The 144179-nt window shown below is 38.2% G+C and overlaps 2 protein-coding genes across 10 annotated transcripts; both read right to left on the bottom strand.

The window, feature by feature from the left end:
- Positions 1–28490: 28490 nt before the first annotated feature.
- LOC135200348 (sphingomyelin synthase-related protein 1-like) lies at positions 28491–130028 on the bottom strand. 9 transcript variants are annotated; one of them, XM_064228929.1, is made up of 10 exons: positions 129895–130028; positions 109241–109287; positions 107132–107169; positions 62120–62341; positions 56863–57056; positions 52865–53060; positions 45494–45627; positions 35848–35965; positions 35549–35699; positions 28491–35061 (listed from the first exon to the last, which is right to left on the bottom strand). In XM_064228929.1, the coding sequence occupies exons 4-10, from the start codon at positions 62291–62293 to the stop codon at positions 34694–34696; spliced, it is 1335 nt and encodes a 444-aa protein (XP_064084999.1). In that variant the 5' UTR covers positions 62294–62341; positions 107132–107169; positions 109241–109287; positions 129895–130028; the 3' UTR covers positions 28491–34693. The 9 variants fall into 9 exon arrangements, with proteins under 9 accessions (XP_064084999.1, XP_064085001.1, XP_064085002.1 ...); XM_064228931.1 differs by having other exon boundaries at positions 129900–130026; XM_064228932.1 differs by lacking the exon at positions 129895–130028 and adding an exon at positions 129645–129888.
- On the bottom strand, positions 109437–130062 carry LOC135200350 (nucleolysin TIAR-like). Its single transcript, XM_064228938.1, has 2 exons — positions 129927–130062; positions 109437–112422 (listed from the first exon to the last, which is right to left on the bottom strand). Exon 2 carries the CDS (start codon positions 112407–112409, stop codon positions 111291–111293), a length of 1119 nt encoding a protein of 372 aa, XP_064085008.1. The 5' UTR covers positions 112410–112422; positions 129927–130062; the 3' UTR covers positions 109437–111290.
- Between the last annotated feature and the right edge of the window lie 14117 nt (positions 130063–144179).

Below are 144179 nucleotides of genomic sequence, written 5' to 3'. Positions count from 1 at the left end.
AAAAAATAAATTTTAAAAAATGCAATTTTAGAGGATTTTGGACATTTAGACGCCATAACACTGACCAAGACAGAATATTTTCGACATTTAAGTGACAAAATAACTCTTGCAAACATAGAATATTTTCGACACTTAATAACCCCAGAAAACAGGAAATTTTCGACATTTAAGTACAAAAATAATTCTTGAAAATAGAAAATTATCGACATTAGTATCAAAATAACTCTTGAAAACAGAAAATTTCGACAATTAAGTGTCAAAATAACACTTGAAAACAGACAACTTTGGTCAATCGTGTCAAAATAACTCTTGAATAAAAACAGAATATTTTCGACATTTAAGTGCCAAAATAATTCTTGAGAAAATCTTCGACATTCAATGTCAAAGTAACTCTTTTGAAACTTAAAAAAATATTCGACAATTGTCAAAATAACTTTTGAAAACGTGGAAAATGTTCTACATTTAAGTGGCAAAATAACGTTTGGAAACATATTTCAGAATTTTCGGTTGCTATTATAAGGAAGAAGAAAAAAAAATAAACTCCATAAACAAACCGTAACAAGAGAGCGAACGGTGCACCCCTGAGCTTCAATTCATGAATAAAACATAACTTAGTAACATTCTTCATCAATGCTCATTCTCGGTTTTTGTCTACCTCCCCCGGTCGATCGTCCGCATTCTTCCCGCTCCCATATCGCAGTCGGCAGCAACGCCAGTACACATCAACATTAATTTACTGACCTTTGTTAAGGTAGGGAGACCAAGAACGGTACTGCTGCCCAGATGAAATTTTATAACCACAAGGGAATTTCTTCTGAATTTCTTATTCCTTATCTCAAAAGTCTCTGGTAAGATCATTTCAGCCAAGGCCTTGATTTCAGCAAATAAGCTTCAACAGTAACTCAAGTGCCCTGTTCAACAAATAAGCTTCAACAGTAACTCAAGTGCTACTGACCCTGTTAACAGGAAAAGGCAACTCTGTTAGATTTAATTGCAAATCTACTACGTGGTGGAAGATATAATCCAGGAAGATCTGACTGCAAAAGGTGACTGCAACTGTAGAGAATTTAAAAAACAATATCGTTGCAAGTGTTTTATGTGTATGCACATTTTTTTTTCAAAATTCTTTGTAATTTCAATCATCCTTTGCAGTCATATCCTCCCAGATTACACTTTCCACCACGCAGAACCAGATTCGCAATTAACTCTAATTTCTCTTCTGCATTATATCCTTTCCTCCTGTAACTAATTTTTCCGTGGCGGGCTGCTATGATAATAATAATAATAATAATAATAATAATAATAATAATAATAATAATAATAATAATAATAATAATAATAATAATAATAACAACGCAAAATCGGGAAGGAAATTTTAGTCAATCGTTTCCCCGTAACAAAATGTTTGGCGTACACCAACGAACATACAATTCGAGAGCATGTTGAAGTTTAAAAAAAAGTCTAATAATAATCTGGAATGAACTGAACAATATATATATATATATATATATATATATATATATATATATATATATATATATATATATACATATTCAAAACAATTACAAACAGGACCTCAATGAAACTGGATGGTATCAAGCAGAGATATTTATTCAAAAAAGTTATAAGCATTCCTGGACCAACAGTCCTCATTGTCAAGTATCCTGTTAGTCCAGAAAGCTTGTAACTTTTTTTTTAAATAAATATCTCCACTTGATACCATCCAGTTTCAATGAGGTCTGGTTAATAGTAAATAAATAAATAAATAAATAAATAAACTAAATAAATAAATAAATAAATATACAAAGCGTGTTTAGCTTTAAATGAATAATTAGTAGAACAGCCATAGCTTTGTTACGTAAACATAACCATGACGCAGATTTATGAATAACTGCAGATATTTTCAACAGCTGATAAACAGCTGATAAATGGCTGATACTCATAAACACATGAAACATGAAAGTTTCATATATCTAAATCCAGATTGTTGGCACATAAAAGAATAAACAAAAGAACGAAACAAACCCCAAAAGTGTTTGTCTCCTTCATTCTTAATCACTGACCCAGATCTAGGCAAGAAAAGAATCCGAGACGATGTGTAACATGATAATGACGAAATAATAAAAGAAAATTAACAAAACAGACTACAGTCATATCCCACGTGACGGAAGACATTGTGTAACAAGAATGAAAACATCACATCCAGACCTTGAAAAACAAAAGGCGTAAGAAAGCAGTATAAGAATATATAAGAGAAATGCACCGAATAAAACCAATGAGTCTGCATCGATATCACAGTTAGTAAAACGCTAAAAAAAAAAAAAAATCATAAAGTGTAACTTGATAAAGCGATACTGAATAAAGGCCATAATGAAGATGCGTACCTTGATTATTGTAAAATTGAAAAAAAAAAAAAAATACACCAAAAACGAATTGCCTCCAACGAAATCACTGACAATAAAATACTTCTGGATGAAAAAAAAAATCAGCCTGACTTTTATCATTATTTTTAATAATATTCTTATTCTGAAAACAAAACCTATCCATATGGAACAAATTTCACAGGGGCCATTGACTTGAAATTCAAGATTCCAAAGAATATGGCATCCATTTGAGAGAAATGACAGGAGATAATGGGAATTACAAAAATAGAAAAAAATAAATATATACATTAAATATCAGGTGAATTTTTTTAGAGTAGTAATGCATTGCATCTTCGCTTGACCTGGTGAGGTTCCTATATCGCATAATTTCATAGGAGCGATAAAAAAAAAAAAATTGCGACGAAGTTTCTCTGACACAATCGAGTTTCCTGTACAGCGTATAATACTGTACCAAACTCTCAGCCGCAACCCATAAAATGTTCAGCCACGGCCATGCTTCTTCCTGTGTTGTTGACACCTATAGAAGAGCAAGACGCACGGTCACAGCTAAATTTAACCTTAAATCAAATAAAATCTATAGAGGCTAGAGGGATACAATTTGATATGATTGATGACTGGATGGTGGATGATCAACATACCAATTTGCAGCCCTCTAGCCTCAGTAGTCTTTAAGATCTGAGGGCGGACAAGAAAAGTGCGAGCGGAGAGACAATGGCCATCTCAAAAGTTTTCTTTTACAGCCAGGTAAAGAGACTGAAAATGCGATTACATCGATGCCTATCGCAACAACATACTCACAAAACAACACTGGAGAAATAAAATGAGACAGAATTCCTTAAAAATGAGACTGAATTCCTTAAAAATGAGACAGAATTCCTTAAAAATGAGACTGAATTCCTTAAAAATGAGACAGAATTCATCAAAAATTAGACAGAATTCATCAAAAATTAGACAGAATTCCTTGCCGCATCGTCTTCGGTGATGCAATGCTCTCTGGACACCCAGACAATGGAAGTAGGAGAGAAATGCGGTCAAGTGTGAGAGAAAACAGAAAAAAAGATAAAAGACGTGGAAAAAATGGGAGACAAAAAACCCGAGACGTCATCAGACGTACGTCATAAATTTCTATACGAGGTGTACTGCCACATACGACAATGAATGACAAAAAGGACGAAATAAGAACATGATATAATAACAAAGTTGGGACGATGTATTCAAATGAAGCGTGAAAAAAATAAGGGGAATGACGTGCTACATACGCTTTCTAAATAGAAAAGGTATCTAAGGTGAAAGATGATGAAGATGATACCTGCAGCCTTCGCGGCTTCTATTCCGGTCAGTGTAACATAATTCGACCAGGCTGCATACCAGACCACCGGCTAGCCTTTTTTTTTTTTTTTTTTTTTTTTTTGGCCCGTTCCTCGTGTCGTGTGTGTGTAAGTGTGTTTGTTAAGTTTCGTTTCTCCTTGGCCTTTCTTTCCATGTACCTGCTTCTATTGTACCTTGATATTGTTTCTTCCTTCTCTCTCTCTCTCTCTTTGCCTTTTTTTCCACATACCAGCTTCTATAATATCTTGATATCATTTCTTCCATCTCTCTCTCTGCCTTTTTTCCACCTACCTGCTTCTGTCATATCTTGATATTTCTTTCTTCTCTCTCTCTCTCTCTCTATGCCTTTCTTTCCACATACCGCTTCTAATATCTAGATTCCAGTTCTTCATCTATCTCTCTCTCCCTCTCTCTATGCCTTTTTTTTCCACCTACCTGCTTCTGTCATATCTTGATATTTCTTCCTTCTCTCTCTCTCTATCCCTTTCTTTCCACATACCAGCTTCTATAATATCTTGATATTATTTCTTCCATCTATCTCTCTCTCTCTCTATCCCTTTCTTTCCACATACCAGCTTCTATAATATCTTGATATCATTTCTTTCATCTCGCTGGCTCTCTCTCTCTCTCTCTCTCTATGCCTTTTTTTCCCACGTACTTTGCTTCGATTATATCTTGATATTTGCTCCATCGCTCTCTCTCTCTCTCTCTCACCGCCAACGTCCAATCAACGAATCCCACCCCTTCAGTTTTTATTACTGATATTTCAATTCTTCTTCGTTGTTTTTTTCCTGTATATCTGCCGCTATCACTATTTTTTCTTATCTCTCCTACATCCAACCATCTCTCTCTCTCTCTCAGCTCCAACGTACCTAACCTATCTAGGAATCTCTCCTCGTTCCTTTTCTTTACTGATATTTGGATTCTTTATTTTTTTTCTTTTTCATATATCTACCACCAACACAATTTTCTTTTTATTTCGACTACATCTATCTCTCTCTCTCTCTCTGTTTTTAGTTATGCTGCACTGTTCCTTCAAGGTCTCCTCTCTTCATGCACCTGCCGATATCATATTGTGGGGCTGATATGAATCTAGCTTGTCAACAGCATTCCGATCTGCTACAAAAGCTCTAATCAAACCAGAGTATTCTAGCTGAGGTTGTCAAGTTACCCGACAGTATTTTTTTACAATGAATTTTGTGAAAACAACATCGCCAATGTCCCTCCCCCCCTCTCTCTCTCTCTTTCTCATTCACACACACAAACACACACACACACACACACACACACACATATATATATATATATATATATAATTATATATTATATATTATATATATATATAAGATATATATATCTATATTAAGAGAGAGAGAGAGAGAGAAGAGAGAGCGAGAGAGAGAGAGAGAGAGAGAGAGGGGAGAGAGAGAGAAGAAGAGAGCAGCAGCAGCAGTGTATTTGGCGTATGTATTTCGACCCAGAAAGTAATAACCACAAAGACACTATGACGCGAAGGCAAAAATGAGTCTGTGCCACTTCTGGTAAAATAAACCTTAAATCGACAGATATCGTAAGTGAACCGATAATTACAAAAGTAATTTATTCGGTTACTCTTCTACGTTCTTCTTCTTCTCCTCCTCCTCCTTTGCGTCCCCGCGGCGCAGTTGTAAAACGAGGAACACGCGTTCGATCCCCAATTCCGGACGAAAGAAGAAACAGTAAAAGTGCAGTCTTTAAAAAATCCAATGGCATGGCACAAATACAGAATGGGACCTATGAAGTCATTCAACGCTGAAATGGAAATTGACAGTAAAAGGTTCTGGAAGGTGTAACAGGAGGAAAACCTCAAACCAGCTGCCCTACGAAACAATTGTTAGGAGAGGGTGAATAGCAAGATGGAAGAGGTAATGTGAATGGAGGTACAGTAAAAGGAATAAAAGGGGACGCAGCTACGGACCGAAGGGACGCTGCAGAGAACCTTTAGTAATGCGTAAAGTGTACTGTGTAAGGTGTACTAATGTTACTAAACCCCCACGAGGTAAAAATGCAATGTCTCTGTTGATGTATGCAGTAAATTTAGTACTATTTAACCTATGTATTTCTTACTGCACATAGATACACACACACACACACACTCCAGAAACCTTTCCGCCCTCTTTTTTTTTTTTCCACAGGATCATTTACCAGACACGGCACAAAAGCTGGCAAAAGGATTCCTTTAAACAAAGCAACAGCGGCCTATCACGACTGGGTAAGAATTACAGGTAATGTCGACCTCCCGTCTACATGCATGAGCGAGCAATGAACCTTTTGGGTTTTTTTTTTCTGCTATTTCGTAGTTAACAAAGGGACCGAGGTCGTATCTTATTACAGCAAAGAATAATAATTACGCTGATATTACGAAGATACAATAAAGGGATAGCAACCCTATGCAAAACATTTAAAATTTTCCCTTCTAAAAACAATTTCAGGTAACCAAGAAATCCCTATATTATAATTATATAAATATGTATTTGTGTGTGTGTATGCATGTGTATGAAACATATATATATATATATATATATATATATATATATATATATATATATATATATATATATATATATATATATATATACATATATTACACTACACGTATATATAATCTGTGTATACATGCATGTATGAAACATATATATATATATATCTATATATATATATATCTATATATTATATATATATACTATATATATATACATATATATATATACAGTATTATACGTATACTATAATATGTGTTATACTGCATGTATATATAAACATCACATACATTATATATCTATCTATACACACACATATCAATATCCTGCATAAACAAATCACAAATAAAAAATCACCCTACAATAAAAAACAACTGTAGCAAAACTACAAAGCACTCAAATGCACAAACATGCAGAAAAGCAGTAAACACAAAGCACCCAAAAGCACAAAAAATACAGAAAAGCAGTAAACAGCTTTCTACTGCAGTCTTTTTGTAAGCCTCCTGCGCGCACTAAACGAGCTGATACGGAGCCCTGCAGCGAGAGGTAGGGATTATGCTGCTCCAAGAATAGTGTGTGTTGACGTGCGGTTGACCCCTTGCACTCCGGAGCATTACTGCTGCCCTGACGTCTGCTCCCCGTGAACTTCGTGAGAAAATGGAGGGCCTGTTTTGCACATACTTATTTCTAACAGTCTGGAAGATTCTGCATGTTCAGTATGTATACAAACGTATACTTATACTTACACACACACACACACATAATATATATATATATATGTTTGTGTGTGTGTGTAGAATTAACTGGTCATTTTTACCATATGCGTGTGAAATTAAAATAGCCACATTGCCCTCTTAACTTCCCAAAGAAGTGAAGAGGGCATTGTGGCTATTACAATTCCATATATATATAATATATATATATATATATATATATATATATATATATATATATATATATATATATATATATATGCACATATATATATATATATATATATATATACATATATATATATATATATACATACACACACACACACACACACACATATATATATATATATATATATATATATAATAATATATATATATATATATATATAGAGAGAGAGAGAGAGAGAGAGAGAGAGAGAGAGAGAGAGAGAGAGAGAGAGAGAGAGAGAGAGAGAATGTTATCCTTTTGGGGACCCTGTACACTACCCATAGACAGATAGATATAGGTAGATAGATAGATAGATAGATAAGTTTATTGACCACAGCGTAAAGGACACAATAATAATACAGACATATACAATACAGGAAACAAATAACGCCTTAACACTATGAAAGCCTGACATATATATTACTGCAGTCCAACTCCAGGCCTATATTGCATTTAAGCACAACACAACATTAGTTTCAACCAAAGAAACTCAAGATTTCATCAAATATTTTACATATTACACAGATGTCAAATCTGGAAAAAAAATCTGGAAAAATCTGGAAAAACAATCTGGAAAAAATCTCTCGCTAAATATGCCTGTCGATCTCTCTCGTACAATCATTCAACTCGTCATCCGGAGTAGTACTGTCCTTTCTTCTGGTCTTGTTATCCAAATGATTTTCAAAATATTTTCTCAGCTTTTACAAACTCTGTTCACTTGGCAGCTGTTTTACAACTACGGGCTGCTCCATGACCAAGAGTCCGCGCTGGCACAGAGGCAGCTAAACCATACCCAATCTATTTTACAAGCTATGATTAATTTCCTCCAGCTCCGCCCCCTCACAATATAAAACTAGTCATGAAAAGGTTGCGATTTAACTTCCATACGTATCAGGATGATCATGGACTTCAAGAAACTGATGTCCGATAACCACTGAATTAATAAAACGTAGAAAATTGCCGACGAACAATTTCAAAGATGGGCGCTAAAGGTATAGTAGGTTTTTTGTTTGTTTGTATGGTGTTTTCACGTTGCATGGAACCAGTGGTTATTCAGCAACGGGGCCAACGGCTATACGTGACTTCTGAACCACGTCGAGAGTGAACTTCTATCACCAGAAATACACATCTCTCGCCCCTCAATGGAATGCCCGAGTATCGAACTCGCGGCCACCGAGCTAAAGGTATAGGTATTGGACTTCATGAACATAAGAAGTACAAAAAAACACTCAGCTTTTCTGCCTAAACTTGGTTTGGCTAACCAGTATAAGAACGGCTCTAACTTTACTGTAAATGTAAAATTGATTTTGAAGCTATTTGATCAAGGTGTCTTTGCACCGTCCAGGTAAGAGGTTTTACCCTCTAGGCAACCAAGGTATTATCAGGCTCATATTTCTCCTTTCGCTCGTCTTGCAACAACTAATTCATATTTAATGCATTTGGTTTGTTTACATAATACGTCATCGCAGCAGCGAAGTCACCGAGGCAGGGAATATTTACTTGTTACGAAGCCATGAATCGTATCATGCACACGATTATGGAGACATTCAGGATCGACGGGGTTATCACGGCTATTCCAGCTATTTTCAAAACGATAAATTTTCGGGGATTAAAAAAAAAAAAAAAAAAGTTTCGTGGGAGTATTAGTAAATTGTCATATTCACAAAAAAATGTACTTCCGGCGGCGACAATTGTTGCAGTGGCTGTTATTGCAAGAACTCAATTAGTCAAGCAATCAATCAGCAGGTCTACGGGATAATTGCCGCCTCCGTCAGCAAAAAGAAGAGACCCAATACGGTAATCATCTTCAGAGGACCGCCCACGTATATGTATATTTTCTGTTACAACAGAATCCCATCTAATAAAAGGAGCCCATAAATACGCCAAAATATAGAAAGTAAGTACTATATTTCAGAGACTGCTGTCTCTCTCTTCAGGTAGGAAATGAATGAAAAAGGTTACAGGAAAGGCGGTATTTATACCAATAGATCCATCCAAAGGTAGCCGTTTTACTAAATGCTCACCCCCCAGTGATTCATTAATCTTCTTAAGCGTTGGTTGGTACCGCCTTTTCTGTAACTTTTCTCATTCATTAACTACCTGAGGAGAGAGACAGCAGCCTCTGAAATATAGTACTTACTTTCTATATTTTGGCGTTTTTATGGGCTCCCTTTATTAGATATATACGTATATAGTATGTGTGTATATATATATATATATATATATATATTATGTGTGTATATATATATATATATATATATATATATATATATATATATATATATATATTATATAGGTTCGTATGGATCAATCACCCCTCCTCATTCACACATACCTACTAGACATTCTCACCCACGTTGTTCAACGGCGAGAGAAAACGAATGGGGCTGAGAGGCAAAAGGGCCTATCTATTACTTCGTGCAAACCGAAAGCCTTCTTGAAGAAGTTCATGAGCCGAGAGCACAATGGCTATAAACGTGGGACACGAAATCAGGCATTTCCAGCCACTGCCAGCGGAAGCACCTTTTAAAGTGTGACGATGTTCCAGTAATTTTTCTCTCTCTCATTTTTTTAAAAAGCTTATTGAAATATTATCCTACATAACTTCGATAAGTATATGACTGGCAAGATCGCCGCGTGTTATTAGCGGATGAGAATTAACACGAGAGAGAGAGAGAGAGAGAGAGAGAGAGAGAGGCGGGTAACGAACTGACTGACATTGGTTAATGTTAATCTGCCGTTGCCAAAAAATTTGCAACATATACAAGAAAAACGTTGAATAAAAAAAATACAAACACGGAAAAATACAGGCGGAAAGAAGCCAAGAATGGAGACTTGGAATGAGAGAGAGAGAGAGAGAGAGAGAGAGAGAGAGAGAGAGAGAGAGAGAGAGCTCAGAAGAGAAAGCAAGGAGTTAATAGACTGATTAGTCTATGGCCTTTGCAAAATACTTAAACAAACAAGATAAACGCTAATGTCAAGGCAAAATAAGGACGAGAAAGAGAGAGAGAGAGAGAGGAGAGGAGAGAGAGAGAGAGAGAGAGAGAGAGTCATCTCGATAAGTGGGTTGCGTGCCTTAGTCTGGTGGTTGCAGCAGAGGTCGCGGGTTCCACAGCCCGCTGGAGAACTTCCTTGTTAGAGAGAGAGAGAGAGAGAGAGAGAGAGAGAGAGAGAGAGAGAGAGAGAGAAGCATGACCCAGACAATCCTACCTAACCTAGACCCCCGGAAAATCCTACAGTACTATACGGGAACGAGTTTTCTGTGCAGGACGTCCGTCCGACCTCCCTTACACGTCTTATATAACACGCTCGTGAGAGAGAGAGAGATATATATATATATATATATATATATATATATATATATATATATAAATATATATATATATATGTGTGTGTGTGTGTGTGTATATGTGATATATACACATTGTACACATGCACACACATATATTTATATATATATATGTAGAGAGAGAGAGAGAGAGAGAGAGAGAGAGAGAGAGAGAGAGAGAGAGAGAGAGAGAATTTTCTATTAAATGAACCGAATCTTGATGAAAACAAATGAACAAACTAACGTAAATCGTGCCGTTTCCAAAGTTCGTATGGAAATTTTCGTTCTTAAATGGAAGTAAAACAAAGCATCAGAAAAGGTTAAATTTCACTCACATTACTGTGAGGGAAGTTTACTCTTAAGAGTCGCTCTAAATCTCTAAAATACCCGAGGTGCAAAAATGTATCATGAATATATGCTAATAAAAAGCTTCTCTTCATATCCAGCATCTAATTAACAACAAACGCTCACACAGATTTTACTGGTAATTAATAAATGTACAAGTATATTACAAAAATCAATATTTATATTACAAAAATCAATATTAAGTTGAAAATGCGTAATTCAGATAGGCCTACATTAGAGATATACAAAAGGTACAAAGCAAGTGAAAAAAAAGATGCAATGCATATCAAGAATATAAAACTGGGTAGTTTTAATAATACAAATCTAAAAACAAAGCAAGTTCCCCCGTTGATGTAAAAATAGAATAAAATAAAATAAAAACTGCACGAACTGGATTTCCTAGCAACACAAGTAATGCAATACACACAATAACTTAAGGAGGCCGGTATAAAATCGTTATCCAGCAAAGCAAAGGAAGCAAGATGAAAGAAAATGTCTGATTACGGAGGACAACTAGCAGTTAACACAAGGCTGTTATGCATATCCGCACTCTGGAAAACTACCTGGGTTGACACTACCCTATTACTAACGGGAACAGGATGGTAACCGTGTCGGCTATCAAACAAACTGCGGTAAGTTCAGATACTTCCTAAAACTGGCCTAGACGAAATAAATGGGAGTGATTCCTGATTTGTATTTGCATGAATGACGCAGGAATGGATAGTACTGAATGAAATGTCAAAAGTAAAACGAAATCATGATAAATATACAATATTTGGTGCTTGTTATCTACGCGTCATCTACTCCGGGGTGCTATAGTAGATTCACATCAACCGCGCATTTGATGTCTAGGCACGTCCCTTACGACGCTCCTGATTGGCTGTTGATAAGCCAATGGCATGGCTGGAAACTCTCAGTCTCTCTCGAGGGTTCACATAGGCAAGATGTATGTTCCACCTCTTCTTTCGAAAGTATCCCTCAGGAGACCTCGGAACACAGATGCTGCCTATATGAACTCTCGAGAGAGACTGAGAATTTCCGGCCCTGTGATTGGTTTATCAACCGCCAATCAGGAGCGTCGTAAGGCTCTGGCCTAGACATCAAATGCACGGTTGATGTGAAACTACTATAGTACTAAACATACCGGAAGCTCTTTTGGACGCCGTGATTAGCATTATTTACAGCCATTTCTACAGATACTGTGTGGTCGACAAATTATATTAATAAACGGTATCTTAGCGCTGCCGTCTACTTTACATTTACCATGTAATATGGTGTTTAATACTACTAGGACCTGAGTACTACCAAAACAACCCAATGAAAATAGAAGACAGAGCAACTAATGTCGAATGAGGAGTTGCAACACAACTCCTTCAGAAATATATAATAAAGTAAATTAAGAGATCGCAAGAGGATTGTTAGTCATCGACTGTACAGGTGGTGAGAGAGAGAGAGAGAGAGAGAGAGAGAGAGAGAGAGAGAGAGAGAGAGAGAGAGAGACCATAAAAACCGCCCGGACAATTAAATACCAAGCGTTGTCATAAAGGAGAGAGAGAGAGAGAGGAGAGAGAGAGAGAGAGAGAGAGACCCATAAAAGTCCCGGACAATTAAAATACCAAGCGTTGTCATAAATGGAGAGAATGAAAGATAAGAAAGCTCCGGTTGGAGTCACAGTAAGTAAACGGTACTTAGATGAAAACGTATGTTTTAGAAGAAGAAGAAGGCGTCATTTTTAGCACAATACTGTCTGGAAGAAGATTGCTAGTACAAAAACAGCAAACCTTTCCTAAGAACAATACCTGATTAAAAAAGATGAATGTGCATATTTTTTTATTGGAAAAGCGCAATGTTCAAAGAAGCCTTTCAAAATCATTCAACAGAACATAACGGAAATAAAGATTTAAAAATTGAAAACTACCGTTTGCATCGAAAAAGGTTATTCAAGACATAATCTGGCCTTAGCACAACACTCCATTCAGCACTTGATAAGATGTTAGCGGGGGAGGGGGATGTTGAACAGCAAGAGATATAGGGAACCAAAAATAAAGGAAATGAAGTACGAGGATCTAGAGGAGGAAATTACAAGGAGTTACAAGGATTAAGATGTCTTAAAGCCTTGTTAGTCAGTCCATCCGAGGAGATATCGTGCGCTCACTATCTGTAGGAGCAGGTTTTACTGTGCATTCACAGTGTTCTAATGATTTTGTCTAGTTTTCTTTTATACTCTTCTACACTGTTGCTGTTTACAACTTCTGGTGGCAGTTTCTTCCACGTGCCACATATCTTTTATGTAAAGTTCCCACAATGGGATGTGTTGTATCTCTTCAGTTCTAGTTTCCATCCATTATTTCTTGACTGGTTTTCGTTTAATGTAAATAGGTTACTGTCTACTTTTCTTATGCCTTTCAGTATTTTAAATGTTTCTATTAGTTGTCCTCGCAATCGTCGTGGTTCTAAGTCATACATGAGAGAGAAACCGCCAGTTGTACTATGTACTAAAAAAAAAAATGTTGGAGAGGTTGAACAACGAGACTGAAGAAAGGGAGCAGTAAATGGACAAAAAGTGGGTAGTGACTAAGGCACTATGGAACGCTACAAGGGGTCTACGCCCCCTAGAGAAAAATGACTTTTGGGATTGCTCTCTAGAGCTAACTTTGCGACCTAGTACGAATCACGCTTCGCAGTCCCCTAACTATCCTAGCTGACGTAATGAACATCCTTACTCCTCAAGAGTCAGCCACAGTTTGTTCAGTTCTTCTTATCTTTCACTTTGAGTTTGAAACTCACTGCCACATTTTGCGTTTTCAGAATAGTTTAACCTATGAAAGTTTTTAAAGAGCGTTTATGTCATCAATTTGGAAGAGAATTCTATAAATACATGCAGAGAGAGAGAGAATGTTGCATTATGATTAACTCTGGGTTGAAATACTTGCAAATAATTACGGTGTAAAAGAGCCAAGCAAAAACTGATCCACAAGGATGATGAGACCCTACTGAATCCAAGAGTAAGACTATCACACAAACACAAACCCAAAGGGTGAACTCGAGCGCATCATTTTACAGATCGTGTGACGCTGAATTAACCAAGATGCTCAGTGGCACGCCTTCATTACGCAGTTTAAACAACCAATAGCTTGTAGGCATGAACTCAAACACTGGCCAGGCTCACCAACACGCGAACGACTCGGAAGGCAAACGGAGAAAAGATGCTGAAATGCTCAGCACACGTCGAGCGAGCGCTGAACTTGGAGAGGGTGGGTGAAAGACCCTTGATTAGAATTCCGATCAGTAAGCAATATCTTATGCAAGTAACTCGTGCTGCTTTATATATATATATATATATATATATATATATATATATATATATATATATTATGCTATGACTCACCAAAAATCATTACAAATACGCTAGGCCTAAATATATGTGAGACTTGAAATCAAAATAATAGTTACTGATCGGATTCATAATATAAGATAAATTATTTGCAGTATTTTATAAAATACTACAAATAATCTATTTACATTATGAATCCGATCAGTGACTCATTTTGATTTAAGTCTCAAATATATTTAGGCCTAATATATTTGTAATAATTTTTGGTGAGCCATAGTAATAATATATATATATATATATATATATATATATATATATATATAATATATATATATATATATATATATATAATATATATATAGTGAGAGCCGTGACAAGAGAACTGAAATTCTGAATACATAACACACTACCTATGAGTGTGTGTGCACACTAAGTACAGAATATTTTATTAAAAAGATGCCAAAAGATAACAGGTTGGTTCAACCCTTCCTTATGTGTTAATGTGGGATTACGAGAGAGAGAGAGAGAGAGAGAGAGAGAGAGAGAGAGAGAGAGAGAGAGAGAGAGGGGGGGGGGGCTTACCTATAGTATCGTTCGACGAGTAATTAGAAAAATTTATAGTTTCTGTTGACAACTGGAAAATAAACTTCTGATCGGTTACGTATACAGATTACACACAATTTCTGTAACAGAAGACTACTTCCATTTCGTGTTAGCACCCAATAAGCTACCTTACAATCCATTCCGAACAAGACATGAGTTGGTAATGTAGATTGTATAGAATGAATGGAAGATCAGTTAATGTAAACAATTAATATGGAGACCGATGGAACTGGCAACCATATACCCTTAACTAGAACTTGCCCAAGAAAACAGAAAACGATGCGGCGTTGAGGGGTGGGGGGAGGGTGGGAGCGGGAGAACAACCCAAGAAGTAACAGACCTGTCGATGAAGTTGAAAGGCTACAAAAGTTGGGGGAAACGAAACCAACAATTTAAGTTCCAAAGGTTAGTTGTGCATATCAACGTTGATGATTATTTTCAAGGGAAATACCATAGGCCTTGTTTACTTAGTTTGTTTTTATGTACTACAGCCCTCCACAGGTATGATCCCATCTCTGGTGGGCCCTTGTACGTTTTCTAAGTATTCTTATATTCTATCATTGTTTTTTAGTGTTTTCTCGCCAGTATCGTAGCTCCTGCAGAATAGAAGAGTCTTTAGCTCTTTTTTAAATTTGCTTTCTTCTAGTATGATCTTCACTTCAGGCGGTATTTTGTTGTATATAGTCTCTGTGCGCTATGTTCAAATTGTCTCTCGCCTGACATACAATTTGTTGTAGGTTCATAAAAGTATATGTTAGTTTTAGCAGACCACTGAGCTGATTAACAGCTCTCCTAGGGCTGGCCCGAAGGATTAGATATTTTTACGTGGCTAGCAACCAATTGGTTACCTAGCAACGGGACATACAGCTTATTGTGGGATTCGAAACACATTATATCGAGAAATGAATTTCTATCACCAGAAATAAATTTCTCTGGTTCCGCGTTGGCCGAGCTGAGAATCGAACATCGGACCACCGGATTGGTAGCCGAGAGCGAAATCCACTCGTCCAACGAGGAACTTGTTGTAGGTTCAAATAGCCTATATGCTTCACTTGCATGGCTGATGACAATATTCACTTCAGGCCTGAAGAAGCTTAAGCATCCACGTAGGAATAACATACTCTCTTGTTTTCGCTAGTTACGTGTATGCATGTGTGTGGAATCCTGATATCACTATGTCTAAGCACAAGAAAATAAGTAACAATGCTATACATATATTGCAAACGGTGCCTACTGATCGCGAGCAGGAGAAATTGCGGTAAATACAAATAGGCCTGGTTCTCACTAAGGTTACTCAATCTTGGGTCCTTATATATATGAGCACTATTATAAATGCATTACTCCGTTTCTCAAATGGCACTAAATGTAGTCATAAAAATTGTTAAATTATGAAACAAACACCGCTAAGTTAATCAATTATTTAATTTCAGTTTGCTGCCAGCAACCAAAACATTCTAAAGATTAATTCAGCCACATTGTAATAATAATAATATATGCAATTTCTAAGAGACTGGTGACCTTATCAGATATACCAGATACTGAGACAGCATGCTTAAATTATGCTTATTATTGGTATAACTAATTACAAATGTCTTAACAAATGCCCGTATTAATTAAATTATCAATCAATGGTCGAAAATATTCCGATTCGTGTGGTAACTGGCAATTTACGCAAAAGAGGTATGTGTCAGTGGAAGTACGACCGAAGCGATTTTAGGGCGGCTAGTAGTATGGCCGCACAGACTACATCAGAATAAAGTATTAGAAACGACCCGAAACTGAATTGTGAATGAAGCATCCATGAGAGAACACGTAGTGACAACAGGTGAACTGGAACTAAGACCGAAAGGATTGCAGAGTATTAGTACTATATATAAGGCCTCAATGACTGTGGAGTAAGACTAAGGAGCGAAAAGATATGTGGGAGAATCACAGCGTGATGAACCACCAACCTATTCTGCAGGAGCTACGATACGGACGAGGAAACACTAGAAGATAATCATAAAATAATATAAGAAGCAACTTATTTTTGAAAAAGTACAAGGGACCGCCAAAAAGAGAATCACCCCTGTGAAGGGCTGTACCTACATAAAACCCAAACAAGTAACGAAGTGATTATTTCCATTATATACTATATATATCTATATATATATATATATATATATATATATATATATATATATAATATATATGTGTGTGTGTGTGTGTGTGTGTGTGATTGTTTTTATTATATGGTGCTTTTACGTTGCATGGAACCAGTGGTTGTTCAGCAACGGGACCAACGGCTTTACGTGACTTCCGAACCACGTCGAGAGAGAACTTCTATCACCAGAAATACACATCTCTCACTCCTCAATGGAATGGCCGAGAATCGAACCCGCGACCACCGAGGTGGGACACTAATACCATACCAACCACGCCGCCGAGGCGCCTTATTTTGCCACAGGGGGATGCAAAATTTAGTTTCCTCAACTATGATCACTTTAATTAATTGTAATATGCCTATTCGATTGATTGATATATGATCACAGCCTCCTCATTTTGTCACCTCTGTCTCCTTGAACATTGTTTCAGAATTTGCATATTCTCATCAAAACAGTTCAATTGTTAACATACTGTTCAACCGACAGAAAACGACTGTTACTAAATGTTGACACCTTCAAAAGCACATGGACCTTGTACTTTGTACATTTGTAAGAAGTTTCTAACCATTTTATTCTGATATATTTAAAGATGTTAATAACCTCGGCCATTGCGTACAGGGCGCCCTGTACCGTATTCGAGAAATGCTTCTTGCGTTCAGGCGCCCTGTACTGATGAAGGAAAATGAACTTGCGTCCAGGGCACCCTTGCTTGACACACTGGAAACTTTTTTTTTATTAATATATACTTGTTGTACGGGTGTTTTATATTAATAATGTCGTACACTCTACACTGGGATCAGTGAACAAATTCGAAATCAGAACTGATATTCACAGAGGACAGTCTGCTTTTGCGATCAGGGCGTTTTTTGCCCAGTAGATGGTGTTGCATTCGCATGGCTCTTAGTGCCCTAGCTGTCACCGATGCTGGAATTACACACACACACACACACACACACACATATATATATATATATATATATATATATATATATATATATATATATATATATATATATATATATATATGTGTGTGTGTCTTTTTTACTGTAATAACAACAGTATAATATTTAGATAAAAGGCCCATAAAACACTATTTTAACATTGCAATCATATATTTCGAGCACTTCCTTCTGTGCTCCTGATCACTGGCAAAATATGGACATAGGATGTCTCACAAGAGTATATATACAATAACTTACTGCCACACCAACATATATTTTGTATATATACTTTTGTAAGACATCTTATGTCCATATTTTACCAGTGACCAGGAGCACAGAAGGAAGTGCTCGAAATATATGATTGCAATGTTAAAATAGTGTTTTATGGGCCTTTCATCTTCATATATATATATATATATATATATATATATATATATATATATATATATATATATATATATATATGTGTGTGTGTGTGTGTGTGTGTGTGTGTGTGTGTGTGTGTGTGACACCAATCACACAGATTATTTTCATCAAAACTCAATAATGCACCTATTTGGATGAACTGCTATTAATATCATTAAATATATCAGAATAAAATGGTTAGAAACTTCTTGCAAATGTACAAAATACAGGGACCATGTCCTCATGTAACAGTGTTTTCTGCCGGTTGAACAGTATGTTAACAATTAAACTGTTTTGATGACAATTATTAATTCTGAAACAATGTACAGTGATGCTCAAATCTCATGCGACATAACTCCACAGGATTTCGTTCAAAATTCACTAACTGGCAACCTAGCATGCTCCATATTTATCTATTATTTCAATGCGGAAACGCAATTATTGCATACAATATGGACATAATATGTTTCATAAGAGTGAAATCTGTCATATATGTCAAAACTGTAAGAAAATGTCACGTGTAGCAAATTTCAGAAAAAACTCTTTTGAAACATTTTCAAAACTTTCGTTCACACATCGCTGAAGCATTTGACCACAATGAAGTCGTCATCAAGCATCAGTTCAAATGTTAAATAAAAAAAAATGAAAAAACAATCGTCATAACATTAATAATGCTTCCAAAGCCAACATAAAATTTGAAATAGTCCTATTTGATTGCTTTTACACCTCAATGCTGAAAAAAAAATGTAAATATGTATATATAAAAGTAGAATGCGCCCACCGACATCAACGTGTGAGGGGAGAATGTGTGAGGTATCATTAGTGTCTGTGCAACAACAACCACCCGGTGTAACATAAGTAGGTCTACACTGAGTAGCGACAATGAAATTATCTTGAAAACACTTACTATATATGTGTTAAAGGAATATGTTGATTTTCATACATAATTAATTGTTATAATTCTTAAATATTTAAAAAAATGATGGCATACTAGCAAATATTCGCCTATGCAATTATTGTTCCTAGACCTAGGTGTTAGATTTCTTTACATTACAATTAACAGTCACATCTCTCTGTTAACAATTTCTGGCCAGAAAGCACATGAGGTTATCTACACATTTTTGTTCTTCAAGTTACCTTATGAAAGAATAAATTATACACCAAAAGCAAGGAGAAGGACTTTTAGGAAAATAATATTTTATACCAGTTGGAAAACAAGTCTTCCATACGCCTTGATATTAATACTTATGATATTTCGATTAATAGTCATCTTCTCCATATAATCAAAATCATCATCTTTTATTCCTCAAAGAACTGGTAATCTCTACAAATAAAAACATTAGTAACATTACATCTCATAAGTCTTAGTTTATTCTTTTAGGCCTATAAATCATTTTGCAACATATAGGCAGCTTAAACGCAGCCTAAAACTTCAACATTCAAAGAAATCTGGTTATAATTCCTATTCCTATTGTATTCGTCAAAAAAAAGATAAAATCTATAAATAAATTCGTTAATAACAGATTATATCTCAGAAGGCTTAGATTATTTTTTTAGGCCTATAAAACATTTTGCAACATACAGGCAGCTTAAACACAGCCGAAAGCTTCAACATTCAAAGAAAACTTGTTTTAATTCATATTCCTACGTTGAAAATGTTGTTACGACTCTTGACCTTGTTAGGTCTACTATCATAATGCAGCAGACGTAGTTATGTTGACCAGTCCGAGGAGCATGTAAAGTGTGCTTTCATTGATGGCACAGCTAACCTTATCACATCGCACTTAAAACTTAGCAGCATAAAAAAAGAAAATCAGTTCAAATCACACAGATTACGAGATATACCAATGCATCAAAGGGATCATATTTATATAACCATAAAGAAAATAGGGCCAGCTGTGAATTCACAAACTTTTCGACATGTATGACATTAGAAAAAAAAAGTATAACACTACTTGGCAACATCACGTTGAGTCTGAGAATCTGGACGATACAAAAAGAATCATGTCGCATGAGATTTGAGCACCACTGTACAAGGTCACAGAGGTGACAAAATGAGGAGGCTATGATCATACATCAATCAATAAAATCGGCATAATGCAATTAACTAAAGTGATCATAATTGAGGAAACAATTTTGCATCCCCTTGGTGGCAAAATAAGGCGTCATATATATATATATATATATATATATATATTATATATATATATATATATATATATATATAAAAATTCCAGCATCGGTGACAGCCAGGGCACTAAGAGCCATCTGAATGCAACATTATCTACAGGGAAAAAGGCACCCTATTTATTTCTAGCACTGGTACAGGGCAAAAGGCGCCACCCTGAAGGCAAGTAGCATTAGTACAAGGCAAAACTTTTTCTAGCATCGTTACACTGCAAAAGGCGCAAAATTGATTTCCAGCATCAATACAGGGCAAAAAACGCCCTTAGCGCAAGACTGTTCAATATTGGTCTAAGCCTCCAAAAGCCTATACCTTACAGGCAAAGACGCCCTGAACGCAAAAGGAGACTGTCTGTCCCCTGTGAATATCAGTTCTAAAGTCGAATTTGTTCACTGATCCCGGTGTAGAGTGTAAATTATTAATATAAAAAATGTACAACAAATATATATTGATAAAAAAAAAAACTTCCATTGTGTTAATTAAGCAAGGGCGCCATGGACGCAACTTCATTTTCCTTTATCAGTACAGGGCGCCCTGAACGCAAGAAGCATTTCTCGAATACGGTATATGGCGCCCTGTTCGCAATTCGGATTTCGCATATTCGGTACAGGGCGCCCTGGAAATAACCTCGGCCAACAAGTAAACAAAGTATGATACGCCTAGACAAAACAAAATTTTAAAATCGTGGCATGAGAATCTTTTATATGCTGGTCTTGGCCATTCTGCCAGTTAACACTTTGGATACAAAATTTAACCGAAGTACAATAAAATAACCCAAACATACCACTAGGCCCATGTCAAACCATTAAGCGAGGTGTAAGAAAATAATCCAAACATAGGTCTATGTCGAACCAATCCAAAATGTATATCTATGAATATGGGCTCTTTGCATGAGCAGTACGGTAAACTGTTACTATCACAACTACTACAAATTATAATAGACAAGGTAACTGGTTCACTAGTTCAACTGCTAAAAATAATAACAGGTATATCAACTCCAGGCAACAAACTAAAGAAAAAAACACTTAGTCTAAGACTTACGCACAATATTATAATAGCAATAAAATACACTTGTCATTTTGAAAGCAGTGATATATATTGTCCTAAGACTTCCACTCACCTTCAATTCCACACAATAAGTATCGAAGTTACGTCAATATGGTTCAAAAACTGTAAAATAGTCTTCTTAAAAAAAGACCCGGTCGCAATATTCACTTGCAAAATTACAAGCGCCTTTACTTTTCAAAACCTCAAAAGAACAGTAGTTTGTCTATTTAAACACTTTGTAACATTCACTAACTTCCAAAATAAGTCCATCTAAAAGATAACTTTCCACTTAAATGTCACAACAATAGCAGGATAATTTGTCCATAAAGAAGTTTCTGTCGGTAACGCCACAAGAGAACGGGATTACACATGTACGCGCAACAACCGTCACTTGACAACTGATCTTGGGATTACTCCGGCGGGAGATTTGTCTATGTAGGTAGTTCCAGCCGGTTGCGTTGCCAGCTAGCCAATTAAAATTATCGTCCCCATTCTTTTCATTTATGAGACTGGCCTCATGTCAGCACGGTCTCTTCGCTCATGAGAGCAGCCCGTAAAATTGGTTGGCTTGCAGAACGAAATTCAAAAGGCAATGTATAGTGAACTCGCTGAAATTTGAATATGAGAGCCACGTGTGAAATATCCTAGCCACGTATGAACAAGTCTAGTTAGCTGAAATGGTGCAAATTACTGAAAAAATGTTAATTATTCGTCTCGGTCGCTTATTCCGACGTACAGGAATCCACACAGCTCCTCTTTGTTTTTTTAATGCCGCCACTAACGTTCAGGAATGCATGCGCAAGTCTGCCTGCACAGGCAGACCTGCGATGGTGTAGGTACCTGAACGTGAGTGGTAGCCTTTGCATGCACATATCTCATTTGGGCAAGGGGCCGCTCTGGCGTAAGACCGGCTGAATGGGAACCAACCAACCGTGAATGGGTGTCTAGGAAAGTTCGAGGAAACATGGTGCTGAATAACAAAACAACCATGACAAAAGTGCAATTTCGGTGAATTAAATGTAAATAGCTGATGTAGAGTACTAAGAATACAAAAACAACTATTATCTAGAATGTTGTACGATGAAAAGAACACGATACAAACGTTATGCACGAATGCTTGTTATTTTTGCATGGTCTGATAGTGAATATATGTAAGCTTGAAGTTACGGTCGGCATAATTCAAGGACAAAAACTGTGACGGTTTAAGCATTAACCTAATATGCATCCACCTTTGTCTAAGTCCAGGGTACACTCTTGGGTACTACCCATGCTAAGAAAAGAGGGTAGCTACCGTGACTAATGCGGTTTGATGTATGTATAACTTTGGAATTAGCTGTTTTTTACGAAACTCGAGGGCTGCCAGCTGACGAGGAGTACGAGCCATCGACTAATTTGGAAATTTATTTTATTCAGTATGTATTTAAGCATTTTTTCGCATGCTCTCAAATATTGGAAAATTCCGGATTAGACAAATGAACCCCATTACGATAGCTAACGCCTCTGTGTCTGTAACAATCAATACGAACTTTTATTGACATCCGAGAGACCTCGAACATATATTTCCTTTGACGACATCGGAGGCCAAGAAAATAATGCACCATTGATACACATATTTCTACATTCTTCACTGCTCTCCATCTCAACTTCTCTTGCACTTGTAACGAAAACCATCACAGTCCTATTGACGTGTGCTTTTGTTTTTGGCTGACGTTTCCAGCGCAATCAGGCTTTCCAAGCATGCATGCCGTCGTTGCCGAGATAGAAGCAAACCATTTTGACGTGCAAATTCGGAAGCCTGCTCCTCTGTCGAAATTGGAGCATAAAGTTCGAAAATATTCGGGTCTTGCAAAGCCATAATGCATCTACTTTTGGGACCCAGCCGGCTTGTTCTTTGTGTTTCGAGTTCGCTAGTATTCTTGTTGGGTTAAGTAATAAAACATGTAGTTCCGATCCGAAGTTAAACAAACAAACTACCTTCACACCTCTTTTAAGCATGAGTTTACCCTGGACTTTGTCTGACAAAGGAGGATAGTCAGGATACATACCGGTGGCTTACAACCGCTGGTGAGATGCTTTAAATCGAGCTGACGTTATGCCAACACAGACCTTGTAAGTACTTTATGCCATCGTTGATAAGGTGTTATATAAAGACTTGCACTTGGCTACGTTGTATTAAGTCAGTTCAAACGGTTTACAAGATGGGCTATTGCGGTTGTGAGCCCAATGCACTGCAAGCTTTGTCTTTGCTGTTAAGTTACTGGATTAAAGGCAATTAACCATAAAAACAGCCACCGTGATGAAGAGTTCATTGTCTACTCCATTCCCTACACACACACACACACACACACACACACACACACACACACACACACATATATATAATATATATATTATTATATATATATATTTAAATATATCTATATATATATAGATAATATATATATATATATATATATATAGATATATATTATATATATATATACCGACTTCCTCAAGTTTTCGAGCTTTGAAAATTCGCATACTCAATGACGAGCTTGTATCGGTTGACAGTCTTAAATATGTTTGACGTTTAGCCTTTTCGCCTATTTTGATTTCCTCTTGATATCTTCAAACGGAACAGTGATCACGAAACAAACTAATCACTTGCAAATATGAATGGAATATACCTAGAGTATAGTCCAAAGGCCAAGCACTGGGGCCTTTAAGGGTCATTCATTACTGGAAAGGAAATTGAGTACAGGTAGGTTTGAAAGGTGTAACAGGAGGAAAACCTCACAGTTACGCTTTAAAATAATTGTTAGAAGAGGGTTGATAGGAAGAACGGTAATATGAACGGAGGTACAGTCAAACGAATGAAAGGAGTTGCAGCTTGTGGCCAAAGGGATGCTGCAAAAAAACTTTTAATAATGCCTACAGTGCACCCTGTCAGGTGCACTGACTTCCTATGGGGGACTTGCAAATATAAATTTTGTAACAAAGTCCCAAATGAAGCTGTGGTGATGGGCCGTCACTTCTTTTTCAACTTTCTCTGTTATGATGTTCAAGTTTTTAGAAAGGTACGTTCAGTGACAGCCACCATAGCGCTAACTATAAGTTATACTAAACAGGAACTCTTATGAAAGTGGCATCACACAATCATTTTTTTCTGGCTTCTCTCTGTATCTCTCCACCAAACATTGTTTTTTGTTTTTGTTTGTATGGTGCTTTTATGTTGCATGGAACCAGTGGTTATTCAGCAATGGGACCAACGGCTTTATGTGACTTCCGAACCACGTCGAAAGTGAACTTCTATCACCAGAAATACACATATCTCACTCCTCAATGGAATGACCGAGAATCGAACACGCGACCACCGAGGTGGGACGCTAATACCATACCAACCACGCCGCTGAGGCGCTTACCAAACATTGCACCAAGTAGCCAGTATTTTTCTATATTCAGGTTAAATTGGAGTCACCCATGTTCGTTGTTGTCTATTTACAAATTAGGATAGTATTAACTGAAAAAATGGCCAATTATGTTTCTGTGATTCCATCTTTATAAACAGATAACAGAAACCAGTATACTATTATAAAGATTTTGCTAAATCATTACTATAAGGAAAAAATTTAAATGATCTACGTATTGTTTGTTTGTTTGTATGGTGTTTTTACGTTGCATGGAACCAGTGGTTATTCAGCAACGGGACCAACGGCTATACGTGACTTCTGAACCACGTCGAGAGTGAACTTCTATCACCAGAAATACACATCTCTCACTCATCAATGGAATGGCCGAGAATCGAACCCGCGACCACCAAGTGAGAAGCAAACACCAAACCAACCACGCCACTGAGGCTTATAAATCTAGTGCAAGAATTCAGAAGGGAGTCTCCTGAGGCTTATTAATTTCTTCAGACTTGTATACTGATCACTAATCAGGAAGGGAATGGAATATAGAGTTTAGGCCAAAGGCCAAGCACTGGGACTTAAGAGGTCACTCAGTACTGAAAAGGAAACTGAGAGTTGGTAGGTTTGAAAGGTGTAACAGGAAAAAAACCTCACAGTTGCTACATGAAATAATTTTTAGGAAGGTGGACAAGATGGAAGAAAGATATGAATGGGGGTACAATTAAAGGAATGAAAGGGTTTGCAGATCGGGGCCGAAGGGATGCTGCAAAAATCCTTTAGTAATGCCAACAGTGCACTGACACCACTAACCCACTACGGGGGATAATTAATCAAGAATTCTCTCTTTTTTTATATATTATAAATATATGTATTTGCATGAATTACACACTAAAAAAATTTTCATTTTTAATTAAATATACTGTGGTACTGAGTATTTTGTGTGGCATAGCTCTGTTTCAAGTTGTATTTTTTTTTTTTTTTTACTGTGAAAAAGGACACTGGACCTCATTCTATGACACATGTTCACTGAAAAGTTGCTTCTCATCTTTTACATTTTTTATTATTACATTGTTTAATCACACCACTAGGCCAAGCTGTGCATTTCAAAATTCACTTTTCAATACAGTAACTTACTTTTTATTTTTCTAGGGCAAGTTTTGTACAAGTTGATTAGCCTTTGGTAACATCAGTTTCAAAAGCAATTCAAAACAGCAACTGCTACATGTGACCACACCTAATACAATTTGTTTGGTTAATTCAATATCTTTAAAGCTGTAAAAAACTTGGTGAGTTACAATTAATGTTTTGCCACTAACAAAATTAATTTACGAATCAAATTAAATCAGTCAGAGTCCAGTTGTACTACTTTCTTTAGTTCCCTAAAAATTGCAAACACTTATGATAATGCTTTATCTCAACATCAGGTTGGTGTAAAGGAACGGGCTTCAAAGGATTAATAATTCAAAAGCATACAAAGCTATTGTCAACTCAATGGCTTTATTTTAAAAACTTTATAATAAAAGACTTTTTTAAGAGTATTTTACCAACAGTTTAAAAGAAATCCACATTACATACTATAGTAACACGAATACAACATAAAAGTAACAAAACAAAGTAAAGTAAAACACACTGCAATTTAATAGGTAATGCTTACAAATACCACAAATAACAAATCATAACAATGCATTCCATGTAATCACGCTTTTTAGCAAATGCCAATTATGTACTAAGTGGAAGCTAGATTTTAAAATTGTGCTTCTTAGAATATTTCGGTTAAACATTGGTTTGTGCCAAAATATTCAACAAACTTTTCAGTTTGTAAAACCAATAAATATTCCTAAAATTTATTTCAATGTATCTTATCCATGAATAATATTTTTCTCATAAGCAGAGAAAACAACAAAACGCTTATCTCTAGGCTCCGTCTGGGTTAAAGCTTAGTAAATCTGTCTCCAGATAGTTTTCATTAACAAGAATTTTACTTCATCTTATAAAAAAAAAATTGTTCTAGATGAAGCTCAATAAAATCTTCTTAATTAATGTGCCAGAAAAATAATTCTAAGGCAGTCCCCGGCTTACAACAGGTTCGGCTTACGATGTTCCGAGGTTACAACACTTTTCAATCATATTTATCAGAAATTATTTCCAGGTTTACGACACAAGTTCCAGGGTTACGCTGCCTACAATGCTGATCTGACAGAAGGAATATGACACCAAAAATGCAAAATAATCAATATTTTAAGGTTTCTTGGGAAGAAAAATGCAATAACAATGCAGTTTACATAGTTTTTAATGCACCCAAGGCATTAAAAGTAAGGTTATCTTAGGACTTTTTACAATGTTCCGGCTTACGACAATTTTTGGCTTACAATGCATCTCAAGAACGGAACCCCCGTCGTAACCCAGGGACTGCCTGTATATACTTCCTGGCATATGAATCTAAATCTAACATAAACCACTGCAGTGAAGGCTGACTACCTTGAGAGTGGAAAAGTCGTTGCTGCCCTCATTGTGGCATCTCAAGTTTCTATTGTTACAGGTTTCCAGTTTTCAGTCCATAAACTGAACTTCATGCAAAATATACAGGTAATTTGTACGTTATGGATAAGGAAACGGAAAAATACCACGTCTCAACACACAAAAATCAATATAATTTGCACATTGCACAAGTTCACATCAACCCAATAAAAGGGAAAACATAGGATGAAAACAATGACACAATAATATAGCTGAAGAAAGAAAAGAAAGTTCTCTCAATTGAAATGGAAAAAGACACTCCATCAGCATCTTGTTATTTTAGGTTAATTATTAAGGAATCAATTAACCAGGATGAAACAAAATATGACAGTCAGGTTAAGTATGACCTGACTGCAGGGATGGGTGAATTTATTGTTAAAATTGAATGTAATGTCTGAAAATACATTATCATTTATAAAAACATATAGACAAAGAGTAATAAAAAAAATTTGAGCCATGATCAATCATATGTACAGTAACTACGTATATACGAGATGTAGACATAAAAAGGGATTCAGATGCCCTCACTATATAGGCCCTATTCACCTACGATATCTTGGCTACAATTCATTCTTTAGTATCCATCAAGAGGCAAAGATGAGTGCAAAAAAGGGAAGACAGTACCGCAAATTATCATCATGATGAATGTTTTTACACAAGCTTTTCCTGATATGAGGTTCTTGTGTTATACAACCATTATTTGTTTATTACAACCTCATTCATTATGAAGTGCCAAAGTAGGGAGGAAAACCCCAGGTAGGACAAGAGTGACAATATGACCAGAAAGTGGACTAAATAAAAATGCATTTTAAATCAAAAGGCATACAGTACTTTAATAAGTGATGAAAAATTACAGCCCAAAAGCAAGAATTCCTTGGAAGTTGAGGCATGCAGTGTGGACCAGTGGCAGATCTAGAAATCTCATTGGGGGCACTTAGGATTATCACATATATTATATGGAAATGTACACACATAGTACAATATATATATATATATCATATATATCTATATATATATATTATATATATATAATTAATATATCTAGATATAGATTATATATATATATATATTATATAGGTTATATATTAATTAATCAGTATTATTACGTATATATGTACATACACATGTATACACAGTAGTAGTAGTAGCTGTTGTTGTAGCTATTGTTTTTGTTGTTGTACAGTTGTTGTTAAGATAAGCAGTATCTAAAGGAAATATCTGCTACTGATGATGATTTCTTGAAAGAAACAATGTTCTATTATTCATATCCATGCGGGGGTGGGGCGCGTGATCAGATGGCCGCCGCCTTTAAATCTGCCACTGGCATGGACATCTGAATATTCATGGGCACAAGAGAGAGGGGACTGGGCTTGGTCACATGAAGAAAAGGCACCATTTTGATTTTAATGAGCAACCTTTGTATATAAATAAATCTTCATGCTCACTCATTATAGCCTACTATCTAAACTCCATTTATCTGGTAGATAAATTGTTTAATTAATGCAAGGAACCTTTATAATTGTGCATCTGATAAGATTAGCAAACTACTAGTAAAATTCTTCCAATTGTTCTTTGAGCTCATATGTTATATCTAATCACGCAATCAACATTCAGGTGGTTCATCAATGTTGTTCTTATAATGGTTCTCGAGTAAACTTCACCAATGTCCTCACTGGAAACAGCTCTCACATGCTACAAAAATAGTATGTAATGAATAGGAATTGGCTTGAATTTCCTATTTTCAAAAATTTGTGACTCACTCCACTACAGTCTGTATTTGAAATCTTGAAAAGGAAACAATTCATACCAGTTGATGAAAACAATATAAAACAGTGAGCTTTAATATTAATAGACATTTGGATGAACAAACAGCTTTTCACTTCGAAAACCTTAAGAAATCAACGGAGCTTTTAATGCTGAAGACTTTAAACCATTTTGTTTTAAAATTCCTTTTGGAGGGGTCCTTGTTACTGACCGAGATTCAGAATCAAAAGCTGTAATGTAAATGAGTGAAAATACTAGAAGATATAGCAGTTCAGATAACACGGCTACTCTGCGAGGGTCCGATTGGTTAAAATTACGGATATGAAAGTTTTTCTCAGCTTTTCCTCAAGCCCATCCAAAATAAGTGTGTACAAAACCAGTGTCAAATTCTCAGGGAATATAACTACATTTTTGTCTCCCCTTTTGTATTGATACAGCAATATGTGTGTCTACATTTAATGTTATGGATTGGGCCCCCCCTCCCCACTGGACTTACAATTGAATAAATCATAAACTGTATAAATCACCAAGTCATGGTATTTCGATGTTTGCCCATGTCTGGAAGACTGACTGAGCCATAAACTGTACAAATAAGTCATGGCATTTCCATGTTATAAGCCCATACATTGAACACAATCTATAACGTTATTTTCCTGAAACAAAGGACCAAAAATTTAGGTATCTTGAAAGGAAGACAGCTCCCTTTAAACTTTGTAGTAGTTTCCTATTTGGTATTTTAAAGAATTCCATTGTTTAGGACACTTGCTTCTAACATAAATCAATTATCTAGTTATACAATTCCAGAACTATATCATTGGAATATGCAATATTAAAACACTGTATCATGCTTCTAAGAAATCAATAGAGGGATCCACAGTAATATCCTTGTTTATCTAGATATAATATATTTATACAAAGCTTGTATAAATATATTATATCTAGATAAACAAGGATATTACTGTGGATCCCTCTATTGATCATTGGAATATCTTTTCAAAAGTGAATCTAGTACTGTTTTCATATGCAAATTGTTTAACTTTTAAAATGTGTTTCAACAACTGTACCTCGAATATTATCCATTGTTATAGTTTCAGATATTTTGTTATCCATTTTTGCCATTTCTTAATTCCTAAGGAGCTCCAGAGCTCACATCCATTTCCATGCAAAAATTCATGATTGCTCAGATAATGTATGTGGGATGGAGGGGGATGAGGATAAGGAGAATGTCATGAGGCACTATTGAAACGTTGGCTACGTAATTCCCATACTCACCGTCATGTAAAATAAAGGGAAGGATCTACCCTTCCAAGTTGGGAGGCCGGCTCTGCAATGCTACTCTGAAGACAGTAGCACCAAACCTGATATACCTGAAAGGTCATCAGTCTATTAAAATCAGACTCAGTAGGACCTGAATATAAAACTTTTCCCTTACTCGGACACGTCAGCTACAAGCAGTCCCCAGGTTTCTTTGCGGATTCTGTTCCTCTAGCCGGAACACCATAATAAAACTGCTAAAAATGAGAAAAATGTTATGAAAGCATTAACTTTAATCCTTTGGTTGTCTTGAAAATCTCCCAATCGATTTACATTGTTTCTGGTGAGATTTGCCTCCATGACCTTGTAGAATTTCCCCCAAAATGTACAAATATTCTTCTGTCACCATAGGACTGGAACAATGTAACCTGAGAACCGATTTTTTGATGAATGTATTTGAAAAGCACCATAACTAGGAATGTCATAAGTTGAGGCCAAACATGGCCCGGGGACTGCCTGTAGTACTTGAGTTTAATAGATGTAAGGATTGCCATCCTACTTCACTTTCCTGATCATGTCAAGGACTATTGTAATTCATCACCAAAGGACTCAGGAAACTCATCGTTCGAAGGGAAGGCAGAGCTGAAGCAACTGGACACCAGGCAGTAAATAGAAACTGGAATGATTGAAAAGTAAAATAAAAAATGCACCTGAGGACTGGAGGGACATTGCAAAAATCCTTTAGTAATGTCTACAGAATGCCATATGACACACACTGTAACTTCGCTCTCAGGATTAAAAGTACTACTGTACATGTATTAGCAATAGCTGGCTGCAAACTTTTGTAAATGACATTAGATTTTCTTTACAGCTATGAATGTTGATCATCCTCTACTATGCTCTTATTCACTGATCTTCTGACAACTGTTGCAACATAAAAAAACTGTGTAAAATATTTGGTTATATTATGTTGATATACAACTAGATGTGTAACAGCTTCCACCTTAAAAATAATAGACACAGCAAGATATAGTTATATAAAATAATAAATATTTATCTATATGCTATTGAACAACTATTATAAAATATTCTGAATGTTGATTTTACTATTAGTTTACCATCACAGCCATCAATGGGATGATTACTTAAGCCACCAAGAAAGCAAACCTAGTGGCTTACATATAAAATTGTCAGCAGAAGATTGCCTACTATAAATATGACTACTACTAATAAAATGTAGTATTCACTGTAATTCTGAAAAAGAATATAAATATATATACATATTGGTAACCATAAACTGTATAGTATATACACATATGAATTATGGTAATAATGTGATGTACTGGCAACTGAATGCACCATATTCCCAATCACTTTTAGCATTCCATCACTGCCCTTGCTTTAATGCCTCTTTATTAAATTATCAGCAAGATGACAACATTGTCGGGAACCTATGTGGAAGTGAAGGCAAGTATACTCATCAAGACCTTAAATCATCATCTAAATGCAAGTCTACAAGTTTTATGGCTTTTTTTTACAGTTTTAATCCCTCACCACCTATATGGTATATGTCCCTTGCCACCTCTGTGCCTTTATGAATTTTTTTCTGAAATGTATTCTGTTTGTTTCTTGTCCTCACACCTTTTAAAAAACAAATTTTTTTTCTCAGTATCTTTCACACACACACACACACTTAATTGAAGTACATACAATTTTACATAATCATATGTGTATACACACAAGAACTTATACCCATAAAATCAAGTATACAAAGTCACAGTCTATTTTTCTCCCATGAAGTTCAACCCATATATTTTGGGTCACATGTGAACACCTCATTCCCAACCGCCGTGTTTCTCCATTAGCTAGCAAGAGCAAGGTGGTCTAGATCTTCATATTATATCAAAGGCATGAAAGCCTCTTCTAAACTAGCATGAGGCAATCAGAATACGTAGATCCATAATAAACAGATGTGAGTATAATGTGTAAAGAAAATATAAAAAAAGTAATATCAAAGATGACAAAGCTTCTTTCTGCACCAAGGAGATTTGAACTCTTAAACTAAGGTGACTTGTATTGTTATTTACTCATAATTGGTATAAACCAGATAATCTTCAGTGTTTACCAGTCCAAGACATAATTTCATACTTGTTACAAATACATGGACATAGTTACAGCAATGTGGTATAGATGAATAAAGTACATATATGTTACACTAAGGTAGGAGGTTCAAATCCCACAAGGTGTAGACAAAAACTTTACTGAGAGATGTCCAGTAAAATGGAGATATGTGAACAAAGCAGATTATGTAAATATTGTACAAAACCTTTATGCGCTGCTTAACATACATTAAACCTTCTATTTTTAAAGTAGCTTGAATAGTCACTATAATTATAGAACTTTGGAATCACTGCTATACATATAAACATTTACATTGTTAAATCCAATACTTGGTAAGCATAAATAGTACTGTATATGCTTTATATGTGATACAAAGCGCAGGACCAGCCTGTTCCCACTGCTCCTGGCAATACAAAATTTGGATAGATAATTTCAAGCCAAAAACCACTTACTCTCTGGCTTAAGAACAGTGGACATGTCACACTAAAGTCAGGTCTTAAAATTCCACCCCAGATAAAAAGTAAATATAAAATGAACCTGGTTGCTTTATAAAATATTCCCTGAATTTACTACGTTAAAAGTATCTTAAGCATAACTATGGAATATTTATAAGCATTTACAACATATTCACATACTACATTGCTTTATCAAACTACAGTAATCTCTTGATTTAACAAATTTCAAGACAGTGCTATTGTAACTGACCCTACTGGACCAGAAGGCATGCCACCCAAAGGTTAGCGTCATGTCGCATTATGAGAAGAAAAAAATTATATGTTGAATTTAAACAAAAAGGATTTGTTACCACAGTATTTTTCACACCTGTTGTGCATAAGTCTCTCAGCACCATTGAACACTTACTTTAGTAATGTGCATTCAACTCGCATTCCCTTACTCGGCCACAATCAGGTAATAAAGACATTTATTTTTTTTTGGATATGAGATGTTAATATTAAATCTGTCCCTCTTTGAATTGCTCTTCAGTGTTCTTCGTCTTTCAAATGTAATGAGTTCAAATTCCATATATTGGCTTTCATTATAAAGCTGTTTAATCAGAACAATAAGCTGGCCTAAAGGGTCTGCCCATAAATGAGTAAAAAATTGGAGCAGGCAAAAATTAAATAAGTTAAATTGGTAGCTGGGGAAAATTGAATAAATTGAACAGGTGGGTGGGAAGAGACCAAGGGAAGTGAAGAAAACTTTAACACCGTAAGAAATACAGCTTGAGGTTAAAGTGATGCTGTAAAAAAGCTTTAGTAACACCTAAAGCATTTACACATCTTTGATAAGGGTTTTATGCTGAGGTGGGGTATTTTCAAAAATACAAGGATGAACAGCGGACTAGCAAAATATGCAGTTCATACAGAGTGATGTTGGCTGTTCAAGTACGGGAGTTGAAAAATCATTAAGTGAAATTGAAAATTTTTACAAATTAGCATTAGTAATTCAGAGTAATTCAGAGAACATCCCTTAAGTATTTTGCAAGCCCGCTATATTTATAAATTAGCTTTATACATACAAAGCATATACAAATACCTAAATAAAGTAATGTCTCACTTTAACAGCTAGTTGGTGAGTTTGGAGTGTTACTATATAAAAAAAAAAAAAAAGTTATATTAAGAAAAACTTGACCAATTGGTCACAAATTGTACATAATATCATTCATGTGAAGAAAACCATAGTACGTACTCCGTACATAGAACGCCAAGTTACCATGACATAGGTTATACTAATTTGTTCACTGTGCCCTCTTTACCAACAAATGTTAGCAGAATTCTGACATTTCTCACATTTTATACCTCAATGCGGTAATAAAATGCTAGCCTATAATGACAGACAATAAGTACCTTTAATGACCTTAACTCATCCGTGAAAATTCATCTTTGAAATGCACCACGTCTGCTACGTTGCAAAAACTCACTGTCTTGAGGTCTGTTAATGTGAGGCATTACTATATGTATATAAAAATTCAAGGATTAAACACAATTTATATAATATACTATGGAGCAATTTACTAAGTTCTTGCTGTCATATATTTCCTGATATAAATATTGTAAAAGTAATGATTTCTTTACAGCAATGCCCTTGCACTTCTTACTGTAGTTTTGAGCATTTTCACAACCTTATATATATGTCATGGGTGATACCAATCATACCCTTCTATTTTCGTTTCTCTTTTTTGTTACTCCCCAAAATTTTCTTGTATGGTGTAACAATTAATGTTCTCCAGAGATATAAGAGGTTTGCCTTACACAGGGGATTAGAATACTCGTTCGGCACAATACCGTCAATGTGAGCTTCAAAATAACTGAACATGGGAAACCAAATTTTCGTTCTAAAAGAATCTCGCTGGTGTAAAGCTCGATTGTTGGCAAGAGAGTGGTAATACAAAAACATGCGTGAAGTTATGTAGAAGGCAATGAAGACATCAATTGAGTAGTGCTCATGAGCTGCTAGAATGAAGAATATTCCAAAAGTATTCAGGACCCATGATGCTATATGTAGATAATACATTCTTCTTGGAGTATCTGTGGAATACCAAACAATATTGCAGTGATACAATGCACCAATTGTGATGAATAAATCTGAAGTAAAACTACAAAACATATTTTATGCACATGAATGAATACTACTATCATGTCTTCTGTAAATGTATCTCGGTTTACTTGTCAAGGCCTTCTTTCGTAATTGCTGAATGGTAAAAATCACTTGAACGTAAAGGATAAATGCTTTCACAATATTCTCATGAAAAGCTTTGTATTGTTTAAAGTTTTATGATTTAGTTAAAAATAATTTTCTTTTAACATCGCTATACCTGAGGATTAATGAAAAATCAGCTAAGAAACTGTAGTATATAGGTAAACAGTAATAAACTTGGAACCATTTCAGGTTGTCTACAAAGGTAAAATGTCAATTAGTTAAATTTATAACTTTCTGGGCAAGTCAGTAAATAAAACTTTCATTTTACACATTGACAACACCTAATTTGGATGCTTCAATAATTAAGCAACTTACACTCAGTAATGAAAAAGTTGAGAGTAGTTAAAGCTGTAGTGTGTCCACTGAACATGTAATCACCACATGTGCGCACTCCCTTAATACTAAGCCCTCCTCCCTGCCAAATCACCCATGCTTGCTTCATTTGGGTCATTAAGTCACTTGGATCCTGTTACAAGAAAATAAATGATTATGATAAAATATTAAGGAAAGGAAACAGATTGTCAGTACCATACACAATGAAAATATTCTACAGCCATTATGTATAACCAAATAGTTATCTTCAGGACAAAATTTAACAAGAAAAAGGTTACTACCCTTGGAGCACATTCAAGATGTGAGCCTGGAACTGAAAGACTGGTAATAAACATTGTTGCACAACGGAGAAGGAAAACAGAACCAGACAGAGCGCAAAACCGTCGTATGACAATAGACCTGTAAGAAAATAACATGACCAATTAAAATGACAAATTTTCTAAGATAATTTGTATTTTTTCATAGCTACAAACCTGAGGTCTTAACAATAGGATAATTTCTAGCGCCTAGCTGGATCCGGTTAAAAAAAAAAGATGAAAGCAAGGAATCTTGTGATATCTGGCAATGCAAGCGTAGATCCGGTGAAGAGTGGTCGAGGACCACTCACCTACACCACCACGTCAGTCGTTCTCGACTCAGGACGTCTTAACACACAGAGGGGCAGCTAAAGGCGGGCAGTACAATGTTAAGACCTCAGGTTTGTAGCTATGAAAAATACTAATTGTCTTAGAAAATTTGTCATTTGTTCATACGCGAACAAACCTTCAGTCTTAACAATAGGATAGAATCATACTTGGAGGGAGGTACAAGACATCCTAAACCAGCTGGGGGCCTACCCGCCAGTTCAGCTTCCAGAAGAAATTACTTCTGGAGAGGGACTGAAGCCCGTTGAGAAGCTAGATAAATTGATATCTAACCACTCAGACCCTGAGTGACGTGCAGTGATATATGGGAGAACCATTGTATAGGGAACCAAAGAGAAACTTTGACTGTCCAATAGCAAACCAATACACCAGGGTTTGTACTACTTCCAATTCCTCCTTGCCAAGGAGTGGAGCATATGCTACCGAATAGAGGGTTTGATATTTGTATATTAAGCAACCACATTATCACCTGTATCAGACCAGTCCAGCGAATGACATACAGTGGTACCTCGACATACGAAAGGCTCAACTTACGAAAAACTTGAGATATGAAAGCAAATACGAAAAATTTTACGGCTCTACATACGAAAATTGCTCAAGTTACGAAATGTTGTTGCTGTAAAGTGCCAAGATTCGCCCGGACTACCGAGAACAATTTTAAAACTCGCGCGCCGCCAACTGAGTAAACTCTCCACCATCCTCCCGATCTCCCATTGGTTCCTGATGCTAGTCACCCCATAAGATCCTGCTCTCCTATTGGTCAGCATCTACCCTTTGTGCTTTAAGTATTCTATTGGTAAAAGGATGCTGTAATTTGAAAAACTTATTCACGCAATACATTTAAAAAAAAAAAATTATGTAAAGATAGAATAAAGAATAGAAATGAATGGTTATTATACTGTTTGGTAGTTTCAGTAGTTGAAGAGAGATAATGAAAATTTATGGCTTACTGTGTACTAGGAAAAGTGATTGCTTGGCGATCGTTTGATACTCGAAAGTGCTGGATGTAAACAGAAGTTTGGAAGCTTTTTTTTTTGTTTGTTTATTATAGTTAATGGTTACTTAATAATTATTTGAAATGAGTACATGCAATACATTTAATACAAAAAATTGTGAATTAGATATCATAAAATATAAAATAAATCAGACTGCTATCATCGAAGCCAACAAATACGTATTTTTTAGAATTTTTCTTCTGTTTTAATATTACCTTACGTATATGTTTCATTATAGCTGTCACTAACTCGGTATCTCCATTAGGTAAAGATAGAATAAAGAATAGAAATGAATGGTTATTATACTGTTTGGTAGGTTGAAGAGAGATACTAATGAAAATTTATGGCTTACTGTGTCCTAGGAAAAGAGATTGCTTGGCGTTCGTTCGGTACTCGTAAGAGCTGAATGTAAACAAACGATTGGAAGTTTTTTTTTTTTTTTTTTTTTTTTTTTTTTTTTTTTTGTGTATTATAGTTAATGATTAATTGATAATTATTTGAAATGAGTACATACTGATTATTTATAAATTTTATTGGCATATTCTAAGCTTTTAGCTTCTTAGGTTTAGATGTCAGAATCATAGACTAGGCTACAGTAGTAACCGCTAACATAGGCTAGGCTTATTGATAAGGGACATATGCTAAAGTCCTAATATATGCAGTAAAAATGGGGTTGAACATTACATGCAGTTGAATATTACTCAAGTATGTAGAGTATTTTGCCTTTTTGGAGTCATATTTCTTCCGTCGGATCGGCGTCGTAACCCTAGAACATGCGTTGTAGGCCTGGAAATATAATTTACTGGGGTGTTTGTAGGGCTTGGAACGGATTAGGCATTTTACATGTAAAATGCGGTTGAAGTTACGAAAAACTCATGATACGAAGGCCGCCTCGGAACGGATTAATTTCGTATCTCGAGGTACCACTGTATCTATTCCTTAACCCGTCCGAAGGAAGAAGGAAAGGTACAAGAGAAAGAAGGAGACCAGCCAACTCACTCATTCTCTCATCCACACAATCATCTTAGGTAAGACACAAAAGTGCCCAGTTAAGGGCAACTATGAGTTACACAACTTGTTGGGCAGCCACCATAGGACCCAGGGAAAATGTGTCCGCAGATCTGTGGGCAACATCCTTAAGATAGAAAGAGGTGAACATGGAATGGTGTAACCAAGTACCAGCACTCAGCACTATGTACAGCCAAATTCTTTTTGAAAGCCAGAGGGACCAATACCCCTAACGTCATGTGCTCTAGCCTGCAGACGTGGTGGTGGAATCATCAAGAGTCAAGTATGCCTGTCTGATGGCTTCCCGTATCCTAAAACAGATAGTATTCTTAGACACTCTTTCTTTGTACTGCCTGTGCTAACAAAAAGCCTGCAGTAGCCTGGTCTAAGGTGCCGAGTCCTTTTAAGATAGCAACGCAGGGCCCGGACAGGGCACAACACAAACTCTTGAGCATCACCACCCACAAAGTCATTCAGTGATGAAATGGAAAACGAAGTGAACCTGTCATCGTGCACAGAGGGATTTTGGGTCTTGGCCATGAATTCCGAGACAAATTCGAAGGACACCGACCCCCAACTCCTGGTGGGCTTCACCTCATAGCTCAGACCATGGAGCTCTCCTACCCTCTTGGAAGATGCCAAGACCAGAAGGAAAACTGTCTTGAGCGTCAAGTTCCTGTCAGATGAGCAACACAAGGGCTCATATGGACTCTTAGTGAAGCTCTTGAGAACCAAGGAAACATCCCATGTCAGAGGCTTGAGCTCTCTTGGAGAATTCAATTGCTCAAACCTCTTAACTAGCAAGGAAAGTTCCCAGGAAGAGGAGATGTCGATAACTTTAAGGCGTAACACCAAACTCAGGGCCGCCCTGTAGCCTCTAATGGCAGAAACGGACAAACATTTCTTGTCTCTGAGGAAGGTTAAAAAGTCTGCTATTCGCTGAATAGAGGTTGCGAGTGGAGAAAAACCCTGTTTACGACACCAATCACAGTAGATCGCCCATTTGCCTTGGTAAACCGCGGAGGTAGACTTTCTGAGACTGCTGGACATATACCCGCTGTTCACTGAGAAAAGCCTCTTGCTCGGAGGAGGTACTTGATAGCCTCCAACTGTGAAGAGACAGGGATTCTACTGACTGGGGCTGACAAAGGAGATGTCGCCAAGGGGAAATCTCCCTCGGAACCTCTGACAACAACAACAGCATATCTGGGAACCATTCTGCCTGAGGCCACAGAGGGGCTACCAAAGTCACCCTGAGACACTGTGAACTCAGCCTGTTCAGAACTTAACGGATCAAACAAAACGGAGGGAAATCATACACTTCCAGGTTGTCCCAGGGATGTTGGAATGCATCCTCTGCCAATGCTAAAGGATCTGGGACCACTGAACAGAATATCTCCAGCTTCCTGTTGACATGAGTCGCAAAAAGGTCCGGCATGGGTCTCCCCCAAATCTGGAAGAGCTTGCCTAGGATCTGATCCCGACGACTGAGTTTGTCTGCGACCACATTCCGCTTGCCTGGGATATACCTGGCTGAGAGCTCTACCAAATTGCTGACAGCCCACTGGTGAACCTCGACACCACTGTGGTGTTGTCCAACATGAGAACGACAGAATGGCATTCTACCTTCTCCCGAAACTCCTTCAGACCAAGGAAGGCTGCCTATAACTCCAAGACATTGATATGTTGCTGCTTGTCCTCCAAACTTCAAACCCCTGAAGCAATGAGGCCACCTAAATGAGCCCTCCAACCTGCGAGGGAGGCATCTGAGAACAGAAGGAAGTCCGGTGGAAGAGAACGCAGAGGGACACCCTTCGAAAGATTCTGGTCGTCCAACCACCAACGAAGGTCTTCTCTCACTTCCAGAGACAGAGGAACCATTAACAGGGGTGAGTCCCCTGCTGGAGACCAGAATTCTCCCAGTCTCCATTGCAGAGACCAAAGATGAAGATGCCCATGAGGGACCAGCTTCTCCAGGGAAGACAACACTCCCAGAAGAACCAGCCACTGATGAGTTGACTGATGTGGTTCCGACAGGAAGTCGCGTGCCACCAACTGCAACTTCTTCAATCTTTGATCCGACAGGAAAACTTTTGCCACTGTCGTATCGATTACCATGCCCAGATAGAGAATCCTTTGACTGGGTACAAGGTTCAACTTTTCCTGGTTGACTACGATGCCCAGTTCCAGACAGAACTGAAGTAGACGATCCCTGTCCTGCAGCAGCTTTTCCCTGGAAACTGCCAAGACCAACCAATCGTCGAGGTACCTCACCAAACGGATCCCCTAAGCATGGGCCCAACTTGACACGAGAGAAGACCCTTGTGAATACTTGAGGGGCTGTTGTCAGCCCGAAGCACAAGACATTGAACTCGAAGACCCTGTCCTTCGAGTTCAAAGTCGATGAATAGACCTTGGAGAAGAAGGAGCACTTGCATTATGTGCACAGACAGGGGAGGTTGCAACACGCTCACGATGTGCATGGACGGGGGAGGTTGCAACACGCTCGCGATGTGCACGGACGGGGGAGATTGCAACACACCCTCAATTCGATGCAGAGGACGAAGCAGCCACTGCAGATTGAACAAGGGAAGATACACTAACACTCTCGAGAACACGTCTGTGTTATTCCTCCCTTGTAGGTGAAGAAAGAGCAAATTCCTTAGCCTTCCAACGCTTGATACGCCGACGTGGCATAGAGGGGAAAGAGGGAGATGAAGACAGCACTGGTTTCTTATGCGATCTCTTCCCGGAGGCGGGGTCGAAGCAACAAGTTCCCTTCCAGTCCTCCAAACCGACAAGGCAGCCAACTTATCATCCAAAACAGAGCCAAACCTCTTAAGCACTGCCTGGCATATAACCTCAGACTGATCTGCAAGAGAAGGCTCCGAAGACATGGAAGGGAGATGTAGCGAACTGGGCGGCAGGGATGACGTCACGGCCGAGAGAGGCAGTGCAGAGGATACGACTGGGAGTGACACGTCACGGCTTCCCCTTGGTGTGAAGGGGAATCAGATACCACTGACGAAGGAATACACAACGACAGATCCCGTGATGTCATCAACGAGGCTGACGCCACGGCTTCCCTCCAACTCGAAAAAGTGGCAGCAGTCGCTGGCGGAGCAATACAAGATGGCTGACCTTGGCTATCCACAAAGACGAGGCCGGGAGGAGGGGGGATGGCCTGGCCAGCCTGAGGAGGGGGGTAGCGAGCCTCCATAAAGTGCGGTAGCAACCCCTCCAAGGACGGGGGATCCCCTAGCCCAAGCGTCTCCCAAATCGCCGCCATCTTGGATGCCTCCGACTCTCGAATAAATGAGAATGATGAAAAAGCCTCACCCTTCCCAAAAATCAATTAACTCCCGAAGAAGTAGGGGCGACATACAAACATCAGCCTGGTGGCCTCCCCATACTTCCAGCAACAAATCAATGGAAGAAAAGGAAGGAGACACAGGAACAACGCTACTATGGGGGTGAATACTGCAGGAGACGAAGCATTGGGAAGAGGCGAAAAACCTTCCCATGAAGGAAGAGTCGAAACCTTCCGATGCTCTCTCTTGCTATAAAACAACTTCCACTGCTCTTTAGGCCATGCCTGGCATTCCGTGCAAGGATTCGTTATAGTACAAAAATTAGAACGGCACCTGCTATGCGTGATGTGGGGATCAGTCGCTCCCGAAGCCAAAAAACGAGAACACGGAAAACCTGGAATTCAAGGGCACACACGTTGACGAGGCCGAGAAGGAGCAGAAGCCATAATATCAGCCAAACACACACACACACACACACACACACACTAAACAGAAGTGAAACGGGCAATGAACAGGGTAAAGGCAGACCAAGAGAGGTTAACCACGACTCGCATCCAGGCGGTTAAAGAAAAGACTGACGCGGTGGTGTAGGTGAGTGGTCCTCGACCACTCTTCACCTGATCTACGCATGTGTTGTCAGATATCACAAGATTCCTTGCTTTCATCTGTTTTTTAACCGGATCCAGCTAGGCGCTAGAAATTATCTTATTGTTAAGACCGAAGGTTTGTTCGCATATGAACAACATAATTTATAATTATAATTCAGATACAAAATCATTTATCATAATTAGCCTTATTCTATGAGAAATGAGCCCAGTCACACACACCTAAAAATGTAATAGGAAAAAGCCCTCTTCCATGCATAGCTCATAGTCCACTAACCAATATACATATATATTATCATTCTGTGTAGCTCCAATGGTGCCAGATATGTGCTGTTTCCTATGATCTAGAGAGTTCTTTACCAGTTATTGTACAGTATCATTCATTTCTTTCTTATGCACTTTTCATGTTCAAGTTTTCAGGTATCTTTGTTTAGTTGCCTTTTGGTCATGTATTTTCTGCTATCGAGTAATTTTTGCCCATGCCTACCCCTTACCAAAGGTTTGCATTGGTTCCTTAGTAATTTAGTTTGGCAAGTGTCTAGTATCTCCCATTTTTAAAAGATTTTAGATTTAAATAATAAGCATGAATTTCAGAGATTATTCCTTTTATACGTATTCACAGTGAATTGTTCACTACTACATATTAACAGTAAAATTTTTTATTTACTCTGTTCATGGTAGCAGTTGCCTTATACTCTGTTTCCAATTTTATATCCCTTACTATTTTAGTGCTTTCATTTCTCACTATGAATTGATGTAGTTTCGTTGTATATTTGTTACACTTTCTCCTCTACTGGTGCTAATTTTCATGGAAGGATGTTACCTTTATGTTTGAGTTCTACATATCTATGCTTGAGATAGTTGATTTTCTTTCACTATTCTCACTTAAGTATTCTTTGCTACATAGTAACAAATTTTGCCACCACCTCAACAAAGAAGATTCTTTGTGGGGTTTCTTCCTTCTCAAGTCTCATCCCACTTCCTTGGATGACTCCCACTCCCTTCAATTTTCTTGTCACTACCATTACTGGGGTTCAAGTCTCTTCATCTGCTATTTCTTTTTCAAGTGATAGTACCTGCACCTCTTATCTAATTGAACCTGCATATAATCCCAGACCCCAAATGCACAGGAACAGCATGGAAATGTTTTTCCTTTTGTTAAAGAATTTTCTTCTCAGCATTGTGTCCTTTCTTCATAGATTCATAAATTGTCCGTAAAACAGTTATTTCTCTCACAGGAACTACGGCAATGTTTAAGTGGGTCACTAGTTTGCATTGCACTGCTTAATCTGTTTTGCATCTTGTTTCACTTGTGATAGTAATGCCTCCTTTGCTGACATCATTTCTGGCTCAGCTTCCATGTCTATGGCATCTGCAGGTTTCCTCTGATGTTCCATTACAGACTCGTTACATGCCTTCACCTGGTTCTCAGTCCTTACGGTGCCCAGATCTAGTGAACTCATTCATTACTGTGCACTTGGTGGACTTTGAATACTCTTCTACTCCCTTGCACTCTACTTCAGATGCTTGGCAGACACAGGGGCAGTCAGGTGCTATTTCTTCAATGTTGGTATGGTTTAGGTCTCCTTTAATGTTCCCTACAATGTTAAAGTCATCTAGTGTCAAGTCGTGTCTGTGACCTATGTTTGTTTGTTTGTATGGTGTTTTTACATTGCATGGAACCAGTGGTTATTCAGCAATGGGACCAATGGCTATATGTAACTTCTAAACCACGTCGAGAGTGAACTTCTACCACCAGAAATACACATCTCTCACACCTTAATGGAATGCCCGGGAATCGAACTCGCGGCCACCAAGGTGGTACACCAACACCATACCGACCACGCCACTGACCTAATGAATGCCTTTAATGTCATTCTTAATTTTCATTTGCTAAGTTTCTGCTGCTCAGTTCCATAATGTGAATCCCCCTTACCAAGGAATTCTAAGTCACATTAGGGAGGCAACTTTGCTTTTTGGCCTTGTGACTTTGGTTTCTCTGTAGTCTCATGAATCAAGCTTGCAGTACCCCATTTGTCTTGTATTGCCTTCTTAAGTCCTCCATATGCTCTAGTCATCCTTCAAGTTTTTTCCAGTTCTCTCTACTCCAATCAGGCCCACAAACTTAAATAAAGTCCAAGTATTGCAAAATTCTGCTGGATCTCCTGTGATCCCTTTCCCATTTATTACTGACCATTCATCCATTTCCTAAAATTTGCTTTGGTCACTGCCCTTTGGTTTGCCCTCAGAGTATCAAGATGGTGACACTGATCTTTCTCTTTCTCTATTAACCTCAGGTCTTAACCCTTCCTCCTTTCTCTCTTCATTTTGAGAGGTTTTCCAGATATGAAACTATTCTTCAAGCACACTCTCTCCTCCTTGAAGACTTCTTTTCTTTCCCACTGCCTCCCTGGTCCTTTGTTTAATTGCTGGTCTGTTGCAGAGTTACTTATGCATTTCTTTCTGCATTAAGAACTTTGCCCTGACAGGAGTAACTAAAGTACAGCAGTTTTACTCCTTTTTGAGCTACACAGTCCACTTTTCTTTTTATAAAGAGTTGAAAAGCCTACACACTGGTAATTTGTATTTTGCCATTTGATCTAGCATGCAACCAAATAACATTTACTTCATATAGCTTAAAAGTGTTCAATTGGCTGCTTCTGATTTAAATTCTCACCCACTGGAGAGCCATACTGAAAGAAAAGTATAAAGGAATTCACCACTTCCAGCATGTAGTTAACGAACCATGATGCTTGAATTATTTCACTAAAGACATGGCTTTCAATTACACCACTGTACATAAACTAAACAAAAATCCAGAATATTTTCACAGTAAGTGTACTCACAGTAATTGTACACTACAAGGCCACGCTCTTAAATGTCAAGGAATAAGTATTAAAATTGTATACGTAGTAAGTTTTCTGGTTAATGCATTTCTTTTTCTCTATTAAAGTACCAAAAAATCTATCAGTCAAGGACAACAAAATACAAAAATGCTTTTCCCTATTCACTAAATATATACTCATTCCTTGCCAGAAGTCTTCTGAACATAAATATAACAAAAGTGGTATGAAGACACGTTTCTACATATTTTACAGAAACCCCTTTTCTTTAGTTGATCTTTATTTTTGAAAACCTGATCTGATTACCTGGCACTGATATTTTTTCTTCAGAATCTTGACATATTTTCTGACTTACTGTCGCCTACTTCTCAATGATGACACTGTCTATAGAAATCAGTTTATCCATTAAATAAATAATATTTTGATTTACAAAATACCAAGTCTACACAATCTAGCAGGAATTTCAGGGACAGTGAGACAGCTTTTCATCTTGTTAGCACAATCCCATAAATTATTCTTACCTGTGTTTATGGAAAAAGAGTATGCATATCCAAGTTGTTGTCATCAATAATATAGTTATCTCACACATCTGAAATGCCCAAGAGATATGTGGAACATTGTCCAGGAAGATATCTGGCAGAGGAGGGTGTCTTTTCTGCAGAAAAAAAGAAAAAAATGAAAAATATTTTTTTTTATGAAAATTATAAAAAATATTTCAAACTGTACACACTCAACTCTTAGCACATCACAGCTGCACTTTTCAAAGCAAGCATTGTAAGAGCAGGTTACTAGACAAGACTCCCAGATTTCACAACTTTGATTAATAAAAGATATCTCTTTGCCAAGGAGGCATGCAGGTTAGTAGGAATGTCATTAGTTTTGGAGAATTGACTATGAAATTTATATCAGAAATAAATAACACCATTACATGATAATCTTACCCACAAATAACCATTATACTTTTCAATTTCCCCTCCTTTCAATTTTTTGGTTTGAAAAATTCAAACGCTTACACCTATAATAGGTGCTCTACAGGTATGAAACTAATATGGTATAAAAACCTCAATTTAGACTCAAATGAATATGCCTAGATTTTAGTTAAAATTATATGTTTGCAAATTAAACATTTTTAGCTTTCACATTCATCCTCGCCCTACAAATAAAATAAAAAAATCTATCAAAATTTAGGATACAAAAGAAACAATTATTTTGTTAACCAGGCCTACTGTGTGAGGATTTCTATTTAAATTTGAACTGATGGAGAAGCAATGTGGAATTCTATAAGATCTGTTTTGAAATACAGACTACAAATGTTGAAGCAGCCTGGACATGGGTTGTGTCACAATGCAACTTCAACCGTAAGACTTAAGGGTGACTGATCTGGTGCTCTGGTAGTGTCACTAGTATAAGGAGAATGGTAAACATTCTCCATCCCAACATCTTTTAAATGTTCAGCAATTTTAGATTGTTGTAATACAGGTCCTAATTGGTATTATGTACTGCAAATTCTGGTTTGATATGAGTAATAATGTAATGGTTAACTACACACCACCTGAAGTTCACTTTCTATGGTAAAATGCAGCCAGTATTAAAATATTCTCTTCACCATATTTTTGGCCTCAGTTGTATTGTTTATTAATCTATCCTCCATTCCTTTTGTTCTCCTGACACCTAGCTGTCCATGCCAAGTAAATGGTTTGGTTAAACTAAATTAATTAATTTAATAATAATAAATAATAATAATAATAACAATAACAACAATAATATTAATAATAAAAAAAAAAAATAATAATAATAATACTGTTAAAAAGAAGTTAAAAAAACGTGAGGACGTCACTGTACGCAGACCGATAAAACTGCTGCTTTCGTCCTTATCCAGACTGAGGAATACCGACGGAAGATTGAAGAAATCATGGCGGACTCCACGAAATTTCTCAGAATTACCAAGAACTTCGTCGACGACATCAAGCAACAGGTCAACCAGATTATTGAGACGGTCAATGGCACCTCGAATGACCTGCATTTGCCACCCATAACAGGTGACCGTGACTTAGGTTACATCTATATGTTAAAACCCATAAGCAAGGGAACCCCCTTCACCCCAAAATCAGCCAGATCCCTGCCCAAATGTACCTGTTGGTCAAGAAACTCAACACCATCTTGACCCCATACGTCCCAGATAGGCACAGCTTGAAGTCGTCGGCCGAGTTTTTGGAAAGCCTACGAGCAACACCCCCAGGAGGATGCATCGCTTTGATGGCTGTAGAGTCCCTGTTTACCAACGACCCCGTTGACGAAACCATACAAACTATCTTGAACAGAGTTTACAGGGACCCTGACACTCCATCCTTCACCATCCCATAGCATGCCCTTCGAGCCCTGCTGGAAATATGTACTAAGAAGGCCCACTTTGCTGATCACCGCAACTATATGTACACCCAGATTGACGGCATGGCAATGGGATCTCCCCTTGGAGTCCTTTTCGCCAATTTCTATATGGGTACCGTCGAAGAGGGGGTTTTCCAGAATTCCAGCCAACCGAGGATGTACGTATGCTACATTGATGATACCTTCGTCTGCGCCGACTCCCAGGATGAGATAAAGCAGCTGCAACATGCATTCCACAATCACAGTTGCCTCACATTCACAGTAGAACGTTGCCAAGATCGCTACCTCCCCTTCCTTGACGTCCTTGTCGAACAGCAAGATTCCGGATGCAGCACGAAGGTGTACACAAAGCCGACGAACCTGGGAATGTGCATGAACGGTGTGAGCGAGCGCCCTGAGAGGTATAAGCGCTACACCATCAGCACCTTCGTCAGGAGGGCCCTCTCGCACTGCTCCTCCTGGAATGACACGCGGTGAGTTGGAGCGCACCGCCCAGGTCCTCGTCGACAACGGACACACCAATCGTGCTTTTGATGAATCAATAAGGAAAAATATGGAAGCCTGGTACTACCAGGAACCCTGCCCTGACGTTGCAGAACCCATCAAGCTTTTCTACAAGGGGCACTTCCACCAGAGGCACAAGGAGGACAAGCAAGCCCTCAAAAAGATCGAGGAAAACGTCAACCCCACCAAGACTGACAAAAATAATAAGCTAATAATATACTATAAAACAAGGAAGACGAGCAGCCTGGTGATGAGAAACAACCGTTCAGCCCCTCTGCAGGATCCCTTGAAGAAGACGAATGTTGTCTACCGTTACACATGCCCGGTCCGAGGATGCCTTGGTAAATACGTCGGTATCACCTCCATGCGTTTTTCCAAGCAAATTTCCTGCCACGCCCAAGGAGCCATATTCAACCACGCCAGGACTGCTCATAACAAACGAATAATGAGAAATTATATTATCCCTAATATCAAGATAATAGACCAGACAACGGATCCCCGACGTCTGTGTCTCCTTGATGCCCTCCATATAGGAAAGGGGCAACCAAATTTAAACATCACTCAAGAAACGTTTCTCCTTTCCACTGCCGCCCAGAGAGCAGCAAATGACCCCCCGACAATGCCAGATAATCAGGAGCCCTCACAGGATGATAGGACTCCTGCTACAGACAGAATTCCTGATGTTCACCCCCAGTCACTCACTGATGGCATTCGCACGACAGAATCCCCGAGACCACCAAGGCAAGATCCACGACTTCGCCCAAGACCGGCCCGACCAATGAGAATCCAACTCTAGGTCTGAGCTGCTGTAAATACCGCCACGCAGACTTTCCTGCTACAGTCCTTCAACCGACTCGTCCAAATGTAACCTGCGAGAAGGTTGAAACGTCACGTGATACCAGCTATGCCAGCTTTATGTACCAGCATCAACACCAGGTCTAAACCAAACACGACCCCGGCCCGGAATTGAACTACGCCTACGGAATAATACCAGCACTGATGACGACCCCTGTTTGACCTGGACCTGAGATCCTGTTCTAATCAAATAAAAGATTACCATCAGCATTTATAATTTTTTGAAAATTCCCATTATGACAATTGGCCAGTTACTCAGAGACATCACTGAGTCTGAGAACCAAATTTTAAGGAAAATAGGAAAAACAGTATATAAAATCAACTTGCTTAATTCTGCCATTCTTTTTAACAGCATTTGCCTAAAAGAGGGTCTTCTACCAAAATATAAATAATAATAATAAATAATAATACATAATAATAATAATAATAAATAATAAATTAATAATAATAATAATAATGTCGTTGTGGTGATCAGTTGCTGGATGACGACCTCCAAGTACCTGACCGTCTTCCCCTTCAATTGGGTTGAATACCTGGTTGCCGGACGAAGCTCCTCTGTTGCCAGAGGTTCCATTTACGTCGTTGTTGTTTATTCCTTCATTTCTTTCCATCATTGCTGAGTTTTGCTATTTAACCCATAGCTGGACCCTACCCCATCAGGGATAGGTACTCATTTACAGCTGAGTAGACTGAGGAAATTATGGTAAAGATCCTTTCCCAAGGAATCAACGCCGAGGAGAGCGGTCACCCATCCAACGACTGACCAGCCCCAATGCTGCTTAACTTGACTTAAGTCCATTGACGACCTAACTCACTCCTCCACGGCGCCACATGATTCAGTGGCAAAAGCCCTCCACTGGAGCCTGTGCAAGAAACATCAGCTACCTTGCAGTAATAAGTGGTACGAGCACCAACCTGAGGGAGTGATAGAAAACGATCAGGCAAAGATCCTCTGGGACTATGGTATCAGAACAGATAGGGTGATACGTGCAAACAGACCAGACGTGACGTTGATTGACAAAGTCAAGAAGAAAGTATCACTCATTGATGTCGCAATACCATGGGACACCAGAGTTGAAGAGAAAGAGAGGGAAAAAATGGATAAGTATCAAGATCTGAAAATAGAAATAAGAAGGATATGGGATATGCCAGTGGAAATCGTACCCATAATCATAGGAACACTAGGCACGATCCCAAGATCCCTGAAAAGGAATCTAGAAAAACTAGAGGCTGAAGTAGCTCCAGGACTCATGCAGAAGTGTGTGATCCTAGAAACGGCACACATAGTAAGGAGAGTGATGGACTCCTAAGGAGGCAGGATGCAACCCGGAACCCCACACTATAAATACCACCCAGTCAAATTGGAGGACTGTGAAAAAAAAAAAAAAAAAAAAAAAAAAAAAAAAAAAAAAAAACAATATAATAATAATAATAATAATAATAATAATAATAATAATAATAATAATAATAATAAAATAATATCTAAGAGGACCCACTCTCTCAAGTAAACTTCATTGAACAATATGACCGTCTGGATACCGTTTAGTTTGTATTGTAGTTTCTCAATCTCTCAAATGAGTTTCTTTGTAGCAGCAGGCAAATCATACAGCAGCTGTCCAAAATACAATTATTTATGGTTACCTTGACATTTCGATAGAGCTTTCTGCCACAGTTGAAAGGCAAATGAATCCAGGGGTACATCTATTAGAAAGATTGATAAACTATAATACGAAGTAAATGGCATTCAGACAGCCATACTGTTCAATGAAATAATAATAATAATAATAATAATAATAATGTATATAGAGGAGTGCACTTCAGGGTAGTGAAAGTCTAGGTGGGTCAAATTTTCATTGGCTAGTTGCAATGCCAGATGTTCTTGCTATAAAGTTCACATTCTAGGATGCTGAGACCTCCTTGGTTGCATTGATTTGGGAAGTTCCATCAAATGGTTTGTCCCCAAGTGGTGTGACTAGCATAATGGCCCATTCAGGTTAGGGGGTGATTATTCATCTCCTCTCTTACCCTCTTTTCATTAGCACTTGATGCTAGCTGCTTCCATTTATTTCTCTCTCTCACTGGTGTTGACAGATGCCAAAATCCAACAAAAGGGAGAAATGAAAGGAACCTACTAATACCAAACACCAATAAGAGAGATGAAGAAAGGGCAATCATACCAGTGGGGGGACGCACCCCCAACCTCCCCAGTCAACATAACCAGGCATCAAAACTGGCCACAAATAGTATAACCATAATAATTGCAATTAATAATGATAACCCTACCAAATGAAATGCAAAATGTATCCATGTAGTATCTTTTTTTTCAATATGTAACTTCCACAGCCACCACCACTACCCCTAATGTGTAGACAACAGTCTGCAGGTAGCTATGCTCAAGTTTAGCCTCTCTCACAGCTAGTACTGTATGCATAAATACAGCACTACCTAACCTGAGGATTCCTTGGTTGGGCAAGTCTAATTGCAGTTTACAACCTGCACACTTGTATCTTGCCTCTCTCATGTATAACTATTATTATTAAGAGTAATTGTTCAATGGTGATAAAAATAATGATAATCTCCCAATTAGGTTGTGATTAAGCCATCCATAACTTAAAACCACCTTTAAGTGTTTCATGTGGAGAAGTAACATGGGTCACACTAGCAAGAAGAGTTCCTGATTCACTCAGGAATTGTCCTTCTCACAAATACAATAATTACAGTCACATCAGGACCACACACACACACACAAACACAAGCATTTCAGTGTGCTCCAACACAAACAACCGTACCTATTCTTAAAGAGTTGCTTGGGGCATTAAAAACGGAGGACAAATAGATGTCCTTGTACTTGGCAGAGAAGTGTAAGAAATCAGTACTTTCAATGAGTATGTATACAGTCAAATGGTATGGGACATTTATAAAGATTCTGGTTATTTCTAATTATGTACGTATTTGATAACTAACAAGACTGCTACAAAGAACTCAGCTTTGCCTTAATCTTCTCTAAATACAGTGAAAATGGATCGGCTAAAAGCTTAAAACGGGTCACTAAAATGCAAAGGCATTAGAAAAGCTAGCCATGAAAGTATAGAGACATGAAATACAAAGTATAAGACTGTAGCATCAAATACAAATCCCATTTCCGTATTCTTTTTCTATAAAAAAATAGACCAGAGTTGGGGCACAAGATGAGGAAGGTAGAGCCAACTCAGCCTAAGTCATGTCATGTTAACTGAAACTTGTATGAGAATGCCAACCCACACACAACCTATTAAGGGAAAACCAAGCAGCTTTATGGACAAAAGGCAAAATGGAACATCCAAAAAAAAAAAAAAAGGCCAAGGGAAGGAAATGACACCCATACCCAAGCTGGAATTGAGGAACAAGCAGAAACAATGTTGGGGAAAAAAGGCCTATAGAAATCACTTAATGGTGTCACAGCAAGCAAACCCCAAGCATCAAAGTAAATAACAATAACACAGTAGCTACTGCAGGTTTAAAAGGTCTCATCACAAAAGATTTAATCTAAATTCTAAGTGGGCAAGAAAAACAAGATGGAAGGAAAATTGTAGGAAGTAAATGACAAAATTGTAGGAAGTAAATGACAAAGTCTGTGTAGCAAACACTAAGGAGAAAAAAGTAGGAAATAATCATCAAACATTAAGAATATCTGTTTGTAAAAATGTAAAACAAATAATATCATTTAAGGTTGAACCATAGCTCTGCCAATGAGTTACAAAAATTTGTCCAGTAAGTAAGAGCCTGCATCCTAAAGTGGTGCTTCAGCTGAGAGTCCTCATCCTATCCTAGTTGCTTTATATATTTATCATTCTTCTCTAAATACTCATCACCCTTTTCCCAAAGGTTGCTGAAGTTGCGCCAAAAACTGACGGCATGTAATATTACTGGCTATTACCTATCAAAGAAATTTGAGAGGTTAAGTGAAAGACTAATACTATGCACTATCAACCTCAAGTGAAAGACTAATATGCACTATCAACCTCAAGTGAAAGACTAATATGGACTATCAACCTCAAGTTTCAGGATTAGCTATAATGTTCTCCTGTGATTCTCACAAGACACTGAAATCAAAGAAAGAACTGCTTTCAGTTAGCTACCTGAATATCATACAGAAAAAAGCTTACCCTATCAGGAACCCTGTCATGAACAAACACCATTACAATTGCAGTAATCCAAGTCACAAGAAGCATATATAGACATGACACCAGCGTCTTGAAGTACTCTGGGCGCAGCTGTGTGGCTACACCACTAGGCCTTCTAAATCCACCTAATTTCTGTTGCTCTTGAAGATCTGAAGCCTGAGAGTCTGAAGAATAGTTTCTGTGAAGAAAATAAGACACAGACTATATACATCCTGTACTGTATTCCACTTCATAGAATTAGTTTTTGAAGCTTGCATAAATTTTTCCATAAATTATAACTCACATCACAGAGAACTTTCAACTGGAAAATATTCTCTAACATACAAAATACAGTAATAGCCTTATGGATGGATGGATGTCAGGATTATAGAGACATAGCCAAAGCACAAGACCCTGAAGTCATTCAGTGCCAAATATGACCAAGTGGTGTGATGACATTATATAAAATATGGGAACTATAAAAATTTTAATTTCACTTAGCGGTTAATATTTAAACTCCTTTCATTAATCAATCATGACACTCATGTTAAGATACAAAGAAATGCACTTAGGAAAATGCATTGTGAAAAAGCATAATAGTAATTAATACCCATTTTCTAACTTGAATTACTATAAATAATTAAATTATCCTCATACAGGCTATTCTTGTAACAAGAGTTCCTAACTTATGGGGCAGGCTCAGAACATGGAAATGTCTCTATATGCAAAAAGCATTTATATATATTGCAAACATTGGCCTCAAAAGTTAAGCAAAAATTGATAACATCCTTTAAATATGAGCCTTTCTTGAAAATGCCACCCAGTGGATATAAAATACTACTGCTTGTCAGGGCAGCAACTCACAATGCAATACAGTTAAGAAAATTAAACGAAGCTTCTAGCTTGTATCTTTAATAATGACAATAATAATACTATTGTATGTATAATATACCAGTAATAACATAAGATCATAGCCTATAATAATACTAATATTAATGGGTTATGACTTTTTTACTAACTTCTTTCATATCCTCCACTTGCATACCCTTTTTACAACATTTAAGTGAATGCTTGTTTTGGATCATGTACCAATCTCTGGATATAAAGTTCCATACTCATTTACCCATTCTAAAAAATGCTTTCAGTAAGTGGTAGTCTTCACAACTATAGTAGATTTACATCAGCCGTGCATCTGAGGTCTAGGCCTGTCCCTTATGACACTCCTGATTGGGTGTTGATAAGCCAATCAGAGGTTTGGAAACTCTCATTCTCGCTCGAAAATATTCCAACCTCTCAAAAATTTTAACTTTCATTACACCTCAGTTTTACCTGCAGAAAAGGACTGTTGTCGAATTTCATCACTAAACGTCTTCAAGCCAATGATTTAAGGATTATGATGATATTAGAATTATGTACTTCAGTAAACTTGATGCTAAAGTATTTATAGTGAAATAAACATGAAATTCTTAATATAAAATATATTCTTTCATTCCTTACATGAGCTCCCAGTGCATTCACCATTTATCATCTTGTGTTTCGTACAGTTTCATAGCTTAAATGTAATGGTAGACAATGCTACCAAAAAAATTACAAGTACAAAAATAACAAGCAAAAGATTAAGAATATTAATCTCTCTTTCTTATCTTCGTGTAGTCAGGTGTTGCTCACATGATCACTCGATGACGTCATCATCATGATCACGATGCCTCGATAGAAGAAGTCTTATGGGGGAAAAAAGAATATTAAGTCTTCATTATCATCACTATCATTATCACCATCACCCTTTCATATCCGACGGAGGAAATCTCCATATGAAAAAAATTGTTACTTGGATATTCATACCTTATGGGGGAAATTCATGCATCCCATTGATTTTTCTTTCGCTACAATCGGTCCTCCTATATCCCTCTCATTACGTATTCCTTTTTATTATATAGTACGATTTTCTTAATAACTCTTACATCATTATAATCCTTAAATCATTGGCTTAAAAGATGTTTAATGATGAAATTTGGAAACACTCCTTTTCTGCACGTAAAACTGAGCTGTAATGAAAATTATGATTTTTGAAAGAGGTCGGAACATACGTCCTGCTTCTGTGAACTCTAGAGCATGACCGAGAGTTTCCATCCCTGTGGTTGGCTTATCAACAGTCAATCAGGAGCTTCGTAAGGGAATGGCCTAGACATCAGATGCACAGCTGATGTGAATTTTATTTCCATAAGTGGTAGTCTTCACAAACAGGTCTCAAAACTTATTTTCAAAAACCAGTCCTCAAATGTATTCCCACTAGTGGTTAGTCTTCATATACAGACTCGCTAAGCCATTTATGTTCTGTATGTAAAATGGTTTAGTTTATTGTCTCAAAAACATGTGAAGGTGACGGACATCTTTAAAATCATAAATAATCCCCATGAGGGAGGCAAAACCTCCAATGCTCTCACAGATATGTGATTACTGCTGGGGTGAGACCTATGCCAGGTGGAACTGTGCTAAGTCAGTGATGTCAGTGCCAGAAATGGAGTCTTGCTCTTGACCAGGATAATGGCTTGACTAGGCTTCATGTCAAGACCCAGCCCCTAAGGGTCTTGCTCCTCCAATGAAAGTGATAAGTAGATCACCATCTATACTTTATTCAAGACAATGCTGAACTACTCTATCCACATTCCAGGACTACAACAGCTTCAAGCTGAGAATGCTGTTGAAAGCATCAGCAACTGCTGCGTGTAGCATCAGGCACGATACTGATTAACATGAGGTGAATAGTGATGAAATAAATCTTTAAATTGCGCTGAAAACCTTAGTTCTGTTTAACAGAGATGCATCTCGACTGTTTATTAGAAAAGTGACAACACAACTAAATCCCTATATCCATAGCCATATCAATTTTTGGGGAAATCAAACTCCATGGTTGCAATATATTTGGCACAATTACAGTCAATAAAAAGAGCAATTAGTAACATGTTAAAACTACTAGTACTTTAATGTATTTTGTAATCATGTATCAGCAGTTTCTCTCCAAGTGGTGTTTCACAACTAATGGAAAATAAACTTGGATGCAATTCAAATAACATAATAAATTGTAATAATTATAGATCTTTAAAATGTATAAAAAAAAAGCAGGTTAGCAATTATTTGTCATTTTGGACAAGCGAAACTTCACAAAAATTCATTTTTTACGTCTTTCCCCATATAGTAAGCATTTTGTCTTTCACCCATATGGTAAGCATTTAGTCATTAATAGAAAACAAAGAAATTAACATTTTACCATGTGATAAATACTACTTATTCACCTTCAAATGAGTAAGTTTTTTGGCATCATGGCTGCAATGGTCATTAACGCAAACATCAACTAAAAGCATACCAAATACTTGCTTTTTCATTAAAACTGACTAAGGTGTTATGCCTCTACAGTTGTCACATGCAGTCATCTTTCTTTGGTACCTTTGCTGATCTCCAATTCCATACTCTGCAACTCTAGTTAGTATCTTCTGCTATTAACTCAGTACACAAGGCATCATTTCAGTTTCAGCTAAAATCCTCTCCGCACAAATTCCACCCTAACTTGGTGTTTTCCATTTCTTAAGTTGCTTCATCAGTGATTCTACCTCACCTCAGAAATTATGAATTCCTCTGTAAACATCGTATCTGTGCTATCATGTTCTCAAATTCACGATAACAAACTTTGTTTAAAATGGACCACATATTGGTTATGTAAATATCCTTGATCCAAGACTATTTCTAATTTGCCTTGGCAGCAAAAATTAAAATTTTCTTTAAAAATAGCCAGATAGCCCAAAGATACCACATTACAAATTCCTTATATAAAATAGAGCAAAAGTACTAAATCCCTTTTACTGCTTCTAAAGTAAAATTACCTCAATGAAGGATGATTTCTTGACTTCCCATCCCAATTTTCAAACTTAGCCTGGATATTTATCCATAAATCTTATGCAAGGTACTAAAACAGTTCCATGTACAGAAATGAAATTTGAGCTTACCTGACCCTTGAGTGAGCAGAATTTGTGCAAGGGGAATGTGCAGCTGATGGATGAAGATTCTGATGGACTGGAAGTGTAGAATTTGTGAGGGCGCCTGGAGAAAAATTTCTAGACGGAGCTTCAGGAATCAAATGGTTATAATCATTCTGTAACCTACTAATTGCTACACTTATCTTCTTCAAATCGCCTAGAAGCTGAAATTAGAAGAAACAAAATCAAGTCACCTTTATGAAGCCTCAGACTGAAACATCTTTGAAGTAAATTAATCATTTAGTATAAGGCCTACTTTAAGATTTCTTTCAGTAGGATATCATTAAATATTTTCATTGTGATTATGCCTAATAGCAGGCAGAATTTGAAGGTTAAAAGCATACTGCACTAATTGGTACTGGTAATCATCCTACTCCCAAAAAAACAAAGAACTTGACAAGAATTGCATTACCAAAAGTTTTCAAAGCTATATTTTTGGCATCAAAACCAATGAGATTTGGAAAAAAAAGAAAACATTTTCAGATCATTTATCTAGAGAAATTTCCTTCGTTACTGATAAAATTGCTCTGAAAAAAACTACTCACGCCACTTTTCTTTCCTGCAAAAATGATCAGAGCATCAAAGGTAAATAAAAATCTATAATAAACAAATGACTAGAAAAAATTTAATACAAAAGACAATCTAAGGTTATGTTTGTTATGGACTTGTTCTAAATTTAAAGACACAAATTACATGTGACACAATTCATAACTAAAACCTTCATATTATGAATGAATAATTTACTTATACAAACACTTTTGTGTCTGTATAGGGGGCCACATGAGCCACAACTGCAGGTAACTGTAAAGGAGCACTCCAAAATAATGGATAAGATTAGACAATAACACCTCCAGTGATATCTGGTAGCTTACAGTAACAATAAGTTGTCAATTACATCTCAATATTTTTGTTGTGAGAAAAACTAACCCTTTTAAGTAAAACAAAGGTTTGTATGCTACACCTTAAAATTAATGAAAAGTTCTACATATGCTTTTATAAATACAAAACCATTTTAGGACAAAAAGTTCATTACTGACAGACCTACAAAAATTATGCTTATGCTACTTGAGAGATCAGGACTGCAGGGGACTTAAGTCCAACCTACAAAAATTATGCACATGCTACTAGAGAGATCCGAACTGCAGGGGACCCAACGTCCAACCTACAAAAATATGCACATGCTACTAGAGATCCGAAATGCAGGGGATTCAATGTCCAGATGCAACTGGGTTGACAATTGCTGGAAAACGGCCATGCTCCAGAGTACAATTAGGGAAAGTGCCAAAAGGACAGAAATATCTAAAGTTATAAGTAGGACAAGTGCTAATATGCGAGATTGGAACCACTGTGCCAGAGGTCACAGCTACATGTTACATCCATAACAGTAAAAACACTTACCTGTCGAGTGGAAAAATCCCACTGATCAAGTAATGTATTGGGCAGGTTCCTGTGAAGAATGGGAAGGAGATTGCAAGGTATTAGGTGTCTGATATGGCATAATAACATGCTCTAATGTTATCATATGTGCTTCTGATGTGTCTAGGCGCCTATGGATGTTATATGATAGGGCATAAATGATATATGAGAATGTAAAATTCCACCATCAACCACAGTTGGCACTGTTCTGTTGATGTTTCTCTCAAATACTAAGTGCCATTATTTTCACTGAGTTCACCAACAAACTCAGACACTACATTAATAGCAAGGGGAGTTAGAGGTATAGCCATATTTGTCAAGAAATTAGGCTTTCACTCTGATGTCTTGAGCAAAAGAAGCTCAAACAAAGCCAATCCCTGGAGTTTACCACTAGAAGGCATGCAATAAATCAGTCAGCTAATTCATCTAGTAATACTCTCAGGTGCCTTCTACCTGTATAAGACTCTCTCTCAATTGATGAGGCAAGTTGGAAAAAATCTCATTTGGGAATATAGACCATAAACCATAAAAACAGCAATCTCATCTTCTACCATAAAAACTGAAAAAACTTTATCTTGGTAACTTCTTGAATGGTAATCTTTAAACAATCAATGATCAAGTTATCACATAATAACATATGATACATGCAAGTCTGTGAATATGTATTGGCTTCCATTGCATTCAACGCGATAACAGTTTTATAAATTAAGGAGCGGTAGTACCCTTAATGGTTACTAAGTACATTTCCGTACATATGATTAAATAAATTTATTTCAGTGAAAAGAAACTACAAAATTCTGAAAGTGATGACAAGATGAAATAAGGAGCAGAGGAAGGATACAGCTCAAATGGAATTTGGAATTTTTAAAAGCAACTTTTGCAATCTAAAGTAAAGTATACTTTAAAAGTAACTTGCTATCTTCCAACTGCCTTCAAAATGATGAGTCTTCACATACTGTTTACATATTAAACTATACTGAGTTTTCAACTTCACTGTAAACTGCCCAAATACACTTCTTACCTCTTCTGTTACCCTAGTGACATGTACAGTACTAGATTGTGTATTCAGTAAAATACGTCTAATAGGAAGAAGGCAGCAAGAAAAATAGGAAGTGGCAAACAGGATGGTGAATAAGTAAATGGGGTAAACATTCATGATTCATGTATAAGACCTGTGCATGTTTGCGAAGCAGAGACAGGTATTTAAGTAGAAAACAGAAAAATCTGAAAAGATGTGACCACAGTGCCAAGAGCTATGACTTCATGACTTAACTATGTTGGGAAGACTGTACAGTAGTTGAAAGATGTGTTCTGTGAATAAAATACAGATAGGCATCTTAAGGATTGAGATAGCTGGGGCAAATGACGCAAAGAAAAACAATGAGTAATAAGTATCAGTTTTGGAAGCAGCAAGAAAAAAGACACACATGATGACTACTTTATTCTAGTCATGACATAAAAATTGTTATCTTTATCAAATTTCTCACATCACATTGTCCCTTTAAGAACTTAAATGTGAAATACAGGCAGTCCCCAGCTTACGACAGGGGTTCTGTTCTTGAGACGCGTTGTAACCCGAAAATCGTCGTAAGCTGGAACATCATCAAAAATCCTGAAAAAACCTTAGTTTTAATGCTTTGGGTGCATTCACAAGTATGTAAACTGCATTCTTATTGCATATTTCATCAAAAAAACCTTCAAATATTGATTATTTTGCATTTTTGATGTCATATTTCTTGTGCCAGATGAGCGTTGTAGGCGTCGTAACCTTGGAAATAATTTCTGATGAATATAATTGAAAAGCGCCTTAACCTCGGAACGTCATAAGCCAAACCCGTCGTAACCCGGGGACTGCCTCCTGTATGCTGTCTATACTGTCATCTGGGTTGTGCACTTTCAACTTCAATTCCCATCAGGTCAAGAAATTGATCTTTGGCCTTTATGCATCATTTTCTGGCCATTCAAACTCGTCTTTTTCAAGTTATATACTAAGCTATTTGCCTCATCACATTCTCTTTACTTCCAGCCTGTATCCATTCTCTGGATGGTATGCCTTCATGATCAAAAGTATAATTAGTGCACCTCAGTGGCGTGGTTGGTATGGTGTTTGTCCCACCTCGGTGGTCGTGGGTTCGATTCTCGGCCATTCCATTGAAGAGTGAGAGATGTGTATTTCTGGTGATAGAAGTTCACTCTCGACGTGGTTCAAAAGTCACGTAAAGCCGTTGGTCCCGTTGCTGAATAACCACTGGTTCCATGCAACGTAAAAACACCATACAAACAAAAAACAAACAAAAGTATAATTAGATTTAATGTTGAGGATGATAACTTGCTGCACTTTTTGCATTATTTATTAAACTTAATTCTCCTCCAAGCACTGTGAATACAATAGAAACTAGATATGCCATATGGCAACAGATTTCTAACCATGACTGAAAATTTCAACCAAGCTCCTTTACAGACTTGCATATAGTACATATTATGTTCCAATAACTTTCCTTGAAAATATGTTAAATAATGTATTATGTAGTCCACTGGAAAAGGAAGCAATCAAGTTGGTCTCATTTTAGGCTCCTGATCACATTGTATAAATTTATCTGCATGAAAACTTCAAAAGGGGATGTCAAGGTAAATGAATAACATGATCAAGGTCCCCAATATAATTTACTATTTTTAATTTATCACTGACAAAGTTGGGATATGTCAAACAAGACACAATGGTCAAATAAATGAAAAAACTAAGAACAAATAGTCAGAGAAGTAAAATGCCAAGGAGGATTAAAATCCCCAAATATGACAAATTTTCTAAGACAATTTGTATTTTTCATAGCTGCAAACCTTCGGTCTTAACAATAGGATAATTTCTAGAGCACCTAGCTGGATCCGGTTGATAAGCAGATGAAAGCAAGGAATCTTGTGATATCTGGCAACACATGCATAGCTCGGGTGAGGATTGGTCAAGGAAGATGCCGCTACGCCAGTCTTTCTTTTGACCACTTGGGCGAGAGTCGTGTTAATCTCTCTTGGCCTTTTTCCGGTTCATTGACTGTAAGTCCAACTGGTGTACTTAGTAACAAATAACAGGCTAGCAGCAATTACCACTAACCATCTAATCCACCCATTAAGGCAGTCCCCAGTTAACGGTGATGGTTTCATTTCTGGCTGAGTGCTGCTAACTGAAAATCGTCAATAATTATAGTAATAAATGGCATATACGAAATAATTGGCACCAATTACCTGCTTATCGGCACAGATAATGTCGATAAACTGCTTACCAATGCCAATAAATCGCTTGCTGGTGACAATAAACAGCTTACCTACGCCAAAAATCGTTATTGTCGCCAAAAATCTGGTTAACAATGTCTTTAGCAAAGCACCATAAAACTAGAACGCCATTAACGATGCTGCCAATAAGCAAAGACTGCCTGTATGGTTATTATTACTTAGACTAACCAGACCGTACAGTATAAGTATGAGTTTCAGAAGCACACAAAGGTAACTGAGGTTTGTGTGCAAAGCTTTAGTTTGTATTACAATGAATAATTGAATGTTATGAAACAAAAAATTTTTGTACCTCATCACTACCAAATATTACGGTATACTTATTTCTATTCAGGAAAACTACAGTGGAAAAAGCATAACTTCTCCTACATAGTAAACATGCCAGCATTCAATCAAAAATTTTACACAGAACTTCTGCAGAGTCAATTAAAAGTTTTATGAGAACAATACTTGCTAACATCTGTGAATGACTTTTCTTTTTCTATAGGGAAGTTATTACTGTTAAAATAAAATAAAAATCTAAACTTACATCAATTTTCAATTCTTCTTTTAAATCTTTTTCTGTAAGAAGTAGGAGTACCTCTCCATCTATCTTGTGATGTGTAAATGCAGCTTTGTACTGGGCAAAGCCCAACCTTTCTAGCCAACAACCAACTTCAGATACACTCCACCACTCGTAGTTGTTGCCAACCATTCTGGCCATTGTGATGCTCAGTATTTCGTCTCTTTGAAACTTTCACCCGTTAAATATCTGTAAAATATAATTTACATATCAAAGAAAAGGTGTGTGTACGTACTTAGAAGTTAGTTTGGTGCATCAAAAAATAAAATGAAATATATAACAAATCTTCTAAGAAATTCTATAATAGAAACTAAAGTCACAAAGCAGTTAAAATATGCAGAAGAGCTCTTTGATGAAAAAAATGAAAAATAAAAACTTAATTCACTTCAAGAGCAATACAAGGAAGTGATGCACTTTTGTCACTTGGAAGACAAATTTACTCTCTTTTAATGAATGTACAGGTAATCACAAAAATGTACCTCTTATCAAAATAAACTTACAATATAAAGGCATCGCCGAACACTACTTTAAAACAAATGAAGACTGTCAAAAAGGAAGTCTACACTGTATATCAGTTGCAACTAACATAAAATCCGTGCAGTCCAAAACTTCCTCTTAGATTATTACACAAGACAGTTACCACAATAGCAAATCAATATTTACATCTGAAGACAAATATCCACAAATCTGTGCCTTTATTCTCTCCAATGGAAAATCAGTTCACTCTCTGGTGGGGGTAATAATAACAGGCATGGGGGAGAGATAAGAACTGCCAGTCTACACAAACTGTATGCCTGCATTTAAAATCATTAAAGATCACTGCTAATGCACAAGATAGAACAAATGACAAAATGAAGAGACTACCAATGCAACTAATGGGGAAAACACCACACAACTGACCATGAAGTGTATTACCTTGGAACTAATGTATAGCTGTTACGCATAGCTGAGAAATATACGTAACTGGAATAGTACTGTGCTTCAGTAGTGGGTAAGCAATTTCACAATAAAAGCCTAAGAAAGACTTACAATATTTGTCTACCCTACACTATGTTGGTATGTTTTATGTTCAATGCATTCCTCATTGCTGGATTTGTTGTGTATGCACATTTATTTCGCTTTCCTCCTTGGTGTCGATTATCGTCAAAACGACACAAAGAATTACAAAACCAGAAATTAAGGAAACAAAGCTGGAGCTGTCTTCAATGCTATCAACCACTCTGGTAAACCTCCAAGCATCTTTCCATAACTTTGCTGAAACACCTATACAGAGAGCACTAGCCAATAAGATTGAAGAAGTCAAACATAGTTTTGCAATGTTTTATACATTGAACAAGGAGTTTACTTACACCATTAATCAAGGGAAAGAAACTTGGTGCTATGAAATTTCAATCAACTGGTACCACTGCTGAATTAGCTCACTGCAAATCCTGATGACATCATTCATAATTCTGATCATCCTCTGCATTCAGATTTTCCCAGGTTATACAACGCACCACATATTCGCCATGCAGTGAATTCTTAAGCCTTTCTTTTTCTTTTGTTATTAACTACAGCTTTTTCATTTGTAAATACAGCATAGATTTCTAATGGTTTTATTACTCCTGAGATCAAATTAAGGAATTGTCTTGTGAATGTAGTTTAATTGCTGGAACTTTGTAGAACTGAACTTGGAGTAGGTAGTCCCCGGGTTACGACGTTCCGAGGTTAAGGCGCTTCTCAATTATATTCATCAGACATTATTTCCAGGGTTACGATGCCTACAACGCTCATCTGGCAGATAAAATATGACACCAAAAATGCAAAATAATCAATATTTGAAGGTTTTTTTGATGAAAAATGCAATAAGAATGCAGTTTATATAGTTTTCAATGCGCCCAAAGCATTAAAAGTAAGGCTTTCTTAAGATTTTTTATGATGTTCCGGCTCACGACGATTTTCGGCTTACAACGCGTCTCTCAAGAACGGAACCCCCGTCGTAACCCAGGGACTGCCTGTATATATTTATATTGGTACAGTACTTCTTGTTTTGAAGACTCAAATGACTAATTTCATGGTTGCTTCATCTTATTTATTTTTTTTATTTATCTCATTTGTTTACCTCTGTTATTTCTCTTTTACAGTTGTACTTCTTGAATTCTCAATTTCTCTTCTGTACTAAGTTAAGTTTCCTCACTGGTGCCTTGACCTTGTACCATTCCTTTGTTTTAAAAAGAAAGTGCTGCTCAACTTCCAATAATAGTAAATGGCTGCATACCTCATGATGAACTAAATAGATTACAACTGGTTAGATGTTACCAGTCTCTTCACTTCAACCTCATCACTCAAGCATCTCATGTCAGTGTCACTAATCAAGATAAGTCCTTGCTACTAAAATTCTGGCAAAAAACCCATTTGTTCAAGAAGAAAATGCCATGGACACTCAATTTATCTTATATGAAATGCATCAAAAGAGATGAATATTGCTGTCATTTAGTGCAGAGATACAGGACAAAGTAGGAATTGGCAATTTTGTATTAAATGGGCCACAAATTTGATAAGTATGTCAACTACACCAACTACATCCTCAGGTGTCTCATATTGTAAGTCTACAGCATCTCCAAAAATACTAACTTGATTAAGAGTGCAATTAAGATTGACCTAAGAGGAAGAAGTTTTAAGTCATCAAATCTAAATACAAACAAGCAATGGCTAAGCAATACATCTCCACAAATTGTAAAGTAATCAAGTGAGCAGTTTGTCCAAGGCCAATAAATTTGAACAGTTTGTCCAAAGGCAATAAATTCCAGTCACATACCAGAACTGATAACAATGGCTGTCTTAACTGCAGTGTAAAAGATGTAAAAATGACACCACAGAACCAGAAAGTGAATACTCTGCCTATTCCCACACTTGTTCCAACTGCAGTACTGAGCAAATCTAATAGTGAGACTTCAAAAGGAACTCCACATGCCAATATATTTGATGGCTTTGAGAGACAACTTTCATAGCCACATTTGTAAAACAGTAATCTTCAAACCCATCAAATTATGTTATTCTAAGTTTTCAACTCAATACAACTAAATAGGTAAGGCTTCCTTTTTTTCCTTAATGTCAAGATCTGATGGTTCTGAGACTTCTGGGAGTGTCATCTAGATGATATTGTTAGCATAAAGGATTAGCCTCAAGATGATGTGCCAATCTTTCTTTGCTGACACTGGAGAGCCCCCCCCCCCCCCCCCCACAAAAAAAAAAAATGGAGATGGATCCATGGTTCAATATAAGTTCTCCAGTCTGTATTCAACTGACCAGACTGAGATTGGCCATCACAGGTGACAGTTACAAGAACTTCCCTATAAAAATGACAGAATTTGATATGCCAAAATTTTGACATGAGCTGCTAACCACACTTTGCAAAAGGCAGTCCCTGGGTTACAATGGGTTCGGCTTACGATGTTCCGAGGTCAAGGCGCTTTTTAATTATATTCATCAGAAATTATTTCCAGGGTTACGATGCATACAACGCTGATCTGGCAGAAGAAATATGACACCAAAAATGAAAAATAATCAATATTTGAAGGTTTTCTTGATGAAAAATGCAATAAGAATGCAGTTTACATAGTTTTCAATGCACCCAAAGCATTAAAAGTAAGGTTTTCTTAGGAGTTTTGACAATGTTCCGGGTTATGACACGTCTCAAGAACGGAACCCCCGTTGTAACCCAGGGACTGCCTGTACCAACAATTTGGAAGTACATTTCAACAAATGATGAGGTTAATGAATACAGTGGTCCCCCCCACTCATGTACTCATGGGGGATGTGTACCAAACACCCCCCCATGAATAGCTAGAACCCGCAAATAGTTGGAACCCCTATAAAAATGCTTAAAATAGCCAATTTTGTTAGTTAAAACTAAAGAAAAATCTACTAAAATGTTTAAAGCACCTGGTTTTTAAAATATTTTTATCACAAAACGTGCATTCTATGATGAAATTATTATTATATAAAAAAAAAAAAAAAAAAAAAAAAAAAAAAAAAAAAAAAAAAAAAAGAATTTGTGGATAATTCTTATAGAAAAATACAGCGAATACGCGATAAACAGGTGGATAAGTTCCAGAGAGAAATCCGCAAATGCGCAAGTCTGCAAATCTGGAGAACAAAAATACAGGGGCCCGACTGTATGTATATGGGTAAATCAGAATATACCACCAAGCCCTCAACCTGATACTTTATCTCCATCTTTCTGCTCACCGAGAGTTGACAGCCATGCCATTAATGGAAAAATCACACATATCTAGGCCTGGTATTTTTAAAGCAATCGCTTACACTTGTGCACCCACCTACACCACCATTAATCATATCCATTCCAACATTTATGCACCGACTTCAATCACAAAGGAAATGACTACTGTACCTATGAATTCTCAAAAGCATTCAAACAGCCTATCATGAAATGGGCTACAGCAGGTGAGAGTTCTAAACAGTTTTTGTTTCATGTTTATGGCCTCTGGCCTCCTAGATGATTTGGCATCTTATGGGGGGACCAAAATTCATACACCATGAAATTTCAGTTTCTTTCAGATTATGGAGTACATCATTGGCTTTAATTAACAAAATTATCAAACAGCAACTCTTGCACCAACATGGGAATAAAAGCAACCAAGTCTCTCTTCACTCATAACACCAAATACAATTTGACAATACGTACAGTGTAGAGTTCCAAACTCCACACAGTACACCATATTTAGTTACCAGATGTTTTTCCCACAATATTTGTTTTAGGTAGCCCCATCAAGGATTCAATTCCCATCCTAGCAGGTCAATGTTAACCCCCCACTGTTCACTGCACCATACTTGTTGCCTGGTAAGTGGCACTAAACAAGAAGCACCAGGTGTTGGCTAAAAATACTCTGAATGCAAAAAACATCTTACCCACTTAATTGTGGGCAATCATGAGGTTTCAAAATCCCAACAAAATTGGACATAACAGGAGTGATTATTGAAGTTTACCCATTTATAACAAGTCATGTCCTAATAATTGGATATGGCTAAGTAACACACAACACACATTATTATAGATAACTATAACTTAATAGGCCTAGTTCAATTCAACCAGCCTCATTCTGCCTTCCTTGCCTCAGTTTTCTTCAAATAAATTTCAAAACTACACTACACTTTTGTGCACAAATCTTTGGTAAAGCAAAAAAAACCGGGGTCACCCCTCTCCAGTCTTGCTTTCATATTTCTGCTTCACAAAAACTGATCAGCCCATGATTATTGATTCAAGATTGTTAAACTATCCAAGATAAATCAGACTACATAAAATTATGATGCATCACACTGGTATTCCATGCGACCCAAATCCGATATCACCAAACAAAGAAGACTATATCCTGAAAGTTATCACAATTTTTTCCAAATAACAAAGGTCACGATGAGACACTACTAGTCAATCTTTCATGCAAATTACCATATCCAAAACATTCCCAAATACAATATTTTATTTCACCAGTACTCCGAATTCATCATTTGTACATTTTGAATAGCTCCTTGTAGTAATTTTTCAGTTCTATTACCCATTTTTCTATCTTAAATGCTTCCCAGGCTTGGGGAGATGGTTGATAAGCAATTTACTCTATGTTACTTAAAGAAACTGATTAAATTTGAAGTGTCCCTCACAGCCAGTTTAATTTATACTTGTCCATGTGATCATTGTCTGATGTGAATAAAATTAAGTTACTTTTTTATTGCAGTATTTACCCTGTGATGTACTTTCACCCCTGCTTCAAGTGTAATAATATTACATGTAATACTTTCTTTTTCCTAAAAAATATACAGATTTTAAACATGCTGCTGAATATTTATCACTAATCTCTTTACTTTGTAAGAGACATTGCCATGCCTTTAACATATTTAAGTCTCAATTCACTTAATCCAACTTTGTAACATAAAAACTCTTAATAATAATTGATGCAATTACAGTTCAGTTTAGCTGTATTCAGACTTTGTACTAAGCTCAAGACTACTATTCAATATAGCAATTATAGTGTGTACTGGACAATTTCTAAATTTTTGTTCTCAAAGGAATTACTCTCATGTTCCCCCAAGGTGCAATACAACATACCTACCAATTACAAAGAATTCTCTTATAGCTGGTCTCGGCTAGAACAGTGACCCTTCATGATGGGAACTATTAATATTTTATCGTGGCGGGCATATACTGAAGATTATTATAAAGATGATTTTAATACAGACCCTTTAATACATCCCTACTCTCATGGGGCTGGAAAATGAACTTGTAATAATCGGGATCCCACTGAGGGTGACTATTACTTAAGAGTAAGTAATATATACTACAGAAAATTTTTGGATGGTACAGTACTCAAGGTTCTTTGTAACAACCCTGCAGACCTCGGGTGCAATGATAAGACTGATTGTCTACAGCTTTCCCTCTGTTCACTTTGGTCTCTTCCCACTTATCTAGTTCAACTTCACCTTACTTAATTCTTTTAAACAATTTAAGGATAGATCCACTGAGGAAGGCAATGTCTAGTAACAAGGTGCATGACTCATTACAAAAATTAATACATAACTAATTCTAAATTGAGAACAATTGGACAAAGGCACACTGAAGACCACAGCCAGATATCTGATGAATGGTTTCACTCTGGTCAGATGAGTATTACCTTGCTACAAACTTTTTTTTAAATAATTTGATAGCATTTATGTTAATGGAGGATTAATCACACCTCTACTATATCCAGATCACAATGGTTGCCTAACAATCACACACAATTCATTGTTTGCAACAACAACAAAAATAAACTGGGCTGTTAATAAAATACAGAAACTATTCATTTCCCAATCTGTGGATAAGATCATTGTTTTTCAGCTGTGAACTAAAAGTACTGTGCAAAAGCACTATGTGGATCAGAAAGAGAAAGAAACTCTGCTCTTGGTTGAAATTAAACCGTGAACCATCATATCAAACAGAATGCTGTAATGTTGCAGTAAGGAGTATGCGACTCTTATTGTAACCAAGCATTATGCCATAATCCTATTGTTTTACAAAGCTTCAACAGACAATGATATGCATCTTTCCAGAAATGCCACTCGTATATTTGTGGATTTCAGCAATGCTAAAATAATAAACATAAATATCTGTATCTAATTTTTGGTTCTGGTGACGGATAGTTTGATGGCAGATAATTTGTGATTAATCAATCACAATTTGATCTAGTCAGATATAGCTTTTATAGTGCCCATAAGAGCAGGAGCTCAGCTGAGTTTGTAATTTAAATGACTGAATAACTCAAGGACAGATGTAACCTGTCCTAAAATACCAAATTTGTAACTAATTTGTATTTTTCATAACTAACAAACCTGAGGTCTTAACATTAGGATTTACTAGTGCCAAGCTGGAAACCGGTAGAATTAAAATTACACTTGTGAGATCCAGGGACTATTGGCATCTATACCAGGTCACGGGGCATGTATACCCAGAATGCCCTCGGCGTCCTGTGACCCACCAGTTATATTTCTAACCCAGTTTAGACTGCTAGAGGGGTGGTTCAAGGTGGGCCTTTACCTGTTAAGACCTCAGGTTTGTTAGTTATGAAAAATACAAATTAGTTACAAATTTGGTATTTGTTCTTATACGGAACAAACCTTCGGTCTTAACATTAGGATAGACTTACTTATTGGAGGGAGGTAAGTCTCTATAACGACTGGTAGTTGTCCACCTTATCCATTTCCGAATATTAGGGGAATTCCAAGAGAATGGACAATGAACCTAGAACCAAAGATATAAGCGAATCTATTGGTTTCCCTCACTGGGTGCTGATACCATTCTATGGTTTACACATTATGGGAGAACATAGAACCTTCCCTTCTAACAAACTACTCTTGTCCCTTGTATCTGGATCCACCCTCACCCCTCTCTTCCCTATTATCTAGAGGGGTGTGTTGCTACTGAAAAGTAAACCATAACCTAAGATAACTTTACAGTATTGCTGACCACCTCACCTGCATCTAGTCCGTTCCAGCATATGACGGTACTCTCCATCATACTGCCCGTAGGTAAAGGAGTAGAAAGAAAGTAGTAAAGAAAAAAGACCAGTCATCCCATTCCTTCTACTTTCATACCTTCATCTTAGACTAGACACAAACTGACCCACCAGGGGTACTGGATGAGCTATATCACTTGTTGGGCCGCCACCACTGGACCCAAGGAAAAACTGTCCAAGGATCTATGGGCAACGTCTTTTAAATAAAATGAGGTGAAAGTTGTTTGGCGTTTCCAAACACCAGCTTTCAGAATTCTCTCCACAGACATGTTCTTCTTAAATGCCAAAGAAGCATTCAAGCCTCTGATGTCATGAGCTCTAGCTCTCTCCTGGCTATTTGACCTCCTATCTTCTGTAATGTAGGCATTCCTGATCGTCTCCCTTAGCCAAAACGATATTGTATTCCTGGACACTTCCTTCTTGTTCCGTCCTGTACTTACGAACAACTTCTGGCACCCCGGCCTGAGGTGCCTTGTCCTTCTTAAGTACTACTCTCTTAGTACCCTGACAGGTCACAGAAGCATCTCTTTGTCATTGTCTACAAAGTCTACCAAGGAAGGTATGGAAAAGGAGTCGAATCTGCTGTCCATTATTGCTGGGTTTTGAGTCTTGGCCACTAATTCTGGAACAAACTCGAATACCATTGACTTCCAACCTCTCGAGTGCTTTAGGAGATAAGACAGGCCATGTAGCTCCCCCACCCTTTTGGTTGAAGCTAGGGCCAATAAGAAGACTGTCTTCAGGGTCAGGCTCCTATCTGTGGACTGCCTTAGTGGTTCGTAGGGGGGTTTTGTCAGACTACTCAGTGCCATGGTCAAATCCCAATCTGGGGCTTTTAGTTCCTTTGGTGGACATGACTGTTCAAAGCTCTTCATCAGCAAGGCCAACTCCCATGAAGACGAAATGTCCACCACTTTCATTCGTAAGACTAAGGCTAGAGCAGCCCTGTACCCCTTCACTGCAGATACAGACATATGCCTTTCTGTCCTGAGATATACCAGAAAGTCTGCTAACTGCTGAATAGTGGTACCGAGTGGAGACAAGTTCCCTCTACGACACCAATCAAAGTATGCTGACCACTTTCCTTGGTATACTGCCGCAGATGATTTTCTGACATTTCCTGCCATCTGAGTTGCTGCTTTTTGCAAAAACCCTCTTGCTCGGAGGAGATACTTGACAGTCTCCACCCATGAAGCGATAGGGACTTCACCGACTGGTGGTACCTCTCCAAGTGCGGCTGACATAGTAGGTTGCTCCATGGGGTTCTCTCTCTCGGTATGTCTATTAGGAGTTCCAACAGGTCTGGAAACCACTCTGCCTTCCGCCATAAAGGAGCTACCAGGGTCATTTTGTTCAGAACCTGACGGATTAGACAAAATGGAGGAAATGCGTACATGTCCAGATTGTCCCAAGGGTGTTGTCGCGCATCTTCTGCTACTGCCTCTACGTCTGGGACTACCGAACAATACACTTCCAACTTTTTATTGTACCTGGTTGCGAATAGGTCTATGATCGGCCTTTCCCACAACATGAGCATCCTGTCCACTACCTATTGGTGCAAGGACCACTCTGTTCCCAGTATCTGATCCCTGCGGCTCAGCTTGTCGGCCACTATGTTTCTTTTTTCCTGGAATATCTGGCCCTGATGTCTACTAGGTTCTCTACAGCCCACTGATGAACAATTCAAGTGCTACAATTAGAATCACTCCAAATAACAAAAATAACCAGTTTTCAATTATCTCATCAATCTATTAGATGGTGTAGCCAAAGGTCCTGGTAGACAGTGAGAAAGTTTCTGACAGGGAGAAACGTAATACAGTAGATTTAAAATCATGTGCGGTTGTCACTAGATGACCACGAGAAAATCTGGTATGACCTATGCAGTGTCTTGTTAAGATTACTTTTTTAGATCTTGCTTTTTGAGACGATGAAACCAATGGGTACACCTCAGATTTTAAATTTTTCAGCTTGTTTGATATTGGTACCAAAGACCAATCTGTTTGCCAATCTTCATATAGTATTAGAGATTTGACAGATGCTATCCAGTCTGATACAGAGGCATATGAAATTGTTGAGGTAATAGTGCATGCTAGTTTAGCAGCAGAACCTGCATTTTCATTCCCTTTAATTTCTACATACACCAAATTCCAACATATTTTTATTGATAATCCAGATTGCAGAAGTTGTATTTTTATTCTGATTTCTTGGAACAGTTGATTTGGAGATTTGTACTTGTTTATAGCATCAATAGCACTGTGCGAATCGCTACAACTTATTGGAGATTGCTCGCCTTTCAGATATTATATCAAGTGACGTTCGTATGGCCGAGGGTTCTGAAGTAAACACAGATGATTAATATTAAAGGAAGGCCTATTTTGATTAATTCATCCTTTGATAAAGCTGAAGCTCCTACTCCAGTGTTGTTTTTTGAAGCATCTGTATATATCATAAACTGGTTTCCCTTTCTTTGAATGTGCTGTAGGGTATGTTGGCGACACATCTCAGTATTAGTCATATTTCACTTAAGAAAATAAGACTAAGTGGTGTATATTTTTATTTGTTTCAGTCCAAGGAGTAAAATCATAAGAAAATTTTACCTGGAGTAGAACATAACTTTGTTCTCAGATGTACAGTACCATTAGAAATCTGTCCAGTAAGGCAATCCCCGGGTTACGACGGGGGTTCCATTCTTGAGACGCGTCGTAAGCCGGAACATCGTCAAAAATCTTAAGAAAACCTTACTTTTAATGCTTTGGGTGCATTGAAAACTATGTAACTGCATTCTTATTGCATTTTTCATCAAAAAAGCTTCAAATATTGATTATTTTTTTCTTTGTTATTTTGAATAGTTTGATTACATTTTTTCAGGAATTCATTACTGTTCATTCTTCATGTAACCCTGCATTCCAGTACACTTTATCAATAAACACTTAATATATGCAGATATCACCCTATAAAAACGCTGAAAACTGCCTGGCTTCTGCTGAAAGATGCAACTTCTCCACTATCAGAAACATTGACTTCGATCTAGTGCCGCACTGGTTTCTGATATATGCCAAAGGTGGTATTGTCCAAAAATACTGCTACTACCTTTTCTCTGGCTAGGTGTTTGCACTGAAGGAGGGACTTCCATTCCGCCAAAAGTTCTACATTGTTTATGTGCAACTCCCTCTCTTGTGGTGACCATATCCCAGACATCTGATGGCCTCCCAGGCAAGCTCCCCAGCCTGTCATTGAAGCATCTGAAAACAAGGTTAGGTTTGGGCTCGCTACCCCTAGAGATAACCCTGTTCCCAGTCTTGGACGATCCTTCCACCGTGCTAACATCTCCTAAAAACGTACTGGGACTGAAATAAACAGGAGTCTGGCAAGGACTTCCTATCCCAAGTATCTCTCAAGTAGAGCTTTTAAGTATTTAGGCCAATCCCTACATTCCTCACACCTAATTTCTAGATCACACACTGTACCCCTGCAGCCAGTATAAAGATTATGTTGATCTACCTAAAATTTCGGCATCCTGCTTACACAGTAATCATTCCAACATAACCTGATGTTAATTAATTTGCCTTCCGGTGGAAGACATCCTAGGAAGATTAAAATTACAGTACCGTGACAGGAGAAAACAGCCAAAATTCACGAAAATCCTTACAATCACCTATACCCAATAGTGAAAAGGAGATTTCTTAGTACAGCTAAAACATTTTAACACACCTGGTGGGGAACAGGTGGCCTAGACAGTCTCCCAGGTAAGCCAAGCAATCTTTTTCTTTTGTTTGAATGCCAACTCTCCTATCAGAGCAGAGATATGAACTAACTTTAACAGTAGGTAAGATTCATCTCAAATAATGGACACATTTTCTAACTAATACCCGAGATGTGTTTTTTTTTTCCTTCAGGGGCTCTCAAGTCCTTCTAATCCCCATGGGAATGAACTTGAATAAAGGAATTCTTGGAGGATTCTCTTCTCTTGAGTTAATAGTGTCATTCATGGGTGAACTCTGCGTATAGTGATGCCCCGAAGAAAAGTAACTCCTGGATTCCTCTCACTGTGCAGGCTCTCTATTGCCTTTAATTACTATGCAATTCTAAACTAGGAAAGGGGCCTAACAAAGCCCCTTGTAACATAAAACAATGTGAGTTTGGTAATGAACATGGAAGCCATAAAGGACAGTGGAACTCATACAACTGGTTATTTTACATCTCCAAATTCAATGATTGGAGCATTATCCTGGCTTTGGTGCTTAGATATATAACTGTAGTTGAATACAACCTACTAGCAACTATAGGGTTGAACAAATGGGAAGGCCCAAACTCAAAAGATCGTCCTGCAGCCCAAGCAGTCTAGTGACCTTATGAAGCCAACCTTATCTACTTATCAAAGTTTGATTGATATTCCGGTTTGTTAATACTTGCAAGATTTGTAGAATTAACTGACAAGTTTAATTCTCGTGCATCCTGTCCATGTCCTACAAAGTTTCTGGCACCTACAAAAAAAAAAAAAAGTTAGAACATCAGTGTGCTGAATTCTTTACTTTCACTTTAAAGTCCTTCTCTGAAAATGGTGTCCAGATTTTACCTGTCCAACAAACAGTTGAGAATGAGTAAGGAACTCCACAATTAAGTTTCCGAAATGGTCAGGGGGTCAAATTCTGAAGCTAACCCACAAGTGAGATCATGGAAACCAAAATCTTGAGGCCATTCACACCAGCTGCAACCATGCTCCGACCCCAAAATGGTCTCTCCACCAGAGGAGTTGGAAGACAGTAAACTGCCAGATATGAGTCCTTACCTCTAAACTAGGCATGGGATCCAACTTGTCTATTTTCCACCGACTGATTTGTGCCTGAGCTTAGGGAACCTACTTTATGTGCTCTCCTGAACCAATGATAAAATTACTTTGAGCTTCCACTTCCACTAGTGAAGGCTCATCTGAAGCAGCAGTATTATCATATGACACCAACACACAGTCCGATCTCTTTCTATGCGAAGGAGAAAGTAAGTGTTCTAGTAAGGAGATACTAAAACAAATATATTCTGATTGAAACATTAACTCTGCAAGTACCATTGTTCCATTAATTTCAAATGTTTCAAGAAAAATGTCACCATATGCCCTACAAGAAACATACACCTGCCACAGTACAGTCAATCAAAAGTGGATAAATAAAGGGATCTTGTGTATTCCAAAGGGGTAACAAATATGCCACAATTTCGGAAGGAAGGTCCATTTAAAGAAACGAGGCTTTCCTGCTCCATTATTTTTCCTCTTAAGTACCAAGTCAAACCTGAGGGAGGGATGGGATACTAGAGTGTTTCATCCTCTTCCTTGGACCTACAATCATTTCCTCAACTCACTAAAATAATTCTTGTAGCCCTAATATGACAATTTTTATAGTACATGTAATTTGTATTTTTCCTAACATTAATCTTTACATATGGGGTTTACTTTCAGCGCAAGCTGGAACTGGCCGTTTAACTAAAAATAAGGTGGTTATTGGTAGTTAGTTACTGACGGTAGGTTTTTTTGTTTTTTGTTTGTATGGTGCTTTTACGTTGCATGGAACCAGTGGTTATTCAGCAACAGGACCAACGGCTTTACGTGACTTCCGAACCGCGTTGAGAGTGAACTTCTATCACCAGAAATACAGGTTCGAGAGTGAACTTCTATCACCAGAAATACACATCTCTCACTCCTCAATGGAATGGCCGAGAATCGAACCCGCGACCACCGAGGTGGGACACTAATACCATACCAACCACGCTGCTGAGGCACTCCGACGGTAGGGAGGAAGCTCTGCCATCCAGTTGGTACTCATTCACTTTACCTTTTGACACAGGTAGTAGAATGAGGGGTGGCTTGAGGTGGGCCATTTATGTTACAACCAAATCCAAAAAGTCAGTCTTGTCCTAGAGATGCTGCGCATTAGAGCTCGCCAGGACCAATCGATCGTTGATATATTACATCAGGAAAAGTACCCTGAATGAACTTGCCCTTGTCAAACTAAGGTAAGAAGTCATGAGAATACTTTGGGAGAGGTTGGAAGCTCATGACAGGGATAGGCATGGAGCCGTCTGCTCTAAAGGGGTACAAAGCCTCCCTGAGAAATGAAGCAGAGACTTGTGATAGGACTGACGGGCCAGTACTAATGGAAATACTCGTTCCTCAAACCAAACAAAGGAATCTAGTCCGACTCCCTGCTGGTTGCGAATACAGAGTGAGTCGTTTCTTTCTTGAACAGTCTGGTGAAACAGATCCGGAAAGAAAGATCTATGACTGGTTTCAATTACCTGTCAGTTTCTCTTCGAGAGGGGAATGGCTGAAGAAATCACAAACCGGACCGTTACGATTTCAACAGCGAATTCATTTAGCTTCGCCTTTAATTTCCCTGCGGGGGAGATTATCCAGCAAACTGGAATGAATTTGTGAACAAGGACCAGATGGTTGATGAGGAGTGGTAGGAACTCGAAGGGAAGTCGATATCCTATTGAAGGACATCTACTATCCAGTTTTCAGCCACATAATACAAGTTTAAGGGCACTTGTCAGTACAGAGATTTGAAATCCTGTCCTCTCTTTTTTTTTAAGGTCTCATGCCCAACAACCTGGTTCAATGTACCTTCCTTACAACAGATGTACCTAAGATGGAATGGAATATACAAAGTAGCATGATGCCCATCCTGAATGGTGATACAAGAAATATGCAGCTTTCTTGGTGAATGCCTCCAGAACTACATTAATCCACATTATTTTTAGTCCCCTGTTCCTTTAATGATAATTTTATCAACATAACAGGCAAATTCCTTCTTTGCTGAATTTCTGTATCAAGACAAAATCTGGTTCAGTTACAGTTGTCGACATACTTGCCACTTTGAGACTGAGAAAAAGCAGGCTTATAACCTCTGGAAAAGGAACAGATTGTTTTGGTATGGAATGAGAGCTGTGACCCAGTTTAGCTTCAGTTAGCCATATAATTTGACAGACAAACCCTTTCTGGTACAAATCATGAAATTGATAGGCTATATACTATCAAATCAAAACTGTTTGGGTAAACAAAAAATGTTCCTTCTTTGCTTAAACAAGATGGCTCTTTCACTAACTATCTAAAGGAAAGGGGAACACAATCCCTTTGGTTGTGTTAAACTTTATGCCAAGTAATGAGAAACCATAAATGCCTTCTTTCCATTTTTAAAAGCTAAGCTGTCTAGCTTAAATTTTTGGTCTCATGACACTAAATATCTTTTACTCAATCTTGATGCTTCTGGAGGTGTATTATTTAAGTCCAAACTTTTCTTATATTTTTGAAAGCCAGCCAGGAGTTGCAAAACATTGGTACGTAACTAGTTGAAATGTATTCGGAACTGTTCTAGTCTTGCAGATTACAACCAAATTTCTTCTAACTCCCTTAAAAGATTTTTAACTATTGGCAAAATATATAAATGCTTATGGTGAAAGTATTAATTTGTTCCCATTTAATCTGGCTTTGCAAGGACCTGGGTTCTTATGCTGCTTACTTTCAATTTCCAATGTTATAAAATTATCCCTAAATTTTGATCAGTTTGTATGATTGATCTTAAGACTTATAGGCTTTTAATCCCAATGCCTTTGTTTTCAAATCAAAATTTAATTTTCTTATTATGTATTATTAAATTTTTAGCATGTCAAGGACAGTATTTCGTCATAACATTCACTACAGGAATGTAATCTTTGATGTTCCTCCTCTCTCAAGTGTTCTTGGCACACTACTTACATACATATACACCATGTGGTTTGCCCTTGAAAACTAAATTATTGCTTGTGCAGATAATGCTACTCTCTTTGTAACCAACTGTAATGGTAATTGCTTTAAAGCAAAGAAAGATAAAGGAAAGGAAAACGCATCTTCGAGAATATCTGCAGCAAGGAGGCATTCACGCATGTGTTGGAAGTGCCTGTTCTCATGATAGTTCTAGAATCGGCAGGAGTGTTATGGAACTTGAGAGACGCCGACGTGTCATGAGAAAAGCCACAATTTCTGATGCAATACATCTTCGAGATTCTTCTAAATCGTTCCCATAATCTCGAGAGTCTGTGACGTTCGCAGAATGCCGTATAAATACGACTGACGAAGTGGGAGAGAGGAGATCGTCAGTTAGTCACAGAGTAAGAGATCATTAGTAAGAGTCACAGATGAGATCAGTGAGAGCTCAGCAGCAGAGATCAGAGATCATCCGCGAGAGATAAGAGAAGAAGGAACCGACGAAGGATCAGAGAGAAAAAGGCGCTTGAGAGTTGGTTGAATTCTGGTCAAGTCGTCATCAGGAGTGGACGACCGAGTTATTTCGACGTAGAGCAAGACTTCAGAGATGAAACGTTCTGCAAGAGGTTTAGAGAAGTTCCTGCCTTTCAAGTATCAAGAATAGACATTATATTCTGCAATACGGAGTCAAGAAGACGTCTGCAATCGCTGTTCTCCTTTCATGAAGCCATCGCTTCGAGTCGCAAAACTGGCCAGCAAGTATTTGAATTACCTCACTTCTTCCCCAGTTTACGCATTGTAAGATTTTGCCTTTTTCATGTAAATAGAAGATACCATTCTGCATTTATCTTTGTTAGTAAGCTTGTAAATAAACCTTTGTGTTAGTTTCTTTCTATATTCGTATCCCCAGTTTCAACTGTTGGTGTTGAATTCCTTTTGTTTATCACTATATCGTACCTGAAGCGGACCTCTCCCGGTTCGTAACACCAATCCACCTCTGAGCAGAGACCTGTAGTTGTTTAATTTATTAAAAGATTCAATGCAGAAGTATTTAATTAGAGCTCTACCTGCCATACATACTACATATATTTAATCATTCTGACTCTGAATCTTGGTAAATTATTCCATTTTAGCATCTCAGCCCACTCAAGCCCTTCAGCTGTATTCTACATTTTTGGATACGGAGACATTTCACATATCTGAAAATGAATCTTGGTGAACTGGCATCAATCATTTATGAAGCCTGATAACAGCTTCAAGTGAGTGAAACTCTTATATGTACTAATGTAAAAGACACTAGAAAAGTACAGATTTTCAAAACTATGCACATGCCTCTTTTTGTTGAGTAGCCTCACACAAGTAGGTATTGGCCAATTTGCTCCTTTCCTTACTGGGACCCTTTAGTAGCTGCATTCTACTTTTATGGATTCCCCAAGTATGTACTATGTATATCCACTATCACCACATATTTTCCAAGTCTGTCAAACTGGCAGTAAATTTCTATCAAGATTCATTATTTTAATGTTAGTCAAACATATTCCACTTTTTTTCACTACACTATCTTACCCGAGAGCCAAAAATGTTTTATTATCTAAGGTGCACAACTGAAAACTTTCTACAAAATATTAATGCACAAAAGTTTGTGATAAAAAGGTAGGGTCTGTCACACATCTCTTGACAATGTCTATTTCAACTTACACTGGCAATTGCAGTCAACTATGTCCCAATCTTCACTTGAGATACATACACAGGGTTGATTTTTATCTTGGTGTTCATACCTTTTATGAAGAATGGTACTTGCAACATTTGAGGGGTGCCTCGTATACTTGCTGGCCTTTGAGGCAGAAAGTTATCTTCCATTCTATATAGTCATGCTTGTTCGGGGTTACCCCGTACTTATTGTAGACTTGCACAGCACCCTACAACCAGCCACGCATAATTACCAACTGGTACTGAGCATAATTACCAACCAGTACTGAATTCCAAGTCTTGCCTTTTTCACTCCATACCTGCTTTGTTTGCTAGCTGGAGTATCCACTTGTCGAGGGCCCATCTACCAGCTTACCTTGACCAGCTTCATTACCAATGCACTCTATTTGCCATCTACACCCTTGCAACCCATCAGACTTTCCGCAGGTTTCAAACACAGCAATTAGTACACAAGTATGACATCCCTCTGGCAACAAAAGTAACAAGGATATGGGGCCCTTTTTTTTTTCCTCCAGATCTCAAATTAACTTTCATACTTTTCTGTCAAAAGACATCAGAAAATCTTTTAATAAGACTCAGAAAACAAGACAAGACAGGTATGAGTGAGTCTTCATTTAGAACCCTCTGCTGTAAGTACTATTCAACTGCTGAAACACAGGCACAAATCAACCGGCTTGGATGGAGAGCAAAAGCGGTTAAGGAAAGACTGGGTGTGTCACGAAGCATGGTGCGTGGTCTCTAACCAGCTATCACCTCTTACATGCAGGAGTTACCAGATCTCACAGATTCCTTGCTTACAATCTTTGACTGTTTTTAATCGGTTACCAGCTAGCACTTGGAAATTATCCTATTGTTAAGACCGAAGGTTTGTTTTGCACATGAACAATTGTTTTCTTCCCAATATATCCTAACTCCATCCACAATTTCATAGTTTTCAGACTAGTCTTCCAGAATTTCTCAATTTTACATCTTACTTGTTTGTTAACTTCTTTTGCACCTTTCCTCAAAGAAAATTAAATAAAGAACAAACCCCATTCAGTATATGGATTTATCAACTAAGTAAACACCTTTTGAGTTTTTTGCTGTTTTGCCATACAGTTAAATTTCACCAATTTGTAATTTATACATGTTATTTAACTGTGTTTTCTCGCCATCATTTAGAAATTTCAATTCCCCGGCATTTATAAACTTGAGTAAACCCAACTTCCATTCACCCACCGTCAAAAAACACAAAATTATTCCACTAACTCATCATCCTTATAACGACCTTAACTAGTTAATTTTGAATTGGATGCTTTATACCTCCACCAATGAACCTATCTCAAAGAACATCACAACATATGGTTAAAATATTTGCATTAAACTGCTGCACATATGCAGGATCATCAGCAACCTCTACTAGTTTAAAAAAGACTTCTCGCCTTGGTTTTAATTTCTCCCTCTCATTTATCTGTCCATCCCTTTTCTTCATGAAGACAGTGGATTTTACACATGCCAAGAATTCACAGCATTACTAACATGCTCCTCAAGTTTCCAAGCAATGGCAATTATGGGCATGTCATCTTCATGTTCAGCAATTATCTTGAATTTCATCTCAATTATTTGCTGTTCTTGTCATGATCTTACCAGAAGCAGATGACATAAAGGGGCATTTCCTAACTTATGACAAATGCTTAAAAACACAATGTAGATATGTAACTTAGATATAGTACACTAGGGTATTAACCCTTCAACACTATTGCGGGTGATATTTTTCCAACTAGAATTTAATTTTTTTTATTTTTTTCTCATACTGAAAGGCCTATGCCACAAGAAGGCTGGTGTTACCAGTAGCTTTATGTTCATGAATACAAGTCTTGTAGTGAACGGCAGTTTCGTCTGTTTCGCATGCTCATAGAGATGGGGTGCCAGGAGAAATTATTTTGTTTATTCTCTGGTATTTGTTAGATCATTTACCTAGAAATAATGAATTTAAGGATTATTTCGCTGGGCGACACGAACCAATCGCCCAGAAATAGATTTTTCCTACGTCAAAATCCTTTTTCTGGCACTAGACAAGCCCCATACACCTGGATCACTGATAACCAAGGCCACTGATAACCAGGGACATGGATACTATAATTGTGGTTTGAGTCACTTTCACTATCGTGGGGTAATTAGTAGTACCCAAATTTGTTAAATCAGTAAAATAAAACATAATAAGATACTTTATTTCCAAAATAAATAAAAAGAAACTAAACTTTCTTCTTTCATTGGTAAATAACACATTTGTAAAAGTTAAAAAATAAAAGATTTTGGGGTAACTTAGGACTTTGAAAAATACAAACGTGAAGAATACCTTAAAAATATTACAAAAACAGGCTGTAATTGACCATGAAGATTGTGCCTTCACCAGCAAAAGCAAAGGTTATTTACCAATGAAAGATAGAAGGTTGAAGTTTCTTTGTACTTCTTCAGAAATAAAATAACTTAATTACATTTTGTTTTACTGACTTTCCAAATTGGGGTAATACATAATTACCCAATGACAGTGGTAGTGTGACTCCCAAACCACAAAAGTATTTATTTAAGAGTTAAAAAGTACCAACACACTAGAATACATTGGTTGTACACTAGTAACTGCATGCAGACTGGGAGATGGGAAGCGCTGCAATTGCCTGGATGCCCAACATTCATAGAAAGTATTGCATTATATTTTGCTTACCCAAGAAAAGACCTAAAGTCAAACCTTGGAATATGGCAGAAAATAATCTATAGTTTGCAAAAGGAAAATGACTTTTTGCAGATGATGAAAGCTGACAGGTAAAAATATACAAATGTGATGTTGGGAATCAGGATAAATGAGGGCATATATAAATAAGAGTAATAATACTGTTGTAAGCTTCCTGTCTCATATTTTATTCAAGTTCTAACTATTTTTGTCTTCATAGTATAACTAGAAGACTATTTTTCTTCTAATGCTACATACTGCTATTCATGCAATCACGATTTGCAGACTTGCCTATTTGCAGATTTTTGTATGGACCATATACTACAGTAGACACAGTATTCATGGGGGATGCATACCCTACTCCCTGCCCAAACAAGCTAGAATCTGCGAATAATTCTAACTAAAAATGCTTATATGTACCTGGTTTTTTTTATCATCACACTAAATGCATTTAATCATGAAACTAACATGAAATTACACCAACTTGTAGATATTTCTCAAAGAAAAATACCGCGAGTACATGAATTTCCCGCAAATAGGAGGTATATAAGGTCCACAGGGAAATCCGCAAACACGCGAGTCCGCGAATCTCAAGAACAGAAATAAGGAGGGTCCATGCCTACCCATCATTCGCCGATTTCCCGCAAATATAATGGGTATATACGGTCCATAGGGAAATCTGCAAATACATGAGTCCAGGAATCTCAAGAACGGGAATAAGGAGGGTCTGTTTATACCCATCATTCGCTGAAAATTTGCTATTTGCGGTATTTTTCACAGAAATATTCACAAATTGTACAATATTTTCACTTTTTTGTGCCTAAATACACTTTTTGTTATAAAACTATTAAAATACTCTGGTACAAGCATTTTTGGATGGCTTTTTTGTGTTTTAACTATCAAAATACAATGGACCCCAAGTATTCACATTTTAGAGATTTGCGGACTTTCACACTCGCAATTTCTCTATGGACCATATCTGCCCATTATTCGTGGTCATTATTCGTGGGAAATTCACGTATCCGTGGTATCTTTCTATGAGAAATAGTATCTAGAACTACTGTACGTATTTTCATATCAATTTAATGATTTAATGCACTTATTGTGATAAAAGTACAGTAGTACCTCGAGATACGAAAGGCTCAACTTATGAAAAATCCAAGTTACGAAAGCCTATACGAAAAATTTTACTGCTCTACATACGAAAAGTTTTCAAGATACGAAAGGTTGTTGCTGTAAAGTCCTGAGATTCGCCCGGACCACCGAGAACAATTTTAAAACTCCCGCGCCGCCAACTGAGTAAACTCGCCACCATCCTCCCGCTCTCCCATTGGTTCCTGATGCTAGTCACCCCATAAGGTCCTGCTCTCCTATTGGTCAGCATCTACCCCTTGTGCTTTAAGTATTCTATTGGTAAAAGGTTGCTGTAAATTGAAAAACTTATTCATGCAATACATTTAATAAGAAAAAAACATTAGGTAAAGATAGAATAAAGAATAGAAATGAATGGTTATCATACTGTTTGGTAGTTTCAGTAGTTGAAGAGAGATAATGAAAATTTATGGCTTACTGTGTAAAAGTAATTGCTTGGCGATCGTTCGATACTAGTAAGTGCTGGATGTAAACAGACGTTTGGAAGCTTTTTTTTGTCGTTTGTTTATTATAGTTAATAGTTACTTAATAATTATTTGAAATTAGTACATGCAATACATTTAATAAAAAAAATTGTGAATTAGATATCAGAAAATATAAAATAAATCAGTCTGCCAACAAATACGTATTTTTTAGAATTCTTCTTCTGTTTTATTATTACGTTACGTATTACGTATGTTTCATTACAGCTGTCAGTAACTCGGTATCTCCATTAGGTAAAGATAGAATAAAGAATAGAAATGAATGGTTATTATACTGTTTGGTGGTTTCATTAGTTGAAGAGAGATATTAATGACAATTTATGGCTTACTGTGTGCTAGGAAAAATGATTGCTTGGCGCTCGTTCGATACTCGTAAGAATGTAAACAATCGATTGGAAGGTTTGTTTTTTCTTTGTTTGTGTATTATAGTTAATGATTAATTAATAATTATTTGAAATGAGTACATACTGATTATTTATACATTTTATTGGCATATTCTAAGCTTTTAGCTCTTAGGTTTAGATGTCAGAATCATAGACTAGGCTGCAGTAGCAACCGCTAACATAGGCTAGGCTTATTGCTAAGGGACATATGCTAAAGTCCTAATATATGCAGTAAAAATGGGGTTGAACATTACATGCAGTTGAATATTACTCAAGTATGTACAGTATTTTGCCTTTTTGGAGACATTTCTTCCGTCATAACCCTAGAAAATGTGTTTTAGGCCTGGAAATATAATTTACTGGGGTGTTTTTGGAGGGCTTGGAACGGATTAGCCATTTTACATGTAAAATGTGTTCCAAGATACGAAAAACTCATAATACGAAGGCCGTCTCGGAACGGATTAATTTCGTATCTCGAGGTACCACTGTATTTAAAAAACCAGATGTTACTCCCGATATCCATCTCAATATTATTTTGTGATAAAACCATTAGAATACTCAGTATAAACATTTTTAGTTTTTCTTTCTTTTCTTTATTTAACTGGCAAAATAGGCAGTTCTAAGTATTTTTAATAGTGGTTTCAAGTACAGGCAGTCCCCAGGTTACGACAGGGGTTCCGTTCTTGAGACGGGTTGTAAGCTGAAAAACGTCGTAAGCGGGAACATCATCAAAATTCCTAAGAAAACCTTACTTTTAATGCTTTGGGTGCATTAAAAACTATGTGAACGGCATTCTTATTGCATTTTTCATCAAGAAAAGCTTCAAATATTGATTACATATTTTGCATTTTTGGCGTCATATTTCTGCCAGATCAGCATTGTAGGTGCCGTAACCCTGGTACATAGTACGTCGTAACCCTGGAAATAATTTCTGATGAATATAATTGAAAAGCACCTTAACCTCCGAACGTCATAAGCCAAACTGTTCGTAACCCAGGGACTGCCTGTATAAGTATTTTTAGTGGGTTTTTCTTGAGTTTGAACTAACAAAACAGGCAATTCTAAGCCTTTTTAGAGGGGGCTTTAAATATTCGCGGGGCAGTCTGGTACCTTTCCCCGTGAATATGGGGGTTTACTGTACTCAAAGCAGCTAATTCATCCTTTCACATTCACATGTTCAACATGTGTAAAATGTTTGTAAATCAAGTTCTCCCACTATACACATACTATTCAACAAACTCAAAAAATATGAAAAATTTTCAATAAATAAATATTTTTCATAGCTAACAAACCCTCGGTCTTAACAATAGGATATATCTTCACGCCACCTGGAAACCAGTTAAAACAATCAGAAATTGTAGGGCAAGGAATCTGTGAGATCTGGTAACTCTCGCACATATGAGGTGGGAGTTGGTCAATGACCACGCACAGCAACTCGTAACGCGGCGTCAGTCTTTCTTTAACCGCCTTGGAGTAGACACCTATGCTTTTACTCTCCTTCCAAGCCGGTTGCTTTGTGCCCGTCTTTCTAGTTCTTTTTTCAGTGTTTGTGTTCGGTAATGGAGTCCTCAGAGTCTTCACAGCCTTGTCAACACGTGCTCGGGTGTTCAGGGATGCGTGCTCCAGGTTTTAGGCTGCTACGATTACAGATCCCCATACGACTTGCAGTAGGTACCGATCTAATTATTGTACCATTACCAATCCCTGCCCAGACTGTCGTTCCTGGCCTAAGTTGCAGTGGAGGGTGTTTTACAAGAGGGAACATTGAAGTTTCTACTTGTCCTTCTTGGGAGGGATTTTCTTCTTGTCTGGATGATTCGGCTTCTCCCTCTTCCGGGAATGCCTTTCTTTCATCAACACACAATCAACTGGCCAAGAATCTGACCACATGTGGGAGTAGAAAATGTACCCTATATGCCGGCATACAAGGCAACCTTTTAATCTTAATAAAATCTCCCCAAAAAATGGGGGGGTCATCTTATACAACGAGTATAAAAACCAAACCTTAAATCCTGCAGAGATTTTTAATGATAGTCTGACCCCTGAAATGTCATTATTTGTGTCAATAGTTAACTAGCATCACAACTACCGACACTAAACAAACCTGGTATTTTGTAATAGTAAAAACTGTTGATAATTCAAGTGAATGACTAGTGACAACTATTGATATTGTATACATAACTATTAATTACAGTAATTACCATGGATAATTACCATAATTAGACACTAGGATGCGCAAGCTCTCACTCTGTTAGAGGTATACAATATCTATTTGTAATTCTAAAAACCAAAAAGCTCTACATACCTAAACATTTTATGGAGAAAATGGTCATTTGCTAAAGTTAAACGTATTGTACGGACTAAATTAACGGTTGGGTTTGAAATGTGCAGAATACCTGATCGTTCAAGTATCAAGTGTGATTTTGCCAGTTCCAGAAATCACTTTTGCCTGCTCCGTATTTAATTTTATTCAGCCTTGGCTATAACCTGTAGCTTCTGCTTTAGTTTTACCAATATCATCAGTCTTTAGTTGCTGAGTGGAACTTGATTCAGATACATTCTATGGACCATATATACCCATTATTCATGGGGATCTACTCTCTCCGGGTACTATTACTCTACCAACACTGATGTCACAGGAGTTGAGAATTCGTCATGATGTTTACCATATACTTTTCCTAAGGGAATACGATAGTATTTTTCGTAATTATTAACCTTTGCAAACATTTTAAAAACTTGAAGATACTGACTTTACACATTTTTTGTATGATAATTCCAATAATTATTATTATTTATGTACCAACTAACTTACATCAGCTATTTGAGTGATTTCATTTACTAAATTGGGGGTTCTATACGGCAAACATACCTTTAAACCTACATTTTTATATGAAAAATTGGGAGTTATCTTGTATACCGAGTTGCCTTATACACCAGCATATACAGTACTTGTTGAACTTGTGATGGTGGAAAGCAGTGGCCTTAAGTCTAGTGCTGGTAATAATGCTTGGCTGCTGTTAACTGCAATGTAACACCCTGAGCTAATGATGATGCAATTATTTCTTCGTTCTCTTCCTGACCTCAAAAATTTTGTATCTTATTTTGTTACATAGTTTTGTGCCATATATAATTAACAATAGATTACTTATACATTAAATCTGCAAGATCTTCATAAAAGTGTCATTCTTCAGCAATGGAAGTTCTCCCTCACTAACACATCCTCAAAGCCTTAATCTTTGGCATACTAGCTGCCAACACTAAGTGACAACCTCCCAGTTAATAGACATTTATATGACTAATGGGAATAAGAACAAGGTAAGTTATTAAATAACACTACAGTCGACCACCACTATTCGCGGACTCACAATTTTCAGATTTTTCTATGTGCCATATATATTCCAATTATTCGCAGAATATTCACCTATTTGCATTATTTTTCACAATGAAATATTCACAGATGACTGCACTTTCATCTCATTTTCGTGACTAAATGCACTTTTTATTATCATCACCTTCTTCCCAGCTTTAACTTATTTTTATATGGGTTAGCCGTTAAGAATGAGTTGTCTCCATCGGTTTCTGACCTGTGCATCGTTCTCGTTAATACCTTTCCATTACATATCTTCCCCTATACAATCACGCCATCTCTTTCTTGGTCTTCCCTTCTTTTTTCTACCCCACACTGCCATTTCCATTGTATGTCTTCCAACATGATGTTCCTCTCTTTGTAACAGGTGTCCATACCAGCAAAGCCTTCCCTCCTGTATTTTCTTTTATATTACAACTACCTTTGTCGATTCTCTTATATGCTCATTTCTAATCCTACCTTCCCTTGTTACTCCCGAAATCCATCTCAAAATATTATTTTGTGATAAAACTATTAGAATACTCAGGTATAAACATTTTTAGTTTTTCTTTCTTTTCTTTATTTAACTGGCAAAATAAGCAGTTTTAAGTGTTTTTAATAGTGGTTTCAAGGACAGGCAGTCCCCAGGTTACGACGGGGGTTCCGCTCTTGAGACGCGTCGTAACCCGAAAATTGTTGTAAGCCGGAACATCATCAAAAATCCTAAGAAAACCTTACTTTTAATGCTTTGGGTGCATTGAAAACTATGTAAACTGCATTCTTATGGCATTTTTCATCAAAAAACCTTCAAATATTGATTATTTTGCATTTTTGGTGTCATATTTCATCTGCCAGATGAGCATTGTAGGCGTCGTAACCCTGGAAATAATTTCTGATGAATATAATTGAGAAGTGTCGTAACCTCAGAATGTTGTAAGCCGGGGACTGCCTGTAGTAGCAGATTTCAGCTGTTTGAAGCGTGCGGGGGGGGGATGGGATCTGGTACTTATCCCCTATAAATATGGGGGTCTACTGTATCTACTTTCAAAGTCACAACTCTTATAAAGTTCCCACCTCCCAATCTCACCTACCTTATGCCTACAGGTCCAGTCTGCAAAAAAACGGTGTTTGGTGGACAAATATCAAAGGGTTAGGGTAATATACTGTACTAGCTTCACAAGAGTATTCCCCTTCTTTGTGAGCAAAAACCAGAGCCTGGGGATCACCGCAGACTGCAATGGAGGCTTTCTTGTGATAAGTGGGTTTATATAAAAATGACATTTTTATACTAAAATAAATTTTTATATATACTTACCAAGTAATTATATTGTTTAGTTTCACTCACTCGGCAGCTAAAAACCTTGAAATTCTTGGGTCACGCTAGTTTTTGGGGAGAGAGAGGAACAACTTGGCAAAGAGCTCAATCTGTATATGCCCTTGTGTCCATGTGAGGGGAAAGAAGGTGGACTCCGATTATGTAATTACTGGATAAGTCTGTACAAAACCTTATATAAAAATGACATTTTTATATAAGTAACTTACCCAGTAGTGATTTCATTGCTGATTCCCACATTTATAGGAGGTGGGATACAGACATATATACCCCAAACCATTAAGTTTGGTAATGAATTTGCTACTAGAAAGTATGCCAACACTGATAATATTTGTTGTTTCCTTACCCGATAAGTGTGTCGTTGCAGGAAGATACTGCCTCTGGTTATCACTCATCTTACCATATGGTGGCGTGGAGGTATAGCTGAGGGTTACTACTATTTAGTGCGTTCTCTGTAGCAAAGGTCAATTCTGATTGCTGGCAGTTACAAATAAGTTGCCCCCGCCCTAGATACAGTATACATAAATACAATTAACCAAGAAAAATTGGCATCACCAATATGTACCACCAAAAGATAAAAACCAATACCCAACCATAAAAGACTTGGGGGCCACTCCTGGTATATAGTACCTCATGATTCCCATAAACTTGACACCGCATTTTTAAGGTGAAGAGAAAAAAAAGGAAGGGTTGCTTCCTATGCCACTTTCCCCAACACCACACCAGCCACCGACATAGGACCCAACATACAGCAATTGTTTCAATTTCCTTTAGGTAATGAAACGCAAATACTGATTTGTATTCCCAGAAAGTAGCCTCTAAAATAGAAGCAAGCGACAAATTTTGCTTAAATGCCACCAAATGGCCACAGATCTATCTCATGAGCCTTAACTTTCCATCATCTCCAATCAAAGTGTGAGCTTCTGTGATAAGGTCCCTGAGGAAGAATGCCCGAGTATTCTTCGAGGGACTTTTAACTGAAGACCACAACTCATTTGAAGGGCCATGCAATCCCTGTTCTATGGAAATAATATTTCAAGACGCCTCACAATCCATAGAGCTCTCTCTTCTTCACCTGGACCTACAATATGTCAGACGTTTAATAACAACAGAGCGAGGCTAGAGCTTGGAAGGCGCCTCACTTTTTGCCAGAAACCCCAAAAAAACGGAACGGACAGCATTACCCTGGGTGAATCTAACTCTTTTACTCAATTGTTTGGTCATTGCTAAGGCCTCTAAAAATAGGGTCTTACTAGTCAAGTCTCTAAACCCTTAAGAAGCTAAGAACTAAAATCACTTACAAATTCAGAATATATTTGTTGTAAAATATTTACATAAATTTACTGAGATTAAAGATGCCGCAACTTTTTTTATAATACATGTTTTTTCTAATATTTCCTCGCAGTTCTCTTTGCAAAATTACAATTATATCTGACATGCTATCATAAAAGATATGAACTAAAACAACAGCAACCCCAGGGTATATTTCTGAGCAAATATTATATACTAATAAGACGTCAACAGAGAGAGGCAGTAATTGGTCCCCTAAAGTCAAAATCACAACTAACTCATGAGCTGCCTGCTTCTTGATTTTAGCCAGTCTAAAAGTTGCCATTGGTGAATCTAAGGGTTATAGAAGTAATGGAAACTCTTTCTACCCGCTTACCATGAGAGGATCCATCCACCACCCGCAACCTGTTATTACTACTCATATGAGGGGATCCATCCATTAAGGGTTAGAGACTGAGCACAGTCTCAAATCGTGGGCCGGACACCCACTTAAGAGCTACGTCCAAACCCCATAGAACTAGTGCTACCTCTTTCTGTTTCGTGGTGTCAAATGAACTAATGGGATCCAACAGATCCAGATTAGAGGTAGTCTACCTCTCTATATGTCTGATGGCAAGAGCCTAGCATGGCCCTGTAGCTTTTGATTGTGGTCAACCTGAGGTTCTCAGGTATAGCAGAAAGTTTGCTACCTACGCTATAGATGTCTTACTAGAAGAGAAAACATGTATCTTACACCAGGCTCAAAACATTGGCCACTTTGCTTGGTATATTCTGTAAGAGGATGCATTCTACACTCGGCAATAGCTTGTGAAGCCGACCTTGAAAATCCCTTCTTTCTAAGAATTTTCTGACAGTTTGAAGCCTGTTATGGCCAGAGTAAGCAATCCCTAATGAAACTTCTTGAAATGTGGTTGTCTGAGTACATGAGGTCTTTTGAGAACAGCTCTAGATCTGGAAACTATGATATTGTTAAGATACAATAAAGTTTTGTACATACTTACCTGGCAGATATATACTTAGCTATAGACTCGGTCGTCCCGACAGAATTTCAAAACTCGCGGCACACGCGACAGGTAGGTCAGGTGATCCACCATTCCCGCCGATGGGTGGCGGGGTCTGGAACTATTCCCGTTTTCTAAGCCATAATTTCTCTTCCACCTGTCTCCTGAGGGGAGGCTGGGTGGGCCATTAATCGTATATATCTGCCAGGTAAGTATGTACAAAACTTTATTGTATCTTAACAATATCATTTTTGTACAAGTAACTTACCCAGCAGATATATACTTAGCTGATTGGCACCCTTGGTGGCGGGCAAGAGACAGCTAAAAACAAAATAATACTTAAACTAAATACATTAAAAAACAGGGAAAAAACAACCTATGTTCTTGGATAACATAATCCATAGTTCCTACCTTATTGGGCTGAAGACTTCATGACTACTGTCGATGAGTCTGCTTGCCTCAAGAGTTTCAACGAGGAATGAACCTATGGTTGAATAACTCTTTGGATCGTGTCAATGGGGGCTAGCCCGCTTACGCGACAGAGCCTATACTGGATCGTACCAATGGGGGCTGACCCACTTACATGGTAGAGCCTTGACCTTTTGTCATATCAATGGAGACTCGCCCTCTTACATGACAGAGTTAAGGTTATTAAACAATCACAAAGAGCACTGAAGCCAATCCCGATCACCTGACCATGTTAGTATTGTTACAATCTATGAATTGTAAGAGGGTCCCTATTCCCTCTGACAATTAACCAATAAAACAACTACCAATAAACAGTAAATTAAGCCTTAAACTAAATAGGAAGGATTAGCCTCAGCCCCTTCTCCCAGCACTGAATTCGCCGAAACATACGCTCCCAGAGCAAAGCACTTTTCGTACGAAATTTTAACGTCTCTTAGGTAATTCGAGGCGAACACCGAATTACATCTCCAAAATGTCGACTCTATAAGAGCCTGAAGCGACCATGTTTTGTGAAATGCCATAGACGTAGCTATGGCTCTCACTTCATGAGCTCTCACTCTGAGAACCTTGAGATGCTCTTCTTCGCACTTAAGGTGAGCTTCCCTTATTACATCTTTTATGAAGTATGTAAGGGCGTTCTTAGAAATCGCTCTTTTCGGATCTCTTACAGAGCACCAAAGACTTTCTTCTGTACCTTTCAGCAACTTCTTCTTCTCCAGGTAGAACTTGAGTGCCCTGACTGACACAAAGTCCTTTTCTAGTTTCTCTCCCTGTTAATGAAGATAGTCCTTTTGATCTCAAAGCTTCTTGGCCAAGGGCTTTGAGGGATTTTTCATTTTTTGCTAGAAAAAATGGGTTTAAAGGAGCAAATCGCTGAATCCTTCTTAAACCCCACTTTACCTTCCAAAGCTTGCAACTCGCTAATTCTCTTGGGCTGTTGCTAACGCAAAAAGGAATAATGACTTTCTCGTTAAGTCTCTAAACGAAGCTGCGTGAGACGGTACAAATTTTTCCGACATTAGGAACTTGAGGACCACATCCAAGTTCCAGCTAGGCTTCTTGATTACATGTTCTTTTCGTGGTCTCAAAAGATCTTATAAGGTCATGAAGATCTTTATTATTTGTCAGATCTATTCCTCTATGTCGAAAAAACTGAGGCCAGCATACTTCTGTAACCCTTCACTGTTGAAACTGCCAGGTTACAGTCTTTTCTCAAATATAGGAGAAAATCTGCGATTTCAGTTACAGAGTACTGGAGGAGGATATTTTCTTTCCCTTACACCATCTTCTAAACAACTCCCACTTCGACTGATATACTTTAGAAGTGGAGACTCTTCTGGCTCTTGCAATAGCCTTCGCCACTTCTCGTGAAAAGCCCCTTGCTCTGACAAGTCCTTCGACAGTCTGAAGGCGGTCAGACTTAGAGCGGGCGCAGGGTTTTTGTGAAAACCTGTCGAAGTGGGGTTGTTTGAGAAGATCGTTCCTTAGTGGAAGCGATCTTGGAAAATCCACTAACCACTCCAGCACCTCTGTGAACCAATCGAGAGCCGGCCAGAAGGGAGCGATGAGGGTCATTCTTGTTCCTTCCGAGCAAGCGAACTTCCTCAATACTTCTCCTACTATCTTGAAAGGAGGGAAGGCGTATGCGTCCAAGCCCGTCCAATCTAGCAGAAAGCTGTCTACTGCTACTGCTTGAGGATCCGAAGATCGGGGAGCAATAGGTTTCTAATCTGTGATTCTTGTTGGTCGCGAACCAGGTCTATATTGGGCCTTCCCCACAGATGCCAAAGTTGTTGGCAAATCTGAGGATGAGAGTCCATTCCGTGGGTTGGGTAGGACTTGTTCTTTTCTGCTTAACAGATCTGCCCGGACATTTTTGTTTTCTCTCCTGCCAACCCAAACCTTGTGATAGATGAGATTCGTTACCTTTCTTGGATTGCCCAAATCAGCCAGATCCTTTGTTGCTTGATTCGCTACAGGGAAAAGGAATGCGTCCCACCCCCCTTGTTTCTTTATATAAGCGAGGGCTGTTGTGTTTGTCCGAGTGAATCTGAATCCCCAGACCTGAGACCTGTTCCTCGAAATGAACCAAAGCTAGATGAATGGCTGTTAGCTCTTTCTTGTTTATGTGCCAGGACACTTGTTCTCCTTCCCAAGTGCCTGACACTTCTTGCGAACCTAGGGTCGCTCTCCCCACCCTGAATCTGAGGCGTCTGCAAACAACGCTAGGCGAGGGTTCTGTAAGCGAAGGGAGATTCCCTTGCTTAGTTTCTGTGGATCTAACCACCAACGGATATTCTCCTTGATCCCTTTCAAGATTGGAAATGTATCTCCTAGATTGTTGGACTTCCAATCCCACTTCTCCTTCAGATAAAATTGAAGGGGTCGTAGGTGAAGTCTTCCTAAGGAAACGAACTGTTCCATCGAGGAGAGGGTCCTCAGTAAGCTCATCCATTCCCTCGCGGAACAATGTTCTTTCCTTAAGAAGACTGACACCTTTTCTAAGCAGCGTTCTCTCCTTTCTGCGCAAGGATACGCTAGAAAATCCCGAGAATCCATCTGAATCCCCAGATAGACAATACTCTGCTGGGGAGTCAGCATGGATTTCTCGTGATTTACTAAAAGTCCTAAGGACTTTGTCAACTTTAGAGTAACTAATAGGTCCTCCAGACATTTTTTCTCCGATTGGGCTCTTATTAGCCAATCGTCCAGATATAACGAGATCCTGATCCCTTCCAGATGTAGCCAATAAGCTACATTCTTCATGATGTCCGTAAAGACTTGAGGGGCAGTCGAAAGTCCGAAGCACATCGCTCGGAACTGGAACACTTTCCCTTGGAACATGAACCTCAGATACTTCCTTGCTGCCGGATGAATTGGCACATGGAAATACGCATCCTGAAGGTCCAGGGACACCATCCAGTCCCTGGACGAAGAGCAGATAGAACAGAGGAAGACGTCTCCATTGAAAATTTCTTCTTCAATACAAAGAAATTCAGGGCACTGACGTCTAGAACCGGTCTCCATCCCCCGATGCTTTCGGTACCAGGAATAGCCGATTGTAGAATCCTGGAGACTGGAGATCTTGAACCAGTTCTACCGCTTCCTTGGAAATCATCTTTTCCACTGCTTGCAACATAGCAAGCTTTCGGACCGGATCCGAGTATCTTGCGGTCAACTCCCTTGGAGTTGTCGTCAAGGGAGGATTTTCCCTGAAGGGGATCAAGTATCCTTTTTTCAGGATAGAGAGGGACCAGGAGTCCGCTCCCTTCTGCGCCCAGACTTTGGCAAAGTGGAGTAGCCTGGCGCCTACTTTCGTCTGGAGGACTTCCTGCTCATCTAGACTTCCCGAAGGACCTTCTAGATGGTCTACTCCTTCTCTCTGGTCTGCGACCTCTAAGAGGGGCTCTAGAAGAGGAGGCACCTCAAAAGGGCTGAACAAAAGAGGGTCTCTCTTTTTTTCTCTATAGGCACTGCCGGCCTAAACTTCTTGGCTGAGTGCGTGAGGAGATCCTGAGTTGCCTTCTCCGTAAGAGATTTAGAAACCTCTCTTAACAGTCTCTTGTGGAAAAAGGTGCGGGGATAACGGTGCAAAAAGAAGAGATGTCCTTTGCAAAGGTGATACTGCTCTTGCTAAGAAAGAGCTAAAGACAGATCTCTTCTTTAATACTCCCGTTCCAAAAAGAGAGGCAACTTCCACCGAACCGTCCATGACCGCTCTGTCCAGGCAAGCCAGGACGCTCGAAAGTTCCTCCATGGAAACAAAGTCAGTGTCCTGAGCTCTCTTCGCTAACGCTCCAAAGCCCAGTCCATAAAGTTGAAGACTTCTAGGGTTTTAAATAGGCCCTTTAGAAGGTGGTCTAGCTCACACATGCCCCAAGTCGCCTTAGCAGACAGCAACGACTTCCTCCTAGAAGAGTCCACTAAGGAAGCAAAATCCGCATCTGCGGAAGAAGGCAGACCTAACCCCATAGGTTGGTTTTTGGTCTCGTACCACCTTCCTGGTTTGCCTGTTAACTTGGAAGGAGGGCAGGAAAAAACTGTCTTGCCCGCTTCCCTTCTGGAAGTCAACCACTCTGAAAAAGTCTTTAATGCCTTTTTCATACAAAGAGCGGGGCGCATCTTGACGAAGGAAGACGACTTGAGAGCTTTAGTGCTGGACATCAACGATCCTGGTGAAGGAGGGTCCGCAGGATGAAGGGAGTCTCCGAACTCCTTTAGCAGCAAAAGAGAAAGTCTCTTGTAGTCAGAAACTGCTACATCTACTGGCTCTTCGTCTTCCGATACCTGGTCCAACTGATCCACAGAAGGAGATCGTTTTGGAGTGATCTGGCTCTTCCCGGGAGAAGAACTCCTTTCCCGAGAAGGGGAGCGCGGAACATTAGCACTTCTATACGAAGAGTGAGGCTCCTGCCTGTCGGAAACACTCTTGTGCCTACTAGACTCTTGTTGTCTAGGTTCGTGGCGCTTGCTAGGCTCCTGGCGTCCTGATTCAGGGCGCTTGAAAAGATCCCCGCGTCCTGATTCCTGACGCTTAACAGGCTCTTGGCGCCCTAACACTTGACGCCTAACGTACTCCTGGCGTCCTGCCTTCTGGCGTCCTAACTCCTGGCGCCCTGACTCCTGGCGCCCTGACTCCTGGCGCCCTGACTCCTGGCGCCCTGACTCCTGGCGCCCTGACTCCTGGCGCCCTGACTCCTGGCGTCCTGGCTCATAGCGTCCTGATTCCTGCCTTCTAGCAGAATCCTGACGTCCTGAATCCTGTGTTCTAAGAGGCTCTTGACGCCCTTTCTTGCGTCTTGCTGCCTCTTTGCGCCTGTCTGGCTCCTGGTCCTGCAGACCCAAGGGCTCCTGATACCTAAATCGGTTTTCCGGTTCCTTGCACCTAAACCGATCGAGACTTCTGCTCGATTCGTGACGTCTCAGAGGGCGCTTCGGGGAAGACAGCCTATAGGGCGAAAGGGCTCTTCTCTCAGGAGAACAACTCCTATCAGACGAGTCTCTCGACGAAGGCGATAAACGCCCTGGAGATCGTGAGGGTTCTCTCCTATACGAAGCGGGGCGCTTAGCGGAACTCTTAACAGGGAGCGAGACATCCTTCCTCCTTGTAGAGTCCTTAGCAAAAGAGCCTACGAGAGAAGCTAACTGCTCTTGCAGATTAACCAAAAACTTCTTCGTAGGATCCTGAAGAGAAGGCTCCTCTTGTCTAGTCTTCTTAGGTCCGAAGGCCAATCCTCGGGAAAACGCTCTGGGCTGGAGTCAGCCGCGTCTCCTTTAGGCGCCTTCCAGGCTCTCTTCAAAGGGCGCGAAAGAGAGGCCAAACTCCATCCTCGTTTAGGAGAGGAAGAGTCTGAGGCCGAAAAACACTCCTTTAGGACGCCTTTTCTGTGGCAATCCGAGGCAGCCTGGGACTTAACAACAGGATCTGCCGAAGGGACGCCTGACCGTTGGGGATGTTCTGCATCCTCCCTGCGGCTTTCGACATTCCTCTCCCCTGGTCCTGGGAGTTTGGAAGCGGTCTAGGCCTAGGAGCAATGAGGAACCGGTCAGACGCCCCCTCCACTGCACTGGGGACACTGCACAAGTCACTATCACCACTCTTACCTTGGTTTAGAGCTCATAGCTGAGCTTGAAGTTTCTTAATTGAAGCTTTTACATTTTCCCTCTCTGACAAAGAATCTTTGGATTCAGAACAGGGAGAAGCAGCTGAGGCTAAGGGAAAATTGTTAGAAGGAGAGTTAATTTCTTGTTCTAAGGAGCAAGATCTACTAGATGACCTAGCTGAAGCCTTTCTCACTATCTCTCTCAAGCTTCCTAACATATGATGATAATTCCTTCCATTCAAGCTCCGTAAGGTTCTCGCATTCAACACAGGTGTTAATAAAAGAACATTCATTCTCCCTGCATTTAGCGCAAATACTATGAGGATCTAATGCCGATCTAGGCAGCCTAACCTTACAATCTTCCCTACTGCAAACTCTAAACATAGGTGAAGCCTTAGCGTCAGACATCGTGAAAGAGTAGTCAAAACCAAAGTCGAAAAACAGTCCACAATAAGCGTATGCCAAGCCAGAGAAAAAACAGAATACGTCACCAAAAAACCAATCCAAATTCTCGGCAAACGAGTTGAAATCCAAGATGGAGGAACGAACAATAGGTGTTGTTCGTTCAACCGACAGAGAAATTATGGCTTAGAAAACGGGAATAGTTCCAGACCCCGCCACCCAGCGGCGGGAATGGTGGATCACCTGACCTACCTGTCGCGTGTGCCGCGAGTTTTGAAATTCTGTCGGGACGACCGAGTCTATAGCTAAGTATATATCTGCTGGGTAAGTTACTTGTACAAAAACTTCTTTACTGGCCAAATCGGGCGACTAGAATCATCGAGACATTGCAATGAGCTCGAACTGTGTATAACCTGCCTCACCATGTTGAGAGGCAGAAAGGCACATAGGAACGACTTGACCAGTCCTGTAGCATGGCACCTGTTGCCCGTGCTGAAGGATCTGAGGGGCTGGAAAACACAACAACGGGAACCAATTGTTTCTGGAAGTGGTGAAGAGAAAGAATTGGAGTTCCCAACAACTTCCAAAGATCCAGGCAGACTTGCTAATCTAAGTCCACACGGCGGGTAAGACTTGGTTTTGGCTGCTCAATCCGTCGACTAGAACACTGGCCTTTCCTTGAATAAAGCGAGTTAGCAGTTCGGTGGGGTTTTGATTTGCCCAAAGCAGCAGATCGCCTGCTGTCTCATGCAGGGAGAACGAGTAAGTTCCCCCGTTTCTTTATGTAGGACAGGGCAGTTGTGATGTCTGAGTGGACTGCCACTTTCATGTTGCATACTTCTGACTCAAAAACTTAAGCTCTAGATGCACTACCTTCAGCTCTTTGATATTTGTATGCCAGTACTGTTGTTCCTGTGACCATGCTGTAGTATATTAAGCTGTACTTTAATAGATTTGAAAATTGCCTCACCACTCTAGCACCACCTAGTAAGATCCCTTGTAACTTAAAAGGAAGTTTAATAAATGGAACTAAAGTTGCAACATGGGTTTGCATTAATCGCTGCTTTTACTTCTACTTTTGTACTTTCTTAATGGAGTTTCCCCGATACGCCACAACAAATTTCGTGGCGACGAGTTTAATGCATGAATCTGTGCAAGGATGGCATCTGCACTGCCTATACCAACTTTTAAGGAAGATGAGGAAGAGTGGACTAGCTACTTTGAATGGCTTCAGTGCTATTTCACCGTGAAGTCTGTACCAGATGACTACGAAAATTATTTTTTTATTTGCGGTTTGCAGCCAAAACCGTATCAAGTACTGAAGGATTTAGTACCGCCAGCTATGCCAATAAGTAAAACCTTTGATGAAGTTACAGCTTTACTTCGTAAACATTATTGTGGTAGTAAAAATCCACGGGTGGAACCTACCAAGTTTTGTCAGAAAGATGACAAATCTCTAGTCATTTTCAGTTCAATTGAAACATGCATCTCGTTTTTGGGAATTTGGTACGGATTTGGATCAAATACTTGTAGATCAGTTGATTGCTGGTGTCCCATTCAACATGCATTGCATATAAACTGCCTGAAAAAAAAAGTGATGGTTTAGCCTTGTCATTTGCCAAGGCCTTGCAGATAGCTGAGGAGGCTAAAGTGAACAAAAAGAATGCATCCCTGTATGTTAGTGGCAGTTGTTCAGTCAATGTAAACACCAGTAACTTGTGTACAAATGTCAATAATGTACGTTTTTGCAGGAAATCCGCTGAGGTCGGCGTAACGAAATATTAATGTTTCTAAAGCTGTAAATGCATGTAATAATTCCAAGAATGTACAAACCTTTGATGTAAGTAGACCGACCTAGTGGTAAAAATATCAGTGAAATGAAATGTTACTGATGCAATGACTGTAGACACGGCTAATAGATGCAGGTATAAGAGTTCCCAATGTAGGAAATGTCATAGATGGGGGCATATTGCTCTTGGATGCAAAGATGGTAGTTTTAAAATTTCAGCATTCAGTTGAAGTTGGCATAGGTGATTGATTGATTGATTGTGTATTATATCTGGCGCCACAACATCTGGGTAATTGACACCGAAATAAATTAAATAGAAAAAATTTGGTTGAGGAGGCCCGCCTCCCTCATATAGATATATAATTGCTCTATATTACAATCCTTTCCAAGAATTGTAGCTAGGATAAAAATTATCTACTCTGTTACGACCCCAAGACAGGAACCTATGCCTCAAATCCCCGAATCTGGGACATTCAATCAGCAAATGTTTCACAGTCAAGGGCACAGTACAGTTCTCGCAAAACAGAGGATTTTCATGAGACATCAAGAACCTATGAGTGAGTCTTTTATGTCCAATCCTCAATCTGCACAACATCGTTTCTTGTCTCCTTGGCATATTCGGATATGACCAAGGAGACACTGATGATGTGATACTGCGCATTTTTTTATTAGTCAAAATATCCCTCCCACTGGGACTGCCAACATTTAACTCTCTGACCTACTAGAGGATACAAATCCCGATATGGTAGTAGGCATCTTGTGGGTTCTGGGGAGCTGACCGCAGACTTTGATTGTTGGTCAGCCTTCTCATTCCCAGCAACCCCAACATGGGAAGGAACCCAACAGAACTTTTTCTTTCCCTCTTCTTTTTAGTAAAAGCAGCCATTCCAATATATCTAAAATCTGAGGGTTTAAAGGGTTAAAAGATTCCAGTGACTGAAGAACACTTCTTGAGTCACAATATATAATAAAATTATTTTCATTCCAAATTAAAACTTCCTTTAAAGCCTTTAAAATTCCATATAATTCTGCTGTAAAAATCGATGCAACAGATGATAACCTGCCGCTTCTCTCTACGAAAGTACATATAGGCCTAGTCAAAACGAAATGAATTCTGCATGTATTTTTATGCGTAGCCATGGTTTTGTTATGCCTAAAGTTAGTGATGAAATTTTTAGTAGCAGTACAGTGGTCCCCCTGTATTCGCGGAGGATGCATACCATACACCCCCATGAATCTTTAGAATCCGCAAATAGTTAGAACCCCTCTAAAATCACTGAAAATGGCCTATTTTTGTAGGTAAAACTCAAGAAAAACCAACTAAAAATTTTTATGCCTGGTTTTTTTAATAGTTTTATCACAAAAAGTGCATTTTATGATGAAACATAAAATACAACAGGAATTAGCGATATCTCTCATAGAAAAATATCGCAAATAGGCAAATTTCCCACGAATAATGGATAGGTATGGTCCAAAGAGAAATCCGCCTATCCGTGAGTCCGCAAATCGGGAGAAAGTGAATACGGATGCCCACCGTACTGTCAGCCAAGGGGATAAGCCTAATTCTCGTGAAGAGTATGAAATTTTTCATTTGTGTCAAGAAGGAATTTTTTATTTGAGTATGAATGTAAATAAATACTTTGATGTATTAATTAATAACAAAATAAAATATGAACTGGATTGCGGCGCTGCTGTCTCATGTAGCTGAAAATGTTTTTAAGAAATTTTGTGTACCAAGTGAAAAACTGTATTCTGTCAATTTTCAGCTAAGGGATTATAATAATTATAATCTATGTTAAATATGGAACTCAGAATAAATCACTGCCCGTTGTTGTGATAAAAGGTGACTGTGCTTCACTGTTGGGTTGAAATTGGTGGCATGAAATAAAATTTGATTAGAAAAACATTTTTGATCAGAGCAATAATAATGTCAATAATGTTGATAATGCAGATTTTGGTATTGACAGTCTTTTGAATAAGTAATAAGATGTTTTTAAGGTAAACTTCGGTGTTTGAAAGATTTTGAAGTCATTAAAAGTGGACAAAGATGCTGTGCATGTTTATAAGCAATTTAGAACTGCAACTTACAAAGTAAAACCCCTTGTAGAAAAAGAATTGAAAAGACAAGAAAAAAATTAGTTATAAAACCTATATCTTTTTCTGAATGGGCAAGCCCTACTGTAATGTTAAATCTGAAGGTAAGTGTAAGAAATTGTGCAAACTTCAAAGAAACTTTGAATCCTGTGTGTAATATAGATCAGTACCCATTACCTGTTCCTGTGGACATTTTTGCAACACTTGCTAGAGGTCATTCTTATAGTAAATTAGACTTACGTCATGTTATAATCACTTGAAGCTGAGTGAGGAGTCTCAAAAGTATATGGTAATAAACGCTCATAAGGGTTTATATGCATTTACTAGATTACAACATGGACTGAATAGTGCAGTTGGGATATTTCAAAAGTCAATGGAAAATGTTTTGAAGGATATTCCCAATACAGCAGTGCAACTTGATGACAGTCATAACAGGTCTTACTAATGAGGAGTTTATGAAAACGCTTGAATTAGTGTTACATAGACTTTCTGTAAATGGGTTGAAACTACAATGGTACCTACCACGCAGAGGAAGTATTGCATAGATTTTTGTTTAATTATTGCATCACCCCACAGATTACGACTGCTGTATCACCATGGGAATTGTTAATGAAAGGGAGGTTGAAAACCAAATTTGATTTACTTGAACCTAATGTAGATATTCATGTTATAAGGAAGCAAGAAATGCAGGGATAAAAATTATAAGGGAAATAAAACTAAATGTTTGTAAGGAAAAGCCTAGCTATGAGAAGGATGATCATGTTTATGTCAAAAGCTATTCTAGATATGGACCACCAAATATTCCTGGAGTAGTAGATGCACATTGTAATGATGGTTGTACACAGACATTATGACCAAATTTTGAAACAAATTGATCCTGAGTGTAATACTCACGTTTCTGATGTAACAAATGAAAATTCTAGTAACAATTGTGAAAACCTCAGTAGCCAAAGTTCTGATACTGTGTACAAGTCTGGAAATGAGGTTACTGAGAATGTTGTTGTGAACAGTAATAGAGCTTTTAAGAAATGGGAGTGATTCAAGTACCAAAGATTTGGGAGCTGTTGTTAGTAATTAAAGTCCTATGCTAAGGCGTTCATGCTGTGTGTGTAAGCCAGTGGAACGTCTTAATCTTTAACTTGTATGTCTTAAACTCACATGGTATGTTGATTTTTTACTTAGGAATGTTTCAAGAATTATAAACTGATTTTTGCAGTACTGTATCATCTTGAGGCATGGAGAAGTGTAGTATACTGAGCTGTACTTTAATACTCATTTGAAAATCGTGCCTCACCACTCACTGTGCCACCTAGCAGGACGCCTTTCAACTAAAAAGAAGTTCAATAAAGGAAACTCAAGTTGCAACATGGGTTTGCATTAATCCCTGCTTTTACTTTTACTTTTGTGCTTACTAAATGGAGTTGGCCCCCGCTACAATATATATGCTCCCAAAAATCTTTTGTTCCTATCAGAGCTCCCAAACATAGATCAGTTGCACTGGAGTAGAAGTCTAGGTTGGGACTGATGAAGGAGTGACTTGCCTACTGAAAGCCTTCCTTCACAGCTCCAACAGAGAAGGTCCTAATTTATTTCTGGAGTAACTTGGAACACAAATGAGTCCAGGAATTTCCTTCTGTTCCAGCTTATCCCTAAGAAAAAGTGGAGCAATCTCATGTGAAGTCTGCCTGGGAGAACAAACTGTTCTAATGATGATCAAGTTCCCAAGAAGACTCATCCACTCTTCTGCTGAACTATCTCGTTTGTTTGTATGGTGTTTTTATATTACATGGAACCTGTGGTTATTCAGCAATGGGACCAACGGCTATACATGACTTCTGAACCACGTCAAGAGTGAACTTCTATCACCAGAAATACATATCCCTCACTCCTCAATGGAATGCCCTACAATCGAACTAGCGGCCACCTAGGTAGCACGCCAACACCATACCGACCACGCCACTGGGACGCTTGACTGTTGAGCAACATGAACTTGTTAACAGTCTTCAGACAAGAACTCACTCTTATTGGGATGGAAAAACATGAAATTTTTGAGCAGCTATCATCATTCCTATGTAAATAATTTGTTATAAGGGATTCTTCTGTGACTTTTGAAGACTGATCATTAAGCCCAACTCCTAGGCTAGAATCAGTCTTTCAAATAGCCTCCAAACACTGTTCTCTCGATTGAGCTAATAACCAATCATCGAGATAGAGGGAGATCTTGATCCCCATCAAATGGAGCCATTTCTCTAGGGTAGCAAGAACCTTAGTAAACACCTTTGGTACTACAAAAAGACAGTTATATAAACCTGGGAAGTTTTTGTTTTGACTGGCTCTATTGCTCCCTTGCTGAAAAGGGAGAAAACCTATTGACAGGGGCCAAAACTTCTTTGAGCCTGTGGAGTATGCTGTCAATACTATAGGTGTGCTGACCAATGGAGGCTCTCCAAGGTTTCCCCCCCCTCTTTCCTCCCATCTCTCCCAGAAGAAATGGAGCCTGTCTCCCATAGGAGTTCAGAGGACAATGTTCTTATTTATGGGATGAGGATCTTGCTGATGACTTCTTAATCACACAAGAGACGAAGCAGCCACCAACCCAAGATGTTGAGAAGGACCTCTGTCTGCCACCACAAAGGGAGCACACATCTGCAGAGGAGAAACAGAATTAGGGCAAGAGCAGCTACTTCTTGCATCTGTCTAGACAACTGGGATAAGAGGTATTGAGTGCTCTTCTTTTGAAGATCTGACAAAATACCCAGGACTGTAGCCTGTGGGAAAAAATGGCGATGATCCAAAGGTGGAAACAAAAGAGAATTACTAAAAGTTTACTGAGAGTTACTCCCCTTACAGGTGTAGGATCACCATAGTCCCTTTTTCTTCAAGACTCCCATCCCTGACTTTATCGATACATGAAATCACTCCTAATCACTCATTAGTACTATTACCTGGTACCACATGACATTCCTTAATCTTGTGCGTCAGAGCGCCAACAGACCAGTCCAAAAAACTCAAGACTTCAAACGCTTCAAATAAGTTTTCAAGTAGGTAGGCTAACTCCGACATGCTAAACATAACCTTCGCAGTAGAAAAGGCAGACCTATGGTGAAGAGTTGATAAAAGCGGAGAAGTCACCCTGGGATGAGGAAGATACTCCCAGAAAGGGCGCTTCTCCCAAAGCATGAACTATCAGCCTGTGATTCCATCAGAAGAGTTGAAGCGGGTGACAAGGTTAATGGTGAGAAAAACACTGGGAAGGTAGTCAGAAGATACCTTAGCAGAGACACACAAGCTGAAGGTTTTGAATCCTGAACAAAATCTCTTCAACAGACGAAACAGGAGACAAGGGTAAGTCAAGTGGATGAGGAGCTGACAGAATCTACTTAAAAAGGTTCAAAATGTGTAATAACTAATTTAGACAGAATAGGATCTACATTCGAAGGAGCCTTAATACCAACTGGAAGAATAGACTGCGCTGGACGGTCACATGAAAAACGTGGGTGCTCAGGCACCAATAGGCACAGTGGTACCGGCTGAATCATGGGCTCCACTGGGCAATACACACCACGAAAATTTACAATCGGCAATGGGTGCTCGGGAGCCTCAGAGCATTCGTGAGAAACTGGGAGTCGAGATATGGAAGAACAAGTGGAACAAACAAAGGTGTCTTAGGTCTTGCAGGAGGTTCAGAGGCCAAAGGAAACTGAAGAAGACTTCTCAGAATGCTAAGGAGCCAAACTTTGACTCCCTGCCAAAGGGGCCCCAGAAACAAAATGCATTGGACTGTCCAATGACTGCACGACTGACAAAGGCTTCCTTAAATGTTTTAACAGGAACTGGAGACGAACACAACACATCCACTGCATGCCTCTTACGAAGGCGCGATTCATCCACAAAACACCGTTGGCGCCTGGGACTGGAATAATCAGAACTCAATGAAAGTCTGTTAACGTCTAAAGATACACCTTTCCAACAGTGTCTAGCTGCAACCTGGGAATCAGCAATAGGTTCAGCTGAGGGGGCAACTACCCGGAGGGAGACCCCACCGACTTCCCTTAGGTTACCAGTGTGACTTCTCCCAGGGTTAACAAAGTCTGTCATTGACCTTTGCCTAGGAGAATCAGTAAGCCAGGCAGCCACCTACTCCACCTACACTTTCCTAGCACTGGACACTAACAAGTGCCTCAAATCACCTTTATTGTCCATTAGGACTTTCACGTAAAGTTAGAGAATTAAGATCGGGAATCACAGAAAAAAACAGGCACATTAAGAGTAGCATCAACATTAGCATTATCAATGCCAAAAGCAGATCCCTGGCTAGCTAAAGACTTAATTAATTCGTCTACTAGTCACCTTCCTCTTCTTATCCCTAGCCACTTTATATAAATGTGCACTCAATGTCTTCCACTTCTTACCATCCAAAGCAGAACATTCGTTACATCTCAAGTCAGATGAATATACATACTTGGCCTCTACAAACTGTGCATAAAATAAGAATGATAAAATTCTTTGGTCAAACGAGTACAGTAAAACCCCCATATTAAGTGTTCTCACGATTCGCGGACTCACCTATTTGAGGGGTTCTCTATGGGACATATACAGGCAGTCCCCAGTTATTGACAGGGGTTCCATTTTGATAGCATGACGATAAGAGAAAATCACTGATCAGCCGAAAATTGCTGCAATTTTCGGCGGCAATAACCAGATACGTATAAGTACGTCTGTTAGGTGTGTATGGGCGCCAATCAGCAGAAATTGACACATTTCAGCACCAATAGTGTAATCAGTACATTTTGGCACTGATAAGCAGAAATCAATGCATTTCAATATTTCCACGACTAAAGGCACTTTTCATGATGAAACTACTAAAATAATCAAGTAAAAGCATTTTTAGTTTTTTTTTAAACTATAAAATAAATGTTTTAGAGGGGTATTAAGTATTTGCAGATTTAGCAATTTCCTGGGGAGGGGAGGGGTTCCGGTACGCAACCCCTGCGAACACAGGCACTCACTGTACTGCAACCTTTACTGCAATACCTGATGCTCGTTGAACTACTGTCTGCTATTCAGAAGTAGTCAACTAACAGTCAAAAAAAAAGACTTAATCAATCAATCACTTTGGAAGTAAGTCCTATCTAATTATGCCACAAAAGCTAACAGAATGAGAATATTTCACCAAACTGATGAACATATATAATTGGAATTATAGCAAATTTCAAAATAACCTGCTGCTAATAGCTATAGTACAACCATCAGCTGGCAGAAACAAATTTAGCCCTTTGCCAAGTTGTTCCTTTCTTTCCCTGAATGTGGGCAGGGTCTTAGTCACCTACCCTAGAAACAAACTAGCACAAACCGCTTATTACAAATTTTAGCTCTCGAGTTAAGTTACATAAAAAAATAAAAAATTTTAAACTTATGCTGAACATGGAAAATACGTACTGTAAACCTGAGCTATTCTGACCATCACTAGAGTGCACCTAGTAAAAAAGAAAGTTAAAAATAATTTACTTGACTTAAGGAGATAAGCACTATCAGGTGATTGCATGACTATGACAGGTCAACAGTTGGAATTACTCTAACACTTGCAAGACTGTTCTCAAATAACAAAAGAATCCATAGTGAGGTAGTTAGTAGTTTGCCTTTCATGATTAACCTACTCTTAATCAATATTCAGATATTATGCCAACTGAATTTTACTTCTGGCAACATTATACAATTGTAAAATACTTGGGTTTGTTATTGTTTACAAATAAAATTTGGCTGTCATAGCATGAACTACAGAAAACTATTAACATATTCAAATTATATCTTGCATTTTATATGCAGTATATATATAGAACTTACAACTTTCCTTAACCCTAAGACTTTAAATTAAATTAGTGTTCATCTGAAACTTAATAAAATACAGTCAGTACAACAAACTGAAGAGTGGTTGTCGTATTACCTTGGGCTCCAGATTAACTTGTTTTGAAGTACGCCAGTGGATCCACTGGTACAAGCCTGTGCCGAGAGGTTATCCATGCCCCCAATAGAGCTTCACTCAAATTTGCTGCAGCAGATGAGGACTTTCCATTTGCACTTAAGTCTTAAGTGCAACAACAAAGATTGAAACAAACCTCAACAATTTCATGAATAAAATTAATATAAATACTCTAAACATTTTCCATGTCTCAACTTACGTAGCTTGTGAAATAACTTACACTCATGTATACGAGACCTGTATGATGATATAAATTAAATGATACATCACCTGTGATAGAAGAAACTGCCAAAAATAATAATAATGATATTCAACATCAAATTACACTGAATTATGCTGTAAAGAATTTCATGTCTTTGAGAGAATAGCCATTAGCTACTACTGTGTCAGATGTAGAATTCTTTGTCTAACAGGAATTTTTACATAACTTTCTTTTGAATTCATTGTTTAATTTTCATGAAATTACTGAGGTCAATCATTACCATATCAAACAGATGCACAAGCACTGCTACTTCTGCAATGCTATGCACACCAACAAAAAACAAAACTCGAACCTGAAACTAAGACTCCTTTTCCATGATGATAGTTTTAAAATGAATAAAAATATGAAGAATATACTGTATAAAGTAAAACATAATAAACAATGATCAATCCATACTTCTCAATAACTGACCAAGCTACAAAAACTGGGGTAAACTGGCTCAACTGAACATACCTCTCTCACAGCAGGGGCAGGATCCCATTTGTACTGCCATAACAAAACAGTAAAATAAAAAAAATACTTAAACGGTGTTGGCTTACCTGAGCAGCCATCCCTTATCTACTTCATTGGTGAATGTACCTTTTTACAACATCAGGTGCCTGACAATGGGAGTTTCATTAAAAGAAAATATTAAAACTTAACTCATACAGGTTTGATTCTGAGTGCCAACTGTCTAATTAACTTCAAATCTGGGAAAACTGACGAGACCTTTCCAGAGGTATAAGTCTTCGCTGTACTCCCAGACATTTCGGTCTCAAAATTGACACAAGATGGAGTAACCACAAGATTAATCATGTTATAATTAGTGTATTTCATTCTAAAAACCATCCCATTAACAGAAGATGAAAAAGAATGTCTTCTATTCCCTGCTCTTAGACTGAACCCCAATTTGCTGTTTATGCAGAAATTGTACACTGCCATACAAGCATCACTTCAGTAACAAAAAACCAAAGCTTTTTTTTTTAAGCAGTTATCCAAAGCAATGCTTGCTTGCAAGCACAAAGTTTCTGGCAGTTGAAAGTGCATTCAGGCTAAAGGCAGCTGTAGAAAGACAGACTTGTCATAAGTTCACTCACCAACAAATAGAAATCTTAGTGTCGCACGTACCAATGCAGAGCAACCGTCACATCATACACCGTGCTCAAGTCAACTTGAACACCAAGTTCACCTGAAGCCGACATAAGAACACCAGGTTACTTTGCTTCCGGCACTTGCCCACTAAGACGAGGGTATCAAAATGTGCAGATGAACTACTGTGAAGACAAAACGAGAACAAGTAGTAAGTACAAACGAGAGACCCACTGACCTGCAGTGTTGCACTTAAATAAGGGCAACAAGGCAACACAGCACCCCCTGCAACAAGAGAGGAATGGATCAGCCAGTTTACTTTTTACAAGCTTCTCCTATGAATAACCAAACATTTTGAGGAATAAAAACTTTAGTGTCTGAAATAAAAAGATGGCATATAGAGTTAGAACTGATGGTCAATAATAACTAAAATGTGGACTTTCATGCCATTCCTTTATTTTCATTATCTGAATAACTGTACATGGATGGGATAGTGTACAAAATTTTTCATGCTATTCATAAATCCAAATACTGCAATTCAAATCTTTGCTATATCTACCTATATATACATATGTGCATATACATGAATATGCATATACACATACTATATATGTTCGTGTATACTGAAATACACACTCGCACACTGTACACAAATGAGTACATGTATGCTTTTGTGGTGTATGTAAAAACACACACAAAAAGTCTGTGGGTGTATGTACATACATAAACACATGCACTATGTATACACAAAATATAATATACTATATATACACATACAAGTTAATACACTAAGCAAACAGCAACAAATACAACAAATGGAAAAACTAATAAAGAAATGTGGAGAATTACACATTTCAGCCTACACTTCAAGCCACTTCTAGGAATTTAAAAATGAAGATCATATGTCAAAGCAAGAAAGGTGCTAGGTTAATTTAATAAAAGGGGCCCTGCCAGTCTTAAAAAAAGATGTTTAGAATCATGGAATCATTATACAAAAAGTGGTGGTTCTCAATACCTCCAAACTTCATCACGTTAAAACTGTCACAAGGTAATTATACCTTAGCATGACTACTATTCCTCCCACAAGCTCAAAGCCAAGTCTTGCAGTGGCCTCAACTTCTCCCAATAAAAAAAAATAAAAAGGGAAGACTTGTACACATGTACTCAATGGTCAAAGCAGGTACCAATAAAATTAATAAACTAAGGGCAATGAAAATGTTGACACTGAGTACCGTCATAAAAATTCCTTCTGAAAACTGTGGAAATGATTAACAGCCCCAGTAAAAATGTCTCCTGGACACCCTCACAACTATACCTGAAAATGCATAAAGCTCAATACATCCCTACCACCGTTCTTGTCCCAAAATATGAAGATATCATTATCAATTGGATATCTGAGTACTGGGCAAAATATATACTGCTACACATTTCCCATTTGCTTCTTGAGATTTCATTGTTAATCATACGTGTATATATATGTATACATATAAGGTGTACACACATACTTATGCATGATGCATGTGTATACATATGTACAAACACAAGACATGATAAAAGTTACATGAGAACTGATCCTTCCCAATTGACCAGTTCACTTTGGAATGTGATTATACACAAGTAATGCGCATGAGCCAGTGCTAGAAATTAGTTGGGTAAATATATACTGTACACACATTTTGCTCCCCTCTCTTTCATACTCTGAAAAAATTCCATTCACGCAACATCCATCATCTTCCGTGTATCCTCTGAATCCGATATTTCTCTTATACCAGCATCATAGTATTGAAAGATTAATACATAAATATTTATATAATGAATTGACTTTCATGGCATATACATAATTCTATTCTACAGCATTGAAATACAAGACTTACAAACTCAAAATTTCAATTATAACAGTATTTACAACAGCTGATTAACATGGTAAGCCATGAAAGCTATTCACTGTCAAAAGTCCAGAAAACAGTACAAAATACATTTCACTGTATTCCTGATATAAAACTTTACAAAATTACTTTCTCTTACAAAAAGAAGACCACTGTTCTCATCTAATACTACATGATAGTGCTTTTGGACATGAGATAATTAAGTAGAATCTATACTTAAAAAGATTTTCAATCAGCTATTCACTTATGTACATACTGTCTGTATTGGTCTGAAGATCTTTGCACTTACAAAGAAATTGTGGCAACATTGGCTCCTCTCCCTATCATCAGGTGGCACCAAACTTGTCATGGAGATGTGCTAGGCGCATCCGAGACCAGAGTTTATTCTACTGTCAGTTCCCTTTATTGAGGCTGACCCTGCTGTGGGGCAGGAGGGGCCTGCTGACCTGGCTGGCCCCAACCCTGCTGTCCCCATCCCATCCACATGTAACCAGGATTTGGTTGATATCCATACGAATATTGATTGTATGGCACCTGGTTATATGGCATTTGCTGTGGGTAATATTGCCAGTATCCCATCTGCCCCATCTGATTGGTAAAACCTTGACCATTTGCATAACTGTGCATACTAGGCTGTGCGCCATTTTGCTCTGGGCCCAGGTTTCCCGCTTGTTCTCCTCCTGTGTCTTTCCCCCAAGAGCACCTGATTATTTGGCCATTCAAGTTAGTACTATGAAGCTCTACAATTGCCTGACAAGCACTTTCTTTACTAGTGTATTTAATGAAAGCATAACCCTTCTCTTTAAATATCTTTATCTTCTCAATCTGCCCATGTGGTTGGAAAGTCTTTTTCAGCATTTCTTCTGTAATGTCTTGTTTCAAGCCCCCACAAAACACAGTCATATTTGTGGGTGTTGTTTGGTTATACACTTCCTCATAATTCAGTTTTTTAAGTTCTGGTTTTGTCTCATTTGGAGTGTTAGCTGGCTTCCTTGTGGCCCAGCGGGTCTTGATCATTTTCCGGCCAAGCCACTGGCCATTCATTGCACTGATACTTGTTTCAGCATCCATCTTCTTCACAAACACAACAAAGCCATAACCTCTAGATTTAAAACTTTGAGGATCCTTAACTACTTTACAGTCTGAGATTTCACCAAAAACCTGAAAAGCTTCTCTTAGTGCTTGCTCATCTATTTCTGGACTGAGGTCACCCACATATACATGGTGATGCTTACTAGTGTCTACTTTAGTATACTTGTTCTTGTTACCCTGACCTGTCGCCCAATCCACTCGCATTTTTTTGTTTTGTAGCACTTTATCATTCATCATGGTTATTGCATTCAATGCAGTAACATGATCGCTAAATTCTACAAAGCAATAAGGGTCTGTGGTAGGTTCTCTAAACATCTTGCAGCTACGGACCTCTCCGAGCTGGCCAAACAACATCATGATGAGGTCCTCGGTGACGGAGGTGTCGAGATTTCCCACGTACAGCGTCCTATTCTGCTCCGAGTGTGCCATGTTGCCCTCTCACCTGTGGAACCAACCACATTAGGAGGTCAGACACCACAACCATCACTCTTTAAAATCACAACCCATCAACCAATCATTTTAATTATGCAATATAATGTACACACTAGTGTCACTGATAAAATTAACCAAGAAATTTAGCTTTATATTAAAAGAAATTAGTATTAAATGGCAAAAATATCTGGTATATACCTCCCTTTTTATCAAGTGCAACCCATATCTCTGAAAATGACATCTTCTATTAAAAGTATTTCAATATACTACAAATTTTATATTTTCAGGAGTCAAAATTTGAGATTATGATTCTTAAAATTACCAATTCCTAAAATCTTCATGACCTTCTATTACCATACCTTACAACTAGTAGTATATAAACACAGGCAAAATATGTAAAAACCTAAATTTTAAAAAATTAGTCCTGCCCATAAAACTAACTCTACGCAACATACATGATGAATACACTATTGCAGTAGTCCCAAAAACAAAACAAAAAGAAATTAAACTAATATCAGACCATGCTGTAATAGTAAAGGATTTCATTTTTTCTGTACATAAAATTTAGATCACAGCAGATTTCAATTATATAACAGTACAGTGGACCCCCCGTATTCGCGGATATCTCTTGGGAACATTTCCCCACATTATTCGCGGAAAGTTCGCATATTCGCGGTATTTTTCAATGAGAAATATCCACAAATTCCTGTTTTTTTTTTTTAATTTCATCATAAAATGCACTTTTTGTGATAAAACTATTAAAAAACCAAGTATATAAAAAATTTTGTAGTGGGGTTTTCTTGAATTTTAACTAACAAAATAGGCTGTTTTCAGCATTTTATAGGGGTTCCAACTATTCGCGGGTTCTAACTATTCACGGGGGATCTGGTACGCATCCCAGCGAATACGGGGCGACCACTGTACACATTTCATTAGTGACTAAGAGGGAAGGAAACTAAAATGAATTTCTTAAAAAACTGTGACATTCTCATTTAAATACTGATCCCGCTTTTTAATCTAAGGATTGTTGTGCTCAATTTCATCTCAGTATAGCAATGGCAATATCCTGCCACAATCATCTATATATAGTACATTGAAGCATGGAATCCACACTTAATCAATAACATTTACTATTCGTTACAGTTAATTATACAGATTCTTCCCGAAAAATTAATGAATTAATCAAAACTGATTACAATATAGTACACAGATTCCTTAGAGTTACTGCACAACACAACACTTCAAGCTATACCTGACTATGAAAGAATTTTATCTAAAATGATCAGATTTTGAAAACTTTTTTAAAGACAGCGTAAAACTGTAAATTATATTTTGTAACTCAATTATTTTCATTCAAATGTTCACTGTCTGACAACCTACACAAGGGCCTTGAACCCCAAAAATTCCTTCATTTAGAGCAATTACCAGAGGAGTAAGTATCTTGAATTTTTTAAATTGAAATAGGCCAAAAATTAAAGGGTTATTGAGATGAACTGAACTCGCTCAACATTACCAACTTTGTTTCTGGTATAGTACTGCAGTCATATCCAAACAATAAGACTTTCCTTCCTAAATCAGTTGGTAACCCTACCTACCTACCATCATATCAAAAATCATCTAAGGACAATTGACAATCCTCCAATGTAATGTAACTGATTAACAATTTCAAGGTCATGAAGTTCTAACCCATTCATTTAATCGCAAAATTTATTAAATATCCATGAAGTAATAGTAAAATAGTAAGCAGCAAATATTTTGAACAATGCAAAAACCCGTTCTATTTTAATTTAGAAAAGCACCTTCCTAGCCCTTAAAACTTCTCATTTGTATCTAGTAGTATATAATAACATTGTTTCCCCTCTACATAGATTTTTATAATGGTAAATACTTATAATCAAACATGAAAAAGCCTAATACAATATAAAGAAAGTTTTTATCACAAATGCCTGAAAGATAAAATATCAGATACAATACTGACAGTGAGTGTTTAAAAGTCATGACTAGAAGAATAAAAAGAGAACAACCAGGAGAATGACAATATACAGTGGCAACAGTCTCATGGAGGTTGACAGTCTCCCCAAATTAATCCAGATTTACAGTAAATCTGAAATCTGTATTGGACCCCAACCACTCTTACCAAACAGTTCGTATTGTGCAAGTACAGTAAGCACAAAAAATCCTATGTGTAGCATAGGATTATTAAACTATATGTGTAGCATATAGTTTAATAATCCTTCATACAACACACTCAAGTCATACACAGTCACTCACTATAAATGCATTTCTCAACATACTTCTAAATACACCGTGCCTAACCACCAGTTACAAAGAATGTCATAATTACCATCCTCATCATACTAAGAAAATAATAGCCACAAAACAGGAGTATTATACAACAACAGACACCAAGTTGGCAAGGAAACAAAGAAATCAATAATAAAAAACATCAGTGGCTGACACTCATGTCATCTAATTTGCCAACAAACCATCTCCAAAACTGCATAACACCCAAAGCCTCTCTCATAAAATGAAAACCTGTCAAATCGACAGATTTTGAGAACTACTCAAAATAGTGTCAAAACTAAAGGCCAACCATTATTTACATATTTACGGAGCATTTTCAGCTCTTACGAGGCCTCTATTATAAACAATAATTCCCTTCTTTCCCAAACCTCAGAGTAATTAAAATACCTTTGATAAACTGTGCTAAATATTTGATAACGGGTTAAGAGCAGCAACCTACATACTGTACACTATTACATTACTGGAAATTGAAATATTCTGTCATGAAAGTAGGCTAACTGAATGGTAGTCAAGGCATCTCTTCATAATACTATAAAAACCTTTGCTAAAGTTTTGTATCCTAATATTATACACAAAGTTCTTTTAGTAACCACATTATTTATCATATCTGCCAAATTACTATTCTAAAATTATCTTAAGTGGGCACAAGGATAGGGTAAAGTCTCATAACTTCCTTATCACAAATACAGTAATCAACAATCTTTTCAGTGTCACCCAGTTTGCATCTGCAAATTTCAATAAATTATATTTACACTAAGCCCAAATATCACATTAAACTTAAGAGCAAAAATATCTAATCCTTCGGGCCAGCCCTAGGAGAGCTGTTATTCAGCTCAGTGGTCTGGTTAAGCTAAGATATACTTTTTTTGTTTTCTTTTTTACATAATAAGAACCATATAAACTTTTATTAATATAAATTTTTTATAGTTTCAAAGTTGTCTCAATATTACTAAAAGCTGACATTTCCAAGTTTTTCATATGCAGAACCAATCTTTGGTCTTAACAATAGAATATTTCCAAGCACAGCTGGTAAACCAGTTAATACAATCAGGGATTGTAAGCAAGGAATCTGCGAGATCTGGCAACGCATGCGCATAAGAGGTGAGATCTGGTCAAAGACCACTTATAACCCCATGATACCCAGTCTTTTCCTAACCACCTTGCTCTTCTCCCAAGCTGGTTGTGTTTTGCCCGTGTTCTTTCTTTCCGGGGTGATTGAGTATGTGTGTTTTGGATTATAGCTTCCTCTGAATCTACTCGTCCTCACCAGCATAAGTGTCCAGGCATCCGAGGATTTCCTTGCTCGAGGTTTTTAGCACCTGTGGTAATGGACCCACACACCACTTGCAGTAGGTGCAGACCTAACTTTTGTACTAGAATAAATCCTTGTCCACAGACCCACACACCACTTGCAGTAGGTGCAGAGCTAATTTTTGTATTATAACAAATCATTGTCCAGAGTGTTTTGCCTGGCCTAAGGCTCATTGGAAGCTGTTTTACAGGAAGAAGGAGTATTGGAGTTTCTACTCTTCCTACTTGGGAAGGCTTTGCTACTCCTACGAGTAATGAGTCGTCTGCACTGCCACCTTTCCTTGTAGCTAATTCTGTTGTTCCTGTCTCTCCTTCCTTTTCTTCCATTGATTCGTCGATGGATATATCGGGAGTGCCACAGGCTGATGTTTTGTGTAATGTTACCTCTTCTCCTTCGGGCTCCAATGCTCGTCCTGAAGGTGGGGAGGTTTCCTCATCACAATCTTACCTCTCAGATTTGGCGGTTTGGGCATCTCTTGGGGTACGGGGCACTCCCTCCTTGGAAGGCTTGTCAATGCATTTCATGGAGTCCCGTTCCCTCCTCCCCAAGCTCCCGCTGTTTTCCCACTTCCCCCTGGCCTCTTCTATGTTGGGTCATGCAGGCAGCCATCTTGTGAGTCAACTCCACTAGCAAGGCCATCGACTAGCTCTGGTCATTGAAGAGCGTGACATCACTCCCAGCATCCTCTAAGTCCACGACGTCAATAGTAGCAGCTGCTCACCCTCCCGTTGCTGTGACGTCATCATTGCCTGCTACGACGCCACCTTCTGCGCTCGCTGATCTGTCAGAGGCCTTGTTTCAGGTGGTCTTCAAGCAGCTGGACTCTTTTTGAATGAGTAGTTATTGGCGTTCCCTGAGAAGGAGACTGCAGAAGCAGAAAGCCTCGCCTCCTCCCCCTACCGCGAGGAGATCTCATGGAGAAGTCTCTTCTTCTTCTTTGTCTCACACTTCATCAATTCATCGTCATTGCATCAGACGAAGAGTTAAAGACTGCGATTTCTCCTTCTCTGAGCAGAGGGAGTGGTTCACCTTCTCCTCCTCATGTCCGTGTTTCTCCTCTCATCCATGATAGTCTTGCCAAGAGCAGCTCTTCTCCTGCCCCTACATCTCGAACTAATGTTCGAGATTCTGGCAGGGGTTCCTGCAAGAAGGAGTCTTCCTCATCATCTCTGCTTGACAAAGTCGCCTCTGTTCAGGTTAGTATCCCGACATAGTTGTCTATTCACGCTCACATTCCTACACTTGGACGTGTTCGTGACTGTAGAAGCGTCAAACCTTCATCGTTGCGATCGAAGCTCTGGCCTACATGTACGTGCAGATGTGGTTGAAATTGCTCCCACATCCTCTTCCTCGGCTCCTGTGCGTAATTGTAAGGATGATAAGGCTCCAATCAAGAAGTTAAGGGTGCAAAGTGGAGGAGCTACAGGACAAAAAATTAACCCAAGGACAGGTTACTTGTTCTCCTAGGAGGATGCTTGTCCCTGAGGCTTGTTCTTCTACTCGCTTCGTTCTTCTCCAAAGAACTCGCTTCGTTCTTGTTTGGTGTCTTGTGACATGACACGATCGATGTCTCGCGGACGTGCCCACGTATTATCACAAGATTTTGTACGCTGTTCCTCACGCAAACGCATACACGTTTTGCTGAACCTACATGTACGTAATCAACCAACAACCTTGGTAGCTGATTCTTCGAGTGTGAGGGATGTCTCTCTGGCCCTGGAAGTTAGACCCTCTAGAGAATTGTCGATCAAACCAATTCTCTTCATCGATCTACACCAGAGCAGGAGGGAGAAAGTCAGGAGTTTATGTCTTCCTTTTTGGAAGTTGTTGAACTCATTCGTGGGTTCAACAACCTGCAATGTAGGACTCAGACTCAGTCGTCTATTACACCTACATAATTAGAGGCCTTACTGGGAACCAGCCATGACCCAAGATCTTCTTGTGAACTTCCTCTGTCAGGCCATGCTCAGTCCATCTTACAGCATGTTTGTATGGTGTTTTTACGTTGCATGGGACAAGTGGTTATTCAGCAAAGGACCAACAGCTTTGTGACTTCCGAACCACGTCGAGAGTGAAATACACATCTCTCACTCCTCAGTGGAATGGCCAAGAATCTAACCAACAATGCCACTGAGGCATTCATCATGTGAATGCATTGATGTCAGATTGGGATGGCTCTCTTCGTTCGAAGGGGCCATCTAAGTTTCTTCCTCCTCCTCTCACGCGGCATAGGAATTATTATTCAAAGAATTCAGTCCATCTGATGCCTCGTCACCTTAACCCAGACGTTATTCATCTCAGACCTGGTTTAACCTTGGAGCAGGTTAGATCTGAAAACCCTTCTCTGTTGTCTCAGGAAACTGGCTATGGAATCTACAGCAGCTTCCATTTATCAAACTGCCTCCTGATTAGACTTGTGGTCAACAGCAATAGCCAGGATCGTGTCTGATAGGTCGGCAGAGGGGCAAGTGAGTGCGTCTTCCCTTGCTAAGCTATTGCAGTCTGGGGGTAAGGCGTTCACCTATTTGTCCCACCTTGGCGCTAACCTTTGGGCTAATCTTCTTCTAGCTAGAATAGATGCAGCATTGTCCAAGGTGGCTGCCTCAGTGGACTCTGAGTCCTTGTCAGCACTCCAAAATGGAGATCTCTTGGAGTCTCAATTCCTCTTCCCTACGACGAAGTTGGAGAATGCGATCGAAGACAGATTGGTTCACCAAGCTGCGTCAAAGTTGGAGGCACGTTTACGTTGTCCCTGACTTCCTCCTCCTCAGAGACGGGTAAGGAGATCCTCTCCAGTCAAACCTACTAGGGGCTCTGCTTCGGCTAGGATCCCTCGGGCCTCATCTCAGGCTAAGTCTGGTAAGCAGCGTCCCTTTCAGTCCTGTTCCTTCATGTCAGGGAGAGGAGCTAGAGGAGGCCGTCAATAGTACGGGTGTCTCTCCCTCTCTGTTGCCACGGGTAGGGGGATGCCTGGCAAGCCACTGGGACAGGTGGCGAGACTATGGGGCAGAGAAGTGGGTAGTAGATGTTCTATGGGTAGGATATCTGCTACCGTTCGACTTCTCTCCCCCTCTCTCAGACAGTCTATTGCTCGGTCAGACGTACCCTTACAATTCACCAAGGTTCTTAGCTCTTCAGGAGGAAGTATGAAGATGCTGAACAAAAGAGCGATATAGGAAGTAATTCATCCTTCCCCAGGTTTTTATGGTCGCATTTTCCTCGTGCCAAGGTTCAAGATGGAGATACCATGGATGGTGTTGGCAGCAGTAAGGGACGACGACTTCATGCTGTCAACAGACCTGAAGGACACTCACTTCCAGATACCTATTCTTCCTTCTTCCAGGAAGTTTCTTTGCTTTGCTCTCGGAAAGAAAACGCTTTAATTCAAGGTCCTTTGCTTCAAGTTAACCATGTCCCCTCAGGTGTTCACCAGGGTCTTCTCACTAGTTTCGACATGGCTCATGCTCAAGGGATTCACTTGCTGAGATACCTCGACGATTGGCTGGACTTAGCAAGCTCCAGGAAGCAACTGTTGCAAGACAGGGATCGTCTTCTTTGGTTTTGTTCAGAACTGGGTATTGTGGTGAACCTAGAGAAGTCAAATCTGGAGCCCAGCCAGAGGGTGCTTTACCTAGGTATGGTAATAGATACGGCAGTGTTGAGAGTATTTCCTTCGGACCACAGGTTAGAGAAGTTGCTAGTAGCAGCACGTAATTTCCTCTCACAACCAGAACAGTCAGCTCACCTATGGCAGGTTCTTCTAGGGATTTTGTCTTCTCTTGAGAAGCTGGGCCTTCATGGTCGTCTACATCTTTGTTCCATACAGTGGAGACTGAAAGACTTCTGGTTCCTGGCAGGAGACTTCCCTCTTCAGAAGGTGCCTCTGTGCAAAGAGGTGAGAAAGGACTTTCATTGGTGGTTGGACAATCAGAATCTCTTGATAGGTGTTCCTCTGAACTCTTTCCCTCTGGACTTTCTCCTGTTCTCAGATGCCTCTCTCTCAGGTTGGGGTGCTCATCTAGGGGACCTCATAACCTCGGGTGTTTATTGTTAGGAAGAGAAGCTTCTGCAAATTAACGTCTTGGAGTTGAAGGCAGCTTTTCTGAGTCTGAAGAAGTTTCAGGAGAAGATCGAGGGTCATTCTGTGGTTCTGATGTCGGACAACACCACAAAGGTAGCCTATGTGAACAACCAAAGGGTACTGGTATCTCACCAGTTCCACTCTCTGACAATTGAATTACATCAATGGGCAATCGACAACTCAGTGGAACTCTCAGTAAGATACATTCCAGGCAAAAATAACATGGTCGCAGACAAGTTGAGCTGTAAAAACCAAATTCTAGGCACAGAGTTTACGTCAGGTCATGGCTGACAGGCTTTTTCAGGTGTGGGGGAGGCCTATGTTAAGACCTCTTTGCAACCCACTACAAGAAGTTAGAGGTCTATTACTCGGTGATTCCGGATCCCCTAGCACTAGCAGAGGATGCCTTTCATCATCCTTGGGACAACTTAGAGGTGTATGCATTTCCTCCGTTTTGCCTATCCACCAAGTCCTGAACAGGGTGATGAGATCTCATAACTTCAAGGTGGTATTAACCTGTTTACCAGCTGTGCTTGGAAATATCCTATTGTTAAGACCTCAGGTTTGTTAGTTATGAAAAATACAAATAGATTCTAAAATATGTAATTTTTGCAATATCTTCATTTCTATCAGGTTATCTAATTTCATAACGTGTTATTTTATTGTCCAATTTAAAATCTTTCAGTGATGATATCAATGTTCTAGGCATAAGGTGAGATTACATCTTCAGTAAGGTGATAGTACACAACTATTTTAAATGCCAAGGCCAGAACTAACTTTCAGTGCTTTCCTTTGTTGTGACCATGCTTTGTCAGACTTCCAAGATCTTACATTTTCAAGATTTACTACTAACCTGATCATTGAAGATGACTGGCCTATGACAATACTACAAAATTTAATTATGTACTAAAGTTAATGTTGTACAGCACCAAATTTATTTATTTATTTTTCAAAATGGGTAATACACCCAATTTTTTTTTTTTTTTTTTTTTCAAAATGGGTAAAAAGTGCCTTCTAACCTTTTCATAACAACAGGCATACATTTGGTGGTTGTGATCTTTCATGTGTACAGGGTACTATTCACCATCTATATTCTTTTTTTTAAATCACTGGCACATCAATAAATTTTTTTGGTGTCAATAAATTTCAATGTGTCTGAGTATCAATAATGCAGTAGTATGTATTATAGGCTGTCAAACAATCTTAAGATAGCTAAGGTGTGGTCAGATAAAAAGATAGTGCAGCCAGATCTACTTAGCCATTAAAATCTTTCCTTAAACTCTTCTTACAAGCCAGGCTGAATATACATTCACAATATCCAGAGACCATGCAAACTTTACTGTCAGAAAAAAAATTTCTTAAATATTCTCTGTATCTTCCAAGACACTTGTAAAAGCATACTATTAATTTTAGGAAGTTATATAGAACATGTTCTTTCTAATAATTATTATTTGAATTTGTAAAATTATAATTACAGACAAGAACTAAAATCAATAATAATTTCTGAGCATATTTATGGTAACATATTTATGAGATGTACTGGGATGGGGAAATGTAGTACCTTTTAGCGAGTTATAAATGTTGTTTCTGATACTTTTTTTGTACACTGCAAAATTAAAGTTGACATATATATTATCATAAAAGATGTGAGCTAAACCCTTGAGTATGTTTACGGGCAATTAACCTGGGGCAAAGAGATGTAAATTTCCCCAAGAAATCTCAAGTCACACTAATTTCCCTGTATCCTGAGCAGAGTTGCGAGTGTTGCCACACAGTTCATTTATGGTTCATTAAATAGGCCAAGTGTTGCCACACAGTCATTTATGGTCCATTGAAGTAATAGGAACATATCTGAACAAATTTGTTTAAATATTATGGCACAAAATAAGAGTAATCAAATAAGCTCAACCGGAGTGTTTCCCACGCATTTGCTGGGGATCAAAAAGTCCTGCAGTCCCTCAAGGGTTAACCTTAATCCCTTGTTTTTGGCCAGAGACCTGTCACTTACTTTGTTTCAGTTTTATCTTTCTATACTATCCTATCACAAGGACAGCTTGAGCATGACAGTTCTTTAAGGAGGTGGTTAGTTTAAGGTAAGCAACTAAAGTGACCGCTGACCTTATGCTAACCATGTCATGTAAACTGGACAAACATTTTAATCAACATGTATTTTTCATAGCTAACAAACCTGAGGTCTTAACAATAGGATATTGCCAAGCACTAGCTAGTAACCGGTTAAAAACAATCAAAACTTGTAAGCAAGAAATCTGTGAGATCTGGCAACTCCTGCATGTACGAGGTGATAGCTGGTCAAAGATGGCACACAGCCTCGTGACGTATTTAGTCTTTCCTTAACTGCATTGGAAAATAAGACACTATCGCTTTGCTCTCCTCCCAAGCCGGTTGTTTTGTGTCTGTACGTATTTCTTTTATTTCAGTGTGGTGTGTGTTTCTGCATTATGGATTCTACCGAGTCTCCACAGCCTCGTCAACGTATGTGCCCAGGCATTCGGGAATTTCCTTGCTCAAGGTTTTTAGCTGCTGTTGTCACAGACTCGCACACAACAGTTTTACACTTATAGCTAGATACTACTTTTAAAAGCTTTCACTTGAGTAGGCTCTTTTTACAATACAAATGACATTTGTAAACAGGAATCCCATATTTGGCCCCACCCTAACAATCTTGAGTGTTTGACAGACTATAGTAGTATATATACAGGCAGTCCCTGGTATAGGCAGCCTCAGTTATCAGCGATCTGGTTTTATCTAGGTTTTCTAGCGACAATAACTGGATTTTTGGGCACTGGATAACCGGGGTGGATTTCGGACACCTGTTATATGCCCGATTTTCAGTTATTGTCATGCTGTCTAGAACAGAACCTTCCCCGCCGATAACCCGGGAATGCCTCTAATTATACTGTATCCATAAGCCGTATTTTTTTCTTTGTAATCTACTAAACCTTAAATCTTAAAATGCAAAAATGCTGGACAACAATGTATCCTGTACATACTATGCAAACCTAAGCAAAATTTAAATTCCAAAAATTTACTGTATCGCCTCCACTTGAGAACGAATACATAACTATTGCATATTTCTATGAATAAATTGTCACAACAGAAAATTGCCAACTGACTGCAAACAGGATAAAAGAAACAATTACTAACACCCCCCCCCCCCCCACAAAAATACCTCCACAATCGCACAGGCAGACCCCATCAATGGACAAACCCTTAGGTTCAAAAGAAAGATTTTTGATGCATGTCACTTAAAAGTGAATATCTTCATAAACCAACTGGCAACCACTCCTTATTACTGGTACTGCAATTAGGTCAAAATATTGCTTTAATGATTGAAAACCCAGCCAGTTTTACTCGGAATTGGCATTAGCCACTTTGTTCTAGGTAAAAAATAAATATATCACAGAACAATTCCAACATACCCCAAATGTAACTCAAAACATATCCTCAATGGAATGACCAACTTTTATTAAGCTTTTATCTACACTGAGCTCATGAAAACTGTTACTTCATATACATACAATACTGTACATAAAAGTAAAACTGCAGCAATTTCCAGTTACAGTATGATATTCAGTTAAGATATAAGGTAACAAATACTACAACTAATTGATGGTAAATGCTACTGCAAGCCTGTTGTGATTATCCTCGAGATCGAACTCACTGAACAAAGATTAAGAAAAATCTGATAAACACTAAGTCAATCTAATGAATGTTGGGGAGGAAGGTGAAGAAATGTACAGATGGGCTGCCAGTCCTAGTTGACAACAAGTTCAGAAGCATCAAACTTAAATTGAGTTCTTATAACTTTCACATTCTGTGACCTCAATTCCCTAAATAAGGGCACACAAGTAACAAATTTGTTAATTCTACAGTACTATTCCGTGGCGGCCCAGACTATGGCAGTTGCAGCTTTCTATGCAGTTTTACCTCCTGAACAAGAATTTTAAGTAATATTTATTTGGACAACTGTAATTAACCACTGGGGGCCAGTAATAAACACGGTGAAATACATTGGACGCCCCAATCCCTAGTGGATGTCTCTACAGAATAGTTCCGCACGGACTACAAGGAATGTAACCGCGGATACGACATCCACAGTCGTCCGAATAAATATTACTTAAAATTCTTGTTCAGGAGGTAAAACTGCATAGAAAAACCGCAACTGCCATAGTCTGGGCCACCGAGGAATAGTACCCTAGATCTATCACAAATTTTTGTCACAAATACTATTTTGGATAAAATAAGACCCTTTTTTTGTGGCTAAACATTGGCGTATTGTTGAAAATCCACTTAAAATGCCTAAAATTTATGAGAATTACTATCCTCATTGTCACTGGGAACGAAACTACAGGAGGATAGTATGTAGTCCTCAAATGATTAAGGATTTTATGTGCATACTATTTAACAATACACCAAGACTTACATACAAGAAAAGGATCTTATAAAGCCCCTCCTCAATGAACGTGACTGTTCTTCAAAGTCTTGACCGGTCATAAAATAACCATGTTGCATCTATCAACAAATTGTAGTCAAAGTCATACCCATCCACAAATTGCGGTACAGTATCATCCAAAATAATTAATAGCCTACAAAAAAATCACATTTTTATTACTAATATTGAGTTAATTTAAATGTGATGATTCTAGTACTAGTACCAATAATAGGCTCCATCCACCGTATAGGGAGGAAAATTGCATAAGAAAAGTACTACACACATCTTACAGTATACTATTAAAGGTGATAGATGACACCTGCGCATGATGTGAAAATATTTGACAAACCTAGAACCATATAAAGCCAAAAATACTCTCTTCCAGACTACTTAACTACAATAGATTCAGGTGTATCAGGACTGAGTAGACTCCATGAGAACTCCCCCCCCCCTCCCCCCCCAATTTCTTAGTCCACTTCAAGCTTGGCTTAAATGAACATCAACTATGTACAGTAACTGCTCACTAGATTTAGAGAGTTGTATTCAATGATCATAAAATATTTTTGGTTTGCAGAGCAATAAATTTAACAAAAAACTGCTTATCATAGTTTTCATCTGGTTCTTTCTAAATCAAATACAGTATAGTTTTCATTGCAGTAGAAACTTTAATAAAAATTTGAAAAGTAACCAACTGGCCTTTGGAACTAAATTTTGTAAGATTTACAATACTGTATTACAAAACCATATCAATGGTGGTGTAGGCAATAACAAGGGCTGGATCAAAGTGGGAAAGTATATCATTCTGCTGGTAAAAAAAAAAAAAAAAAAAAAAAAAAAAAGGTTATGTACTAGTACTATATGGGACAAGACAGACTACCTCACATACCAGAAAAGACCCAAGATCCAAGAAATAAGCCATAAGCTATGAACACCTCATGGAACCAGCTATGTATCCTAGTCTAAGTACAGGAGTCAAGACAAAGCACAAACGTCATAAGACTACAGTAATGTACCTGCTAAAACAAGCAGATGATGCTGACAAAGCCACATGTCCAATAATGGCATTATTAATGAAATAAAAAAAAACATTTTCCTCACATACATATCCACAATTTCTTCCCATTTGCAAATTTCTTTCATAGCAGAAACTGAGGAAGAGGTGGTGGAAATAGTTAACTGGTGGGAGATTGTAATGCAGAGACAAAAATGCGACAGCAGTCCATCCAAGGAAGGTGAACCCCGTAGACCCAGTGATGCCCAAACAGCCTCCATCTTGGATGACTCCGAATTTGAAAACAAGGAACACGGGCACAAATCAATCGGCTTGGAAGGAGAGCAAAGCGATAGCATCTTACTCTCCAAGATGGTTAAGATAAGACTGAATACTTTTTTTGACCAGCCATCACCTCATACTCGCAGGAGTTTCTAGATCTCACAGATTCCTTGCTTACAATCTTTGATTGTTTTTAACTGGTTACCAACTAGTGCTTGGAAAATAACCTATTGTTAAGACTGAAGGTGTGTTCTGTATATGAACAAACTGATAATCAGCACATGCAAAACTAATTGCATGGCAATTGAGAAGGAAGCAAAGGAAAAACTAAAAGCATTAATGTAGCAATATGGTAGTTGTGGGATAGGTAGGAAGTATGAACCAACAATAACAGATAGTGTAATATGAAAAGTTCATGAATTTTTGGGAGGTTTTCATGACCTGAATGCATTACAAGAGCAAATGAAGAAACGGTAGTACATTGCTGCTCACTTTGGGATAACTGAACTACGATACAGAAGCTGAATGATGATTGAATGATTGATTTATAAGCTTCTGGCATACATGCCAAGCACTGAGGAAACTAAGGCCATTCAGCTGAAATGGACAGTGAAATGGTTTGAAAGGTGCAACAGGAGGAAAACCCCGCAGTTGCACTATGAATCAATTGTTACAAGATGGTGAACAGTATGATGGAAGAGAATAAGAATGGAATTACGGTAAAAGGAATGCAAGGGGCTGCAGCTAGGGGCCGAAGGGATGCTGCAAAGAACCTTAAAGTAATGCTTACACTGCCCTGCAGGGAGGAGCTGAAAGAGCAGTAAGGAGCGGGTAACTGCTCATGGATGAAACAGACTGTTAGACTACTCAAAAATAAAAATGCCTTAATGGTAGAGAGAACAGCCTTACAATGGGTAAGTTAAGTTTAGATTAGGTTATTATTTTACCAGGCTGAAAGTGGACTAGAGGATAATTTCATGGAGTAAGTTAACAAAATGATGGATCAATGTGTTGTCTTATTGCCAGATTTAAGAACCAAGGAATAAGCTAATAAATTGATGGGTCAAGGTGTTGTCTTACTGGCAAATTCAAGGACTTTGGAATAAGCTAGCAAAATGATGGTGTCTTGCTGGCAAATTCACAGACCTTGGAATAAGCTGGCAAAATGAAGGGTCAAGGTGTTGTCCTACTGGTATATTCAAGGACTAAGTATCATTTTGTGAAGAATTGAGCATGAATCACACATCATTGCATTTAATTTTAAATGCTAATTCAGAGGTGACTATCATGGAAATGTGTTGGATAATGACATTACCCTAATTCATCCAGCTAATACTAGCACTTTTCACTACATTTCTTATGTGGATTAGCACAAAAGAAAAACAATGTTATTAGCAGGTTTCAAAACATGTTGTCCAAAGAACAAGAAGCCAAAAAAATCACATGCTGAAGAAATAAGAACATAAAAAGCCAACACACACACAAACACACACCATATTTTGATGGCTGTGCAAGATATGCAACAATCAGATATTACACTCACAACAACTATCAGACACAATCAACACAACATGAGCTTAAGTGATAAATGTCCCCAGAACTGCTTGCTAGCAGTCTCCCTACATACAGTGGGGATACAACTTTATGGCACAATTTCATAGAGTTAGTATTTTTCACGTTATTCATTCCACATTAGCTGTTTAAGAGTAATTTTCCACATGCTTTCACTGCAGTTTGCTTGCCCAACTTAAAATGCTTACCCTACAGAGTAAACTACAATTCCAGTTTCTTACTCCCACGGATAAATAGGCGTTATTTTAGGTTCAACGCCACTAAGCAGTATATTTTTTCTTTTAAAGTTCTACATCGTACACTGTACTACTCATACAGTTCTTTAGATAAATGTAAAGGAGGTGGACACAAAGGTATCCTTTACTGATATAATTTCTTACTAAACAATTTAGAAAAGTTTTTACTGTGATAACAGAACATGTAAGATCATGAGGAATTTTCTGTTACGTTCATATTTTTACATGCGTTCTTGATGGACTGGTAGTTAACGTGGAGGAAGCTCTTGCCCCTCAAGGGATGAAAGCAATACTATAAAAATAAATGGTAAATTTCACTTTATCTTGGCATTTCCTCCAATGATCTCACCTGGATTTTGTACATACTTTCCTATATTCTCCAGTCATGAGATCATATCGCTAAGAGATAACTTCAAGCGGCCATCTCCTTTACATTTACACTTTCAATGTCGAAAAACAAAAGGCCCAGATTAAGTTCGATTAAACTATCTAATTCCTCAAAAATTATAAAACATTACTTCAACTTGAGGCCTAAGTTCTTCAGGCAAGGTCTAATGGCTAGCTGAAGTAGTCCCAACAAGGTTAGCCCATGGCTAAGAACTTTTGAACAGCCTCAGCTCTCGTACCTGCCAAACTAATTAAACAGGCCTAAGCTAATTTATCTAAGAAATTGACTATCAAAACTACTGTAGGTTCAGACCCTCGCTTGTAATATATAACTGGGTAAAACTTAAGACTTCCACCACGGCTAGGTTCCTGCAAAACGCTGGCTAGCATATTTACAGACTTTTATGTTTCTCTTATTTGTTTTGTGTTTTTTATCATGGTATTTTACTGGATTTTGTTTTTACATTCATCACCTTGTGGAGACTGTACTACCCATCGGGTCCCCCTTACTATAGGATAGAGTTCAAAGGTAAATTCTAAGTTAATTACAGCCGACCAACAAAAACTAACGTTAAATTGTTAATAAGCAACCAAAATACTTGAGGAAAGCGCAATTTCTCAAGGAATACCCACCATGTCTCGATTACTTAGATTAACCTTTCCTCCAAAATTACGAAATGGTGGCATAAATCAAGCTATTTTTCAAGTGGCTACATTCCAAAAGGTGGTCACCACACGTCGACGATTGGTCGTTTACCCTATGGTAGATATAGGGTAAAAAACCGCATGGTACAGGGGTGGACCATGTACGATCAATGTGTACAACCCCAAGAAAAGTACATTATAACGCGTCCTGACACCGGAGTAGAGGTCTTTAGCTCCGTTTCTCACCAACAACAAGTCGCGTCTGATACCCATCTCCGATGTCAGGACGCATTATAATGTACTTTTTTTGGGGTTGTACACATTGATCGTACATGGTCCACCCCTGTACCATGCGGTTTTTTTACCCTAATGTTGCGCCATGTGGGATTCCCTACACTTGGCTAGCCTAATATGAGCCCACATGTGACCTGAAATTACCATTTATGGTATGGCAGGCAGAGTATAGAGGACTCTGCCAACTCCTCTTCCTAATGGTAGGATTCCTGCCATGTGTGCCTTCCTACCAAGTGACTACCCTAGCCTATGGTCCAAAATAGCTATCCAGTCTCTTCCAACAAGAAAACAGAACATTATAAACAACGAAATTGATAACACTTCAGCCTTGACTTTTGTCTACCTTCCCCGACCAAGGCTAAACTAGGCCCTCGTGGCCTTTAGAGGGCCCCTTCCCCCAAATAAAAAGGCAGGCCTAAAAGGTAACCTCTGGCACGCAACGAAACACATGAAATGTGACACAGACCTACCTACCCATACCCTTCGCTATAATAAGCTGGATTAAACACACAAAAGTCAAAAGCGAAACGTGGCCCTATTTCGTCATTGTTTACAGTCGGGGCCTTTCAGAGAGGAAGAAGACAAGGCCGTCGACCTCCTCCCGGGTGGGTCGCCTACGACAAGAAAAGAGAAGAAAAAAACGGAACTTTCCAAAAAAGATATGCATCAACAAACCACATTCGTTAAGGGGCTGGGCTAAATTGAAACTGAAATCCAGCGTGGGCCCCGAATCGACGTTTCCGAGGACATTCACTCTTCTCGATAACGGGACCGGCGGCGGCGGCGGCAGCAGCAGCAGCAGCAGCCACCCCGAAAAAACCACTGTACCAATAACACACTCGCAACAACAACTGTCAAACCACACTACAGCAGCCCTTTTCTCCTCTGAAAAAAAGACACTAGCGGCGTTTTCGCAGCCTCTCACCTTACTCTAATCTACGGAGAAACGTTAGTCACCTGCTTGCAAGCGGTCAGATAACACTCTGGTCTAGAAATATGCGATTCTTAGCTTAAATATTTAGCTCAACTTGAGCGGCCATTACTTGGCCAGCGTCAGACACCAACTGAGCATTTGGTTCTTTTTCCGTTTCTGACTTGTTAGCCCAAAATTACCAGAAACTATCCACGTCACATATCTCGCTCACGATTTTATAATCTTTCCAACATCCACGATTTTACTGGTCTTTCTCCGTAGATATGGCAGATTTTAGGAGTAAAATGGTGTTGGCCAAAGTCATAGATATAGAATATTAATCTTAATGTTCTCGGTGACATGTCGAACTGTAGAAATTGGGTGGTGTTTATTTTTCAATATTACTGATATATTTCTGTTTTTATATATACTGCAGGATAACGTATGTTTAAATTAAGTTGTCGTGTTTATCGTCTATAATTTTTTCTTTTGATATTTGTTCTGATTCCCAGAAACTGTATACTTATCACACGGATATAGTACCCAGATGAACAACCGATGATTCATGCTGCAAAAAGTTGGGATTTCTTCTTACGCAGAGCTCCATCATTTATTCTCCGCCATTTAAATCTAAGATCGATAAAAGTTAATGAATAGTTCTGAGATCACTGACACAACTTATAAACAAATAACATATGGACACATAAAACTTGAAACACTAGTAAAGTTTGGTGAAGTACTGATACCGAATGCCTTTCAACATTCGTGCGTAAATCAAAGAAATAAATGGGGTCACACATTTCATAATTAACCTTCACAAACTATTAATTACGGAACTACTATATAGGCGAGATAAAATATGGGGTTAGGCAGAAGGCAGATTGAGACAAAGAACTTTCTGGCGCCGTTTAATTTCATCAAAGAAAAGTGGTACAAAATTGCTGAGCGATGAGAAGCGAATGTCAGCATGACAAACTAACTTCTGCGAGGAAAGGGGACAGCAAATGTAGCTATGTAGTATTTTCAAAGGTTCTCTCGGGGGGAATACGATGCTACTGGAATAATAGAAAATAATCATTATTAAAAGGAAAGGCTAGCCTTCGTTAAAAAATAAGTTGAAAACTCAATTAATTTAATGTATACAAAGACATGTCATGTGGGAAACCATAAGAGATTATAATATCATATAGACTTTAGCATCCTACTTCGGGACGAAGGTGAGGGGTTATCCAAAAACTGCGTTATCAAACGAAAATTCCAATGCAGAGGATGATGTCATACGCTTCGTACAGTAACTTTAGATGAATGTGAGTACTGGCTCACCACAGGACCCGAAAACGGGATTCGGGAATTGATTGTGAACACTGAAGACAATGGGGAAAATCCCAGTTCCGCATTAAAGATTTATTTAGATATTTATTGTAAATAAAAGTAAGTTTAAACGGCTGTGAATAGATTTGGGGCCACGAAAAGCCATTAGCAAGGCCGATGAAATATATCAAGGAAGTGTGGTGATAAGATTTATAGAAATTAGGCGAGTTTTAAAGATAAGACGGACTGATAAAGGCTGCAAATGTGGGGCAGTTTATAACGAAATTGAATAGGGAAAAAATACCACTAGATCCGACGCACTATCCATTTTGTCATGATTAATGCACATTACGTTTCTACAAAAAAATAGAATCACTACTTATAAATCTTAAACTTGACCTTTTTCAAACCTCCGAATCATTAGTGGGGAAGTTCATCACCACCCTTTTCCGTTTCTGCCATTTTTGTAGACCTAAACTCAAGGTCTATAAACCTTGCTTTAGACTGGTCGAGGCCGACATGCAGTTCCCACCCTTCTGGCCATCCCTTATTATATAGATTAATAATAACAATTATTATTATTATTATTATCATCATCATTATTATTATTCAAAGCAAGACTAATACGGCCATAGATATATCTATATCTATGAATATGGCCTCTGTGGCCAAGTATGATTAATATTTTTTTTTCTTTTTTTGTAACATGGAAACCAAAGGTCCTTCTAACAACACCTTGCTTCATATAGTAACGGCTCGTGTTGGCATAAGGCTGGCTTCATCTAAAGCAAACCATCCAACCATTAAAAATGCTTTGTAACTACCACATGCTTCCCGTTTTGCAGACCGTCAGCATCCGCAGCAATGATGACCGTGCGCGCTGCAACGCCAGCGTACAGAAATCAGTCGATCAACGGTATTCTGCTGAGGTATCACAATGTCACTCAGTCTATACTTTAGGTTTTCTTCTTCTTCTTCTTCTTCTTCTTTTTGTATTCCCTCTCCTGCCAAGTTGTGGAATCCATTTCAATGAGCCATGTACATCTGCTTGGACGGTTTATACCTGTCGCGAGATCTGTTGGTAAGTATACATTTACTTATTTGTTTATCTACCAACTATGTTCTTCCTTTGCTTTTTTTTTTATTAATTTCCACCTCTTTCGTCTATATTCTATTCTTAAGGAGCTTAGCTAGCAAGTGAATGGCCTTTTAGGTTTCTTCCACACGAACGTATGTTCATGTTGAACAAATATTAGAACTAAAACGAATAAATTTTGAAATTAATAAACGCCAAGGCAGTAAGATACCAGGTCTCAGCGATGGTTAAATGAAATTTCGAGAAAAGGAAAGGTTCAAATACTTATAAGATTTTCTCGGAACATTATGTGATGAGGACAAGTGCTCTCTCTCCTCTCTCTCTCTCTCTCTCTCTCTCTCTCTCTCTCTCACTACATTGCTAATTTATAAAATAACTGCTTACAACTCAAAGTGAGACATCACATGTCCTCTCCCAAGATAGCGTTGTGCATAGCGGATGGCCTTACTAGAAAACTCTTGTAGCAGTTTGACGCTTGACGCGCAAAATAGGACTCTTGGTTTTCCTTGGCCGCTTGCTTATTTTGCACCCAGATATCTTCTGCTGATTAATTTCTCGGCCTTGCCTGTCAGTCACAGGAGACTGATTTGATAGTCGGAGAGGCTCATAACGCACTTTTACGGTATTAGATAATGCCTCGGTCTACCTCTTTATCTCACGGAATAAAGGAAATAACGATAACAATAATCTGAACACAGATAAGTTGTTGATTTAGGGGTTGAACAAGTGAAAACGGTCTTGAGTCATCCAGTGCAAATATGGGATAGACTAAGGTCAGTTTACAAAAACGCTATGTGTAGTCCCAACATAGCGTCAGTGTTTGAACACGCGCATTCCCTCTCTATATAGAGAGCTGTATACACTAGGAGTACATATAACTGAATCAGTAATCACTACTTTCCCCCACTCCCTAGGATGGAACTAGTGGGGTACGAGAAAGAAGTCCCAGCAAAGTAGCAACTGGATGAACACAGCGCCCTAGACTGACTCGGTTTGGAAAGTTCACGTGAAAAAAAAAAACGAATCCCTCAGTGACCTGTTGGGTCAATTTAGGTGGCGTGTCCAGTAACCTTGCACTATGTGTTCTCTAGACTTAGGATGTTTTCAAATTCTCTTTACCATGACCTTCAACAGATTAAGATTTTGAGTACAGTACTTTACCTTGAGCTCAGGAACACATTTTTTTTCTTGTGAACTATAGTTTTACTCAAAAATTTTGCTTTTTGGTTGTTTTATGGGAATGTGTTTACTTTCCTTCTTCAGCAACTACAACTACTACTATTACTACTACTACGACGACGACACACAATATATATATATATATATATATATATATATAGATATATATATATATATATATATATATATATATATATATAATATATATATATATATCATATAATATATAACTTGTTACTGCATAATAGGTAAATAGCACAGACGTAGATAAAAGAAGTAAAACTTCTTAAGCATTATTCGATATTATAAGCCATTTGTAAAGTTAAACTTCAGTTAGAACAAAAAATGTATTTCACTGTGATGAAAATCATCCTTTAATTCATTTCAGTTGAGTGCGGTGTGACTAGTTCAGCTCACGTGGCGAACATCAAACTCAGTGTGGGACCACCGTCAAAGCCACGAGAAATTAATTATATGCCGAGTATCATTCACCCTTTACGCTATCAAACAGGATAAGCGTAATTAGCGACATTTAATTCGCAAATGCTGTACGCACTTCTGGTTGGAAGATTGAACGATAGCACAAAGCTAGGCAACAAAATAGCATGAGCAATTGATGAGCTATTCAGTTTGGTAAAAATCATATTCTGGTAACTTTTCATTGGTAACCATGAAGATCATTTGTCTCTTAAAATTGCGTGCCTCTTGTGATCATGTTAATTACATCAATAAATTCATTATTCAATGTTGCAGAATGCCTTGAAAGCTAGGCCAGCAACGACCTACAAGTTAATTTCGTTTTGATTATCTAATTCTGAAGGCAGGTGTTGTTGTCTTGATTACCTTATCTTTCTCTGCAGAATCAGACAATAAACGTCACTCTCCATAACTGCCAGTTAACTGAGTAAAACAAGACGTGCTGCTGACACCGCTGTCGGTGAATGACTAAAAGCAAAATGTCTTGGACTTCAGAGGGTATATAGTACACAAACTATAAAATTGAATGCACTGTACAGCGCATAATGATATTCAAGTGTTGAGGAACACAGCAGGTGAAAAACCTTCAATATACTGTTGGCGATTTACATAAAACTTCAGGAAAACGTACCATACAGGATGGAAGTAAACATCTGCAAACAACTGACAAAAAGACTAAGCAAAAGTGACATGAAGTGATGAAATGAACATACTTAAATGCTGAAGATGGAGTAAAAGTGCTATTAAAACTAACTACACAAAAAGAAGCTTCGTGAACTATGACTAGGTAAACTTTTATACTTTTTGAGATTTTTCATACGGTTAAATCTTTAGCGTTACTCTTCGTGTAGTTATTTATTTATTTTTCAGTGCAAAAGCGCATCTCTCGGCTACATTGCAGGTAGTCATTTCAATAGGACATTGCTGATAATGTCAGTCTTTGTATTCTTGCATCCTTCAGATATTCGAATGACGTCTGTTAGATTACGTGGGTTGCTTAACAATGTACTGCATCAGCATAGGAAATCCCTTGTGGATATACATATTCATTCCTTTTCAAGTGAAAAGCTGTTCCCAGCTGTATTATAAGGTGAGGGAAATGAAGTCATATTAGTCAAACAGGTAACCATCAGTCTCATGTAACTGATTAAACAGTTAGGAAAACTGAGAGTACACCATACCGAAACTGTTCGTGCCCGCTAAGACTGTTAATTTTTGGGTGAATCTAAAGAATAACTCCGCGTCGGGTATTTCTTTGGAAATTACAGTTTCCTTTAGCATTCAGGTTGCTTATTAAGAATTTACCATTATTTTTCGGCGCTCAACTGTAATTAACCCCCAGGGGCCAGTACTAAACACAGCAAAATACATTGGACGCCCCAATCCCTAGTGGATGTCGAATTCGCGGTTACGTTCCTTGCAGTCCGTGCGGAACTATTCTTTAGAATCACCAATTTTTGCACTTTTAGGAGTCCCTTGGCTCTCGTTCACAGCATACGTATAGTAGTTGCAATTCTGGTAGCCGTGGCAGGTGCAGACGCTACAAGAATTTCATCACACTGGAGGGTGTCACCATGCATCTTTAAAATATCGCGTTCATTTCAGGCTTTAAAAAACACATTGAGACAGTGATCGAACATATATAAGTTACTTTGTTATCATGCTCCATTATAGTCTTGTTTGTATGCTTTTCAGTAGCATTATGGGGTCCCTTTCCAAGATGTAATTTTGTTGATAGCCCTATAGAAATGCCAGAATCAGATTCTCTGGCCTCATAAATGTAGGCATAGATAAAAATTTCATGTCTCTCTATCTTTCTTAGTAGCAGAGTTATCAATGAAAATGTTTCATGGCGGCCATTGTGTACGCCATCTTTATCACAATGGTAAATATATTAGTAGGAGGTCTAGTGACATCTGCAATTAACTTTTCTACCCAGGAAGACATTATCCGAATAATGATTGATGTATTTATTTTAGCAATAATGTACTCAAAGTGTCAGAAATCGAAACAACTAGCGGTCATATTGAAATTTAGCGTGGACACCCAGATATTTCAAGAGGATGTTAAAATGTGCACTGGTGCCAAATTTCATACTTGTATCACAAACTGAAGTATTTTTCTACTTATCTACTGCACTGACTCACGTCTTTCCTATGCTTATCTTCCACAGATTTCTCCTTCAAATGTACAGCCTTCATTCTCATAGTCCTCATCCAAGTAGATCTAGGTCTTGCAACTCTCCTGGTGCTCACAGGAGTCCTGCTGGTTATACCATGCACTGTTCCCCCAGGGGTAGTGCGAAACACATGTCTTCCTTCCACCACTATCTCAGTCACATATGGAATTACCATATTTTCCTCCTCGTATCATTCCTCATTTTGCTATCCGACTCCCAGTATTCTTCTTGAGGCTTTATTTTCAAATCAACGAAGTCTTAACTACGATTCAGGTCTATGTAACAATACAGATTGTACTAGTACTACAACGCTTTGGTTAATCTAACTTTTGTATGCATTTCTCATTTCCGTCTACTTGATTTACAAATCATATTCTGCCTGCCTGACTAGTCCTTGAGTTCAAAGATACTCTCTATATCTATGCTTGAGTTGCCCTTTTTAGTGTTGCACCAAATTCCACCTCAAGAGAACTAGATATCGTTGTTCCTTAACATCTGAAAGATAAAACCTCATTAAGCCTTTCTGTGCCCTGTCCTGATCACTTCCGTTTTTTCTTCGATTCGTTTCTTAGATTTATTTCGTTCCTCTAGGTATATGATGCATTCTGTCAATTTTTTTTTATCGTTATTCAGGCATCCACGATCGATTTCTTCACAACTTCCACATCAGATTACGTAATCACAAGAGCTATGGAGTAAGGATAACTGTAGAACTAATATATATCTTAGGTCTAAAGCCTCTTGAATTCACACCAAGAACAGGCATGACTTTGCCACGTGGTAGGCAATTTCATGCCAAAGTTTTCAGTCGAGTTAATCTAATATTATGTAATTGAAATTATTATGGAATAATGGCGGTAAAAAGGTGAGTGATCGAAACTACACAAGTGTTCAGTTGCTAAGCAAGGTGTCGCCTTCATGTGGGTTTTCTGGACGTCAGGCAGCTTGATCTCTCTCTCCCTCTCGTATATACCGATACCCTTTTGTCTTCCGATTTGAAAGAGCTTAAAATCAGTTGCATTGACATGGAATTCTAGAATCATGTAGCAAAGTTTAGTCAGCTATCAGAAAGCTCATGGAAAGAGGTATTTATCACTATTATTATTGTTATTATACTATTATTCAGAGGATGAACCCTATTCATATGGAACAAACCCACAGGGGCCACAGACTAGAATGCAAGCTTCCAAAGAATATGGTGTTCATTCGAAAGAAGTAACAGAAGGTAGTGGAAAATACAGAAAAAGGAGATAAGTTATTATAAAACAGATAAATCAGCAAATTAATAAATAAACGTAGACATAAAGAACAAATGAAAATAGTTTCATAAAAAAACAAAAATATTCAACTGCCATGTGTCAAACCTCTTTTGCAAGTATTTAGATTTTTTCGAATGATCAAACATTATGCTATAAAGTTCGTTTTTGTCCACTTCTTCATGTGGTCGCTGTTCCTATAAGCCCTCTCCACCTTCCTCTACCCAGTGCATCTTTACTTCTTAAACCTCTCTCCATGACATTTTAAGTTTATACCTTCCATCGAAACTTACAGACCTTCCCCTTTTTCTCCTATCCTCTACATCCACGTCCACAATCCTTTCACTCACATGACCTTTCCGCATAACCTGGCCAAACCACCGCAGCCTTCTTCTTTCGTGGCCCTTCTTCGATACTTCCCCTATCTTAACTTAATCATTTCTTATCCCATCTCTGCTTGTGACTCCGTACATCCATCTCAACAACTTCATGCCAGTCACATCCTCTTTTCATTCTTGGACCTTCTTCACTGGCCATGTCTTGGCTCCGTAAACCATCGTTGATTCTTACGATACTTTGGTTAGAATTTCTTGAATCTTTGCATTAATCCTCCAGTTTCACAATAGCCCTGATGACCTTCTCCAGTTTATGCAGACATATTGTATCCTGTGGTTGATTTCAGTGTGCATATTTCCATTGTCAGTCACATTTTACCCTAGATATTTGCAAGTACAAAACAAAGTACAAGATAGATACTAGCAGGAAGATTTTATACCTACCAGTGAAATTTCGCATATGGGTCATAGTAGCTCCATAATTTCATCAGTTATTCATTCTCTGTTGTAGATACGTTCAAGGGATGGTTGGTCGAAGGTTGCGTAGGTCTGCCTGCCGACACAACATCAGTCTATTCCTTCGTGCAGATTTTTAGGCAAATTGCACACATTATATTGAAAGTATGAAACTTGGTAAAGTGTTACATGACATCCTTTTAAACTATTTTAGCTTTGGACCCACACTGAAAAATCCAAAATGGCCGCCATTTTCAAGATGGCGGACAGTGGTTTGAAAAATTACTTTAGACTTGCAAGATGTGCCATTTTTATGATGTACAGGAGTTGGATGAATAAATGAGCATTAGTTTACATGTATAGTGCATATCTTTTCTTAAATTGAAGGAAGTCATACAATTTGGAGCTTAATAAAAGACGGCAACCTATTTTACACTCAAAAATTAGAAAATTAAGTGATAATTTGTGAAACGAACCAATATTTCTAGGCTATAGCATATATCAATGTTATATGTGTAAATATGAATATATGTTCATGCATTCTTCTTAATTTGAAAGGAATTATACAATTTGGTTATTCAATAAAGAACTGCACAACCCATTCTGAACTGAAAAAGAAGAAATTCAAATAATGACTTTGCCATAAACTAATAACTTAAGATTATATCACATATCAATATTTTATACATACACACAAACACACACACATAAAACTATACACACACACACACATATATATATATATATACATATATATATATATATCATATATATATATATATATATATATATATATATATATATATATATATAAAATTCTCACTTTGAAGGAACTTATACAGTTTGGTTGTTCGTTAAAGGACAGTAACTCATTTTGAACTGAACCATAAGAAACTTATAGAACTATTTTTGTCGGCTAAAAAGCAACAGCTTATTTTGCTCTACGTGATCAGATAAGGGTTTTGTTCTTTTTTCACGTCGTTCACTAATGGAATCCTAAAACTGCATCTTTCTAATTTCCCTTATATGCTTAACTGTGTAAGCTACATTTAAGGCACTAATATCACGGGTCTCAAGAACAAGATCTCTTGAATGTTCTGAAAATGGATTACCCATTTCGCAAATTACATCCACTAGAGATTTCACAGGGTTAACAAATGATTTCTGTACACTTTTAGTCTGTTTGTGGTGCTTAACATTGGTGTTTGTATTCTGCTGACTAGATCAGTTCTATGGATGATTCAAATTCTTTAACAGCCCGAGCCATTTCAGGGCCAGACACCATACAGCGAAGGAGTTGTGAAGCATCTTCTGTCAGTCCCGCTGCTCCCCCATCACCGGTTACAAGTTTTTTGTTCTGTTCGTGAGCATGATCAATGGCAATCCCTGAAAAAGTGTTGTGAGTTTTATGCACTCCGAAGCGGCCTTTTTAAAATTCAGTAAAAATATCTGGTGCAGTACTATGCAAGGTCATCATATCACGAAGATGGACAGGAGGCCACCGAGCATGATTTGGATGATCCAGAGCAAAACACCAAGGTATCAGAATTGAGAGAGAATCTTTGTAGAGTTCGAAGTTGCCCTCCCGAATTGATCGAACAAATATTAAAATGGTTAATTCAAATTTCAGAGTTAAAGAACAATATTGGAAGAGGGGACTTTCAGTTTCCCTTTCCATTTATTGAATGGAACTGGAGTTTTCCTCAAAGCTTTATTCATCAGTATGCGCAATGCACAAGCTGTAACTTGGTGTGCATGTGTTGTTCGAGAAACATGTGCTGCCTTTTGAAAAGACTCTGCTGTTCCAGCTGAAGCTATATTTGCTTGACAGAGCACTCGCCCAGCCACAGCTCTCTAACCAATCACCATTTTTTTTCCCAAGCTGCAATTTCCATGTGAAATCCTGCAAACATGACTACAATCTGACTCTCACCAAATGTATTGGGACAGTTCCACTGAATACCTTTTGCAAGTATGTACATATAAAGGTTGGTCACATACCATCACTGGTGTTGGTCCTGGATTTAGGAAAGTCACACACTGGCAGATTACTGTCATAGCATGTCGAATCATGGCTGTAGAATTTGCTTCCTCTTGTCTTCTGAGTCCTCTGCTTCAAGTTCTTCTTTAACATAACCTAGCCAAGTATATTTCTAATTCCATGCACAAGATATGGTTTCACAATCACTAATCAGAGAACCATCTTTAGAAGGCACCATGTAAGGTTCCTTACACAGAACAACTGGAGCAACAACACTATATGACTCTGGCAAAGGCTTTAAGCGTTCTCTCCTTAGAGGTCTGTTGATTGATATATTTTCTCTTTCTGTTCCCTGTCTTTCCTTAGTTGGATGCTGAAACAACGAAATAGCTGTTCCATGTAGAGACCCCTGTGCAGTGGTGGAGCTTGGATTATGGTCTATGTTGTCCACTGCAGCTGTTGTGAAAAGACCATGTTTAAGTTTGGCGGGACAAACCACATCTTCAGTAGTGTTTAAAAGCTTCTCCAACATCTGTTTTGAAAATAAGTAAGACATCCCGGCCTTGCCTGCGTGGTTGCAGATCTGGAATAGAAGCTAATATTCGATTTTTCAAGTTAGTAGTATTTAGTCGACCAACATCCACCCCTAATTGCCCAAGGCGCCTTGTATACATTTTAGCAAGGTTACCTAATTTGAATACTGGAACAGTCTCAGTTACTGTTTGTGATTCCTCATCAAAATTAGTTAACTCTTCAAGGACAATGCCATGAATCATATCATCCTGGTTCTCTTCCAGTCTTAGAAATATGTCTGCTTGCTTTTTTATACAAACTTATCAAACATTTTGCATGATATACCTAATGCTTCTTGTGAGATTAGATCACCTGCACTCAGTAATCAGCACAGTATCTTCCAGTTCAAGTCACATTCGCGAACTCGTCCGTCAATGTTAAGTACTGATGCCTCATGAAGAACACCCGTAGCATCATCACAGAAAAAAACAAATGTCTCTCATCTTTGCTGCATCCCCACAACTCTGGTGACTTTACTAGACTCGGTTTTTTTCCATCTGTCCACCCACCTGTGGTTGTTTGCGTATGGTAACACTGCGTCCCGGGCTTTAGATAGTTACATTCAGCTTACATTCAACAATTATAATATCCTATCTCGAATATTAACGGTGTAATTCGCATACAGTAAATTATTAAAATACTTTTCAGTTGCAAATGTACAACCAGATATCCTTTTATTTACCTAAAAGTTACACCCAGCGTAACTATCGAAAGCCCGGGACGCAGTTACCATATGCAAACACCACTGGCGGGGGGACAGATGGAAAAAAAAACAGAGTATAGTAATTGTTAACTGTTCTTCTGAACCTAAATCATTTTTTCTTTTCTCCTGCCTTGAAAACTTGTTTCTACAAGATTTATGCCATTTAGCTTTGTAATGCTGTGAAGTTTCAGCTATGCCTCCTCCTTTCTTGAGATGTTCTAATCTTGTTGGCACTGGAAACCAATTTAATGAGCAGCTCCTTTCAAGGTTTTCTTCAAAAGTATGATAACCTGTCCCAATTGGAACATCTGTTCGCCATGATAGTTTTTGTTCAGTCTCCTTTCTTAGAACTAGTCTATCCTGATCAGATCCTGAAATGAAATGGAAATAATATAATTATGCTGTTATAGCATGCAGTATTCAACATGCAGAAAAGTCAGTTTAATATAGTCGCCTAACTATAACACGGAAAGTTGGATCATTAGATGGAAATGATGAATAAAGAGAGGCTTAAGCCCTATTGTATATGTCTATAATATTCTTTAGAAGCCTAAAAGTATCCCAGTTTTATGCATGGTCTAGTAATGACCTAAAAATATAAATGTACACGAAAACATTTTTGTAATATATCATGCAAAATGGCGGCTATTTTGAAAATGTCCGCCATTTTGAATTTTCAGTTTGGGTCCATAGCTAATATAATTTGATATGGTAAGTCCTACCAACAGCTCTCACTCGCATGGAGAAGAGGGTTGTGTTCATGTTTGGCCTCTAGAGCTTGATCTGTCCCTTGACTCTGCTGATTAGCCTATTAGCGACGTTAAACTCCCTTAAAGCTAATGTACCTGAATTTCAATTCAGAGAGAAGAAAACATAAATAAACATAAATAAAATATTGAGGTGCTAAATATAGGGAGGCAAAACTAAACATCTATTGTAAAAATGCTTTCGCAATTATCACCACTGAACTGATTTATCAAGAAGTCCCTTTTGTCAACCCCTAATTACTTCAGATTCTGGCAACACATGTTCATTCGGAATGACAGAGAAATAATACACCAAAATATACCACAATCTCTACCCTTCTAATTCAGTGTATAACCACCGCTGACGGTCTTAAAAATAAATAAATGGCCTTGTGCAGCACAAACACACGCGTGTGAAATAGGTTTGGGCAGCTCACCAAAATTTGTCTCCAAAAACTGACACTAACCTCTAGAACACCAACAGAAGCGGAGGAATGAATGGCATCATAACTGTGCACACTGTTCAGTAGGCGATTGGCCTGCCTGCAAAACCGCCTACACACTACCTCCCACGAAAAGGCTAAACAGCAATCTGCACACCTGCTGCAAAAGTTATTAATTAATGTGCATTGACATCAGAGCAAACGAAGAAATAGGTTTCTGATGGGAACGTGGAAAGACTCTAGTGAGCATTGACTGGTGAGAACTGAGAACGAAATCCTTCCCCTGCTCCTGGAACTTCCTCCGATTCCCCTGTAGTTTTTTAGCAAGGAGAAAAGACAGCTCGCAGCCTGAAATTTATTTTCTGTTCTAGAACAACGTAAGAAAAATAAAAATACCCAGACTGGAAACCTAAAGAAGTATTCCTCTTGTTTCTGAAGCATACCAACTGTACAACGATGAAAAGAGAACTTTAAGTGTTGTAACTTGTATTGAACTCGAGAGCTTGTTAACGGTGTTGGACAGTTAAGACTAGGCCTATTGAGCTCATTCTATGGGGAAGATAGCTCCCGTCGATAGCCTTTCAAAAATGACGTCTTGCTTGTCTTGATTAAGCACGGGCTTTGCTCTTTTAGGCAGTCTGTCACTAAAGATGGCCATGGATGACATCCACTGAACCCTTGTCGGCTTGAAGAACCACAGCACCACATACTAAGTCATGCTTTCGAAATCTGGAAAGGGCTAGTGCGTCTAAATATCCAAACTAAAATCGAGTATATTCTCTTTTTTATTTATTAAGGAAATATTTGATTTATTAGGTAGACTTAAAGCATGGTTATCTGCATTGTCATAATACATAAAAGGAAGAAGAAACATTAACACACAAATCCGTTCGCTTACGTCTAAGGAACAACAGAGTACCGTAGCCGTGACGTAGCGGGCCACTTTGGCGCCACTTTCAGGGCCACCTAGCTGTTTCCGCTCCATAAGAAATTAAAATGAATTAAGACCCGTATAATTTGACTAAGAAAAGGTAAGTATTTATTTAATGTTATATGAAGTATGGTGTTTAGTTGTCATTTAATTTTTTTTCTGGTAATCGACTGGTATCTTTTACATACAATCGTATAAATTTGTGATTTTTCCCAATCAAAATGTAATCGGTCTCAGTTCTAACTTTCACCTATTCAACGATTTTCTGGCCGTTTCAAATTCGGTCCCTCCCATTAAGTTTATTCTTTAGGAGCAAAAACATACAAGTGGGTCAGGGAGGGGTGGTGATTGCGTCACACTACAGAACTGTTTGCTATGAGATCACCAACAATAAAGCTCTAAGTAATTCAATAACGATAACTGGAAATTAAAATATAAGAATTATCCTTAAAACCAGTTTACAGGTCTTTCCTGCATTTTCGAGGCTTCAGTCCAATGAGCTAACAATGAAAAGTTCATTATCTAGAAAATAGATGTCCTTATCTTTGATAAATACTTTAAATGGCAAAACAACAAATACGGGCTGTTTGGCAAAACAATTGCAGACTATGATTACGCTATACTGGTCTGC

Source organism: Macrobrachium nipponense, chromosome 26, assembly GCF_015104395.2.
Source record: "Macrobrachium nipponense isolate FS-2020 chromosome 26, ASM1510439v2, whole genome shotgun sequence".
Lineage (NCBI taxonomy): Eukaryota > Metazoa > Arthropoda > Malacostraca > Decapoda > Palaemonidae > Macrobrachium > Macrobrachium nipponense.
The sequence above is the reverse complement of the archived record's forward strand: the minus strand, read 5'-3'. Positions and strand labels throughout refer to the sequence as shown.

Excerpts from the sequence above, each read along its gene's own strand:
- LOC135200348 (XM_064228929.1), bottom strand. The coding sequence starts at position 62,293 with ATGGCCAGAATGGTTGGCAACAACTACGAGTGGTGGAGTGTATCTGAA. Across the intron at positions 57,057-62,119 it reads AAGAAGAATTGAAAATTGAT|CTTCTAGGCGATTTGAAGAA; the intron begins GTAAGTTTAGAT and ends TTCTAATTTCAG. Across the intron at positions 35,966-45,493 it reads CTCTTTTTCCATAAACACAG|GTCTATTGTCATACGACGGT; the intron begins GTAAGAATAATT and ends ATTTTCTTACAG.
- LOC135200350 (XM_064228938.1), bottom strand. The coding sequence starts at position 112,409 with ATGGCACACTCGGAGCAGAATAGGACGCTGTACGTGGGAAATCTCGAC.